This window comes from Centrocercus urophasianus, unplaced genomic scaffold, assembly GCF_019232065.1.
Source record: "Centrocercus urophasianus isolate 14NV4802_14NV808 unplaced genomic scaffold, USGS_Curo_1.0 seq_18, whole genome shotgun sequence".
NCBI lineage: Eukaryota > Metazoa > Chordata > Aves > Galliformes > Phasianidae > Centrocercus > Centrocercus urophasianus.
Window position 1 is genome coordinate 3,562,498 of NW_024884733.1, and position 131,694 is coordinate 3,694,191.

The 131,694-nt window shown below is 50.3% G+C and overlaps 2 protein-coding genes across 2 annotated transcripts in view; one reads left to right on the plus strand and one right to left on the minus strand.

Moving 5' to 3' along the window:
• Positions 1 to 19,590: 19,590 nt before the first annotated feature.
• PAPPA2 (pappalysin 2) lies at positions 19,591 to 91,361 on the plus strand. Its single transcript, XM_042819834.1, has 22 exons — positions 19,591 to 20,056; positions 23,445 to 24,501; positions 39,329 to 39,474; positions 45,515 to 45,808; positions 46,301 to 46,493; positions 48,057 to 48,178; positions 49,149 to 49,641; positions 50,079 to 50,207; positions 50,599 to 50,690; positions 50,941 to 51,134; positions 52,346 to 52,480; positions 54,866 to 55,001; positions 55,228 to 55,447; positions 64,308 to 64,479; positions 66,431 to 66,608; positions 68,425 to 68,638; positions 73,845 to 74,013; positions 74,223 to 74,355; positions 75,371 to 75,480; positions 78,670 to 78,741; positions 89,372 to 89,470; positions 91,287 to 91,361. Exons 1-22 carry the CDS (start codon positions 19,591 to 19,593, stop codon positions 91,359 to 91,361), a joined length of 4,899 nt encoding a protein of 1,632 aa, XP_042675768.1.
• Positions 91,362 to 103,824: 12,463 nt separating this feature from the next.
• The window catches only part of ASTN1 (astrotactin 1), a 34,033-nt gene continuing 6,163 nt past the window's right edge, over positions 103,825 to 131,694 (minus strand). Inside the window, exons 2-22 of the mRNA XM_042819667.1 lie at positions 122,614 to 122,801; positions 120,046 to 120,439; positions 119,369 to 119,515; positions 119,120 to 119,227; positions 118,860 to 119,009; positions 118,002 to 118,169; positions 117,852 to 117,936; positions 112,189 to 112,263; positions 111,505 to 111,642; positions 111,184 to 111,334; positions 110,865 to 111,031; positions 110,578 to 110,772; positions 110,173 to 110,300; positions 108,444 to 108,548; positions 108,090 to 108,278; positions 106,091 to 106,359; positions 105,674 to 105,807; positions 105,359 to 105,510; positions 104,927 to 105,062; positions 104,743 to 104,843; positions 103,825 to 104,012 (exon numbers count right to left, since the gene is read on the minus strand). Of these exons, the coding sequence (XP_042675601.1) occupies positions 103,825 to 104,012; positions 104,743 to 104,843; positions 104,927 to 105,062; positions 105,359 to 105,510; positions 105,674 to 105,807; positions 106,091 to 106,359; positions 108,090 to 108,278; positions 108,444 to 108,548; positions 110,173 to 110,300; positions 110,578 to 110,772; positions 110,865 to 111,031; positions 111,184 to 111,334; positions 111,505 to 111,642; positions 112,189 to 112,263; positions 117,852 to 117,936; positions 118,002 to 118,169; positions 118,860 to 119,009; positions 119,120 to 119,227; positions 119,369 to 119,515; positions 120,046 to 120,439; positions 122,614 to 122,801 (3,368 nt within the window). The remainder of the gene's footprint in view (positions 104,013 to 104,742; positions 104,844 to 104,926; positions 105,063 to 105,358; positions 105,511 to 105,673; positions 105,808 to 106,090; positions 106,360 to 108,089; positions 108,279 to 108,443; positions 108,549 to 110,172; positions 110,301 to 110,577; positions 110,773 to 110,864; positions 111,032 to 111,183; positions 111,335 to 111,504; positions 111,643 to 112,188; positions 112,264 to 117,851; positions 117,937 to 118,001; positions 118,170 to 118,859; positions 119,010 to 119,119; positions 119,228 to 119,368; positions 119,516 to 120,045; positions 120,440 to 122,613; positions 122,802 to 131,694) is intronic.

Genomic DNA, 131,694 nt, shown 5'->3' on the forward strand with positions numbered 1-131,694 from the left:
GGAGGCCGGGGCGGCGGGCGGCGCGGCGGGGTGCGGCGGCGGGCGGCTGCCCGACATGCCGAGGCCGGGCGGAGCGGGGGCCGTGCGCGGCGGCCTCAGCGCATCGCGTGCGCGCGGCGCCGCCAGAACAATAAAGTTTGTTCGAAGAGGAAGAAGAAAAAAAAAAAAAAAAAAAAAAAAAACCAACAAAACGCGCCCGCCCGCGCACCCCCGGCCCGGCGCTTGTTCAATCTTTATTGACAGGCGGACACCGCCGCCGCGCATGCGCAGCCCGCGGCGGGGCTCCTCCTCTCAGGGCGGGGCGGCGGAGCGAGGCCCGTGGCGGCTGCTGTGCGGCTGGTGTGCGCGGGGGTGTTTTTGTGAGGGTCCTCGGGGCGCTGAGAGGCTCCCGAACGGGCCGGGATTTCGAGCAGAGTCTCAGGAATCCCTCTGTAAGCACGCCTAGGAAGCGCAGCCTCAGTCTGATAGGGGTCTCTTGGCTTCTCCTTCTGCCATTCCCTTCGGTCCTTAGCGATGGCAGCCCCGGAGCTCTGCGTTCTGGCCATCGGTACACACGGCAGCCCCCAGGGATGTGCTGGTTGCCCTGCGAGGAGCCCCTGCCCCCAAAGGCGGTTCCTCCCTAGACTTAGACTTAGGGTGTTGTGAACCATGCTGAGGGCAGAGGCTTCATCAAACAGCAACTGTCTGTTCCTGAGTGTAGGATCATAGAACAGTCTGACTTGGACCTTAAATGCCATCTGGTCCCACTGAGCAGGGACACCCACAGCTCCGTCAGTGCTCACAGCCCATCCAGCCTGACCTCTGTGTCTGCAGGGAACCACCAGCTCTTTGGACAGCCTATGCCGCTGCCTCACTACTTGTATTGTTAAAAAAAAAACAGTTACTTCTATTCAAACAGCCTACAGAATCACATAGCCTGCTTTGCATTGACTAACTGTATTGCCTGCCATCAGTTCTCTATGGTAAAAGAGATTTTGAAGCACCTGGTGAAACTCTAGGGCATTCCCCAAGGTTGGTAATCCCATAACCAGGTATGGGGAAATGCCCATAGAGCTGAGTTCTGCAGCACTCCTCCCAGCACAGGCAGCAAAGTGTGCCTTCCAAACCAGTATGATAGCTGGTAAAACTGGTCTGGGAGAAAATGGTAGCTGCAGGTAGGCAGTGTTGGTCAGCTATCTGGTGTGTGCCATGGATGGCCAGATCCTGTGTCTCCCAAAAGGAGTGCAACACAGCTGTGATTATGCTCCACGGATCCTGATGTGCAAGGACAGCTGTGGAGCACTGTTGCTGACCTCTAGAATACAGTCAGGCATTTGCCTTTGTATTTACTGCTAATGTTGATTAAACAAAACAAAACAAAACAAAAAAACACCAACAATAATCAAAACTGATTTCAGTCAGTCAACTGACTGACAATCCTGAGCCAGAGAAGTCAAAGCTGCTTCTCTTTGCAATCTGGGTCAGCAGTCTCACCTTTACAAGCTGACGTCTGCCATTACAGTCACTCCCATGAGTTAACTCTGTGTTGCTGCCACTGAAGTCTCCTTTCTTGGGAATTTTGAGGGGTCTTGTTTTGTTTTGAGCCAAAAATTCTGCACCCTACTAGTATAAGTAGCCTTCTGGCTGGCAAGTGGCAGGACTAACTCCACAAAGACACTGAGACACACAAATCCCCATGAATTTCAGTGGAAGCCAAAGAGGAGCGCTAAAATGTCTTTCTTTGAGCCTGGCCGTTGTTGTTTGTGTGCATTGTGTTTCCTCTTACTAAAAGAAAGGAAAGCAACACTTCCTTGTTTCTCAGAGCAATCAGAAGCTACAGGGATGAGTGTCTGCAGTGGACTGTTATGTTATCCAGGGAAAAAACAAAGTCGTAGCAAGCAATAATAAAGGCAATAGTATGTCTGCATGCTTCATGCATTCCAAAATACTGCCTGGTCTTTGGAAAGCCACGCAGTTCTTGATACTGTTGGTGGCTGTGCCCCAGGGAGGAAAACATGGCACAGGTGAAAGCTGTTGGAGGTGAGCTGTTTTCCCTTGGTGTAACTGTCTTTCACAACACTGCCTATGTCCGCAGGCTGGAGCTGAGCACCAGCAGCTGCAGTGCCTGAAGGCCAACTCTACGATACTGAGCTTCAGGAAATCATTATGAGTTCCTGGAGGCTCTGGCAGCAGACATTCTCTGTGCTTCCCTGATGAACACTGAGCAGCCTATGGCATCTGCTAACCACCAGAGACCTTTCTTTCCCCTTTCCTGGGTTACCTTGCATTACCAGTTCCAGAATCAATGCATGCAGCCTAGGGGAAGATTAGATGCTACTACTTAGAGATACCTGTGCATTGTACCAGGATAAAGAACATGGTTTTGAAGCTCATCACAGAATCATAGAATGGCTTGAATTGGAAGGGGCCTCAAAGATAATCTAATACCAACTCCCTGGTTACCAACCACTAAGTCAGTCACTAGAACAGGTTGCCCAGGGCTCCATCAACTTGGCTTTGAATACCTCCAGGGATGAGGCACCCACAGCTCCGGGCAGCCTCTCAGTGAAAGATTTCCCCCTGGCATCTAATCAAAATCTCCCCTCTTTTAGTTTAAAACTGTTCTCCCTTGTCCTATCACATAAATTTTGTAAAACTGTAGGAAACTGCTCTCCTTTTCAGTATTCTCTACCCTCTGAAGGTGATCATTGGCCATGTCCTGCACAGCCATGTGTTGGATGAGGCAGGAACCTGACACTAAAGGAAGGAGCAGACAAGTAGTGTCTATAGATGAGTGAGCCTTAATAGCGGCATAGGTTCTGCTCTTCTGGATACATAAATCCTGCTTATTATAAGTTTGTGCCTTTTATGCCTGCAGCTCCATTTACCTGTGCAACTGGAAGCTGTGATACCTGCTGTCAGCACGGCTGCAGAACCCCAGGGAGACCTCATCTCCTTCCGTGCAGAGCGACATGGGCCAGGTGTATGAGGAAGCCACAGTCCTGTCCTGGGCTCCACTGCTGATTGCCAGTGACCCATTAGGAAAATCACTTCTGCTTCCTTTGCCTGTTGGTCTGCTCAGCAGCGCTGCAGCCCCTGCTAGGAGCTGCCCCTAGGCTGGGGAATTGCTGCTCCAGAGGTCATTATAGAGTCTTATTAATAATCATTGCATTAACCTCCCAGCTAGCCAGTGACAGAAATGCCATTTCTTCTCATTTTCTAGCTGAGAAAAATGAAGCACAGACAGATTCATCACCTGGTTACGGAGTCAATGGGAACTTTAATGCTCCATAAATCTGAAAATTAGGCTGTCAGCAACTTCTCCTAAAGCAAACCTGCAGCACAGCTATCTGGGAGACCCCGTTCCTACCCATTAGACACGCTTGTTCCTCTGCTTAAAGGGAAGACATACATCTCCAAACTTTAATTCCTGAAATCAGATGCAGAGATGTGGGGATCTGCAGGGCATGGTGGATGGACAGCACTGTTAGTTTTTTGGTTTTTTTTTTTCCTTTTTAATTTATTTTTCTAGTTTAACAGTGCAATATCAAGTATTGCTGGGAGAGAGGATGCTCACTGACCTCTGGTATAGTTAGCATTATATGGTGTTATTAAAAAAAAAAAAGGAATTTTAGTGCTTAATAGCAATATCTTTGCCTCTCCCAGAGGAAATTTTGTGCATTAGCTAAAACATAACTCCAAGCTAGTGTAGAGATTTTGAGCAAAAGTTGTTCAAGCATTTTCATTTTCAGAGATGAAGAATCAGCAAAATAAAATATTGACATTTACTGCTGTGTTTAAACATCTCTTATACCTTAAAGTGAAAAAAAAACAAAAAAACAACCAACAAAGTTATCTGGGGTTGTGTGATCTCTGTGCTGCTAAGTGCATCATTTGGGTCTTCTGAAACAGCATTTGGTTTGATTGAACTCACATGAGGTTGAAAGGAGGGTCTCACTTCATTCTGACCTACCCAAGCAGAAGAACCTACTTTGCTGCTTGGAATAATGAAACCTCCTCTACAAGGGGAAACAAACAGGTGAAAAACATATCTTACTGCTGAACACCACATTGAATGCACTAACCCGGGGCTAGAGGAAAGGTTACCTTATGGCTCAAACCTTTGCTGAGAGTCTTTGTCTTCCTATTCAAAGAGTGGGCTGTGTAAGCAATAGGTGAAACCCTCTGCCCACTGCCTGTCATCAGCAGGAGGAGTGCAGGTTTCTCTCTCGCATAGGTTTGACCTTAGCCTGGATTTATGCAACCCTGGATCTGTCCCAGGATGCTGCAGGTCCTTGCATGACACAGGGCTTCCTTATCCATCACATTTACTCTCAGCCATGAACTCCAAATCCGGCCCAATTCAGCCCCTGCTTTCGCTCTGACTCTCTGTTAAAACACCATGCCTAAGTACACTTTGACCACATTCATTGCTTGTGCAACTGTACTAATCATTTTGATAAATGCTTGGCGTTTCTGTTCAGTTTGATTTCTTTACCATGAAACAGAATTGACACTGGTGTAGTTTGTAAGCTTAATCCAACCCAAACCAAGCCTGTGCAAGGCAGTGCCTGCTGCATCTCCTCCTCAAAGCCAGAAACAAAATGATGTTTCTGCTCATTAGCTGGGGAGAAGTCTTCTGAGGGCTCTGGAGCTGGCAAAGAAAAGTTGTCCTATCTTCAGTTCCCTTTCACTGTCTGAAGATCCACGTACACGTTTCCCTGATGGCTGAGCACCTCTCTTGCCTTCTGCCCATTGCTTTGCCACGATCTGCATCAGCTCACCAGGATGGATCACTGTGATGCTGCCTTGTGGCTCACAGGCGAGGTACAATGTGGATTTTTCATGATTAAAACAGACACCACAGTGTCACTGCTCTCATCCCTCCTTGCATGTGTGGCCAGAGAAATACGATGTGATACTGGCACAGGCTGCCCAGAGAAGCTGTGGGTGCTCCACCCCTGGAGGCTCTCAAGGCCAGGTGGGATGGGGCCCTGGGCAGCCTGTGCTGGTGGGGGGCAGCCCTGCCCATGGCTGGGGTTGGAATTTGATGGCCCTTAAGGTCTTTTCCAACCCAAGCCATTTTTTGATTCTGTGATACTTAGACTGGAAGTTAGGACTATGCACAGAATCCAGCACCTAGCAGTCCTCGCTGCCTTTGGACCTCAGCCATGCATCCTCTGGGAGAGGTATTTAATCTCAGTTCTAAGCTTCTCCTCCTAATTTAGGCTTTTTCCATCCCTAGGTCGTTCTTCTCCGGACATGCTTCAGCCCAGGAGCTGAGGGTGCCTGCATGGCAGCAGTGCCCTGAAATGTTTCAGCAGCATCGGAGCTGGGCAGAGAATGGGCTTTGCAGAGCAGTCTTGTTCTCACTACCGGGGTTTGCCATCAGAGGGCAAGCTCAGCCCAAGCGAGAGCCGGTACTGCCTGCTGCCAGGCTCCTGCTGCTGGGTAGTGGCAAAGGCAAGCAGGACCGATCCTTGCCTGTCCCGCAGGAGGCTGGGAAGACGAGCCCATCCCTGCAAAGATTTCCTTCCCTGTACCCCGGAGAGCGAATCCTGCTCTGCAAGATTACCAGCAGCAAACGGCGAGGAGATGCTGCAAGGCTTCTGCAGCTCCAAATTTAATACAAGAGTGGTTCCCAGGAACCTTCACCAGCCCTGGTAGAAATCCAATTGACACCTGATGATAGGCTTTGAGATGGAAAAAGTCAGTGCTGAGAGGGGCTGCTCCCCTGAACTGTCAGTGTAGCTACACAGCCCTGGCAAAACCTGCTTTGGGGATGTGCAGTGACTTTGGGTGACTGGGAGCAGTCCCGAAATACCAAGCAAGTTTGGGGCAATATTCTCTGTTCCCTGTGTTTGATCAGCTCACGTTAAGGCATCCTCCATGAGGGCAGTGCTCCTGAGCCCTTCAGCTGTGGCACAAGAAGAAAGGCTTTGAGCTACAGTGACGTGGTCTCTCTGCCAGCCCCATCTGAGACCCTCCAGGGGCATTTGGCGAGGGCTTGCATCTTGCCAGCCCCACCGCTGCGTTCCCCCTCCTTGCCTCTGCCAATACATCTCGGCCTTAATCCACACCCCCTCCTTGCCCCGGCTCTTCCTTCAAAAAGCCTGTCACTGGAGAGCTTTTCAGAGGGCAATAATGAACCAGACGCTTTCCTGGTGTTTTTCTTTGTTGTTTTCCAGCCGTGGGTCTCCCCTGAGGACAGAAGGCCCTTTGTGCTCTGTGGGGTCCCCTTACAAAAAGAGGCTTGTGTATAGAGCATCCTCCTGTTGCGTACCACATCATTCTGAGCTTTTTCCACCTCTGAGCCAATAGCTCAAACCTTGGCGGTGCGTGTCGTGTGTCTGTAGGACAGCTTGGTGCTACCCTGCCTTCCAGCTGGACAGTGAGCAAAGGGTTAACCTGGCTGTCATCATCTCCCCTGCCCATTTGGTATTTGGATTGGAGCCACATTTTGTTCTCTAGATGGCCAATAATTGAATAAACTCTGCATCTCGGGTGAATTCAAAACCAGGGAATGAGCACTCCCCATCAGAAGTTGATGCGATTTCACTCACAGGGGTTTTTGTTGGGAGCCAGAGCACCAGGGTCTCTTTTGGTGAATGTCCCAGTGGCTTTAAACTTGAGTCTGTATATGCGTAAGGGAGATCCCTGTTTGCTCCCTGCTAGGTGTGAAATGTAAGTCTGCAGCCTCACGAGTGGACTCAAAGCTGTTTAGCCATAAGGAATGTGCTGGTGGCTTGGTGATGTCCTTGCCCAAATTGTTCCATGATCCTGTGATCCTAGAAGCACTGGGAAAGAAAGGCAGAAGCTTCATGTGCTGTTAAAGGGGATCTTGGTGTGGCTGAAAGAACAGAATACAGTGTAGCTGATTAACATCACGCTAATTAAATATCGGGCACTTCTCATGTGCCCCTGCCATAAGTCACTCTTAGCTTCAGGTGGCAAATTCCCACTGTAACTTTGCATGTGGGCATGTGGTGAGCCCAAAGAAAGCTGCCTCCTGAAAGCTCAAGGCTGATGATTTATTGAGCTATTTAAAATATATCTGCTTCGGTCCTTCTTTGTATTCCCTTTTCACAGATATTCACACAAATGCCTTTGAGTCTGGGAACCAGCAGCTTTTTGGCACGCGTTCATTTTGCGAACAGGGGCATTCACACCAGAAATGCAGTTCTAGGCTTTCAGATCCACGCGGTCGGCAGGCGGAGATGCATCATGCAATCTGCCCTAGCTGAAATACCTGGCACGGCTTGCGATTCCAACTTCGCCCAGCAAAATAATTGCACAGAGCTGTTTACTGTCAATCTGCTGACTGCGTGTTATTAATAGGAGAGATGGATCGAATAATTAGGACTAATGATTAAATTAGAGAAAGTTGTCATCTATTTGAGAGCTGTTCGGGGAGAGAGGCAGCGTTTGACGATTAAACCCATAGGCAAAAATGATTCACTCCGCTTTGCAAACATACTCTGCATTATGGCAATACACAGCCACCCACTCCAAGCTCAGCCCTCAGAACAGAGAACGTGGAGAGGAAAGAACAGAGATAGGCTCCAGATGCACCCAAAACCACCAGACAAGGATGAAACCATCCTTTGAGGAAAAGGCAAAGAGGGACTGTTTTCAACTACAGCAAAAGTTGGGTCCTGCTGTTGTGGCAGTCCCTATTACTGGTGAAAGCAAGAGGACCCGACCTCTTGGAGATGGCATGGGAAGTGCCATATGAAGCAGGGAAGCAGGTCACTGTGCTGAGTCCTCTTCCTCCAGGGCTTTTGTCTTGCCTTGGGAGTGACCATGGAGGACAACACAGGGACGTGTGCCTGCAAACTGGGATGTGCAGACAGTGGGGAGCTTTGTGAAACTGAGAACGGGCACCTAAGAGCAGAATTCACTTTAGCCATGTCAGCCATCCAAAAGATGGCAGCAGCAGCAAAAGCTGCTGTCTGGATTCCCTCAATGGCCAAAGAATGGAACGAGTAGCTGTTAGAGAGTGATGTCATCCAAACCAGTTGCTTCAGATACCTAGGGTAAAGCAGCCCCTGAGCTCCTGCTCAGCTCTTCAGTGACCAGAGAGAGGTCCTGAATGACTCAGTTCGTTCATACAACTAGCTTTCCTCACACTGAATGTGAGGTGAGAGGAAGTCATCCCAAGCGTTGAAGGGATTTTCCGAAGTTAGTTATCCAAAGAAGGTGAGACACCCAACAGTCTGTTAAATGGATGAAAGCCTTTCCTAGACCACCCTGGGCTGAGCAGTGTCCATATGCCAGCCCTGGCGCACACCTTTCAGCCACCCTCTGCCTACAGACCCAGTTCTGTTGACAGTGGGGCTCACCAAAGCTGGGAAAGTGCTGAAAAATGTCATCCCACAAAAGTTCAAGTGTTGAAATTCATTTGTTTCCAGGCGGGAGCTGTGCTTGGGGTGGTTGCTATCCCAAGAGCTGTCGAGCCAACTCATTTTCTGGTAGGAAAGGTGCCAGCACGTTGAAGGCTGAGGGAATTTTGTGGAACACGTTCAGAAAGCAAATGATTGATTCACAATCATCTGTGGTGGAAAGCTGATTCCAGGAATTATGTGCATGCCAAGCTGAAGCCCGTCAAAGCCAGAGAAAAGGCATCTTTGAATTCAGGTCATCAGTCAGCAGTGGGAAATGTCCCGAGGCCCCGACGCAGGAAAGCATCGCTTCCAGCGTGTGCTTAAGTTTAACTAACCTCCGCTAACGTCAACGGTGATAAAATTAAACATGAGGTCAAGATTTTGGATAAGAGTGCTTTATGGCCTGGAGGCTTACGTGGCTGGGGAGGTCGGGCCAAAGAGCGGGCCGTTCGATATTGAGGAATCTAATCAAGGAGCTCCTGCGTAAGCTGCCGTGTGAATCAGTGAATAATTCAGAATAACAGACACATCTGAGTAATCCTTGACCTACTGGCAGACAATTCACGCAATGCCCATTAGTGATGTTATTCCTTGCAGAGGGCTTCTTTGGAGGGTCATGGGCCTGCAGCCAGCTCCACCAGGTGTTCCATGAAAGGAGGAGCTGGGGGACATGGAGCTGGTCCTTCACCCACCGTTGGCCCCTTGGGACAACAGGACTTTGGGCAAAGAGAGACATTCTGGTGTTTCGAGATGCCTTTGGAAAGAATGGGCTCAAGGCAAGGTTTGCGTGGAATGGTGAGATCACCACAAGTGCAGAAAAAGCCTTGCTTTGAGCTAAAGCAAGGAGTCGAGGACTAAAAAAGCTGGAGAAAACTAAACTTCATTGATTCTGTGCATCCAATAGATAATTACCCGCCTCTAGTGAGACGTTACATCAGGATAAAATACTTGCTGAATTATGAAGTATGAAATAGCCTTGGATAGCCCAACACATGTAGGTGCTGTGGCAGAGTAGCTGTATTTATGGCAGGGTAGTGGTTGGCCATGCTGTGGGGTTTACCACGTTGTGTCAAAGAAATCAGGCTTTCCATTAGGATGCTGCTGTAGAGAGCAAATCGTGTTTAGGGGGATTTGTAGATTGTCAATAGCAGTAGCTAAACAGAGATGCTTGGCAGAGAACAAGAGCACTGGAAAAGCAGAGCAAAGGAAGCAGTGACCACCAAAAATTCCTTGGGCTTCCTTAGGGTGCCGCATGCCCCCACTTGTCTCCATGGACCTGGGGACTCCAGGGTGCACCAGGCACCTCCATGTCATGGAGACATGGCTATTGCCCTGGAGCAAGTCCATCCAAACTGCACTGAGTCCCTTATTCCCCTGTTTCCCCCCGAGTTTTTGCACATCCTTTGTATGGGTGTTGCTGTGCTGGAGTCTCCCTGTGCTGCCCCTGCCAGCTGGCACCTGCATTCATGGCAGACAGCCACTGAGACATGCCACTTAGCTCTGCAAGCGGCTGTAGAGAGAGTCTGACAAGATCAAATGCTAATAGAGAGGTTTTCTGAAGGTCGAAACTGATCTTCTCGAGGGCATTCGTGGCAGGGAGATGCCAGAAGAAACCAAAGAACCAGTGCATTGTGGAGTAAATCATTTAATTTTAAATGTTCTCTGGGCAGGATTTTATAAAGAAAGAAAAACCCATTAAGTGCTTGGAAAGCTGTGCTGTCTTAAATCTCCCCTTTGCTGCAACTCTCATGGAACATCGCAGCCCAGAGCTTCAGGTGACAGCTGTGTCACTGCCCTGCACAGCCCTGACAGCAGTCAGTCTTGGCTCATCCCCCTGTTTAGTCCCACAGATCTGCCTCTCACCATGGTGGGCAGCCAGACAGGCGCAGCATCCCCTTTCCTACCGAGGGGATTCTCCCAGCCTCCAACAGCACATGGCTCAGGACTCTCCAGGCACTCCACCTGTGTGTTGATAGCCCCCAGAGGACTTCCCTACCTGAGCCTTCCCGAAACAGGTTGGGTCCAGATATTTTGGGAAGGGCTGGTTCAGACCATCCACCAAGCACCACTTGGTGACCCAGCGCCCTGCGTGTGCTCCCATCCTCACACTTCCACTCCCTCTCCCCCCGTTTCTCCTCCCCGCTGTTCTCTGCTAATGGATCCGGTGCATAAAAGTGAGGTTTCGGAAAAGATCTCCGAACCCAAAGAGACAGTCGGGAGGTGGAGAGAGGGGGGAAAGAGAAAGAGGCTTTTTGAATATTGAATTAAGACTGTCTCCAGTATTATTGAATTCCCATAAGAAGGCAGCCAGTGAGCCCACTGCTTTAGTGTCCTATGAATATTTCATTGCTTGACTTCAGCTCTGCGAAAACAGTTTCATGGCACAAAAGCATCTTTTTGGCTGGAGGGCTCCTCTCTGAGCTCGCGGTGAGTGCCCCATGCTCGCACCGGCTGTGAAGTCACTGCGGCTTGTGGACAGAGACATCTCACTCTAAATAAAGCTGAATTTATCAAACCCGGATGGTCTTTTTTGCAAGACCCAGACAGGAACTTCCAGAAGACAACAGATCAGGGCTCAGAATGAGTCAAGAAGGGGAAATAAAAGGGGATCGGGAGTGATAGAGAATGGGGTTTGAACTGGAATGCAGCGACGGCTGTGTTTCCTGCCCCATTCCTGGTGGTGATGGAGACCATTCTCCATCCATCAGGAAGATGATGGTGCCCATTCTCCATCCATCAGGGAGATAGTACCCATGTCCCTATCCTCAGGGAGATGGTACCTATGTTTCCATCCATCAACAAGATGATGGTACTCGTGTCTCCATCCATCAGGCAGCAGAGCTGGGGATGCGTCCTGCTACGTGATGGAGGCACCAGTCTTGAAGCCCTGGTTCTGTGGGATTCCTCAAAATTTAGTCACCTCCATGGAACTACTCTGGATTATCCAAACCTTATGAGTTTCTCACCCTGGATTCTTTCAAAAGTAAGCTTCTGCACAAGATGTTGACCACTCCTGCTTTCAGACAGGGAGTAAACCCCATTTGCCAGTGCTAAAGAAAATGCCAATGCAAGACCATTGCTTGCCCATGTTGCATGGGTTAAAGTGGTGCTGCAGGTGCTGCAAGCATTTAACACATCTGCAGATGCATCTGGAGTGATTTGAGTTCAGAGGGGGCTGGCTAATTCCATTGCTTCCTTCTCATCTTTTTTTCTTTCAGGCTGGAAATGATCTTCAAAGACAGAGAGGGCAATTTAATGAGAGTTAATTATTTTATTGTAGGCAGGGGAGATAATGCTGCTGAGGTTACCCAATACTTCCAATTATAAGGCTGTTTCCCATTTCTTAGAACAGTACCCAAACTGTGACCATTTAGGCAGAAGTCATCTGCCTAAGGTTTACCTCAGCTTGGATTATGGATAATTTCAGCCAGACTGGGTCAGCTCTTTCTAGGAAAAAGGGTGGGGGAATGACATTTGGTTTATTTGTGCCCAAGCATCCTTCCCAAACCTCTTAGAACTGCCATAACATCTTGTGCTTCATCAGGAAATGGGGAATTTTGGTGAGAGAGCATCCTTAATGCTACCCAGAGCAGAAAACCTATGGATAAGCTCTTAAGGGGTCCATGCTTGTGCTCTCTTCCAGCTGCAAATCACTGCCAGGTTACTAAAAGGAGCACAATGCCCTTCAGTAGCTGATTTGAGCTGGCAGATTGGTTCTTAGCTGGACTTGCCAACCATGGGGCAGTAAGCGTGCCTGCCCAGCCTGAGCTGTTCTGTGGACTGGAGAACTCCATGCAACCACGCGACTGTATCAACGCAGAGTATCAACGCTGCCTCATCCATGGCCACATTCCTCACGTGTTCCATAGAGCTCAGGATGGGACCAGGGCATAGGGACCCCATTTCTCCCACTGGGTGCCCATGTGCTGCAAGCAAAGGGCTGGCAGGCATTCCTCAGCCTGTCTCAGCCACTCGTCCCCAGTGAAAGAGCAGAGAGGTGACAAGGTGTTTCCTGGACACCTCCCCTTCCTCTTGTTGGGGGTGAGCAGGAGTGAGGAGCTGCCTCTCCTGGATGCTTTGCAACACCGGAGCGGCACATTCTTTCAATAACGGATGAGAACACCGCGCTGCTTTTGCAATTCACTTAGGAGAAACACGAAGCCCAGGCTTGTGGACCAGCACAGTTTCCCTGCACACGTGTGCTCCTCAAGCACGTGTAGGGTCAGCGTGGGAGGGCTTCTCCCAAGCGCCCATTGCGTGGCATCACCAGGCCCTGGCCAAAGCTGGTCCCAATTATGGCTGCAGATGGCTTCAAGCCCCATCATCCTAATTGTCCAGGAGGGTGCTGGTGGTCAGCTCTGGCTGACGTCAGTGCTGCACAAAGCCAGGCCAGCGCCGCCTGCCCCGCGCATTGCATGGCGTGTTGTAGAGTGGCTGGGCATGCATTAGGGTGGGTGAGATGGATTGCTAGGCTGGTAACTAGGACAGAGAGATAAGCATAATGGATGGACGGTCAGAGAGCAAGCATGCTTCAGACGGGTGAATAAATCACTTTGATTGCTCCTACGTAAACAGGAGATGCCTGCGGGACTCAGCTCTCCAACTGGGGTGCATCAAGATGAAGCCCTTCAATGGATTTTGAGGATTTTGAAATGCTCTTCATTAATTGAGGAACCCCCTGGCCCTGCACCTGCTGCACAACTGGGGTCACCTGCACCTGGCCCAGAGCCTGCATCCCTCTGGTCCCCTGTGAACTGTGCCACCCACCGTGCCCCCGGCCCAGAGCATGTGGATGTATCTCTCATGCACAGAGCTGGATGGTGTGTAACCGGCTTCAGACAAAATGGTTTTGGAGCAGGACAGACGTCTGTCCCAGTGGGTGTGTGGCCGTGGTGAGCTTCCAGACTGCAAGGGCACATGCACAGCATCCCAGTGAGCTCCATGTTTCGCACCCCATGATGAACACACAAGAGTTGGCAGTTAGGCTCCATCTCAATTAGGCTCCATCTCAATTAGCCTTTATCTCAATTAGACTCTATCTTGATTAGGCTCTATCTCAATTAGGCTTTCATTCACACCACAGCTGCTGGTTTGTCCTCTGTAGCCCGACTCTGGAGATGCTTCTTGCCCTCGTCCTCGGCCAGGCAAACCCTGCAGGACTCCAGGAGCAGACCGACAGGGTTGTTTCCCCATCATCCCCTTAACTTGTCCCCGCTTCAGCCTCTTGCAGCTGAGCCAGGGTCTGGGATGCAGTCCATCTCCCCTTCCATCCATCCCACCAGCCTCCCCCTCCTTCTGTCTGCTCGTTGCCTTAATCACCCTCTGATCAATCTCAGGAGGAACCAGCAACGCGGGAATGGCAGATGGGGAACAGAGCATGAATATTAATTAGCACCGAATTCCAAACAGAGGACTTTAATTACATTAAAAGCGCAGGCTCAGAGGCAGTGACTTACTTCCTGCTGTAAATCTGTTGGCAGGTCATTTGCCTCCACGGTGTCAGTGCTCCTTAATGAATGAATATATACATTTGGAGTGCTCATGCATGTGGGGAAATAGGTTCTTGTTTCCAAATATGCAAAAGTGAGCTGGTGCATCATCTAGAGGGTTTCACTAACTGGGAGGATTCGGAGAAATAATTATTAGTATAATTACTTGGTAACAACATGCCTGTTCTGGGAGCTCTGCTTGATGGGCTGGAAACCCCTGGCGCCTGGGTACAGCATGCTGCTTTGTTATTTGTGGTCTGGTCACTGGGGGGAGACCAAGAACCACGGTGTTTTCATGGGGTTCAGGCGTGTGGTCACTGTCAAACAGTGATGATGCACTTGGGAACATCAGCATTTTCCGTCATGATGAGTTAGGAACATCATCATACTCTTTGATCATCATCCTCCATTGTAATATGCTTGCAAACATCATCATCCTCCATCATTATGTGCTTGGGAATATCATCCTCCACTGTAATGCACTTGGGAGCATCAACTTCCATCATGACATATTTGGGACTGTCCTCCTCCATTCTCTGCCATCCATGGGAGACTCATCTGGGAAGACCTGTCCAAAGCTTAGGGTGGGCAAACGAAGAACCTGAAGACAACAGGGCCACATCTGAGCCTGGAGAACAGGAGTGGATGTGGGCACATGGTCAAGTGGCAACCGATGATCTCCTTGCCCTGCAGCTACTCCTGCAGGGGATGATGCCTCTTGGTATGTCCCCAGAACAGTCTCCCACCAAGCCATGCAAGGGCCTCTTGGTATGTCCCCAGAACAGTCTCCCACCAAGCCATGCAAGGGCCATCCTATCAAGTACAAAAAGCAAACCCTGCAAGCACGTTGCCCACATTCACCCTTTTTCTTCATTGGTTTGAAGCTGGAGACAGCATTACCTATGGCTGTTGCATGTGCACAGCAAGCTCACCCTCGCTCTGTCCAAGGGGCTTGTAGGAATACCTCCTCCTGCTGCCCTCTGGTGAAGATCCACACTCAAAGGTGATGATGTCAAGATGCGAGCTCAAGGGGATACAAGAGGGTCTACAGGGGTCTGGGAGGCCCTGTTGTGCTCTAGCGGTGGTGCAATGGGTTTTTTGGGGAGGACTGGCAGCCTAGCAGGAGCACCCAATGCTTCAAACATGCAGTGGGATATAGCACCCAGGAAGGCACTTGTTTGGAAAGGATGGTCCTTGTCAGCAAGATCTTTGTGGAGAAAACCCCGATCCCTGGCTGCAGAGGCTGGGGACCAATGGTGCACTTGGATTTGTGATGAACTTGGACGAAAGGATACAGAACAATGTTGTGTTTTGGAGCAGCAATCAGGACGAACCTCTAATTCCTAGCACCAATGAGTGGAAAATACAAACACATACCCAACTACAGAAGGCAGAGCAAAAGCTGTCTGGAGGTGGCAGGTTTGTGCAAGTGATTACACTGACACTCAGGCAAGGAAAGTCATGCTAACTTGGAGAAGAGATGCTACCGTGCAAGCCACACGTCCAGGGGGAACCAGCAAGCAGATGTCAGTCTTGGCAGAGGGACACTGGAAATGCGACAAGGATGTGTCATTATTCCACCTGGACTTACCTGCTGTGAGCGTGGTGCTCTCCTGGAGCTCCTGCCAGAGCTCAGGGTTCTGTGGATGCAAGTTCCAGCCCATACTGTGTTTGTACTAAGATGATCCTCGTGCAGGTGGCTGAGCTGATGTCATTGGGACTGTGCTTCTGCCGTTGGCACGTGGGCCACATAGCATCCTCCCTCTCCCATTTTTCACCTTCAGCAGACACTTCCCACCTTGCTGGGACACAGAAATACATTTGAAAACCTGGACTTAATGGGGCTGAAACTCCTGACCAACAACAGCAGGAAACAAGTGAGCAGAGCAGCAGGGCAGTCCCAGCATTTCTCCTCACTTTTCCATACACCCTCCTCCATGGCTGCTGGAGGAGCAGTGTTACATAAAGGCAGCCAGGTCTCTGCCCTTTGTGAGCTGTCAGAATCACTTTCAATATCTGAGACACCCCATCTGGCAAAGGTCGTGCTCTGTTCTCTCGATGGTCTTAATTTAGAGCCTGTGAGTTCTCGGCAATGTGCAAAGAGCTGGGGTGTGGGCAGCTCCTCTGCATCAAGGTGTGAGCGTCTGCAGCATCCTCACCTCCTGCCTGAGAGCCATTGATGTGTACTGGGGGCTGACTGAGGCACTGGTGAATGCTCAGCTCATGAGCTTCCCCCCAGCATTGACACATGGAAGGTGCAGGGTGATGGAGATGCATCCTGCCGGCTTGCTCCTCATTATTTAAAGCTCAGTCTTTGGCTCTGTGCTCGGAGGAGCTGGGGTCACGTACATCACTTTTCAAACAAGGCACACAGCAGAAGGGGACCTGGAAGTTTGATGCCAGAATTTTAGCCGGGTTGCTCACCAGTGCTGATCTGCAGAGCAGCCGGAGGCAGGAAACCCACCGCGTTCCCAAGCCAACCTTCAGCATGTGGGGCCGGGGTCTCTGACCTCGGGGATCCCAGCTGTCTGAACACACTCCTAATCTTCTTGGGAAAAGATGCCACAGCTGGGATGGAGGGAGGGGGGAACCAGGCTGTGCCCTGAGCTGCTTTGATTGATCAGGTTTGCTCCTGCAAGCCCATGGATTTGGCTGCCCGGCCGTGAACAAAAAGCTGCCTTCTCCCCGTGCCTTTATTCCCATGTCGGGCTCTCCAATGGTTGCCTATGGAGCAGCAAAGGGTGAGGAAGGCTTTTGCTGATGGCTCTTGACAGGCGTGGGGAGAGGCACAGCTTGGCCTCAACTCCAGCAGGAATGCTGCTTCTCACTTCCCATGGAGCAGGCTGCAGCCTTGTCTCTGCCCCAGAATCATCACCTTGGCGAGCACATGGGCCTTAGAGGGACCAAGGGGTGCACAGCAGGGACCTGCAGACAGTTGCCCTCCTGCACTGGGCTCTGTGGGGTGAGGATCTCCATCCAGGCACCATGTGCTGGAGTGCCAATGGGGTGCTGGGATGCCCACACGATGCAAGAAAGCCCATGTGATGCTGAGATGCCTGTGGGATGCAGGGATGTTCATGGGATGCCTACAGAATGCATGGCTGTTCACAGGATGCAGCAATGAACACAAGATGTCGAAATGCCCCTGGGATGCAGGGATGCCAAAGGAAGCAGGGCTGCCAACGGGATGCAGGGATGCCCACAGGATGCAGGACTGCTGCATTCCCAGCCAAAGCATCCTGGCTCCAAGGTGGGACACATCCACTCCTTGGACACTTTGGAGGGAGGCTGCAGAGTTGCATTGTCTTATGGCACTGCAGAGCAGGGACAGCTGGAGGAGGGGCTGGAGCACCTGCTCCCATCTGTGAGCACCAGTAGGAAAGAACCTGGTGACATTTTCTGATGGCAAAGAGCAGTGGGGATGGCTCTTCCAGGCTGCACATGGACGTGGTGCGGTCACCGTCCTTGGAGGTGTCCAAGAGCTGTGGAGGTGTGGCACTGAGGGATATGGTCAGTGAGCATGGTGGGGATGCATTGTGGGTGGGCTTGGTGATCCTACCGGTCTTTTCCAACTGTAATGATTCCATGATTCCCCATATTTCCTGCCATGTGGGGTTTTGCCTGGAAAGCCTCTGTGTGCCAGCATTCATGGTGGCTGGCAGGCAGGCAAAGCACTTGCTGTCCCTATTCCCTTAACTTATCCCTAGGTCCTGCCATTTTCTTACACCAGTGAAACCATCATGCAGGAGCACTGATGAGGCAAGATTATTTTTTATTGTGTGTGTGTAGAAGGAAATGTGCCTTTTTGGAGGGTTTTGTTGCTTCAGAGCCAGCTCCAGCCCAGAGGATCCATCCTCATGGGACTGGCACACGTGTTTTGGGGCTGCTGGGGTGCGGGCTCCTGGTGTGACGGCTGGCTGGCACAGCAGGGCGCGTGGCAAGATGATGAATAACTGCTTAAAATAAAGTCGCCACCCCTGAAAATAAGCCATCCCATGGGACCCACTGATATCAGCCCCTGGTAGACAGGGCTATCAGAAGCTCGGCTCATTCCTAAACTCACACGCACTGTGAGCAGGGACCGCTGGCATTTGCCCTAGCACAACACTGTGGTGGGGCCAAGCGCTGGGTAGCGGTGCCTCCGACCCATGCCAGCAGCGGGTGGGACCCCTGTACTGGAAGGGGGCTGAGGTCCATCCCACATCCCTGGGCAGTATCTCCATCCTCAGGAACTATGGAGCTCCCCCTCTACAAGCTCTCCTTGTCCTCATGCACCCCTCACACATCCTCTCCTCCTCTCTTTGCATCCCTGTGTCCTGGTGATGCTCTGTGCCACCCCTCCAGCGTCCCCAGTGCTATTTTTAATGCCTAAAGCATCAACCCCCCCCAACCTCCATGGGAAGCAAACAAGCCCCGTGCGTGCAGCTCCCGCTGCTCATGCTTCAATCCCTTCCCTCCTGCCTGGCTGCTCTGCAAGCCGGTACCCTGGAAGGGGCCTCCCAGCTCTTGCTGGCAGCCCTGCTTCAGACTGACCGCCACAGATAGTGCTTCGAAGTGAAAAATATATATATATAATAATAATAAAAGGGAAAAAAAAAGAAAGTCATCTTCTCACTGAGGTTTTCAGATGTACTCGACCATCCCAAGGTTTCTCAGGGGAGATTTGGCAGCATGATATTCGGGGGGGGTGAGGATGTGCCAGAGTGGGTCCTGGGGAGCTGTGTTTTTCCCCAGCCTGGGCAGCGTGCCTCCAGCCCACCTTTCTGCATGTGTCAAGCAGATGGGACCGTTGCTCAGGGTGGGGAAAAAAAGGGAAGAATAGGGAAACATAGATCGCTGGTGGAGGGGCACTCCGGGGCTCTCCGCTGCATGGATTGCGTGCGCTGAGCTCTGGGTGGGGAGGGCCGGGGATGGCCCCCTCCTGTCAGGTGAGGGATGGGATAGAGACAGTGCCACGACTGGAGCGAAGTGTGGGCACAGCTCGTCTTAGGGAGAATAAAATAAAGAAGTGGGGGAGGATGGGGGGTGGGGGGGGAGGACAAAAAAAAAAAAAAGAAAGAAAGAAAAGAAAAGAGAAAAACACGCCTGGCTGCTCGGCGATGCGCGGAGAGCAGCGAACGGGGCAGGCAGCAGGGCAGCCCGCGCTGTGTCCGCAGGTGCGGCCGCGGCACCGCTGCCATCCCCTGATCCGCTCCCAGCCCGGGGCCGAGCCACGCCGAACCGAGCCGGGGAGCGGGTCCCGGCGGGGTGCTGCGCCCTGGGCAGCGCCCGGGAAGGCGGAGGGAGGGAGGGGAGGGCGATGCTCCGCTCGGGGTTTATTAGATTGGATATAATCATCTTTAAATAAGGCAGCCCCCCCCACCCCCCCCAACCCCTCCCCGGCGGGGGGAGCCGAGCGCCTCGGGGCTTTCTAGATAAGGGCGCATCTCCCGCTCCCGCAGGCAGCGCTCGGCTCCCTCCTTCCCGGTGTCGGCGGGCAGCGAGCTCCGGCCCCGCCGCAGGCAGAGGGGTCTCCGCGGCCGTGCCCTCTTCCTCCCCCTCCTCCTCCTCCTTCTCTCCCTCCTCCTCCTCCTCCTCCCGGGCCCGCAGAGGGGAGGAGAGCGGCGCCGGGGAAAAAGTTGGGGGCAGCGGCACCGGGGGAGGATGCCCTGGCGCTACCCCGACTGCCGCCCGCCGCCCCCCTGAGCCTCCCGCAGTCCAGGGGCCGCCGCCCCCCGATCCCTCGTCCCCCCGGGGCCATGCAGAGCTGCGGGGCTCCCTTGGTCGCGCTGCTGCTGACGGCGCTCAGCCTGACCCGCGGGGACCCCCCGCCCCCCGACCCCCCTCAGCCGTGCGGGCTGGAGGCTCCGAGCCGCCGGGCGGCCCCCCCGCACCATCCTTACGGGCTGTACCCTGGCCGAGCGGCTCAGGGGGGGCTCGGAGCCGCAGCCCCGGACTCCGGGAGGCAGCGGGGTCGGAGGCCGAGGGCAGCCGGGGGAGGCGGCGAGGAGCCGCGGGGCGAGGCGGAAGGCAGGCTGCGGGGCCGGGCGGCGCGGGTGCCGAGCCCCCCCCGGGGCCGGCCGCTCCCCGCCCTGTACTTCGCCGGCGGCCGGGAGACGCTGGCGGCGCGGCCGGAGGCGCTGTCTCACATCCCACGGGAGCGTTTCACCCTGGAGCTGTGGGTGAAGGCGGAGGGCGGACAGAGCAACCCAGCCGTCATCGCAGGTAAAGCTCGACGGGATGCGGCGGAAGGGATGCGATGCGAGGCCGGGAGGAGCGGGGGGGACGCGGGGACAGAGCCGAGATCCGGAGCTGCTCACCTGCGACAGGTGACAGCACCCGTACCGTCCCACCGACACCCCAAATCCCGCTCTACCCGCGTCCCGGGCACTCACCGGGAGAAGGGCTGTATTTCCCGGCCCCTCGCCTCCTCAGGGTTTGGGGCACGGAGCTCCCGGCGGATCGCCCCCGGCCCACGGAGTCCCGGGAGCGGTGGCCGCACGGTGGCAGCCGCACCTCGCGCACCGCCCCGGCCCGGGCTACGCGGTGCCCCCGGGCTCTGCATCCCCCCAGGCTCCCTTCTTTGCGTGGTTGCCGAGGGGGGCTTCTCTCCCTCGTGCGGAGAGACATGGCACGTGGGGTTAACTCACTGCGACCCAGGAGCCAGGGGCTGGTGATGGAGAGCTACAATAAGAATCTGAGAATAGTTCGAGTTGGAAGGGACCTTTAAAAACCATCTGGCCCCACTCCGTGTGCTGAACAGGGACACTCACAGCTCCATCAGGTGCTCAGAGCCCCGTCCAGCCTGTCTGCAAGGATAGGGCACCCACACATCTCTGGGCAGCCTGTGCTTCTCCACTCTCCATCCCTCCACTGAACCCCTTTGCTTTGCTTACCACTGGGCTCCACACTTAGACTTTTCTCTGTGGGATGCAGAAGAGGAGAGCGGATGGGTGGCAGATAGGGAAGCTGAGCCAGTGTCTCCCACCCACCCTTTTCAGAGCTGTCTGCACCTGGAGCTCAGCCCTGCAGGTGCTTTGCATTACTTTCCCCTGCTAGTTTTCTCTCTTTTGTTGTCGTTTAATTTTCCCTTAGCGGAGGGTGGGCCCATCATTACACAGCGACCACTGGCACTGGCACGATCCCCCGCTCCAGGCTTTGAGTCAGCCCCACGCACCTCCGGCTGGCTGAGTCACCCGCAGCTTCCCACCCGCGCCCTGCAGCTGGCAATGCGGGGCCATGGTAATGGGGACAGGGATGGAGCACTTCCTGCTGTGTTCTGTATGTGCAGGTGGCACCAGGACCTCCAGCCCTTCTGCCCTGCTGGGATGGGATCGTGCACTGGCTGCTTGGTGCTCAGGGAGGAGCCCCAGGGGAAAGGATGCTCTGCGTGGTCCTTATAAAGCTGTGCACTTCTTCACCACTCTCCTGGCAGTCAAATTAAAAGGGTTATTTATTCCTTCTCTGTCTCCGTTGCCTGAACTTTACACCCCAGGGCAGTTTTGTGGCCAGCTTTTTGCATATTGGTGCTGAAGCACGGCTGCTTCCTTTCGTGTTTTTGTGGTGTTGCCAACAACGCGTGTTTTAAATCCAGCATTATCACTGTAATCCTGGGCACAAGTCACAAGCCAGGTTATGTTTCCCCTTTCCCATCCTATAGACTAGATGCCAAATTAGACTTGTGAATGCCAAGATTTGCATCTCCTCTGCAATGGCTCTTTCCATTTTGGTGGGCCACTTGTAAATTTATGGGGCGCACCCAGACTGTGTTTGCAAGGATGCTGGGTCCCATTCTCCCCATAAAGCTGCTCCACCTCAATGCTGTTTTTGCTCTCCTCTTGCATTTAACCAAATTTGGGGCACCCTAGATTGTCGCAGAGTGAACTGCAGGAGGAGATCCCAAGCCCTGTTTCCTCTGTCCCAGTGATGAGCAAATCCTAGAGGATGGCTTTTGAGTGTGCAGTCCCAGCACTTCCACCCAGCACTCTGGTTTCATACACAAAAACGAGCCAAACCTCATCTGTCCATGTAGACTTTGTGTTTGGCTGTTTTTTTTGCTAGCATCTTGGCTGGAGTGGTTCTGACCACTTGGCTGCAGCTTGTCCTCCTTGGAGGAGACAAGGACAAAGAACACTTGGGGTCCAGCAGTGTTTGAAGTGACCTTTGTAAAGCTTGCTGCTGGGTTATGAGGGCTGGAAAGGATATGTGGGGCCGTGGTGACCTGGTTCCCTTGGATGTGATCCCTCCATCCATGTGACACTACATCCTTATCTCTAAATTGGAGAGAGATGTATTTGAAGGGTGGGCTATTTGGTTGGCAAAGAATTGGTTGGGAGGTCACAGACAGAGGGTTGTGGCCATGTCTCTACATCCAAGTGTAGGTCAATGAGGAGTGGTGTCCCTCTGGGGCTCATCTTGGGACTGGTGCTCTTTAACATAATCAGTGATACAGATGATAGGATTGAGAGAACCCTCAGCAAGTTTGTGGATGACACCAAACTGAGTGGTGCAGTTGCTACAATAGAAGGAAGGAATGCTATCCAAAGGGACTCTGATAAACTGGAGAGGTGGGCCCTTGTGAACCTAGTGAGATTCAACAAGGCCAAGTGCAAGGTGATGCGTTTGGGTCAAGCAAATCCCAGAAATATGCACAGACTGCAATAAAAAGTCTCTGAGAGCAGCCCTGTGGAGAAGTACTTGGAGGTCCTAGTAGATGTCGGGGGAAATTTTTCACCAAGAGGGTGGTGAGGGTCTGTCACAGGCTGCCCAGAGCTGTGGGTGCCCCATACATAGGTGTTCCCAAAGCCATGGATGGGGCCCTGGGCTGCCTGATCTGGAGGGGGGCAACCAGCCCATAACAGGGGTTGGAATTGGGTGATCCCTTTAAGGTCCCTTCCAATCCCAGCCATACTGTGGTTCTATGACACAAGCCTGAAGGTCGTACTGAGAGCATTTATTATGTCCTCATGTTCGTTTGTAATGTTTGGTGCATCCAGCCACCTGTGGCCATTAACTGCAGGGTGAGGGAAATCTGCGAGATGGAAGATTGAGATATCTGGGAGATTTAGGAACGCAGGATGTTTTGCTTTGGATTGACTTATTCTAATCCTTGAAAGCACAGTGTCTCACCCCAGCCTGCAGTCATGCTCCTATGGGAATGTCTTTCTCTTTGGCCTCTCTTCTCCAACTGGCTGAGCTCTTCATGCCCTTTCCACTCAGCTTCCATAGCTCTGACTCTTGGCTCCTCCGTCTGCTCACCCAAATAATGAGCAGTGCCCACTGTCTGGACCCTGCCCTACTTTATTTGCCTGTGTCTCATTCAATGTGACCACATGGGCTAGTGGGGAAATATTGGTGGTAGATGGATGGTTGGACTGGATGATCTTGGAGATCTTTTCCAAGCTTGCTGATTCTATGACTCTGAAAACCTCCCCTGCTCCTTCACCCCAGAACATAGAAACATGATGATGTGCTTTGCTCTTTTGTGCTCTATATCCCTAAGAGTCATCTCAGTGCAGGAGGCAGAAGCATGCCACAAGGATGCTCACAGAGCAGCGATGCTCTCCACTTCTCACCACCTCCCTCTTTTCTCTCCAACCCATCCCCTCTGCAGGAGTCTTCGACAACTGCTCACACACGGCCAGCAATAAGGGCTGGGCTTTGGGCATCCGTGCCCTGCGCCTGGCTGGCAAGCAGGACGCCCGCTTCTTCTTCTCCCTGCGCACAGACCGAGCGGCCGCCGCCACCGAGGTGACAGGGTCCCACCGCTACCAACCGGACACTTGGACCCACCTGACCGCCAGCTATGATGGGCACTGGATGGCCCTCTATGTGGATGGGGTGCGGGTGGGCCGCACTGATGGGCAGGGAGGGCCCCTGCACAGCGCCTTCATGGCCTCCTGCCGCACCCTGCTGCTGGGAGGGGACGCCTGGGGGGACGCTCATGCTTTTCGGGGACACGTGGCCGGGCTGGCCTTGTGGCAGGATGCGCTGCCCCAAGCGCAGCTCCAGCGAGCTTTCCTTGAAGATGTGCCCAGCGGCTCTCCAGTGCTGGCCGCCGGCTTGGACACTTTGGAGCAACAGTGGGTGCCGTTCCGTGAAGCCTCGCTCCCCCGGCGCCGGGTCCTGCCCCCCGCCGTACCCCCCATCCTCCATCCGTTCGGTCCTCCAGCCTGCGGGCAGACGGCGTGCGACAACGTGGAGCTGGTCTCCCACTACAACCAGCATTGGCCGCTGCGCGGTGCCAAGGTGGTGCGGTACCGCGTGGTCAGCCTGGCCGAGGACAGCGGCGGGCGGCCGACGGTGAGCCGTGAGCAGGTGTGGCGGCAGCATCGGGCGCTGAGCGAGGCCTTCCGCCCCTACAACATCTCGTGGCAGCTCAGCCTGCTGGAGGTGCGCAACTCGTCCTTGCGCCGCCGTGCCGTTCTGCTGGGCTGTGAGCCCAGTAAGGTGGGCAACGAGCGCTGCGACCCCGAGTGTGAGCACCCACTGACCGGCTATGATGGCGGGGACTGCCGCCGACCCGGGCGCTGCTTCTCCTGGAAGCGCCGCGACGGTGTTTGCCACATGGAGTGCAACAACATGTTGGATGACTTTGATGATGGTGACTGCTGTGACCCACGGGCTACCGATGTCACCAGGACCTGCTTTGACCCTGACTCGCCATACAGGTAGGTAGGGAACCAGCCTGTGAACTGTGAGGGTTGTCTGGGGGACGTTGCAGGTACCATGGGTGCAAAATGCCTTAATGGAGCTTCTGTGCACGGTGCTAGGGCATGGGGGCACCTGCTGCCATGGGGGCTCTGCACGCATCTCTCTTCTCCCTAAGGGAGAGCAACATTCAGGGGAGGGGTTAGAGATATGCAGTTCCTCTGGATTTTCTCCTTCCCTTCTATTCTCCATGCTGTGGGAGCAGCTGGGCTGTTGCTACAAACACATCTTCATTCCCAAGCCAGCTCCTGATCCCCCAGTGGGAATGTAGGAAGCAGGTGCCCATAACCAGGACAGTGGCAGTGGGTGTCTTCATCCATTCCTGAGCTTTTCTCACCATCTGAGGAAGCACAGGGGGAGGACGAGGAGCCCTTCTCTCGGTGTTTCCCCCTCAGCCATGGCACCAGCCGTGACCCCTAGATGTTTTCCCACCCTGGGATGAAATCTGATGGCCTGTGCCCATCAGATTCATCATAATGTTAATAATGATCAGAACATCATGATGTTCTTCATTATTGGTGTGGTGAGCGGTTCTGCTGCCTGCCACATGGCTGCTCAGGATGGCCGCCCACTGCCACTTGGCCACCAGAAGAGGCTTTGCTACTTAGTGGAGACATGGCCAAGGCTCTGTCCTCACCCTCTGTGTGCAGCTAGAGGAATGTTTTCATCCTCAGACAAGAAGGGCTCCACCTAAATTTAAAAAGGCTGAATTTTTGCTGGTATGAATCAGGGCTTCCATTTGTCAGGATTTTCCCCTGAAAGTTGGGAAAGAAAAAAACTAAACCAAACAAAGCAAAAAACCAACATACAAAACAAAACAAAACAAAACAAAAACCTTGCTTCTGTGGGAAAATGGGAACACTACGGAAATAACAAAACTTCTGCAATTTTTCTTTCTGCAGCCCTCATTGGTCTGCAGACAAGACGGGACTGTAGGCAAATCTCTGAAGGGGAAATCCCTCTTGCATGGTGGTTGGGAAATCTGGGGGCATGGATTGTATGGGGCCCTGGGCAATGTGATCTAGTACATGATCTAGCAGCTAGCAACCCTGTCTGCAGCAGAGGGGTTGGAATTTGATGATCCCTGAGGTCCCTTCCAACCCAAGCCATCCTAAGATTCTATGACTCTACGATCCTGGTGCTGCTGAGCTCCTAAGCTCTTTTTCCCCTGCCTGCATGGGTACCATGGTGTTTGGGGTAGGTACAACCTGAATTTGTACCCCGCTGTTTCATGGGAGGTTACCAGTATGAGTCTGGGAAGCGGCGAGGTGAGGTGAGCTGGTTGGGTTGGTGCCCTTCCTACGGGTCAGGGGATTCATCCCAAAATACACAAGCAGGCATTTGGCCATAAAGCATTATGCTTAAATGAGTGTTTATGAGGAGCGGGGCAGCTGGGAAACTTGCAGGAGGATTTTTAGGGTGGAAGCCAAAACGGGAGGAATAACAGAAAATAAAACTTAACAAACTGAGGAAAGGCAGCACGACAGGAGCCAGGTGCCTGGAGGTAAGAGCTGTGGCTGGGGACAGCGTGGTGTTGTCTTTGATGGAGATGGGCAGGGGGAAACATGTTGTTGGACGACTCCTTTCGGGTCAAGGTGGCACAACGGAGCTTTGGGCTTCTGCACGGTGAATCAGCTCTGCCATATTTTATTTCAAGGCTCTCTAAAGCAGTGGTTTGGATGCGAATGCTTCTCAGCACTGCCAAAAATAATCCAAAGGAGAAAGTCAGCACGAGACACTGGACAATTTCTTACTTAGTGCTGTCGACAGATGCTATTGTTTTGGTGAAGGGCCCCAATACCTTGGCTTGCATGACCTTATGCACGTGTAAAAGCTTTTGCCATTTTAGAATAGCCCTCACCTCTCTATGTCTGCATCTTTGAGAGAGGCTGATCTGATTGTTGGAGAGAGCAGAGGGAGCTCTAGTGCTTCTCAGCTGGTGAAAGCCTCTGTACACTTCTAGAGCTATGTTTGGTTCCAGCATATTGGCCATGCGTAGTGTCGTCCAATATCAATAGCACAGCAGGCAGATGAGGCTTGGAAGGAAGAGTGGCAAGGCTGTGGGGCAGGGAGCTGTGCTGAGCCCATGGCAGTGTTGGTGTGCACACAGCCAGACCGTGGTACTGAGCCTTTCTCATGACCATGGCAGGAGATGTGGACGGCAAGTCAAGGACACGACTGACCATACAAAGAACAAAGGGACAGATATAGCAGGAGAACTGCCAGCTGTCATCCTGCACCCAGCTCCTCCTGCTTTTCCAGGAGCTGCTGGCAGTGTAATGCCAGGGTCCCGGAGTAAGTTTGTGTTCATTTGCTGCAGACATCCTCTTCTTACAAAGCTCGAGTGTTGTTGTAATTGGCGCTCTAGGAAGGCAAGCAGCAACAGCTCATTAACAGCAATTAACACTCAGTATGGGCCCCCCTTGGGCAGTTACACTGTGAGCCTGGTGTGTGACACAGTGTGTGTGAAAAGAGCAACTGGAGGGCAGCCTGGGTACCAGCAGAAGGAACAGAAATAACACAGTAAGCAGAAGCATTGGTAGTGGAGGTACTGCCGTTCGGGACAGCCACAGGCACAAAGAGCCTCCTCTGGTATGGCCCTGAAAACCACAGGGCAGGAAGCTGAGGAGCAGAGCTTGATGGGGCTCTCTAGCATACTCCCTGCCCCACATTTTCCCTTCCCTTTTGCCAACCCCTTGTTTCAAGAGTAGCAAATTCAGTTTTGCCTCCTCTGGGATGGCCACAGCTGTGATGTTAGGATCTATCTCATCAACAGGACGCTTGATGGGCCTTAATGTGGGCTTAGCCAGGCTGCCTTCCTCAGGGAGAGATGCTTAATTGGGTTAGGGCTGTTGGGGAGCCTCCTGCTGTTTAAGCGGTTTCTTCAAGCACTAATCCAGATTAACCTCACCGAGTGTCTCTTGTGGACAGGCCCCAAGAATGAACTATCACTAAGCAATTCTCCTTTCCTGGCTACAGGAAACCTGAGCCAGAATAGCGAGCAGTCCACAAGTGCTGGGCTCAGGTCTGGGGGCTGTAAGCAAGGTGGTAAAGAGATGGGCATCTTGGGAACCCCAGAGGGAACCCCAAAGGTAGCAGTACTGGTCTTGGTGGCCACTTCCCCAGGCTGGTAGGCCCACTGGGGCTGGGCAGGTGCAGTAATTAACAGGGCTTTTTGCAGGAGCCTGATGGATTCCTTGGTAGGTTCTTTAAAGTTTCATGAGAGAGGTCAGACTGAGCTCATAAAAAAGCTGAGCGGGAAAGAGAGCCCACTCTCTCTGGGCTCTTCTTATTGATTACTAATTTCAAAACTTGGCAAAGATGGATGGGATTGTCCTTGGTTGTTGCATCCTGAGGACAGGATGTCCACTGAGGTGCTTGTTCATAAAGTGGCAAATAGCCAGGGCTGAGTTCACCCAGAGTCCTGGTTTTGGTCAAAAAACCCCTAATTTGCTTTTGATCCTCTCAGCCCAAATACATCAGAAAGCACTTAACACATCCTTTGCATCTGTTATGTTGTGCCAAAGATGAACCCAACAGTAGAGTTGTGTTTTGAGGAGCAATGAAGTCTGAGAGGGAGTGGTAAGAAAATGGGCTCTGCTCTTGGTCAGTGTGAAATCCTGAGCCCTGCGGTGTGTCTGCACTCATGTCATCCACAGATACTGCTGGGGGGCTGCTCACCTCAGCCTCCAACTGCTGCTTTCACCTTCCTTGTGGGATGTGTTCATTTGCTTAGATGTCCTATTTCTTCCATCCGATCTCCTGTCTGCTGTGAGAGCTGTTCCTTCCCTGCTGTGGGCTGCAGTTGTCTGTCCTTGTCTCTTACAGGAGTTGGATGTGCTTGTCTCTCTGTTTTGGCCTCTCTTCCAGGCTCTTGGAGGAGGGAGGTCTCCCAAACTTCATCATACATCAGGGTATGAGTTGAGCATCCCAAAGGGCTTTCAGGGCATCTGTTCTCCTGAAGCTGTGAGAAAGAGGATGTAACACCTCCAGTTCGGGCTAGCAAAGGGAAGGGTAGCACAAACTCCCAGAGACCTGCCCGGTGCCCCAGGGTGGCTGGAGCTGTGCAGGAGGACAACCCAATCCGCGTGTGAGCGGGAGCAGCAATCCCTGCCCAGCAGCTGTAGGAGCCCAGACTCTTTCAGGGAAAACAACCCATCCAGATGTGAGCTATTGTTCTAGCAATACCACCATCCTGGGGGCTGATCGAATCCAGACAACAATTGTGAAGGAACAGCATGTGTCCAAGGGCTGGGCTGGGGAAGGGGGGAGTCACTCTGTTTCCAGCTTTTCAGCACTCCCTGGGGTTCCTACTCATCCGTCCGTGTGCAGCTGAGATCCCAGGAAATGACCCAGCAGGGTGCTTGGCAGCATGCTGGTGGGACTCCATCAACCCCACGCTGATGGGCTCTTGTGGATGATTGATGCACGTTTGGGTTGGCAGGCTGCGCCGCAGACACTGGAGCTGTTGAGCGAGCATACCATTTTTAGTTTGCCTTGGCTCTGCTGACATCGTTATATAGGAAATCAAATTGTCCCTTTGCAGAGGGTGATGTGGGGAGAAGGATGGATCCGACGCAGCCCAAGCCCACCAGAACTGAGCAAGGCAGAGGGCTCTGGGAAAGGGAGCAGTGGTAGCCTTGGTGTTTCTCTTGTTTGTGGTTAAAGTAGGGCTGTTACGTTACAAAACTTCCCCCAAATAATTATCTCGCATCCTTTTTACATTCGCGAGAAAGGCATTTTTAGAATGCTGGCTTGTACGCACTCCGGCTGGGATACCCGATTGCCTGGGCCTAAAAATAAGTTGGGGGCTGGGGACTTGATTTTTCCCCTCCTTGTTTACTTATTTAAGAAGAGGTGGGGATGTTTGGACTGAATATATTTATTTTCCTCTCTTTCTCCGTATTGATCTCCTTCTGGACTAACACCAAGAGTATTTGCCCTTCAATGAGCAAATTCATCCTTGCTCAGCAAATTCACCCACTGCTGCCAACCCTGGGAAAGGTCCTTCACCCACACAGCAAATGTTGTCTTTCTGAGGTGCCCACCTGCCTGTGCTGTGGGGAGGGGTAATTCCAGCTCTTCAGATGGGAAAACGAAAATCCTGGCCATCTTTCGCAGCAATGCAGTGTTAGGGCTCTGCTCTGCTGCCTCCTAGACCCTGGGTGGTTAAAAGAGGCATTTAATGAAAGGAAATGAAGCTGTTCAGGCCTGACTAAATGCACGGCACGAGCTGGCACTGCTATCTGCACAATTTGCCCCAGCCCTTAGCTGGCTCCCCATGCACCAGCAGCAGCAGCAGCAGGAGCCTTGCACCCACTAGTGTTATCCTGCTTCAGGCTCCTGGGGCCACCTCCCTGCACCTGGACTGCTACTTCGTTCATTGGCAGAAAGGAAGAGAGAGCTGATTTACAACAGATCACCTGCGGTTTAGATGGGGACCAAGCTTATCTGTACTGTCTGAGACAGGGAAAGAGCACTGCAAGTCTCAGCCCTGGCCCTGGAAGTTTTCTGTTTTTCTTTGAAACAAACAACCCAGGCAGAAACTGAACCATACCTGGCTTTGTTTAGCTTGGAGCCTGCTCTACAATAACTTGCCACTGTTGAATTCTGCCTCGCAAAACCGCAAGGGGCTGCAAACATGTTCCTTCACACATGTTCTGTGTAACGCGGGTGGCTCAGCAGCCAGCATCAACACTGGGAAAAGGCAGCGGGTGCTCAGCCAGGCGGGGGACAGCTTTCCGAGGCGTGCTGGCATGTGCTGGAGCCACGCTGCTGCCTGTGCTGGGATTTGGAGCAGAACCACGTGCAAAGATGCTGGGCTCCTGGCCTCGCTGAGCTGCTGCTGTGTTGTCTGCAAGGCTCTTGCCTCCCCACCTATTCCTGATCCAGGTCTCCTGCTCTGCTTCTCTCACATTCTTCCCATTAACTCCCCTCACGCACCCAGCTCTCTGTCCCTGGCTTTGGAGGTGGTGACATCCCCTGATGCCAGCTCCACTCTTCTTCCCTGGGACCAGTCCCCGTGCAGCCCTGGTAGGTCTGTGGGGGCTTTTTCACTTTTGCAGATGGCCTTAAGCATAAACCTTGGGTGAAAGAGGGTGGTTCTCTACAAGCCAACGCAACTGACTGAGCATCCTTAGTGTCTGCTACAAGTGAGGGGTCAGCACAGGACACAGGTGGAAAGCCCAGCCCATCAGGGTTCTAATAGTCATGCACTCAGACAGAGCTACACTTGGCCATGGGCATTGTTCCTTCCTTGCATGCTCTCAGAGTATGGATACTTTCAGGGGTAGGATGCATTATGGACTGCCTCAGGGATGACACAGGGAACCGCCTTACAGGGCTGGAAGACTAGCAGTGAACGACAATATTGGTCTCCTTTCCAATGACTTGCTGTTCAGAACTTTCTTTGTTGGGTTTGTGAAAGAGAAGGTAAGAGGGAATGGGAGGGACACCATCCCTTTTGCAGGCTTGCTTACTCATGATGTTGTTGCTGGATATTTGGCTTGGACTCTCCTGGGTTTGGCAGTGATGATACCTCAGAATCACAGAATTATAGGTGTTTGAAAGGGCCCCTAGAGATCATCAAGACCAACCCCTCTGCTAAAGCAGATTCCCTACGGGAGATTACACAGGTTCAGGAGGGTTCTGCATCCTTCCAGAGAAGGAGACCTCACAGCCTCTCTGGGCAGCCTGTTCCAATTCACGACACTCTTTGCAAAGCCTGAACCCACAGGCTGGTTTCAGACAAATAAAAAATTCGGTATCTACGTTCCTGCAGTCAGGAGATGAGTACAAAGCGGGGAGTGATTGAAGCCTTTGCTGAGGCTTTGAAGATATTGGAGAGCTGCGGGGCTGGAAAAACTTTAAATCCACGTTTCACCTTGTGGGTTTGGAGTTCCTTTAGAGTTCACTCCTATTTAAATTTTTGGGACATGCTAACCTCCAAATGAACCAAGTTTTCTACATGGAACTTTGAGCGCCTGATCCTCAAGTGAGAACCTGTAGGTTCAGCTGAATCCCAGGGGTCCTTTGACTTCTATTGCTTGCAGGAAGCAAGGGACAGTGTGTGTGGCCAGGGAGGATGAGATGCTCCATGTGTCCTCTGCTCCCACCACAAGAGGCCAGCCATTCTGAAAGCCTGGTTCTCCCCTAATGAAAGATGTCCTCCTACTTCAATGGGGCTCAGATGTGTCGCATGTTTTAAGATGATCTCACTTGTGAGGAAATTGGAAGTCTCTTTGAGGAAGAGATGGCCGTGATTCATGCTGATAGAAATAGAAAGGCCAAACAAGCAAATGGAAACTCCCTATTGACCACGTCCCTGCAATTTAAAAGGGTTTTTACTACCTATTCCAGTATTAATTTGAAAATCATATGCATTTACTCTTACATACTACAATCAGATGGGTTTTAAGCCATTAAGGCCCATTGGGTCAATAACTACCATCTTCAAAAATCTATTAAATACCCATTTCCGTGGAAATAGAGCTCCTACAATTGATCACAGCTACCAACTCCCATTAAAATAAATCCCAAACGCTATCAACTCCCTCAAGATGTAGAGCACTAAAACACAGATTGCTGGGACAAATTTATCCCAGGGGAAAGTTGATGGTCCATTATACTTAAGCAACACAAGAATTGTCACATAAGCCAGGAAGTTTATGGGAGTTGCATGTGTTAGTCTTCCCTGAGGGGGTACGGAGGAAGGTTCATGGGGTGAATCGGTAGCTCTAGCACAAACTCAAAGCCAGGCACCCACGGGACCTTGGGAAACATTCGGCTTATTTTATATGAACTTTCAAGTGTATGTAGACCTTGGTTGTTTGGCAGAAGCAAACGATGCTTTAGGGCTGAAATGCTGGAAGAAGTTATGAATTTGTGGCTCTGTTCTTGGTGAAACAGGATTTCAAATACAGACTCTCAGCTCCATCCAACCATCAATTTCCATTATTTTTTGGAACGGGGTGGGAGGGTGGAAGTAATGACTTGGAGACCTTGAAAGCTGGAAGTCTATTGAGATTTGCAGGTGGATTTAAGGTCTGTCAGCATGAGGACAAGTGGATCAGCCTATCTTGTTGTGATCTTTGTTCAACTTCGCAGACACCAATGATGTATCGCAATGGCTGTTCTCCAGTCACATGCCCCGTGTCAGTCCTTCTGGATTCAGGGTGGCACTTCCTCAGCCTCCCTCTGCAAATATCCACTGAGTTTTATCTGTGAACGCCTTGATTTCTGCAGTTTAATCTCAGTTAAACTGATCTTCAGCCCCACTTTCCCTGCTGAGCAGACCTCCTTGTTTCTTCTGTTGCTTTTCTTATTTCTGAAAGGGTCTTTTGCTCTTTGTTTTCACTGGAGTCAGCCTGACTTCAGGGAATTCCCATTCCACCCTGCTCTCCCAGCCTCTCCAATGCAGAAATGCCCGTTGCTCGGTCCTGTTTTTCCATTCTTAGTTCAAGGACTGTCTTTATTCCTCCGTCTAAATTAATCTCAATCAAGCCATAATTAGTTCAGGACAAGTTTTCTTTCTTTCATCAGCTCTTTCATAATTCTTACACTGCTTACCAAAACCCTGTCTAAAATAGTATTGGCTTCTGCTGGTGCAGTGATGATTTACTGAAGAATTTTGTTAGTGAGCACTTCCAGGAATAACTGGATCGTGCTGTTGTGAGCAGCATTTATTCTTCAGCCTATCTCAGGGCAAAGCGCCCTGCAGGGCTTTCTAGTCTGACACTGATGGTATTGTTCTTTTTTACCCAAATTTGACCTCAGGAAGTTACATGCTCCCATCTGATGTAGCTGGCAGTGGATCTGTTGTGTGCTATGGTCCTCAGCCTTCTGCTCTCTGTGCCCAGTACATCTGCACGGAAGGGGCACAGTCTCGAACCACAACCCTCGTTATGATCTTGTCTGCAGCTGTGCCAGTACAGCTCTGCCCCTGCAGCATCTGCTGCTGCTTCTTCAGTCCCAAAGCCAAATCCACATCCCACACAGAGACTGAGGTTTTCCTCGGTCTGACTGCAACAGGAATTACTCTTGGGGAAGGAAACCCTGAAGCCCACGGTCCTCATATAGGAGCATTTTGGCCTGCCATCCTTGCTGACATTTGGATACTCAAAACTTTGTGAGAAGTTTGAACCGTCTCTCATACAATGCTGCTAGTGATGGCTGCTCCCTGCTGCTCTTTGACCAATGCTACCAGTGCCTCAGGGCTGGTCTTCCCAGGCAAACCCAAGACGTAATGAGATGCTCTCATCCACTGCACACCGCAAATGGTTTTGGATTCTTGTGCTGGAGTCCAACGCACAATGAAGCTGATGAGGGACTCCCAAGGATTACAGAGGGTATCCTGCTAGTGGTGCTGTGCCTCCTGTCAGCCCAGGGAGTGGTCTGTCTTCTCCTCCAGCTTTCCTTCGCCCCTCAGACAAGACATGTCTGCCTGTGCTGCTAGATGCTCAGATGACTGAGCTGCCTTCTTAAGCTGCATGATGCCAGCAGTGATGCTTGTGGCATGGCAGCATAGTGCTGGGCTGGAGTCAGAGCTCAAAGCTTTGTGGTCTGGTGGAGTTGAAGAGCCTTAACAGGAAGACTTCTGGTTACACATCACCTGAGATTTCCTGTGCTGGGAATAGGAATGAGGATTCCCAAATCCAAGGAAGATTTGTGTATGCAAGCCTGAATTTGGCAGAGTACCTCTTTAGATTCCTTATGGAGTCGCCAGGGGGGAGAGGCATGGCAGGGATGAACAGAAGATCTTTGCTTCGGCTCACCATATGGAGGAGCATCTCTTCACTAATGAGATGGAGAATGCAGAGTCTGCCCCCGATTACATTCATGCCACTTGGCTCAACACCTGCCTTCACCGGCTGAGTCACGGCTCTTTGTCTTTAACACCTTGTGTTAACCCTTTGCTGCCCTGGGGGAGTATGCTGTCAGCACAAGTTACCGGCAGGCTGGTTCATGTTCCTGGGAAGTCTGAGGGATTCCTCATTTGTCAAGAAGAGGTTTGGGGAAAGAAAGGATCCTCCCTGCTTGGCAGGAGTAGGAATTTCGGTGCGGTGGATGAGAGACATGAAAGCAGAATCCCCTGTGACTTCATTAGGCTGGATGGTTAGCCTGGAGCTGGCTGTGTCTCAAGTATTTTCCAGCTGTCCATGGAGGGCACTTGGACAATTTCCATTCAACCCCACTCCCACATCCCTTCTGAAAAGCCTACAGGGAAAAGACTTCTATTTTTGCATTGCAGTTTAATTCCTGTGGCATTACACACTGTATCCTCTTCAATACCCAGAGAATTCAGTTTGATTTATGGTGCTGCATGGTACATGTTGGTCTTGCTTTTCATTCAGAAGTGCCATTTTCTGCCTTTCCTTGGTCATTCCAATGGCCATTTTTATGGCACCAAGACTTTTTGCTGCTCTTGCTTCTCTTCTCTCAACTTAAACAAAATCAGATTGAGTTAAGAGTTTGGTTGCCCATTCTACCAACCAGTAGATTAGCAAATCCTTTTGCTCTTTCCCACCTCTGCACCAGCAGCATTCCTGTTATTTTTGCCAGAAATTGCTGCTTGCTGAAGAACACCAAGTCTTCTCTATTGGCTAAGTCAACACAGACCTCGACTTATAACCATGAGTAGAAAGATTTTGCCTCCCTCATGGATTAAGAAAAAATGGTGCAAGTAAGCACACAAGAAAGAACGTGAAGGCTTTCCTTGGAGGCTTGGAACAAAGTATGATTTTTTCAGCTGCTTAGAATGGAATCTTTGGGTCTTCAAACCTTCATTAGAGCATCAGGAATTTAGATTAGGTGTTAGGATTTTTTTTTCCATGAAAGCAACTAAATAGTGGAGTAGATTTCCAAGAGAGGTAATGAAATCTCTGTCCTTTGAGCTGTTCAGCTTTCAGCTGGGCATAGCCCTGAGCAACTTCATGTAATTAGACATGTTTTGTACCTTAAGAGGTCAGACTACGTGACCTGTGGAAGCCCCTTCCAGCTGCACTTACGGGTCTCTGAATCCACAACTCTTTGGAGACAGTCATGGAAGCTGCTGGGCTTCCTGTTTTCATCTCCTTCACTGATTGTATGAAACTTCACACAGTGACAGTACATCCTGTCCTATACACAGTCCTGTGCTCGTGACCAATTACAAAGACCACAGAAGCATCAGTGCTGCTCCACTGTACTGCTGTAGAACAGTGCAAGATCTAGGCTTCCCCATCCTGCTTCTCCAGCAGCCTTGAGTTCTACAAGTGTTCACACAGTACCTAAGCCTTCCTTGCAGTCAGATTACACTAGCATCATTCGGTTAGCAATGCCATAAGTGAGTGCTGCTGAGCACTGGCATGATGGAAGCCCTCATATCTGGACTTAGTCCTTCAGACATCACCATTCCAAATGATGTTCACGTCCATGCTGGCAATGGCAGGTTATGATCTTTCCTACCTTACTCTCCATCCACTGTTGCATATACTCTTCTTGAGAGCTGCACTCTCCCAGGGGTGCACATACTCCCCAGGCCCAAGTGGCTCTAGCTGCTCACCGAGTTTATTTATGCTCCTGGAGAAATGTCTGCAAAACTGAAGACATTTTATGCCTCTCTTCTGTCTTCTCCTTTATTCTCTGTGCAAAGAGGGTGTTATTTCTTGGGTGATTTTTTTTTCCTCATTATTTTTTTCCCCCCCACATATCCTTCTAGCTTTCCCTGTGCTTGTGTGTCAGTTTGCAGCACCCACGGCACGTAAATATCATCTAGTTCAGAATTCTCCAATCTTGAAGGAGCTGGGAAGCTATTCGGGGAGCAGAGGAGAAGTCTGTCATTTGGTTCTTTCATGGAGACCAAAAGCTTCTCTGCCATCCCCAGGGAAAATCACAGAAGCGCTGAAAAGGAGGGAGAGCATGACCTTGGCAGTAAGTGACAGGCAAAGACGCCAGTTGCATGCTCCTTGTCTCAGCTAGGAATGCCAATGGAAAAGAGGGTTTGAGGGGAATCAGAGTTGCCCATTCTAGGGTCGTTTTGGTCTTGCTCATGTTGTTGGGGATGCCACAGAATGCGATGCTTTCTTTGCCATGGTGGGCGGAGTCCCTTCCTCTCCTCTTCCATCCAATCCATCTGAGCATCTCCATGCTGGGACTGCTCCCCCTACCCTTAACACAACTCTGAACCATCCAAATCTTTCAATGGAGGAAATTAGTTATTTATAATTAAGGGTTGACCAAAAAATGTTGTTAGTGTCAAGGGAACGGCAGGCGACAGCCAGAAAAACACGATGTCTCCAGAAGAGAGGCAGCAGGAATATCCCTCTGAACAGGGCTGACGTTAGCTCTCGGAATTTGGACAGCCTGGAAGGGTTTGGGGCTATTTTTCCAAGATATCATAGGTCAGGAATCAACATTATTTTTAATTCTGTGTCCCCCGAGCAGCTCTGGTGCATAAGGGAGGCTTTTTCTCCCCTCCTTGTACTCTATTTCTATGAAATTTTTGCTTTTCTTCCTTCCGAGTCATGCCACAAATATGTCCTTCAGGTTTATTTATTCTTCTCTCTATCTATTCCTCCCAGCCTGCTCCCATCTTGGTTGGGTTGCAGAGATGGCGTCAGCGTGGCGCGTGTCTGGGATGCTCAGGCGAGACATCACAAATAAGAGATCATGTTATCCTAATTTGCTGTTTCCGGTTGGGAGAGTTTTTCTTTCCACAAGCTTATGTGCCTGGGGAAAACATGCTGGGAATGCTGCTTTGTGGTGGGAGATCTCAGGGCCTGGTGAAGAAGAGATGGTCATCTCATCCCACCATTAAGTGCTGCCTTATGCTTCAGCCAAGATTTTTCTGCAGTGGCTGATGTTTTGGAACTGCTTTGTCATAGAGAAGGTGGCTGAGACATCCAGGACAGGATGGCCTATCAGAATGGAATTATGGGGAACGTAGTCAGCAGACTCGAATTATTTGATATTCGCAAAGTTAGTAATGACTTCTGAAAACCTATGCTATTTCAGATTCAGCAAGATGGTCACACTTGATTCGATGTGCTACTTCCCACATGCCATCCTGCTCTGGTGTGCTTTTGAAGCCTTGTTCCTTTAAATTTTTGATTCACTTTCTCCTCCTTTTCTTCCATTTGCTGTAGCAACCTCTCTCTTTCTAAACAAGTCTGTTGGTATAATAACTTCGCTAGGGATCTTGCCATTTCAAACAGTGTATTTGCACATTTCTCACTAGCTTCCCTTCTCATTTCACATCTTGGACAATAACATGCTTTTTTCCTCTTAGCCCACATTTAACTTTTAGTTCTCTCTTCCACAATTCAGCGTGGTGAGGAATGCTCTAATGGATACCACTTTTACAGAAGCTGCTAGTTCAAACACAGCCGGTGAGCCTTCATGGCTGGTCCAGTGTAAAGAAATGGTTGTATTCCCTTTGTGATCCCTCTGCAGGGCTCGAGGATGCCAATTGCTCCTGGAAGCATGGGAATAAGTGAAATGCTTTTCACCACCTTAATGTTGCTGTTGGCCTTATGCTGGGGATTTAGTCATTCTTATGACATATTTCCACAATGGTGCGTTTCCATCATCATTCCACAGTGATGTATTTGAAGCCTTTCCATGTGTTTTCTTTCCCCTTAGGATCTCTTAAGTTAACGCAGCCTTCCCCTTGGCTTCATGAACTGTGGGGTCAGGCTCCTCAGATTTTGAAGACTCAGAGACAGTCTAGGGCTACCTGTCCCAGTGCTGCCTCAGCTCATGAGGTTCATGGCACCAATAGTGGAAACACTAGTAGTTAATTTAAAAGAGCACCTGGCACTTGCAGCAGAGCCCAAGGCCCTACAACCCACTACTATTTTTATTGGAATTGTTGTTATTGAGTTAAATCCTGATCCTTTTACAAAGCTGAGGACATGAACTCTGTAAAGATCAACACTGCTGGTATACCAGTGAATGCAGAATAGATCTGACCTATGCAAAAAACACCCCATAGATGGGAGAGCAAAACCTAAACTTCCTGACTACCATTCTTTTTCCAAGCACTAAGACATGCCAGCCCCATGGATGCAGTAAGGATCATTTCAGAGATGACCCAGCACCCATGAGTGCTGCTGCTCTGCTGTTCACTGTAGGACGAGTGCAATGTTTCTCACCTCTCCCAGTTCATCACCTTCTTGTGCCCTTCAGAAATGGATATCTTGGATATCCCCATTCCAGGTATTTCTTTTTTTATTCCAGTAACTGTTTAGTCACAGTTTGGAGACTGGAGGAGAGACAGGCAGCAGTGTGACCATGAGGTTTCCCCACTAAACATGCCCTTTGGTGGAGCAGTTTCCAAACTTGCTTCTCTCTCCCTTATTTCAGAGCTCCAGAACTTCTTCTGCAGCCATCCCAGCCCAACCTACTCAGAGATAATTTCTCCAAGGCCAGGCCACACTCCATTTTGAGCAGAGCTGGAAGAAAGATGTCTTGGAGCAAAATGTTGTTCATACTCTGCTTCCTTGTGCAACATGCAGGCATGGGGGTGAGGCTGCACACCCTCTGATACACTACATACCTGCGTTCTGCAGGGATTCCCCATTCTTCACCACCCACCATACTTGTTGCCTGGAGGAAATGGGTAGAACCGTGGTTGTGAAATCCTACAAACAGATTAAAAACGTTGGCAACAATTCTTTGGATTTGCATGACTGCATCCCACCCAACCTCAACACTAACCCCTTCCAGCTCAACCGTGGGCTGCTCTCACTTGTCCTCTTTGCTGCATTGATGTGTTTGCTGACTGTCTGCTCTCCCTTGTCCTTGCAGGGCATACATTAGTGTGAAGGAGCTGAAGGAGGCACTGCAGCTGAACAGCACCCACTTCCTCAACGTTTATTTTGCCAGCTCTGTGAGGGAAGAGCTGGCTGGCGCTGCCACTTGGCCATGGGATAAAGAGGCCCTAAGTCACTTGGGTAAGCAAGCTGCCTGACTAATGGGATCTCAGGGTTTTTCCACTTCTGTCTCAGTTGGCTGTTTGAAAAGATGCACTAGAATTTGTTCTCAGGTAGAGCTGGGAGAAAAAACAAGCTTGTATTTTGAGACAAAGACTTTTGTCTTCACTTACAGTACGCTTAAGGAAATTCCAGGGTTGATCCTCCAGCTTAGCCATTCTTTGGCATGGGTTGGCATTTCAGCACTGAGCAATTCTGTTCAGGTAGCCTGTGACGTACTGGTGAAGAGATGGTGGGTAGAGCTGCAGGCTCTGGAGAGGGGGCAAGAGTCACCTCAGTCCTGTTGGTTTAGGAAAGGCTGATCCTACAATGGCGTGGGGTGGATTCTCTCGGACCATCCAGACCCCATCCACCAGGATGCTAGGAATGGTCAGCTTCACCAATGAGAAACATAAACAAGGGGTCTCAGCTACTTTAGAGCCAAGATTTCAGATATGAGCTACTCCAGAGCAGAGCACCAAGCACCATCCACTTCCACATCCAGCTGCAAATGTGAGGATAACTATCAAATTTAAGCCATGTTTTTATAACTTGGCTTGCTACTTGCTGAAGGCATGGTACTCTTTGGCTTCAGTGAATTCAAGGCAGCCCATAAAGGTCATCAGTCCTGGCAAGCTCCAAAATTGTTAAAACTGCAACGCTTCACTAGAATGTAAATGCACTGTGTGTTTTCTCCTATTTCTACTGTCTCTCTTTTTTCCTGCCTCTCCCTCCTCCTCTTCAATGCTGGAGTTTTTTTGGCAGAGCTCTTTACACTTTGTAGTCAAAACATCTAAAGTGTTTCTCAATAAGTTACTGGAAATAATTACTAGTGACACCTGCACAGCAGACCTAGACCTTCTGCTTTTACCAGCGTATGATGTGCGACTCTTCAGTTTTACACTACTCTTAAAGACCTGTTTTAAATCTCTTCTTTGCCAACTTCCCTCCCTCAATGGTTTTTCAATGGCATAGTGCTACAGTCACTAGTTGAGGAAGGCAAATCTCCATGAAATTTATTCCCTCAGCTTCCAGAAATCGTTTCCAAGGTTCGGCTTGACAATCATCTTCCTACAGCAAGTGCTTCAGCCACACATGTTCTCGTCAGACCCCACCCAATGGCTTGCAAACGGTTGCACAGAAGGGAAGTCAGGGTAACCACTTTAATCAAAAGCTTGCATTTAACTCTGCTCTTGGAGCCCATGTCCAGCCAGAGCCCTGAGGCAGAATGGCACCATCTGGAAATGTTGGATCAGGGTTTTACTGCAGAGGTTCAGGGGAAGAGGGGTGTTGGCCTGGCTCTGGTGCCAGAGCTGTGAAGTGTGAAGCTGGATCTGAACTTCTCTGAGGCTCTAGCACAGACCAAAGACTTCGGTTAGAGACTGTCCTTAGGTTTAGGTTTAACGAGCTGGGAAGGGAGGGTGACTGACTGTTCTCTGTAAACAGTAGGCTCATCAAGTGCTTCGTACCACACACAATGTATATTATTGTCAGCACAGAAGAAATTTAGGACTGAGTAGGAGGTAACTGGAGAATCTGAGTAAATGTGAAGGTACAGCAAGGAGGAAAGAGCAAGGAAATCTTGGGAGGAGTGAATAGTAACTTGAGAAAGTTCTCTGAGCTTTAAGGAACTAGCAGTAGCAAGGGGTGGTGACAGGTCCTCACAGAACAGAGGAGCCAGTCTCCAACAAGACACACTCCCTCCCTCCAGCTGATTTCTGCTAGGCTCCTGTCCCTCCTGATGGTCACATTTTAAGGCCAGCCTGTGTTCTTTCTCATCAGAGATGCCACACTCTTTGTTCCTTACAGACATAACCCTCCACCAAAACTGTTCTCCTCTACTTCGATTCTCCTACTGAATCAGATTGGTCTTGGAGTTCTACTTGACTTCTAGAAGCTAACCTACCTTCTGGTCACACTCTGCTCTCTACTTGTTTACATATCTCTACAGAACTGGATGTCCATGGATGAATTCAAGAGAAGTACCACAATACTTCTTTCTCTAACTCTTTTCTTCAGTTTCAACCCTTTCTCTCATCCCAACACCCACAGAATGACTGTTCTCAAGTTACTGTTCTTCACTCCGCCAGTAGTTTTTCAGTCTGGGCTTTGAACTCTGTAGAAACTCTTTCATAACACCTGAGCATATCCACTGAGCAGGCCCTCTCCACATTCCTACAAGCATTTCCACTTTCCACAATTCCTCAGCCAACTGGTAACATGATGGAAAGCACAGCAATAACAGCAAAGCAGCAAGGTCCTTTGTTGTAGTGAGGGTTTACACAAACACAACAACTACAAGCATAGAAAGAAATAAAAAACTTCTTACCTTCAAAAGACCTCAGGTGTGGCAAAAATCTCCAGCAAGATACCCTTGCCCCCATCCCCCCCCCGCCATCCCTTAAATGAGGTCAGGGAAGGGGTGGGTCCTGGCTCCATCCCTTCTGGTCAGTCAGCTTCATTGCATACACCTGAGCTCTCCTGGGTTGGCCCTGCCTTCCCACCAGGTGCTCCATCACTGCTTCAAACTGTGACTTAGCATTTCTTCTACAAAATACCGGCAAGCAGCAACTGTGCTTACTGAAGTGCAAAAGACAATGACTGACTTGGAGAACATGACCCAGTCTGTGGTGTTTCTGTAGGCCATGTTTCAGCTGCTGTATAGCTACAAGACAGAGATAACTTGCAGCCAGCCAGCAGCAGAGGCAAAATCTGAAGTCTGCTTGCACTTCTCCATGTAGCCATAATTACTACCTTGATGTTTCCACTATACTCACAGTGAGTTCTTCTCAAATTCAGCGTGCTCTTGCTTGGAATCCAGAGTTCGTATTCTGAGAACTTTCTTGTGCATCTCTTTAACTACAAAGGCAGGGATGAAGAATTCCCATCCTATATAAAATTCATCCCTCCGCAACAAAAAGCCTTATCTCAGAATCCCAGCAACGCAATAATATAAACACTTTAAATTTTGTGTATCTGCAGGAGAACTGTATTTGCACAAACACGGTAGGAAGGTAACAGAATCATGAATATTTGAAGTTATAAATGTTTTCGGTGGTTATATAAGCTGAGGCCATCTTCTGTAGTTATATAAGCAGAGGCCAGCTCATATATCTGGCTGAGGTCACTGGATCCTGAAGGAGGGCCAGTCGTTCCATCAAAGGTACCTTAGGCAATGGCCATCTTCCTGTCTGACTAACGGTCATGGGTTTGTTCCATTAATTGCTGTGACTCAGTGCTTGGGGAAGGCTGGCCTGCGAGACAGGTTTAGCTTTGCAGTTTGCTGTTCCTGAGCGTGTGTTCTCTGAAACAGCCCTGAACCAAGAACAGTTTGGCTTCTTTGGGGTCAACGTGAAGCAGAACCCATCTGCATTTGCTCGGTCATTACAGCCAGAAGAGCAAGGTCCTGGGACTGGGAGCTCCTGGTTGTGTAAACGGTAATCCTGGGGGTCAGGCATGAGAAGGAGGGCTCAGTTCAGTCCATCTCCCAGAGGAGAGACAGAGATGAGGGGAAGGTCTGATGTGCAGAGTGCCAGAGAGGAGACTGGTTTTGGTGCAGTGGGATGATGCAAACACTTCCATAGCTTCACAGCTAGGACCCTCCAAGAGGGCAAACAAAGCATCCGGGTCTGAAGCAGGGGCTCTCTGCAGCTCTTTGCTCACCAGGAAGCTGGGGGAGAATGGAGGTTCTGGAAATCAGGCACAGTTCTCATGCTGTTTTTAATCCTGCCATCTAATTAGCCACACAAAGTACTAAAAATACAAATGTCCTCATGGAGTGTGGGGGAGGAATGGGCTAGGGGAAGCCAGCAGCAAAGAGGGAGCAATAGGGTATCCCAGCCTTGGCATCTCTCCCTCCCCTGCAACAGCTCTCTCCCTCCTTGTATTGGAATCCCATTTTTTTTCCCCCTGTTTGGGAAGAATATCGGGTTTCTGCTGGAAGGAGGACAGTTTGGTTGCAGAGCTTCTGGTGCCCCTCTGACCGTCTCTGTGGTTAGTGCTGCAGGATGCATGCAGGGCTTTCACATTTCACTTCTTTTATTTATGAACGTTATTTTCTTTCTGCATGCACATTCCTCCTTCCAGACCTTTGGGCAGGCAGCTCCCCGCCTTGTTCAGGCTTGGGTTTGGCTGCAGAGATGTCTTTTCTTTCTGTTTTGTTTTGACTAAAGTGAAAAGTAGCTTTCTCTCTCCCCACTGGGCTCTCCACCTATGGGGTGCCCTCTGTGTTACTTATCAGCCTAATAAATGGGAGAGGGTCAGCGTACAGAACCCTTCTGAATGAGAGGACACAACTGAACGTGGAGGTGCTGAAAGGATTTTCAACCCCTCAACTCCTTATGGATCGAAACCAGTCATAAACCAGTAGGAACAGGAGCTTATGCAGTGCAAACTCCTTTGCTCTGGTGTTCTACAACTGGGGTGAAAGAGAACATAGCAGTGTTGTAACCATCCTTTGCTCTGGGCCGACAAACTGCCCTCCATGCAGGAGAAAGAACAACCAGCATGAGTTTTCAGCTAGGATATGGTGCCACATCACAGCTTGTTGTTGTCTCCCACCTTTCCACGCACCACACAACACAGGACACTCCATAGAAGATGCCACCCCTATTTCTTCACCCCCCCCTTCAACCTGTTGGGTTTGTAAGCATTGCTCAGGGCACCTCTAAGGGCTCCTTTCCAGCCCAACCCAGTGTTTGTCCAGCAAGGCTCCACAAGAGGAGTCACAGTTCTGCTGATCCCCTGCCAGGGACACTGTGATCTGGAGGCAGCCCTCTCTTGGAAGGAATGCCCTGTACTCGAGGACATGAGGGAGTCTGGTAGTGCACGGAGCTGATTCAGGAGCAGAATTCAAGCTGTCCATGCTGTGGCTGGAGATGGGATCACACCGTGGCCCTCTGCCAGTTTTAACTTTGTTGGCAGGGGCAGCAATCAGAAGCAAAGATGCAGTAGCCGAAACTTTGCTGCGAGGTAGCTGGCACAGAAAATCCTCCAGGGTCTTGCAAAGGAGGGAGCAAGCTGTGTCAGAGCCAACTATACACTGCACTGCCATTCAGGAAAGCTAGGTTAACAGCAGTGGGATAAAACCAGCTTGCCATGCCATTCTGCTTTTGCTCCTGCACCATAGGCAGCGTGGAGGAGATAGGGGAGCAAGGAAGGGGGAGGAGATGGCTACAGGAAAGCAAGAGAACAGGGAGAAAGGAAGAAGAGTTTCCACTGAGGTCTCCATTTGGGCAGAATAAAGAAAAGGAAGGAAGAGAGGAGAAGAGGGAGAAGTTTTGTTCTGGAGCACCCAGCATGGGCAGTTTCCCAGCAGGTGTGGCATACAGCCATTACAGAACTTGCACCCTGGAGCAGAAGTCAGAGATGTTGGCATTGAGCAAAGGCTCTGCTCCTTTTAGCTTTCCTCAGCATCACTGCTCCTTGCTTTTCTCACTGCAGGCAGGTGGGCAGGAAGGAGAAACGCTGTGTCCTGCAGGGTGTTTGGGACAAGGTCAGCATGGACCTGCCCCTGCTTTTCAGTCTTCTTTTGGGCTCATGCTGAATGTTGCTTCCAGCTGGCAAAGCCAAGTGTGTCAGGACTTTGCTAAGCACTTGTTCTCCTCTTCTGCCTTAGGAGCAGACATGCTTTAGCCACCTGAGCCTGTAGGCAAGCTGTCTAACCCAGGGGGAGATCTTTTGTCCTCTGGTTCAAAAGACAATCACTGCAAACTCATTACATTTGCTCTGGCTCCAGACTTTGCTTGGAGTTGTGTGCACCAAAGCAGATGCTGACTTATGGGAAAAGACACAGAGGGAAATGCTAGCTGAAATTATTGAAAGCTTTGAGGGCATCAGTGTGGAAAAAGAGGAGAAACCACTCGATCTTTTCCTGCGGGAACGGTGGATATGTCCACCTTCAGGTCTGAATCTGGCATCTCAGCTGTGACCTGAGCAGCACAGAGTTTCAGTCAGCACAGGTGAATCACTGCAGCCTGCTGTCACTTTATCCTCATGATGTTCTCCGTGCTTGCAATTTCAGGTGGCGTTGTCCTCAACCCTGCGTATTACGGTGTGCCTGGCCACACGAACACCATGATCCACGAGGTGGGGCACGTCCTGGGGCTGTACCACGTCTTCAAGGGAGTGAGCGAGCGGGAATCTTGTGATGATCCCTGCAGGGAGACAACTCCATCTATGGAGACAGGAGACCTCTGTGCTGACACCGCCCCGACCCCAAAGAGCAAGCTCTGCCGGGACCCAGACCCTACCAACGACACCTGTGGCCAGATGTATTTCACGGGAACACCCTTCAACAACTACATGAGTTACACTGGTGAGCTGCTAGAAATTGGAAGGGGTGAGCGTTGCTAGTAAGCCGGGTTTCTCTTCCTTACACCTTCACACACAGCCCCCCTTTTTGTGTGCTCCTCTCTGGTGGGCAGGGATGCGACAGGCTGAGGTCAACACGTAAGAATGTAAAGTCGGACCTTCGCGTTCAGCCCTTTGGGTTCTATTTCTAAGGGCGTGCTGAGATGGGACGGTGTTCCTCCTATCAGCGTAGGAGCACCGAAGCCCGCAGAGCAATTCTGCTGTATGGCAGGGTGATGGGCCTCGCAGATCGGAGCCGCCGTGCAGCTGCTGAGGCAGCGCCATCTTGTGGCATTGGGGACACACGACACCAGCGAAGCCTGGCCGGGGAGCCGCAGGCGTCTCGCACTCATCCCCCAAAAGAGCGTTTGGGGATAGAGGAAGGTGCACGCTGCCGTGCCCCCCATCCAGTCCTTGCCATCCCCAGCCCGACCTATATGTTTCCCTTCGTTCCCAGACGATGACTGCACCAACACCTTCACCCCCAACCAAGTGGCCCGGATGCATTGCTACCTTGACCTGGTGTACCAGCGCTGGAGCCAGGGCAAGAAGCCCACGCCCATCCCCATCCCACCCATGGTCACGGGGCAGACGCAGGATTCCCTCAGCATCTACTGGCTGCCCCCCATCAGTGGTGTGATCAACGAGAGGTGAGAACTGCTGCTGTCATGGTTGCTGCAATGGTCTGGGGCTTGCACAAGAGCCTGATGAAGGGTCCAAGAAGCCCCCTGAGGTCCAGACTCAATCTTAAAGCTCTCTGCCCATATGCTGCAGCTGAAGCCTCATGAGCGATGTTCTCCTTGCATTGGCTTGTATGAGTGGGGATCTGCTGGCAAAGCTGCTCAGCACAGTGCTGGGAGGTGGACAGGAGCCTTTCTGGAGTCGGTGAAGGCTTTGAGGGGGCTGGCATGCCTTTCACACCCCCCGCCAGCTGGCAAGCCTCAGCCCATCCGTACAGGCAGCCATCCCTGCAGCTGCCTGGTGATGAGGGGAGATACACAGCCCTCAACCTTTCCCTGCCCCTGGGCAGCTCCAGCAGAGCCCCCTGCTATGAGAGCAGGCTGCTGCACCAGGCTTTGCCACCAGCCTTCTGCTGTCGGGGTGCTGGGAGGGGAAGCCAAGGAGCGATGGGAGGCGATGCCAATTCTTAAACCCAAGAGTGCAATCACGGAATGAAAAATGAGCTTCATTTAGCACTTATTGTATAAAATAGCCATTTACTAGGAGGAAATGCAGCCTTGTGGTTAAGGCAGGGAGCTGGAACCGCAAAAGCTGGGTTTCGTTCCCAGTGCTGTCACAGGCTCCCGGTGTAAGTAACTGGGGGTAAGTCAGGAAACGTTTCAAGCAGGAGAAACAATGCTGAGGAATCAGAGTCATTGAGCTAGCGAGCTGTGCACAGCCTCAGTGTCTTCTCTTCCTCCTGATAGTGCTGGGAGGTCAATGGAGATCTGGACAAGCCTCCAGCACTTCTGCTAAGCAGCCCCTCTTACTAAAACTGTCCAGTTTCCACCAGGTTTCAGGTCTGTGCTTTTATTACTGGACAAGAGGAGACTTTGAAGTTGTTTTAAAGATTTTTTGCAGAGCTGTCCTTTGCAGTTCAAACAAAAAACATTGTTTAAGGGCAGCTGGGACAAGCAGAGGGTCTGTGCTCTCTGCCTTCTCAAATAAATGGTGATGGGCAAGAGCCTGACCCCTGCCCAGACATGAGAGCCTCACAGTGCTCAGGACGTTGAGTCAACCCAACAAATCACTTTGGTGGGACTGGAGCAGTTTGTGAGCAGACTCTTCCAGGACTCTCTGGGACTACCCAGAGGGAATTGTAGAATCATGACATTTGAAAAAAGACCTCGAAGGACATCTAGTCCAACTATCAACCCACTCCACCATGCCCACCAAACCACGTCACTCAGTGCCACGTCTCCACAGTTCTTGAACACCTCCAGAGACAGTGACCCCACCACCTTCCTGGCAGCTTGTTTGAATGCCTTGCCACTCTTTCCGAGAATATATATGTTTTTTTCTAATACCCAATCTGAACCTCCCCTGGCACAACTTGAGGCCATCCCCTTTTGTCCTATTGCTGTTACCTGGGAGAAGAGGCTAGACCCCTAGAATGAAATCTAGGTAGACTACGATCCTGCCTGGGTAAACTTGGATGGTAAATGAACTGGTCACAATTACACATGTTGTTCCTCTGCATCTCTGGTCTGCAGGGAACTGGACCCGCTCTGCGATGACTGTGCTGAGGACGGCACTTTTCGGCAATATGTGCACGAGGCCTCATCCCCTCGGGTCTGTGATTCCTCTGGCTACTGGACCCCAGAAGAAGCAGAAGGTGAACTCTTCTCTTTCCTTGGCTGTGAATCCCCCGAGCAGAGATGAGGTTGGAAAAAGAAAATGGAGCCTTTCTCTGAGAGAGCTAATTGTCTGCTTGTCAGGGAGGCTCACTAATGCAGGAGAACAAATGAAGCGATCTCACAGGCTGTCTGTAGTGTCCATGCTGTTGTTGGAATGTGTGGATCCAGAGGACCTGCTGGTTCTGTGCATTTGCATGTGCATCAGCCACCAAGGCTGACAGAAAATGAGTGAGGGCTGAGAAAGTACAGCTTGGACTTCATTGTCCCCATGGATTGAAGCCCATGCACTGAGAACACGAGTGTCAGGATGTAGCTGATGCTCAGCATCTGAAAACTCATCTCTAGATTTTGCATTTCATGGGATTATCGCTTGCCAGCAGTACAAATCACACACACATGCACAAAGGCAAGTTGAAGAAATACACAAATTTGTGCTTATTCAGTGATACCAAACAAATGAAAGCTTGGCTCATTTATCTTCAGTGGTTCCTGTTTCCCCCGCCTGTCTGATTCACTGGCAAATTAAAACTACAGCTGGAAGTATTAGATGTTATTTTCTCCTTTGCATCAGCCTGTAATTACCACAAGCGCATGTTGGCTCTGTTGAAAAAGAGACAGGTTTGGGATTTTTTAGAAGACTGATGCAGGCTTTAAACAGATGCAGGCTTTGAACTACTGGGCCCCAGGGGATGCTTGCAGTTTTTGGTGAAGATGAGAGTATTTCACTACACAAGAAATCTGGTGATGCTTGGTGGGACTGAAAGCCCAGAGCTACCTTTCTCCTGCTGAGTACAATAGAATTTTGCACTAGGTCTGCACCTGATGCAGCATGCATCTCCTCATCTCCATTGGTTGAATGGCAGTAAGACAAGACTATGCAGATCTGATGCTTGTGTGTGTAACCAGGAGGTGGGTCCTCACCTTTTGCTCTTCACTCCTCCTGCCCAGGCCCCCCAGATGTGGACCAGCCCTGTGAGCCCAGCCTGCAGGCCTGGAGCCCGGAACTCCACCTCTACCACATGAACATGACAGTGCCCTGTCCCCAGCCAGATGGCTGCATCCTGGAGCTACGCTTCCTGCACCCTGTCTACCCCGACTCCCTCACTCTCTGGACCACATACCTCTCCACAGATGCTCCCAAGGCACTGGCTGACATTGAAATCCTGATGGAGCAGGGGGAGTCCATCCATTTAGGCCCGCTGGACACTTACTGTGACGTTCCCTTTACCGTAAAGCTCAACATCCACAAAAAGGTGTCCGGGGTCAAAATCTACACCTTTGACGAGAGGATGGAGATAGACACGGCCCTGCTGACCTCCCTCCCTCACAGTTCCCTCTGCTCCTCCTGTAAGCTCATCCAGTACCGTGTCCTCCGGGATCCCCCTTTTGCCAATGGTTCCCCTGCCACCTCTGTGCAGGTGCACCGTGAGTTTGTCGACACGTGAGTGCTGCCTTTTGGTGCCAGTGTGAGTTCTTATTGTGAGAACTGCCGCGCTCAATGCTGTGAGCAGATTCCTTGTTCAGAGTTCAGGAAGCCTGCTGCAGCCCCGTTGTGCTAGCACAGCCCTTGCTAACGAGAAGCAGCTCGTTAAACCCAGAAACATAACCAGTAAAATGATTGTTAGAGTTAATGCAACTTCTCCCCAGCTCAGACCCTAGGGGAAAAAAAGAAAAAAAAGGCAGGCCCCTCTGCATGACATAGCAGCAACCCTCTTCCCACAGCCCCTGCCTCTGGCATTTTAATGTACGAAGACATATATCAAACCATGATGCTGCCTGGGTACAGACATATGATTTTTATAGCCTGGGTGAGCAAATTTGTTGCAGATGAATGGATTCTTCTCTCCTGCTCTTTGTTCATGCTTTCTGTTCCTGCAGGGAAGTCACCCCTGGGCAAGTGTACCGCTATCAGGTGCAGGCAGTATCTGGAACAACCTTGGGAGAAGCATCCCCACCACTCGTACATGTCCATGGAGCACCCTACTGTGGGGATGGAAAGGTGACTGTGTAAGTCAAGAAACCCCTTCCTCTCAGTGGAGGGTCTTGAAGCTGTCGGGTCACCCTGCTCCAAAGAGAATCATGGGGTTGGTCCTCCAGTGGGGGGTATATGACTGTTGAGTCCTCCCATCAGAATGGGCTATAGAGCTTATGTTTGTGAAACATCACATGTAAAGGAGATGGAGGCACTCTGTGTGAGGGGCAGGGTCTGGATGAGCAATCCAACCTGAACACTCTCCCTTTTTTAATCTCCTGGAAAGATGTGTCTCCTTCCTTACTTTATTTCACATGTTGTCCTTCTTTGGAAATGGACCCAAGATATGGAGCCCTCACTTGTCATTAGGAAGAAGCACCTAGGAAATGTGAGTCAAAGGTGTGAAAAAATCTGTGGTCCTTATAGGAGCCTGGAAGAAGAATGCGATGATGGGGATTTGCTGGATGGAGATGGCTGTTCCAGGAAATGTAAAAAGGAAAAAGGCTTCAACTGTGTGGGTGAGTCCAAACGGATTTAGGCAACCTTACTCAGCAGGAGTCAAGCAGTGAACTACTCACACCTCCCTCATTGCAGTCCATAGCACCACATCACAATAAAATGTCAGTCTGCAGCTGGGGTCATCTCCAAGGCATGCCAGGTCCTTGAGATGGGAAATCCCAAGGCCAAGTGGCCAGCATGCCTCCTAGGACAGGAAATACGTGTGGCTGGATCTCAGTTTGTAAGCAGGGCATTATCCATCTCCTCTAGGGGAGCCAAGCCTGTGCTATGTGCATGATGGAGACGGTGTGTGTGAGCCCTTCGAGAAAACCACCAGTGTCGTGGATTGTGGTCCCTACACACCAGATGGATTCATGGACCTGTGGGCAGCAAAAGCTTTTGCCTCTCATCAGGATGAGAAGTCCTGCCCTGTTTCCTTGGTCACCGGAGAGCCCATTGCAAAGGTGAGATTAGGCATGATAAAAATTAAAAAAATTAAAAATAAAAAAGTCTTCAGGTCTTTTCTAGCAATGTCCATGTAGTAAAGCTGGGGAATTCACTGCCTGTGCAGGAGTGTACTAAAGAAGAAATAAAAAAAAAAAAAAAAATATCAGTGCAACTCTGGACTACTGTGTTCCCATGCAGAGAGCCAGCAGATGACTGGGACATTTCTTACATCCCTCTTTCAGCAGTTCCTAGGGCCAAGAACTGCAGTGCATGGAGGTCTCATCCAAACAAGGAGCATCTCCTCTGCACCATACAGTTTGACAAATAGTGACCACCCCATCCCATCAGCTTGATGTGCAACTTGGAGCGTATGAGCAATGCTATAAAGTCAAATAAATAAATAAATAGAATACCCTATAAGGTGAGGGCCTGAAAGGATAAAAATCACACATGCATCAACATCTGCGTTGCTCTCAAGCTCTCTGTTCTGGAGCCAAAGCAAAAATCAATGGGAGAATTCCCATCTTTCATATAGGTTTTGGAGCAGGGCCCTGGAGGTCTAGAACGGGATTTCACATGATCAGTTTTAACATAATGTGTGTGTATTCTTTGCTAACAAACTGAAGAAGGGGAAGAAGCGTGAAGAGGGCACATATTTAGCTATCTGCACGTGCACTTCAGTTGACCTAATGTAAGGCACATCCTTCACAAGATCCAAATCATCATTAAATTGTTAGTTCACATGTGTTTAGTGAGCAGCCTTGGCCTCAGGTGCCTGCTGCTCTAGGAGGACACATGTACTTATCTCCTAGGCTTTGTCCTGCAGGCCTATGGAGATGGCTGAGGTTACTGATGTGGCTGAAATCTGGCATTCAGGCAAACAGTTTGCATCTTCAGATCTTGTTGACTCAGTCACAGAGACTGTGGTCCTCCTACCATCCTAGAGCCTGGTCATTACTGCCGGTCATTAGCCCCACAGGTGCTACCTCAAGATCTTATTTACAGCATCCTAAAAGGACAAAAGTCTAATGTGCATGTGGTGGATGTTTAGCTGTCAGTCCCACAAACTAACTACCTTCATGCTAGGAAATACCATATCTCTGCTTCACATTGCATTGTGCCTTACTTTAGAGAATAAGAGAACTTGCAAAACCTTTCTCCCACTTTCTTCTCTTCTTTCTGTATTAAAAAAAAAAAAGAAAGCAAACCAGAAATGCTCTCCTTTCAGGCATGTAAATCCTACCTTCACGCTGTGCCAAAGGACCTTTCCCAGGCTGCTTGGTTCCCATGCGCTCCCAGCCAAGAGAATGCTCAGGATCCAGATGAGAAGATGCCCTTGAGTGGAGAGAGAGTTTGGCTGAAGGTAAGCAAGGTGTGCAGTCAGGGATGAGAGGATTTGCTTGCCTTTGCCCCAGCACTTTGGTGACCAGAGCCACTTCTTTGCTTTTCTGTTCTTCTGTAGGAGCTATAGGAGTCTTAACTGCTGCTCAGATAGGGCTGTGTACCTCACTGAACTCTTTGTAAAGCCCACAGCAGCCAGCCACGGTATGCAGGTGCTGCCCCTGCTGACCCCGTACCAGTCCAGGGGGCTTTGGGGCTTTCAGGAGAGAGCCTGGAGCATCAGACCTCTTCATCCCAGCAGGCAGAGGAGCAGGGAGTGGAAGAGCCAAGGGTTAGACCTAAGTGATTTTTACAGCACTGATTTTCTGGCTGCAGCCGTGGTGCAGAGGTTTCATGGCTCCTGTCTGGTGTTGCTGGAAAGCTGGGCTTGCTGCCTCCTTGCAGCCTGAGGAACACCTGGCCTGCATTGCTGGAGGCCTTTTACACAGCACATCAGCCTGGGGCTCTCAGAATCACACGGCAGAACCATAGAACAGCTTCAGCTGGAAAGGGCCTTAAAAATCATCTAATTCCAACCCCCTGCTGTGTGCAGGGCTGCCACCCACTCAAACCAGAGTCAAACTTTGCTGCTGCCTCTCTGCCCTCTGAGCTCCTCTGTTTCTCCAAAGAGATTCCTTAAACTGTTGTGTTTTTTTTTTTTCCTTCCTTCTGTCTGTGCTCACAACCTACTTTCCAGCTTCAGTCTTTAGTGCCAGCCATGACAAATGAACCTACTTTCTTCTTTTGCTAAGCACGAAGGCAGAAATCTCCCTCTGCCTTACCTAGATGAAAGCTTGCTCTCCACCTCTCACCAGGGGTTAAAGCATGTTCCAGTTTTATTGGAGCTTGTGGTCAGTTCTCTTCCTCTATGGATGTTTATATTAAAGACTTTCATTACTGGTTCTCCATGCTTTCTTTAAGAGTGCTATTATTTTCCATCCATAAAATTATTTATGGACTAGTAATAAATATGCCTCTTTTTTTCTCCTTTTTTTTTTTTTTTTTTTTTTTTCCTTAATAGTTTGCCTGATTGGTAACATATTGGGTTGGGAAAGATGGATTCTTGTTGACAATTTACTTAGCACACCCGCCTGCATGGCCAGGAACTGTTCACACATGCATGTGCACAGTTTCATGGCTACCAATCCCCATGGCCATTTTAGAGCTGCACCTGTGTCACGAAGGCTAAAAACATGCCACAAGGCTTGTCATAGGGTAGGAATTTCTTCCCACTGTCTTGCTGAAGAGGTGGCACCAATGAGCAAGGGAAACTTTGGGTCAGGCTGTAGGCAGGCTGAGGGCAAGAGGTGCACATGGCTGTGCCACCTAATGAGGCATCTACTGTGCAGATGGGAATAATTACCATTTGCAGATCTGTGGCCATGCTTTGTTCTCTGTTTCCAACACATCTGAGGAAGAGAGGAATCAAAATCACTTGGAGGCAAGTCAGGATGCGTAACACACAGGAAATTAAACGGGAAGGGGGAGAGAGAGGGAGAAGAGAAATTAAGATAGCTTGCTGTGGTCAAGCATGAAATATGTAAAAACAAATTAAAAATATGAAAAAAAAAAAAAAAAAAAAAAAAAAGGAAAGAACTGGGATGTTAAATGAGTCAGCTGCTGTGGCTTTAACTTGGGGCCACTCTGCAGGCTGGCAGATCTGAGCTGATGCAGAAGGATTTCTCCTGCTCCAGTCTATGCCAATGTCTCTTCCACCCTTTGTATGCTGAGTGAGGATGGGGAACAGTGGGAATAACACCTTCCTCAGCCCCATACCAGCACTGGGGTAGAGCCGAATCCCACAATACCTATAAGCAGTGCCTGATGTGATCACCTGGGACTTCTCCCAAACACAGCTTTGCTTTGAATTCCTGGGATCCAAGTATACCTACGTTCAACAGAAACACTCTGTAGAGTGGAACTGAATCAAAACACATCTTGGTGCCAGGGTAGGGGAGAAAAACATTGCTACCCTCTTACTTCCAAGGAACATCTGCCCCACCATACTCGATGGCATGCATTTCCTGGTTGTCTCCTGTAGCTTTCATGGCTGCAGACAAGCAGGAAGCTGTTGGCTCCTTGAGCAGGCAGGACATTCTGCCACAAATCTTTCCCCATGCTGACTGACAGACAGCCCACAGTCACTCCAAGTGCTGGGGCCAGTTCTCATCCTCAACAGAAATACTGCAGTGGTGCTATTCGTGGCTGTGCTTTCTAGATGCACCACTTGTGGTGTGCATGGAAGGTGAGAGAGGGGGCTGTCTGGGTTTTGGTTAAGAGCTACCCTAGTCCACCTCTCTCCCTCAGGATCACAAAGGTTACACTAGGTGTCCTCGCTCTCAGGGTCTCCTTTGCTCTCCTTGCCCAGGTGTGCTTTGAGAGACCCGTGGTGCCAACCGCTGTCCTACTCTTCCTGGCCTCTGATGGCACCATCTCAAGCAACCAGCACAAACCTCGGGTGACCGTCCAGCTGGGTGATGTGGATGGGCTGAACCACTCTTTGGGTGAGCATCCTGTGTGCTGTGACACCTGTCCATAGTGTCTTGGTAGGGACACTGGCAGCCATCTGTCACTGATTTGGGAGCTGGTATCCCTCTTTCACCTTGCAACACTTTCTGCTTCCCAAACATTGTTCCAAGCTGATCCATTGGAATGTATGGGCAAGCAGGAGAAGAAAACCAAAATGAGAGAAAGAGCTCCCAGCTAGCAACTTCTTTCTACTTCTTGCAGGGACACATGAGCTGTCATGCCAGCAAAACCCACTCATCATTAGCGTGACCCACGGGCAGGAGCCACCATCCCTCTGGGCTGGATCAATGCTGCTTAACTTCTCCTCACCACTTGTGGGCATTGCAGCTGTGGCCCTACGGACACTGGCTGTGCCCAGCCCCTCCGAGCCCCCCATCTGCCTGCTGCAGCACAAGGAAGGACATGGCCAGCAACACTACAGGTATTGCCTCCCCAGGTTCTTCTCCAGGGGCTCTGGGCTTCAATTATAATGTTTTTACATCTATATGCTTGCAAGCATGAACTTGAGTGGTGGGATTGGATCTGATGGCTTTCAGAGCTCCCTTCCAACCCCAACAATTGTGATTCACTCTTTGAGTTTTTTCACGGCTATTCTCTGGTGGGTTTGGAGCTGTCACTGGAAAGTCCAGTGTCAGTAGACTCGATTTGTTTATATTGCTGTGGAGGAAATAGGGCCGGGGGAAAAAAAAAATGGCATATGGCCTGTGCATCTGTATAGAGCTACACTAAAGGGCTATTTCCTAATGGCAAAACAAAGTTGTCCCTTCTAAGAAGTTGTTAGTGAAGGGTACTGAAGCTGAAACGTGGGTTTCTTCTATATACACATTACCAACATCAAGATCATCAAATCCAACTGTTGACCAGTCATCATCATGTGCAATACAACATCATCTTATCTCACCCCATTCTTCCACACGCCACTGGGCACATTGGTCCCCACTGCAGCTGGCACCCTCCCTGTGCTGACTTGTGCTGCCTCACTACAATTTGCTGGTATGACAGTAGCAGCCACACACTAATTAATTGATGTCAGGCACTCAACGGTGCCCACCTGTCTTTGTAAAGCTGTGAATGAGAGGCAGTGTTTACAGAATGGGGAGCTCTTTCCAAGCAAGGAAAGTGAGGAAAAACACAAGGAAGGACCAATATCCAACGTAGACTAAGCCAAGAGCATGCCAGAAATGCAGATGCAAGGAGGATGAGGAGATTGTGCTCAGGTTCATCCAGGAGGGGCAGTGGGGCTGGCAGCCCCTGGTTATTAAATCCCTGAACTGGGAGTGCTGTGTTTGAGCCCGAGATTTTGTGGAAGCACTGAGAACAAAGGGCTCTGGCTGGGGTCATCATATCACTGCTGCCATCCTTACTTTTCTTCTGTTGATGACCCTGGATGGACAAACATCCCTGATAATGACTGAGTGTGTGTGCGCCTGTCTAAAAGCTTGTGTGATCATGGTACGATTGATTTATGTTGAGCCCTGGAAGCTGTGAATATCCTGCAGTTGCTTTTGACTTTTTTTTTTTTAAAGTGCATGTGTGATTTATACAGAAACATAAATCAAGGTGAGTCAGCATATAAATATTATTCTCAGCCTTACATTAAAGGATCAGCGTCCACCTGAAATGCAGACTGTTTCCTCCTGGTAGCTGTTAGAGCTATGTACACACATGCTTCCAAGCCCCCAGCCAACTGATGTGGTTTTTCAATTACGTTTTCTCATCTTTTGAAATAATTTTTATTCACTCATTGCTTGGGAGCTTCCCATCCCCCCTTAGAAGTGACTGAAAGGAGGAGCAGACTAACCAGACATAGCTGAGCATTGCTGGTGTATGGGCAGATGTAAAAGGACAAATAGCGGAAAGTGAATGTTATTCTCTTGAAAGCTCCATAGAAACACATAGCTGGTGAAAGAGGAGGAAGTCCAAGGCCCTGTCAACTTATTTCTGTTAGACATCAGCAGCTCCACAGCAGGGAGGATTCCTAGGCACATCCCACCTGTGGGAAAAGCATTCTGAGTCTCCCACAGCCAACAGGCTCAAGTGATGAAGTGCAAGCCTGCTTCCCTAGCACCAAAGCACACAGTGCCTGCTGTCCCCTGCAAATGACCATGGAAGGACCCAATGGGACCCTTGAGCCTCCCCTCTCCTTTCTCTTGCCTGCAGCACTGAGATCTGAAGATGTAGTGCCACAGCTGGGCGAGAGGAAGGCAGCCAAGGAGCTGGTCTTTGGAGAAGACATATTCTAGAGTGGCTTCTCCTGGCCAGAGATTCCAGCCATTAGCAGAGGTTGGGCTGAAATAATCCAAATTACACTGTCTGAAGATGTTTCTGCTCATCAGCCAGGCTGCAAGAACACCCAAGTGGTTGTCTTCAGCTCTCTGTTGCCATGAGGCAGCTTCAAGCACCCCAAACATGGGCTGTTCGCCTCTTTGCATGGCTTTTCCTGACCAGCTGTGAGGCGATAGCATGTCAAGTTACAGCTTATGCTTGTGCCCTTAGCAAACACACTGAGCAAATCAGATCCACAGAGTCTTAGGAGTAGGAAGTGTTATTTATAGTATTACTCTCTTGGATAAGAGGCTTGAATATTTAAAGGAGGGTTAAGCTCTAACCTCCAGTACCTACCTACCTCTAGTGGTCTCACTAATAATAAAGGATCTGCCTCTGCTAAGGCAGGAAATATCCAAGTGGTGTTTTTTTTTTTTTTTTCCCCCTCTCATTGTATTCTTTAAAATCTATTTCATCTCCAAAACAAATGTACAGCGGTATTTCTGTTTTTCAGGAGTAATAATTGGTTTCCCATAAAGACAGGTGGAGTCTGGGGAAAAAAAAAAAAATCCCCTATAAAAAGAAAAACAACAGGATTATAAATTCTTAAGAGGTTTAGAGATATTTGACTGTAAAAGATCACAGAAGATCTGTATTATTCCAGTAAAGAGCTGAATGGACCATTCACACGCACCTAGCTTCACATACACAGTATGTGCGTGTAAGTGCTTTCCTAAAATAACCCAAGAGAGGGACAGTAGCAAAAGCAAGAAAGAAATGAGGTTTGCTGACTTTGGTCTAGAAATGCTCATTGCCAAAATAATAAATATGGTGGCTTGGTACTTCTGTAACGTTTTTCATCTTGAAGGATCTCAAAGTGCTTTGCAGGCTTAGGAAAACAAAGGGGTTGCATTTTTGCTGGTGAAATGCAGCAGGCATCAGACACTAGGAAAGCACATCTGTGTTTGGAGGAAAGAGCTGCCTTCTCTTTTCAGAGCTGCTTTGTCCATTACAGGTGGAAGAGCAAGACCACAGCAGTTGTCCCTCCTCACACATAGCTTCCAGCACCACAAATCCCCTCTCCACTGTCTCTGCAAGCAGCCAGGGCACATTTTTGCCTTCTGAACACAATTAAAATAGGGCAAGGTCAAGCAGAAATCAGGCTTTTAATGAGTGTCCTGAGAATTCCCATCTGCAGATACGGGCGTGCCCAATGTGAAGCCTGACCCAGGGATTCTCCTTTGGGATTGTTCCTTCCCAACCTTAGCAACCCCAAGCTGCACCCAGCTCGAGGAATGCTGCTCCCATCAGGATGCCATCCCACCAAACTCCAGCTCTCAAACTTTAATGCTTTTATTTACATTTTAAGAACTGAGCCGCAATCCTCCTGTTTTCCTTGGTACGGGCCATAGATCGAACCAAGGGAAAGTTGTTCATTTCCTCTGTTATTTTTATTTCTAGCTCAGCTTTGTTTTTAGAGTGCTTTATTTTATGTTAGCATATGCTGGGAAGTGACTTGGCAAGTTAACAGGAGAGGTGATGCAAAATGCAGTCTGCATTGTGTTTGTGTTTCCTGCATGACACCCTCAAAATGCTCAATTAACTCAAGAGCTGGCTTTGGCTTTTTTCTATACGGAAAGGGTGTCAGGGAGAGAAAAATCAGATAGAGAAGGAGCATTTTTAACGCATTTCTAAGAGGTAACTGCTCATCAGAGCAGGTTGCCTTCACAGCACTGTGCACATCTTCTACAGGAGAAAACCTCTCAAGAACCAGAGCCATAATCCTGACCACCATCTTCCCCACAGCATGGGCTTGCCTTTGCCTTGCTCTCTGCAATCGCACTTACGAAGTGGATGAATGAACATCCTAATGGGAGTGAACTTCCCTGAGAATGAGCCCAAGCAGCACATCAGTATCTCTGCACAGCCCAGCCATCACAGGAGTACCATAGAGGGGATAACAGCTCCTGTGCAGGGACTGAGAGCCACCTAAGTGTAACACTATAATGGTACAAAAAGTACAGCAATAGTAGCAAACTCTTTTGCTGCTGCGAATGAGAACAAGGACAAATGAAGCAACAACAGACATGGAGAGAGAGGAAAAAAAACAAAAAAACAAACAAACAAACAAACAAAAAAAACTGTTTTTTCTTGAAGGCCTAAGGTAGGCAGTGATCTCCAGCAAGATACTCTCACCTCCACTGCCAGCCCTTAAATGAGGTCAGGGAAGGGGTGGATCCTGGCTCCATACCTTTCATCACTCAGGTTCATTGCATACACCTGAGCTCCCCTGGGTTGGCCCTGCCCTCCCACCAGGTGCTCCATCACTGCTTCAAGCTGTGACTTAGCATTGAATGAGGAACTATATGACATGAATGAATAATCAAATCAATCTATAGAATCACAAAGGTTGGAAAAGATCTCTAAGGTCATCTGGTGAGACCATCAACCCATCACCACCATGCCCACTAATCACGTATATTTTGGTGCAGTAAACTACAGGAGCTCTCTGGAAATATATTAAGACTGAGCTCCTCTTGTTTCTTTTTCTGCTTTTGCCTCCTATGGCTACAGGAAGGCCAAAAGATCATTTGACATCTTAGCAGTCAGTGCCTTCTCTCTATCTGTGAGGTGGATGACAGCGGATGACTCACAGGGATGTTATTGTTTTGGCAAGTTTCTTTGGGAGTCACGTAGAGAAGCAAACACCTTCTCTTGAGGTGGCAACCTCAGTGAAGATCTTAATCAAGAAGCATCACCACCGTTGGGTCTGTACATGCAGCCTGCTCCCACAAGGATGGTTGCCATCAGATTTACCGTAATGCTGTGAGACCTTTCCTCTTCATGAGAAACATGCCCGAAGGGAGAAGAAATTCCCAAGTATTTCCAAAACACCTTTCCTCATTTCCTAGCTATCCTTTTTTTTCAGCATTGGAGTAAACACCTTTTATCTCTCTGATGTTCTGTGCTACAATCTGGACTCCACCAGCACACATGCAGTGACTACTTTTAACTTCAGGAGGTTTGGCTGAAGGCTTTACCTTTCCATCAGCACCTTCCATAGCCCCCCAGATTTGCACTATCAGATGAACTTCATATAATAATAATTTTCCCCTGTTAAAGTTGGATCTCGAGCTGTTTTAGCAGCAATGTTTGGGTTGAAAGCTTAGGTAGATACTACAGCAATTTATGGATGATTTATTATACTTTAGACAGCTGCACTGTATTTGACTTGGCTTAGTTTGACTTGGGTAAATCCTTCAGTATCCTCTGAGTCCTCTGAAATAATGACTGTAAAATGCAAACCTTTGTCTATTTCAGAATTTGGGATTCGTTACAACAAAATTAGCTGTTCTTACTGACACACTCACCTCTGGTTCAATGTGTTCCCTTGGAGGTGGTTGCCTCTAGTATTATATTAAAGAAGGATCCTGAAGGAAAAGCTCTACTCTAACTTTGTAGAACTGTTCCACTTTCAAAACAAAGCTCTTATCATTCCAGAGCAATCAGGTCCATTGCTTGGCAGAATTTCTCAAATTTCCAGATCTGAAATTTTCTTTGATGTGTGAGTTATGGAACTTGATGAGCCCAGAAATCATGCAGGCTGGTGCTGATGTGGAGTGAGTTAGGAGAAAAAGCTTGCTATTTTGTAAAAATGTTGTTGACAAATCATTAGTCTGAGCTTCAAAAGATGCTGAGATAAAAATGGAAAATGGAAAAAAGAGAGCCAAAACACTGGCTTGCCATACATTTTGTATGGCCTGAATCAGAAATGGCGAAGTGTCAGGAGTTTGCAGCTGTGATACAGGAATTTCATTTATCATCAAAAGGAGAAAGATCTCCTTCATGCTGAGATCAGAACTGGGCTAACTGCACCGTTTCCTTGTCCAGCCTTCTCTGGGGTGTTCCAGCAGCTGGGAGCAATGATTTATGCCATTGTGCTACCTGAGTAAGCAAGGCATGTGGGTTGCAGTGCGGATCTTCTTGTCCTGCATTTGTATGTCAACAGGCTCAAAGGATCCTGTCCCAGAGTATTACAACAGTATTGGTAACCATAAAAGAAACAATTGAAGCAAGGGGATAGGTAGAATGATGTGTTTTTTTAACTGAGTTTACTGGTGTATTTGGGAAGAGCAGTTTTCAGAGACGTGAGCCCCTCGTTGGCTCTGGAATAACAACATCAGCCTGAGAACTCAGCACCACTCAGAGCTTGGGTACATGCCTCAGATCATGTCCCAGCTGAGGCGTGGTGGGTTTTTGTTAGTCACACAGAGAGTGGTGATAGGTTAATTATCTTCTGGGGCAAGGAGAGAAAGCTAATTATTTCTGAAAGATAGCTATATACACATACAGACAGTGTGCATGAGTGTACATGTGTAGTGCATATAGAAATTAATGTTTCAGTCTCACATTTTGATCCAGAATTATAAATCTCTTACTACCTCTATATAACATTGTCCATATATAACGAGGAAAGAAACTTGCTTGTCTCCTGATCTGCTTTCTACCAGCACCATCAGCTGTTTCCTAACGAGTTGAAAACAAAGCTGTGCCTGGCAGTGCTGAAAGCAATCTGTGCTCTGCCATTTGTTGTTCAGTGATGGCATCATCCCAGCTGCATGGTTGTCCCAGACAATGCATCTGTCACCACTCGGCCAGCACCCTCAGAGTGGCCCCATCCCAGCTCTGTCCTGGCTGGATGTGCCCGTAGGGTGCCACCACCATACAGCCCGGGGTGGGCATGCCCTCTGAAACTCATCATGGCTTCATGGGAACGTTTCATAGAGTCACAGAATCTTTAGAGTTGGAAAGGACCTTTAAAGGTCATCTGGTCCAATTCCCCTGCAATGTATGGGGACATTTACTAATCCATCAGGTTGCCCAGTGCCTGGGCCAGCCTGGCCTTGAAAGTCTCCAGGAACGGGGCATCCACCCCATTCAACTAGGTAACCTGTGCCAGTGCCTCACTACCCTCAGTGTAAAGGACATTTTCCTTATATCCAATCTAAATCTACCCTCTTGAAGTGTTATGTTGCTTTGGCTCACAGAATCTGTGCAGAACCCAATGGGGCAACCCAACCTACAGATGTCTGGCCATCTGGCTGCTCAACCCCCAGCATTTCCTCAGTGGGAGGGCTGTGACTTGGTGACATAATCCCCCTGTGCCCAGAGGTTATAGGGGTGAGGAGTTCCTTGCTGTGGTGTGTTGTGATGGTCCATCCTATCAGGGCAGGAGGAGTGCTGCTCTTTGCTTGTGGTTTCATAGAATCATAGAATCACCAGGGAAGGAAAAGTCATCTGAGGTCATCCAGTCCAACCATCCACCTATCATTAATATTTCCCACTAAACCACGTCCCTCAGTACAACACGTAAACGTTTCTTGAACACCTCCAGGGACAATGACTCTACCACATCCCTGGGCAGCTTGTTCCAGTGCTTCTTGTGGTCTCCAGCACGCTTCCATGCACTGATTTCTTATATGATAAAGGAAGGGTAGAAGAGGGCAGTTTGGTCCCATTCCCCTTGCACACAGGGCTAGGGCAGAGGCTTTGTCACGGGAAGAGGGCACTGGTGGGGAGCAGAGCAGACCGGGGAAGGTGGCTGCAGGAGGGAGGGGAGAGGGCTGCAATTGGTACCAGATGCCCTCAGAAGCTAATGACCTGACAAACGCTGCGCTCGTAAAACAAATTCTTTAAAAAGGAAGCAAATGGAAATATAAGCTAGTGAAAGAATTTGCAGCAGTTGCCCTGAAACCATTTCTCACTTCATAAACAGGTCTGCATTGAAAAAACAGCCCCTTTTTTCTTGTTCTCCTTTGTGGTCCCCTCCCGTGCCATTCCTCCTCTCTGTCTGTGCCCACCAGCTCTTTGGAGGCTGTGGCCCACAGGTTTCCACTGTGCCTTTGTCCAGATCTGACAGCACATTGCGTTCCCTTTGCATCCCCGCTGGCAGCAATTTCTGTGCATTTGTGGAATTCCTGGCCGTGCGTCCTCGGCTGGTGGGGTCGGGCAATGCAAGAGGCAAAAGCAGCACAGTGTTTGCTTTTTGTGTGCCAAACAGTGCACAAAGCTGTGGGCAGTCCCACGCAAAGCGAGGCTTGGCCAGGGAGCAGGGGGAGTGCTAGGGGCTGCTGGCATTTTGGCACTGATACTGCTTGCAGATGGTTAAAAAAGCAAATGAAACAAAACAGTCCTGACTACCAAATGTCCTGGGCATTAGCTTATGGGAGCAGTTTTGTTGATCCCATGTTGTGCCCTAATTCCATCCCAGTTAATTCATCCATTGGTGCATTTCACTGATGGAGAACTTGGTCTCCTGGCTTATGTTGCTCTCTGCTCTGGGATATTTTGTGATGATCAATCAATGGACAGCAGGTTTTTGGCAGGGAGCTGCTGTAGTAAGGAAAGGGTTGCTTGTTTCCTGGGAACAGGTGACACCTTGCAGATCTCCTCAGCCCTCTCACAACCTGAGATGGTTCAGAGAGGAGGGTTGTTCTTCCCTTATCCACGTCTCCATGTCTCACCTTGGTGGCCACAGACGAACTTTAGAGCTGGGGAGATGCGTGTTCAGGTAGTCTTGTCTGTGTGTTGAGGCCAAAGAGCCTGGCAGATAGTTGGAGGGACATCTCTTGGTTGGCTCTCCAGTATCTGCAGAGGTTCCTTCTCCAGCTAAATCCTCTCCTGCAGTTGGACATCTGCTGAGTTGGACATCTCTGATGTCTTGTGTAGAGTTTGACATACCTGTTGCCCTTCTAATGGGTAGAGGATTTATCATAGAGTCATAGAAAAGCCTAGGTGGGAAGTGACCTTAAAGATCATCAAATTCCAACTGTTGCCATGAATAGGGTTGCTAACCACCAGACTAGCCTGCCCTTTGCCCCATCCAGAGCTCCCTTCATCTTTCCTTACACATGCATCCAAGACCTGCCAAGCATCCCATGCAGGTGCCAGCTGGCCAGTCCCTTGCTGCAGAATGCTGGGAACCTGGGGCTGATCCTTCCTCTTCTCCTCCACAGCTGTGCGCATGGTGCTTGCACAGGGCTGGGAAGCTGCACGCAGCCACTTCTCGCTCACGTCGCCAGCCTGAACTGCTCCTCGGATGGCCCGAGGCACATGGAGTGCTCCGTCACCTGTGAGCAGGGCTTCGTGCCACGCTCTGGCAGCGGGAAGATCTTGGGCTATGCACAGGTGAGTACCACTGGGATGGCAGTGACTCTTTAACTGAGTGCTGATTTCCAAAGGTTTCCAACCCCAGGCTCCTTGCAGCTTTTCCAGCGCATGGCAGTCTAACAGCAGCTCTGATGCTGGACTGCAGTGCTGGTTGTCCTGCTTTGCTGCCATCCTCCTGTGTCCCCAAGCTGTCCTCAGCTGTTCCAGGCTAAGTGCCACAGCAGGGGACATCTCAGGCTAAGGCAACACACTCCTGCAGAGGGAGAGGCAGCCATTTCTCTTCTCTGGAAGGGAGGGTTAAACATCCCACAGACATTTTCTCTTTTAAAGTTGAAGTTAGTGGCTTGGGGAAAAAATGAAGTCATTGCGAAGTGACTATATTTAGACGGCTACAGAGAACAGCCTCTGGGAGCTTTTCTTCCTTTGTGCTTTCTTGCCTGAGCCTGTGAGGCAGGGCAGAGGTCAGCATGAAAGGGCTCATCCTGCTTTCCAGAAGGCCAGGATCTGCCTTGTAAATCTCTGAGCCAGCTCCACTCTCAGCCAGTGATGTGGAGACCTGGGATTGGCGGTCCTCAGAGCAGAGCAGCTTGGATGTGGGCAGTCACCTTGGCAGGGCCTTGGGCACAGTGTGTCCTATCCTTAGCTTATTCCTGGAGAGGGGACCGAAGTCTCCAGGACTGAGCTGGCTACCCCGCAAGCCCTAGGCATAGTGTGAACTCACCCAAATGGAGACAGGCAGAGGTGAGTCAGGCCACGGGCACAGGGTGGGTCCTGTTTCCTTCAGGGATCCCCAAGTGCTTACCCTGTTAGGCACTGGGAAGTGCAGTGAGGCAGGAGGGATGCACCCCTCAGCCCTTAGTCACTGGTGAGGTTATTAATTACATGGCACCACAGCTCTGTGAGCCAAGGCAGGCCCTTATCACAGAAGAAAAACAAAATAGACGTGAAGCCATATGAAATAATTCTGCCTTGGGTGACAGTTTTCCTTCGTTGGGCAGCAAGATGGGAAACTTCTGGACAGAGCTTTGGCGTGTGGCTGTCATAACTGGTAGCAGCTTACAGGTGTCCTGCCCTGAGCCCAAAGTGATCTTCTATGTTGGGTGTGGGAGAGGGCACCCTGGGGTATCTGATATGGAGCAGTCCTTTGGTGGAAGGGGGAAGACCAAGCAAAGAGGTGCCACACAGTCCTGTCCTAGCCTGCAGATGAGAGGGAGGAGAGCATGGCACAGCCAGCAGGTTGGTTTCCATGCCCACAGCTCCACATTTCCCCAGCTCTGCAACAATTTGGCTATATGACCCTACATGCTAGTATACATCTCCAGGCATTTTTAGGAAAACTGGATGCCCTCTGCACCATGACCTTGCCGTGCACCAAGGAGCACCCACAGCTTTCAGGTTCCAGCAAAACGCATTGCCTGGGAGCATACAGGTCTGAGTGCACAAGAAGCATGATGTTGCTCAGATGAGGAAGAGGCAGTGAAAAGAGTTGAAAGAAATCTTTCTTTTCTGCACATCCTCTTTGGGTTAGGAGTCTGGGGGTGGAAATCATAGCACACCATCATGTACTGCTCTGTTTTGGCAAGGTCAGTACCCTGTATTAATCATACGTAGGGCTGGAATCCCTACAGCTGGGACTCAGGTTCTTATGCAGGCCCCCAGCTGTGTAAGAGGGGCTATGTAATGACAACCTGAAAATGAGATTTTACAAATCTCTGATTTCAGTGAAGTCTGTGGGCATGACAGGATCAGGACATTTGGAAGACCAATCAACAGGAGAAGTGCCCATCAACACCTGAGTTAAGACTTGATCTTATGGGGAAAAAAAATGGTAGTATGCAGAGCTGGGAATAACTTCTTGCTTAGGAAACTGTTGTGTATTTTCAAGTGCTTATGTTTTCCTTTAAAGTTAGTAAAACACTGCATTAGAGCACTCTTGCTGGGGTCTGATGGAGACTTGCTTTCTCTGTAGCAGGAGGTGGTGCTGACATGCAGTTCGGGGCGGTGGGACCGATCTGTGACTTGTGATCCTGTTGACTGTGGTGTCCCTGACCAGTCGCACGTCTACTATGCGGAGTTCTCCTGCCCCAAGGGGACCACCTACCTGAAGAGATGCTCCTTCTCCTGCATCCACCCCGCCAAACTTCGAGGTACAGTCTGGCATGCTGAGGGATTTAAGACTCCCTTTCTGGTGCCTGTCCAAGGTTGTTCAAGACTGAGCAGTGATATTTTGAATTTCCCAGTTTGCTTCTGCCAACCAGGTGGGCCTTTGAGACTCCTCCTCAAATGGTGGGCACACATCCCTTTTGAGCAGGGGCACCATGGCATGGGGATACTCTCTGTGATCCCCATTCCTGGTTTGCAGCCCACATCCTCAGGGATGTCTTCTGCTAACTGGTGAAGTCTGGTTGGCTGTGGCATTGCACAGATGAGTGAAGCAAGAGTGCAGACAAACAGAGAGGATTTCAGAGAACCGCAGATGGCCTGGTGCCTGGCGGCTGTGGGAAATCATGTGGTTCAACAGGCCTAGGGCCTTATAACGCCATAGAGACTGATGCCCACAGCTGCAGAGCAGTCTCAAGATGTGCACCACCCAGACACACAGCAGTCCTCCAGACACACCACGGCCTGGCTTTCATTCTGCCGACTCCATCAATACCCGCAGGAATGTTTTTAAGCCAAGTCGGAGAAAGAGAGCTACTGTTCCTGTCTATGCAAGGCTGAGCTGGATGGGATTTCGAGGGTAATTGCCTTGACAGCTTCAAGCATTGGGACTTTATGTGAGTTTCCACCAGTGCCTTCGCTCTGAACAATCGCATACAACAAATCATTTTAATGGGTGCCCTATTTTACGGCGACATTTATAGCCGAAAAGCATGAAAATCATTTACTGTTTTTTTAGTTAAACCTAAGGAGCAAAACCGGTAGAGAATTAAGGTCTCATTTCATGACAGGAGGGAGCGCTGCAGATCCCAGTGTGAGCTGATCAAAGGGCAGCGCCCGAGCGACAGCTCGACGGGCCAAGCTCCACACAGAGCCATGCCGTTGCCTTCAGTGGGTCAACTGAGGGCAAGCATGAAGCTGATATTTCCCTGACAGCCTCCTCTTGTTCCCGCTGAAGTCAACGGGAGGTTTGCCACGGGCTCCCTTGGCGACCCATCCACGGGTGGCTTCCAGCAGCTGACAGCGGTCCCGGTGGGGCTCCGCCAAGGCCGACAAGGCGAGGGGGGCTGCCGAGTCGTCAAGGCAGGAACGTGTCTGCTGCTCGTTCTCCCCAAAGGCTCTCAATGCTCATAAATACTAAGAATAGGCAAGGAAAGGATTACATGGCTCCTGTCACGGCACTCAGAGGTGGGGACAGCCCATGCACCACAGCCGTCAGGAATGCTGGCGCTGAGCAGGAGCACAGCCTTGCTCTTGTCTATGAGCTGTTGTAGGCAGAGAGGTGAGCCTATAAAAAGAAAATGATGCTTGGAGGAGCTGCCTGGCTGTACAGTGAACCTGCTGAAGGCCCAATACAAAGCTCCCAAGAGAAAGCCTCAGTTCTTCAGTTCTACTTTTCTTCTTGCTCAGCAGGAAGCTGCATCCATAGCGCGTGGTGGATGCAGGCATGGGCTCCTCTGGCAGGTCATATGGGGTGAATGGAGTTGAGCTGAACTAAACATGAGGAAGGGCCCATGTTTGCGTTTTTGTCATGCACGAAAGCCCTCAGCCCACCAAAGGCTCTCCTCAGGTATCACCAGAGAGAGGGCTTTTAAGGGGGAGCTTGGGGGAAATACGCATTTCTACAAACCAAACATTTCTCCATCCCTTTGAAGCTGTCCAACTGCACATGTATTCTTTGTATGTATTGCCTCCCATGGTGTCACTACCACTCTAACAAGAGGATGTGTGCTGGTGGCTCAGATCTTCCCTCAGAGGTTCTCCAACTGTGACCCAAACTTTCTACTTCTCTCCTGGGCTCAGGGATGAACCAATGGCTGACGTGCCTGGAGGATGGGCTCTGGTCGCTCCCCGAGGCCTATTGCAAGCTGGAGTGTGATGCTCCACCTGCCGTGCCCAACGCCAGGCTCCTGGTCCCACGCTGCATGCAGGGCAACCACGACGTGGGCTCCGTCTGCCGCTACAAGTGCAAGCCTGGGTACCACGTGGCGGAGAACACAGTGGGCAAACCTAAGAAGTAAGTCTGGGATGGGCCTGCTGTCACTTCTTCCTTCTCGTGAACAAAGAGGACAGGTCGTGGTACTCTTCTCCATCAAAGCACTGCTTCGGCTGCTGGAAGAGATATGAGGCAGAGCAGCTTGCTCTCATTCTTAGTTCTTCAAATAAGAGAGGCGTTCCCCCACTTTAGAATAAAGCAGATGGGAACTCCATATAAGCTGCTGTGTATATTAAGCGCCTTAACCTGAAGCATGTGAGTTGTCCAGTGCAGCTCAATGCACTTGCCTCTTGCTGAAAAGTAAGCATGTGCAGAAGTGTTTGCAGGCTCTTGGGTAATTCAGTAGGGATGTGATAAGGTGACAAGTGATCAAAACAGGTCACAGCACTAGGATTGTAAGAACAAATGACAGCCCTCTGTTGGGGTTAAAGTTTTATCCCTTGCACGTCTTGGCTAAATTTGATCTCGAGCGTTTGTATTTCAATTGGAGAAGATTTTCTGAGTGCTTTGGGGAAAAATCCTGGAGATTCACAACCAACACTGTGATGCTGGAGGGCTGAGCAATGTTTTGTCTGTGACACCTCCAGCTAAAGTCCCCTTGGGTATGGTCGCAAAAGATTCCCTGGCACCATCAGGGTCCTCCCCAGAATCCCAATGCTAGCCCCAATCTGATAATTATGTGCTAATTGTTTAATGCCCTCTTCCAGTTTAAATTGGATGCAGACTTCAGCTCTACTTTGCTCTGGGGTAGGGTTGTTGTGCACTGGGAAGCAGCTGCCAAATTTCTTGCCTGGTAATGAAGGAAGTGGTTTCTGTAAACAGTTTTTCACAGTGTTAGGAGGATCTCTTGGGCCAAGAGGAGCAGAGCAAATTACGACCATGGCTACAGTCACATGGGCTGCTTTGCAAACTGGAGCAGCTTGGATGCCTGTGGCATTCAGGCGCTGGATGTGCAGTTAGATCAACAAAGTCCCAGCCCTGCTGCCACCACTGCTGTGGCAAAGGGAGACATCATGCGTCCCCTGGGAGACCTTGTGCTCTTCTGGTGTGTGTGTGGCATCTGTGTAGGTCAGAATATCCTGTAAAGCAAGTACCGACCTTGTAAAGAACTGAGTGCTGCACTGATGGGAACAAGAAAGCAAGACTGCTGCTTTTTTTATCAGCCTCCTGCAGTGCCTTTCTCCCAAATGTTGTGTAGAACATCACAGCTACTACGTCTGTATTTGCAGTCCAAGCCCTGGAACTTTGCCCCTAAGACCACCACCCTCTGGCCTGAGCCCTGGCTGGAATCTGGCTGTCTCTACCCAAGCCCAAATGCTCTTGGATGCAGATGCTCATGTGATTCCCTCAGCTCTGTTCTTTTAGGTGAACATTATTGCAGGGGCAGGCACTCATTCAAGAATGCTCAGAAGTCTCCTGAAAGCTCAGTTGAAGTTCATATCCAATAGCATCAGTGGAAGAGAAGGAGGATGACAAATTTTTTTTTCAGAGAAGATGCTCTTTCTGTTAACTTGGGTGAGGAAAAGCCCCTCACAGATCAGTGCTCAGTCAACAAGAGATCCCCAAGGGAATGCTGATTGTGTAATTAAAATCCTGCCAGAGATGTGCTGCCTTTCTGCTGTCAGGATCTCTTGGCTGACATGAAGAGCTGAAGCTCACAGAAAAATGTAGTGGCTTGGGTTGCAAGGGACCTCAATGATCATCAGGTTCCAACCCCTCTGTCACAGGGGCCAAGCCCCCTGCCCATACCCTTTTGGAGGGGTACTGTGTTGCAGGGGTAATACAATGAGCTGGGAACTGGAAAACCTGAACCCTGGAAAGATGTCTTCAGCTCCTTATTTTCTTTCCCCAGTATGGGATGATTCTTGGAAAGGTCTCGGAGATACCTTGAAGGAATTAAGCAAAAAAGAAACTAGGTCTTTTTGTCTACTATTCCTGCTTGCTCCCTTCCTCCCCATGACCAATTCCTGGGATGAGCCCTGAGAAGCTGGCAGGAGATGCACTGGTGACACTGAGGAATAAATGGCCCTTCACCAAGATCAAGGAATCCACGAGACAGCCCAGCCCCTTGGAGACGTCAGCCCCTCTTCAAAGACAGCAGCAGGCTGGTGGAGACCATGAGGCAGAAAGAGGAGGTGGGGAACATGGATGGGAAGGTGGCCTGGAAGGAATTAGCTGGCTGAGGGCTGGAATGGCATCAGAAGGACGGCAGCGTGCAAAGCAGCACAGTCCATCCCAGGGATATCACAGCCTAGCAGGGCACTGGGCCATGCACATTTGTGGTGGGTACAAAGGTGCAGGACTCTCGCTTCTCCTGCCCACATCTGGCCCCTTCCAGATAAAAGACAAACACACAGGCAGCCGGGAGAGCCAAAAGCCAGGTAAAGAAAACAGGCTGTCAGCAGGGCTCCGTGTCATTTCCACTTCTAAGACTTCTGATAGAGATTTACTGCCAAGGTTGCCCAGGCTGTAGAATCATTACAAGCTAGCCTTGCTTTCTTTTAACTTCTCATCAAATATCCCTCCTTCCTCCTCCTCTTTTCTGAAGCCATCAGACTCCTGCCATTGGAGATGAGGTGGCTTTGGGCTCATTCATCACTTCTCCTGTGTGGTGGACCCCAGCCTGGGGCTGGAACCCAGCCATGCTCCTGCTCCAACAGCCCTGGGGCTGGATGGAGCTCGTGCCTTCACATTGGGTGCAGCCCCAGGCGTCTCCTGGTCTCCTCTCCCCATCAGACAACACGCTGCCCAGCTGGAGGGGGAAGTGTTGACTCTGATTTTCCTGGCTTCCTCATTAATCCTTGCAAAATGCCTCTAAGCCAGATCAGAAGGAATCAGGGGCCTGGAAACTTCAAGCTGCTTCAAGGTATTTCTTATTTTATTTATTTATTTTTTTAAAGCCTCTCCCTTCCCTTCTACATGCCTGATGTGCAGCGGTGGTCCACGTGCCCTGGGGTTTAAAGGCACAGAGGCAGTGGGATAAGCCTCCAGTGAGGAGGGATTCCAGTCCAGGTCTGGATGGGCTGTGGAGGGGCAGAGAGAGATCATGCATGAGGTTACCCTGGACCTCAACAGGGAACCCCAGTGAGGGCAATGGGGCTGCACTGTATGACATGCATCTTTGCAAAGACCATGAGGTGCCTTTCCCCAGCCATCCCCAGCTCCATGCCAAAGGGCCTCTGCTGGAGGTCGGAGGAGCAACAGTGGCATGCAGTGGCTGCATCAGTTATACCCAGGTGTCCAGGTGTGCTGATGCTTTGAGAAAGGGCTTGATTGGTGCTGGATGCTTTGTACCACTGCTTTGCTCCTATTCCCTTAAAGCCATCATCTTAACCTCCGGTTAATGCAGCAGTGCAAGGAAATCCCTTTTCTGCTCTGATTTACTCCATGTGCCAGGCAATGACAGAAGGGGAAACTGCTGCTTGAGGTGTTGGACAGAGCAAAGTGTTCAAAGCAGCGAGATCTGATGGGGATGTCTTTGAAAGGCAGTGAGCATCATCCTGGTGGAAGGGGCAACAGGCATGAACAAGAAACCAGCAGTGCGCTGAAGCTGCAGATGTCCACTGTGAGATCTAGAGATGTTTCTCCCCTCCATCCTTCCAAGATTGGATGTAGTTTCAAGTTCTCTTTGGTCAATTCAACGCTCCCGCTTGAACTGGGTGTCCTGCCATATCCCATTCCTTCCTGGAAGCAGGAAACATCTGCCACTTTTATAAAGTCTGTAGAAAAAATCAGGTCTCTGACTTCTGAAAGCAGAAGGGGATTCTCAAGGAGCTTCAGATATTTAAAAACACAGCAATGTTTTGAAAAGGCTCCCAAATGCCCTGTCCAGCAGCACCTAGCAGAAACATACATGCCTGCCTTGGGGTCAGGCAGACACTTGTCCACAGCATGGTGCTGCCTAGGATCATGGGTCACTTCTCCCCATATGCACATGGTCCTTCAGCCTTCTGGGTTGGCTGAGTGTCCGGGCAAGCAGAGCAGGTGAATGCATGGACATGAGAAGCGGGGATTGACCTGATAGAGACATCACCAAGGCCACTGCATTGCGCTCTGACAGCAAGGTATGGCCACGGTCCCAACTGCTGTGGTGCATGGTGGGGGCGCAGTTGGCCCCAGGCAGCAGCTCAGAACAAGGGCAATGTAGTGCCACCCTGAGGGGTTTCTGCAACTCAGCACTGGATGTTAGATTCCCTCTGCTGGGTTCCTGGAGCCCTACTTGCTGGCTTCAGCAGCTGGAGTGAGCAGAGGTAAGCAGCAGATACATGGGTGTCTGGTGGGGAGTGATGCTACAGAAAGGAAAAAGATGAAACAAGAACCAAGAAATCAGCACAGGTAAAACTCATCAGCATTGTAAAAAGCCGTGTGTCAGTAACTGGGTCAAAGGAGTTGGACTCGATGATCCTTACAGTCCCTCCTGACTCAGGATGCCCTGTGATTCTATGATGTGTCCCCAGCTTGTCCAAAGCCCCAGGGTTTTCATGCTTCTCTGCAGAAGATGTGAAGTCTGTCTCGCTGCCAAGGCGAAGAGACAGAGAAGCGGGTGGGCTCTGCTCCTGGCCTTTTTCTCCCCTTCTTTTTCATCCTCTTTTTGGCAAGCAGTTCATGCTGGGGCCGTTTCAGCAGTGCAAGCTGGTGTTGGTCTGCTCCGGTGCAGCAGCTCCTCGACGAGAGTGGGATTGACAGCTCTGGCCGGCGTACAAAGAGGAGCCTCAGCAGGGCTGGGCATGGGCCAGCAGGATTTACAGGGGAGGCTCGCTCCTCCAGCAAAGTATGCAGCTACTGGCGGCTGGACAAGGCAGCCGTGCACGTACCCGCGGGGGCTGCGGGCAGGGAGAGATCATCCGGAGGTGCTACAATGGATGGAGAGTGATGGGGAGCACAGGAAAAAGTGTCTGGGGCTCCAATACCAGTGCTGTGGGAAGCACGAGAAAAAGTGCCCATGACTCCCAAATCGTAGAATCATTAAGGCTGAAAAAGATCACTAAGATCATCTAGTCCAACTGCCAACCCACTGCCATCATGCCCACTAAATCGGTGTGACGGGGTGGTGGGCAGCGAGAGAAGCGTCCAGGATTCCTAAATCAGCACAAGCAGAAGGAAAGGTCCTGGTTGAACATAGGTTATCCTAGAGATGCATGGAAAGCCCCATGCATGGGGGTTTCAGAACCAAGAAGGATGCTTTCTGGAGTCTGCAGCCCAGCTTTCTTTCCACCTCTTTCCCCAGGAAGTTCCTGAAGGTGCAGTGCCTGGAGAGTGGGCAGTGGGAGGAGGGACGCTGCATCCCTGTGGTGTGCGAGCCACCCCCGCCAGTGTTTGAGGGCATGTACAACTGCACCCAGGGCTTTGAGCTTGACAGCCAGTGTGTCCTGAGCTGTGAGCCGCCAGGATCACAGGTGAGTGATGGGACAGATGGGGGTCAGCCACACGTTGGACTTCAGAAAATACCAGGGCTCGGCATGTTGGGCATTTGGGTACCCATAAAAGCAAAACCAGAGCTCTTCTCACTTCTGGAGATGACTGTGGTGGTGTGGGCACCATTCACAGCACGGCACACACCCCGGCTTAGATTGTCTCCAGACCCTGGTCTCTCTCTGCTCTCCAGGTCCCTATTGTCTGCACCAAGGAGGGCACGTGGACAGAGGAGTTCAAGCTGTGCAAGAGCCTGCAGGGCACCTGCCCACCGCCCCCAGAGCTCAACCTCGTGGAGTACAAGTGTGAACAGGGGCACGGCATAGGTGAGGACAGAACACTCTGCAGAAACCCAGACTCTGTGTTGAGTCAGCCGTCCTGAAGAGCCAGCTGGAAGGTCACGGTGACTCTTCTACTTGGGCCAATTCCCATTAAATTTATGAAAAATTTGTTTTTTCTTCAATTTCCTCTTGAACACAGAGCACTAGGGTGGCTTTTGCCCTGTGCATCTCCTGGTAAGTTAGAATTGGCATTGGCTTAAGCACTTATTCAGAAGCAAGGACTGACTCATCTGTAGGGCAAGCCCAGCCCTCTGCAGTGCTTTATCTCACCCTCCAACTCTCAGCCTCACCACTGCCTCTGCACTTAATGTGACTGCTGACATCTGCAGGGTTAATGGGGCAGGTCCGAGATAAGAGCTGGAGTGACAACTGTGTAACAGGGCGCTTTCACCAGACGAGGGACCACATCATCCATTTCTTTCTAAAAGAGTTGGTTGTTTTTCAGCTGCAATGCTGTCACAGTCATTACATCCCACCTGGCATCACACTGGATGGGACATTAGTTTAAAACCCAAAACTGGCTGAGCCAAGGGTAAACTTGGGAAAGACCTGATGTGAAGCTGGGACTGAGGTTGGGACCCACCTGCTTTGCCAAGTGGGAGTTTTACAGCTTTTTTTCATCTCAGGTCATAGGAAGTCATGGTAGAAGAATTGTTAGAAGTACTTTCTGACACATCAACAAGCAGCCATAATATCTAGGCCAGACACGTTTTCATGTTGGGTCCTACATCTTGCCATCACGGCTTGGGTTCACCTCTTCAGACATGTTTACTTGTTACCTCATTCAGGAGAAAGGTATCAGCTGCAAAAAGCTTCTGTAAACTCTCGCATAAGTCAGGGCTGGGGGAAGAAATTTTCAGCTGTTGGTAGGCAAGGGATCTCCTTCACATGCATCTCTGCCCTCAGTGAGGAGCAGGCACATTGGCATCCGACACTGTTCCACAGCAGCCAGTTGCCTGGTTCCTGCTGCAATCCCTCAAGGCTCTCTCTCCTTCCTCAGGTGCTGTGTGTGTGCCTTCCTGCATTATCCCTCCCAGCGATCCAGTCATACTGCCTGAAAACGTTACTGCTGAGACTATGGATCACCGCCTGCAACCCACTAGAGTCCAGGTATGCGAGGAGGGAGCATTGCTCCAACAGAGCATTCACCATCCATACATGTGGGGACCCTCAAAATATTTACAGTGTGGCCAAATCAGTCTTCCCTCCTCTCTATCCAGTGTTTTTTAATACAAATCTCTTTGCTTTCGGTAGAAAGAGGGGCAGTAATTTGGATGAAGAGCTCAGAGATGGCTGGTTTTCTCCTTGAGTGCATGCTCAGGAGATGCCTGCTGGTTGCTCATCCTGGCCACCTATGCCCTGATGTCCACCTGAAGCCTGGGATGAGCTCCAGCAGGATGCATGCTGTTGCATATGCAGGTGTAAGGCATTGAAACGGGCTGCCCAGGGAGGTGGTGGAGTCACCATCTCTGGAGGCATTCAAGAAAGATGGAGATGTAGCACCAAGGGACGTGGTCAGTGGGCATGGTGGGTTGAGTTGGGCTTGGGCGTGGTGATCTTAGAGGACTTTTCCAACCTTAATGATTCTAGATGTGCAGTTGCTGGGTTTAGACATAGTGGCAAGTCCTTCATCAGTGACCTTTGATCCTTGTGAATGTTACCCACAGCATAGAGATCTCTTCCGTAACACTGCTCTTTGTCCATCTGGACCCTTTCTGGATATATCTCTGTGGTGCTGGTGTAGCAGGGGGTGATGGATGCATGTAGATATTCAAGTTCCCCTTTTCCTAGGCTTTGGTTAGCCCTGGTGGAGGTCTCTGTAGTGACCACATTCATCTTCCCAGATACATCTTGAACCTGCTTCACCCAGGCTAGCAGAGGCCATGCCCGGTCTCTCTGCACCTTGCCTGCTTCATCTGATGCCATGAGGCTTCAGGCTGATTCTTCTGGTTCACAACCAGTGCCCAGGTCCTCAGTATTTTTTCCTCCTCTTCCACACACTGAGGATGCGACTGCACAGCCTCCTGCCCTCTGAGACCAAAGCTCGGTGTAAGCTACTGGCTGTAATGTGAGCTTTCCAGGACTTGCAGGATACCTCTGTGAATGAAGCTAAACACAGGAATCCTCCTGACTTTTGGGGTGTGCCACACGCGATTGGCAGCCAAGGTATTGGGATGACAGAGCACAGATCAGAATTCATTCCTGGCAGAGGGCAAAGCAGAAGCCCTGGTCCCTGAACACCTGGCAGCTGCAGTACAGCCCTGGGCAGCGTGTCCCTGCCAGGGAGGAGGCATAGCCATCAGCTGGGAGCTGGCTCTGCTGCCAGGACCGCTGGCCACCCCCTCGCCTCTCCCTCCCCATCCCTTACTCATTCTTTAGGCAAAACAGCTCAAATAGCTCACATAGTTTGGATCTCCGTGGCACCACTTTCCCAAAATGCAGCTCCAACGGGGTAATATTTCTTAAAATAAAACCGAGATGCAGAAGGAAGGAGGTGGAAGAAAGGAAAACAAACAGCCCTTCTGGGAGCTGGCACCCCTATCCAGGCCTTCCCCTCCCCCTAGGAAGCCGCAGGAGGCCCAGCAGCATCCCCACTCCATGTCTCCATGCTTTTGCAGCAGCAGGATGCCCGTGGCGTGTGGGATTGTGGAGCTTGAGTCTTGGACAGATCACCGGGTGACTTGGCCACAGGTTCTCATGCAAGGGAAACGTTTCGGAGAAGTGAAGAGTTGTGTTATTTAAACATTGGCACTACCCTTAGCAGCATCTCTGTGCATGGTCTGCCTTGCTTTCTTCTCTGCCTCCTGCTGTGCTTGTGTTCCCAGGAGCTGCCACACTCCCAAGGTGATGGGGAGGATGCGACAAAGCACACTGGGGCTGCAGAGGCTGCCTGAGGAGGGCACTGGTTTTTTTTATGCTCTCATTCATCACATCCCACAGCCAAGAAGATCTGGGAACTCATTCAAGTTGTACAGCAACCGCATACAACACATCCAATGGGGTTGGGATCCAAGCATCCTCTGGGGTGAGCAGGAATTGCTCTCTCCACTCTCTCTGTCCCATCCCATCACAGCTGCCTTCCCTACTCTGGCTGAGGACATTACCTCTGGAGCTTGCTCTTGGCAACCTGTTGGTTTGGTCTGAAGACTTGGAGCAAGAAGAAGCTGAAAAATACAGTAGAAAGACAGGGATTTGTCTGCTGCCACTTGCAAGGGTGCTACTACCACCCTGCTCTCTGGCCACCAGTCACTACCCTGGAGTACATGGGAAGCGGATAGAGATGTCACCAGCCAGCCTGCAGCTCCCTCATCCCTCCCATCACGTACAAACCCAGGAGTAAAGCACCCCATGAAAGCAGATTGAGGCAGAGCTGCCTCATCCCATGCTGAGAGGCCTGAAGCCACGTTGGTGGAAGAAAGACATGTCCATCCATGTAACAGCCATGCTGTGCAGGGCATCCTAGGACACTTTCATAGGCCAGCCGTCGTTTTATGGGGCCTCAGATTTCAAAGCCTGCTTGAGCTTTACAAGGAGGAAATTGCCTGTGTGGTGGGGCTTTTTTTCCCCCATATAATCATGCGTGCTCCCAACAGCCCCCTTCTGAATTATGGGGACGATGTGTTCCAGTTAGATGAAACTCAGTCCTCTGCATTCAGTTCTCATGTCCAGTTGGCTGCAGCTGCTGACTTAAAACCTCATAAATACCTCTGCGGCATGGGTGAGCGTGAAGCTGGTGTATCCAGACCAGCCAAGTCCAGGGAGTTGAGTTTCCAGGTGTCTCCCTTGTGGACACAGCTCTTGGAGCTGTACAGGGTGCATTGATGCTGGTGTCCAGGGACAGCTGGCTGGGACATGAGGCTGGTGCAAGTGGGAAGCTGCTAAACGCAGCACAGTGTGTTGAGATGAATGGAGGACCCCATCTGTGGTGGTCCTGGATGGCTACTTCCCAGCTTGGCTGCTGCCTACCATGTGTAGTGCTGCCAGCCAAATCCAGATCCTGGTGATACTTGCCTTGGTGATATCTCTCCTTTTCCTCTTCTGGGAGTTCATATGTATACATAACACATGCATCTATCTCTTATCCAGGCTCTGCTTTGAGCAGTGTTGTCTAGTTTGTGGGCGAAGCTTGGGCTCAGTAAATTCCAAAAGGTTTCCTCTGGGCAGAGATGCAGGAAGGTCCTAGGACTGATTGCATTGCTCTGCCTTGTGGAGTTCCACAAGAGACCCTACACCTCAGGGAGCGTGCTTGTGTCCTCCCTCCACCATCTCCCTAACGACTCTTTTCTCACTCCTCCGCAGCACATCGTATGCACGGGCAGGCTGCAATGGTACCCAGACCCCTCTGCCATCCACTGCATCCAGTCGTGTGAGGTAAGCTCCCTTTCCCAGCACATGGGACAGCTCCAGCCCTGCGGTAGTGCGGACGTGGGGTCTTTATGACCACATGAGGTCTGTGATGGGTTGGCATGGAAAAGGTCTGCTGGTGTTTCAGTGTTTTGGCATTCATTCGGAGCGTGTGGCTGGGGCAATGCTGGGGGTGAGCTGCAACGCGCTGCGTGGCCACAGAATGGGTCCAGGGCTTCGAGCCGCGTTTCCTTCCTTGCACTCCTCTCGGCCAACCCGGGAAGAAAATTCTAGCAAAAGGATTTCACTGGCAAGGGGTATCCCCAAAAAGCGCGTGCTGACTCCAAGCCTGAATATTTCCTTAACCAGAACTGCAGTTCTAGAGTAATACTGGTCCAGAAAAGCCCTGTGTGACTCACGCGTCCAACCAAAACAAGGAGGATTTCCAGCGTCGTGTGTGCAAAACAAACCGCTCCCCAAGAATCTGCAGACAAAGAATTCCTTGCAGAAATTGGTTAGCCACTCATTTGGTTTTGAATAATTACCCGGCAAGAGAAAATCATAGGCAGCCTGGAGTCGGTTCACAGAGGAAATGAAAAATAGGCAGTCTTTGTCGAGCACGATTTGTTATTATGATTGAGGGTAAAAAAAAATAAAAGGGGGAGGGCGGAGGGTGAAGAGGGAATTTTGGAATGTTGTCTGCTGAAAATTTGGGATTTCTACCAAAAAGGAAAATGTAAATGAAGTCTACACACCAAAAATAGCTTTGGGTTTTGCTGATTTTTTTTTTTAATGAACTCATTTCAATGCAAATGATCGGGTTTTGCTCACTAGTTCTGCCTAGCTCAGCTCTTTGTCAGCTGAAGCGTGGAATAAAGGGCAGTACGTGTGACCGTGTGTGACCGTGTGGCCTCGATGCTGCGGTGGACATGTCCCCAGGGAGGAAATGTGCTTGGCAGGATGTGCAGCAGTTATCTACCAAACCTGGTGGCTTGCGTCTCACTCCTATAATCTGTATGGTAATAGGTTGCTGTGTGTTAGAAAGGAGTTGGATGGTTGAGTACCAGAGCTCAATGGTGGATCCAGTGCCTTGGGAGCTCCATGCCTCCTAAAGCTCAGCTCCAGGGCAGTATATTTGAAGCAGGAAGGTTTTGTGGCTCACCTTGGGTCTGCATCTTGAGTGTGAGATCCCATAAGGGATGATGGAAAAATGCTGGCTTGTTTGTGTGTGAGAGAGAGAGGCACTGACTCTAAAATCCCAGTGTCTCATAGCAGTGCTCTCTGTCTTCTCATTAGCCACCTAAGCATGCTCATGGTCAACACCAACTCTTTCTGCTCCTGGATGCAGTGCCCTAAAAGCAGGTAGTCTACTCTTGTCATTACTATCATATCCTTTTCTACACCTTTTCTGCTTTCAATTTCCTGTAGAAATGACCGAGCAGTACACGCTCTCCCAGATGCAGTCTCACCAAATCCCTGCACAAAGCCTATGTGTAAATCTCTTTTGATAAGACCCAGGAACATATCTGTCATTTCTGCAGTTGCATCAGTCTGGCAGCTCAGAGAGACCTGAGGTCAGCAAGTACACCCAGATCTTTCTCTGCATCCTTTGTTTCCAACTGATGAGCTCCAAGCTAACAGCAGATGTTTTACTATCAGCACAAGAGCTTGCCCTTCAATTTTACACAAGTGAATGTCATCCTGTTTCTTTCCCTAGTCCTGAGGTCATCTCTTTGTCAGATATCCTGATCCTGCTCTGTGGAACAATGCCTTCCTCTTTGTTAGCAATTTCATCAGCCAGGCCTGTTTTTAAGGTCACAGTCACTCACTGCAATACTAATGAAGATTCATCCTTCGGGCTGTTTTCTTTGCCCTGATGCTTTCCTTTCAGAAACAGCTCACAGCCACCTCCTCCCTGCTCTCCTCCTCTTTTCTCATGTCTTTGATTACTCTTTTTGTTGGACTGATTAGCCAATCTTCTAATACATGCTTTATAGTAGACATTATATTGCCACAACTCTTCCCTGAAGGTATTGCTCAGAGGGCTGCTAGGCACTGGGAAGATGAGAAGTGTTACCAGTCCACTTCTCTGACCAAAGGAAGTGCCCCAAACTTGATTGCCATCACATCTGTGCTCTCTTGCACTCTCACTCCCTACTCCCCTTCCTCTCCTGCCTGCATCTCCCTGGGTGATCTTGCAGGCCATTTCACTTGGGGGCCGATCTCTTGTGGGCTGTGGAGATGCCAAGCAGTGAGAGTAGGGTATGGATGGAATACAACCCATAACCTGGCCTTGCTGCATGACATCCCCTGCTCATTCCCTTATCTTCTTCATCTGCCTGCTCAAGGAATCTTCTGCTTTTGGAGCTCCTCCTGGGTTTGGTGTGTTTCAGCTCGACTTGCTAGCTGTGTGGGATGTCTTAGGCCCAGATTCCTCCCTATCTAACAGTAATCCCTCACTGGAGGCATCTCTTTTGGAGCCCAGCCTCTGCTCTCCACGCCATTCCAGTGGCCTCTCCAGGTCCCCTCTGAGTCACCCTTTGGAGATGCTGTTGTCTCTTACTGAGTGCACTGGATGAGGAATTGCTTTCATCTGGCCGCCTCATACAGGGTACAGCCCTATTCAGGAGAAGTGCAGCGCTCCTGGCTGCTGGCACGGTCCCTCCCCACAGGGTCCTCTTCAGGCTAAGGCACAGTAAGCAGCAGCCAAGCCCAGCTTTGACCAACCCAGCCCCACCTCGCCAACCTCTTGCTGGAAATTTCAAGTCACCGAGTAATGGCATCAGTGAGATTCTCGCTCATCTCTCTCCTCTGCTGGCAGCAGACCAGCCTGCCTGCTCATCCCTCTCACTCCTCTCCCCACCTCCCTTCCCTTTCCATTAATCTGGCCATCCATCTGCCTCCTGTCTCTCGCTGCTCTGTGCCAAGTTCCCCATCCCCTCCGTGTGGAGGCACGTAGTTCAAGGAAAGAGGGAGTGATGTGAACCCTTCCAAAAGCCCATCAGGAATACAAGTTAGCACCGAGACAGTTTGCCTCTCAAGGGCCAGCGGAACATCTCATCCCCTTCCATCCGTAGGAAAACAGATGGCAGCACTGGACGGAGAGGGGAGGGGGCTTGGGGCTGGGAGGAGGAGGAGGGAAACCACTTGTCCTCATTGCTGACCTGGTACTGTGTGAGTCCATGCATGAGGGTAGCTAGTGCTTGTCACACCTGGGAAAGCAAAGCAGTCTTCAGTCCGCCAGCTCTGCACTCTCCTTACCCTCACTGCAGGAGAAGAACACGGTGGTTCAGGTGGAAAAGCCCACCTCTTTTATCACCGTCATATTCACAGGATGGAGTAAGACCACCATCCTGAAGAAAAATGCAGGCTGCTCTTATAGTGATCAAGCAGACATGGGCAGCCAAGCCCTTCTGCACCATTTCCACTTGCACAGATAGCGAAGGGTTAACAGTAGCAGGTGTAGGCACCCTTTTTGCCTTCTCAGTGGGGAACACCTGGGGTTTTGGAGCTGGCCTGAGCTCCCAGGCTCTGCCTGCCCTGCCTAAGGCCTCCTGGCTGGGCTCTGAGCAATCCTGCTGGGGCACAGCCAGGAACATCGGCACGAGGCCACCATGGGTGATAGCAGCCCATGGCAGGAGGCTGTGGCTGGCGCGAGCTGTCAGGGATTTTGCAGGTCTTTTCTCCATGAGGACAAGGTCTTGCTGCCCTTGCGTGCGCTGCCGATCATGTTATCACGATCGTAAAATGCTAAGCTGTTTTCTCTTTTGTGGTTTTCCTGAGTAATTGCAGTGGAAATTATGAGTTAGGGATGGAGGCGTGTTTGTGGCTGCAGTCTGTTCTCGCCTCTCGTGACTCAACAGGTAGCTGGGACCCAATGGGTCTGTTGCCTGCAACATGGGTCCTCTGCTCTTCTCAGTGCTGTGCGCAAAACCCTCCCTTGGCACCTCCATGGCTTGTGTCCAGCATTTGGCAGCCACAGTTAACCCCTCTGACAGCATGTACAATAAAGATGGGGAAGTCTCACCTAAAATCAGGGTCCCACTGTAACTTGATGCAATGGGGGATAGGATGGGACCCTGAGCAAAATGGGGCCACTCAGCAGGTGGCTGCCTCTTCCCCACATCCATGAGACATTTTGCTGCCACACCACAGGGGCTCTTGTGTTACACTGTGCTCAGCACAGGGAACCAGGCAGAAGTATAATGCTGGAAGAGGCCTCTTCTGTGCTCCTGGCCCATAGGGCAGTGGGGTGCCCCAGCTGCTCTGAAAAGCAGCCAGGTATCTCAACACGGCCATTTAAATTCACTCTCACAGGCAGCCCAGGGAGGTGTTGGAATCACCATCCCTAGAGGTGTTCAAGAGCCGTGGAGATGTGGCACTGAGGGACGTGGTCAGTGGGCATGGTGGGGGTGGGTTGACCATCAGACCATGATGACCGTGGCAATCGTAGAAATCTACTCCAACCTTAATGCTCCCTCCATGAGAGCATTTTGTGACTCCTTTATCCAGTCTGCCTTCTTCCTCTGTCTGCCACCTGGCTTTGAAAGTGTGGAGAAGATCCTTTTGCAAGAAGCAGGGTGACTACTGTTCCTTCAGGTGTTCCACCAGAGCTCACAGGGCCATGTTCTCCAGGTGAGCACACACCTAACGAGTTGCCCAAGACTCTGGCACATTCCCATGTAGGACGGTGTGTGCCGTGTCTCAAGAGAATGTAGTGAAGCAATCCTTGTGACTAAACTGAAGTTTGTGGTCATTGTGGGCTTAGACGCCGCCCCTGGCCTGAAAGGGGAAAGCCCTGGGTGGCAGGCAGCCCTCTAGAGATGGAGCTGTCTATAGATACCTGCTGGGCACATTTCCATGATGCTTACCTCTGGCTGTGGGCTGACCTAGCACAGATTGCTTCTCCTACAGCATTCCCCTGAGGTGTGCTTTTCCTGCCCTGCATACAGGTGGAGTTTGTTTTCTTAAGAGGCAAAGCAAATGGAAGGGCACCCAGAGACCACACAGCAACACCATGCCAGGGACAGGCTGCAGAGCCCCAAGTGCTGCCTCCTTCTCTCAGACATTGCCATCACGCAGCTGGGGACGCAGACAGGAGTGGGAAACCACTGGAGGCACCCGCTGAAATCAAAATCACTGAGTCGCATTTGACAATAAACAAACATCCCTGAGCGCAGCCTGGCCAACTGCTCTTCCAACACGAATATTCCCCTTCAGCTCCTTCATCCCTTGTACATTGTTTTTCTTTCTGTTTAAGATCTGTAACAAGAACTTGGCAGAAACCAGATACAAGTGGGTCAGGAGGCCCTTGTGGTTTTCAGGGCTTGTTTTCCATAACCCGTCCTATCCTGCAACATACTTTGCACGAAGGGCTTGGCAGGCGATGGCTCTGCCAGCAGTGGGCATGGTGCTGGGGGCAGGGTGGCAGGCTTATGGGATGGGGAGCCCTGAGGACACCCCTCGAAGACCCTCGGACTTGCCAGGAGTGCTGTCTGCATGTGGCATTTCCCTGCACTGCCCCTTGCTTGTTCTTTCCTGCCTTTGGGTTATTCCTCCTTCTGTGACCTCTGAGCAGTGAGATCAGGATGTACAAGGGACAAGGCTAAGGGGACACCTGGAGAACCTGAGAAGATGTGATTGATAATGAGTGGCTTGGGAAGACCAGCAAGCTCGGAAACAACTGACGCTTCTTCATTTCACTTCCAAGCCATCCTTGGGGCATGTGGTTCCTAGGGCAACAATTAGCAAAAATTTCTTCTCAGAAGGAGTGGTGATGCAGTGAAATAGGCTGCTCAGGGAGGTGGTGGAGTCACCATCCCTGCAGGTACTTAAGAACCATGAAGATGTGGCATTGAGGGATGTGGGCAGTGGGCATGGTGGGATGGACTGGGGTTCACTTGGGGATTTAGAAGTCTTCTCCAACCTTAATGATTCTGTGATTCTAAAAGGTGCACAAAAATGGCTTGGAAGACAGAAACCAGGTGACACAGAAATAGTGGACAAAACACTAGGGCTGCAGGAATTTATTCCTCTTTCGTCTTCTCCCAGACACTTGGTCTCAGGTGCTTCCGGCCAAATTTCTTTAGCTCTTTTCCCTCAAAGTCTCTTCTCCTGGGCACAGCAGCTGGGCAGCACTCACTTGCTGTTCAGAGTGGTTCAGGGCAGCGAGGCATCCCAAAAATCTTCTTGACCAGATGCCAGCCCTGTTCCCTCTCTGTCCCTCTCTGTGTTTTTCAGACCTGATTTCCTCCTTGCATGCCAGAGAGCCTCAGGAAGGAGAGAGGGAGAGTCAGCATGCTCGGGGTGTCGGGGAGGGGGGAGAAAAAATAATGAAATAAAAGGCACGCTGCAATAGAGAGAGGGCCAAGAAAAATATTCAATCCAAACAATGAACATTGTCATTTCCTCCCACAGTCTGCATTCCCCGTCAACTTCCCTGGGCAAGCTGGAGAGCCAAGAATTGCCGGGCTCCTTGCCCCACCAGCAGCAGCAAGGAAGGGGATGCATCCTGGGGACAGTGTGCTGTAGCATCCCTCTAACAGTGGCTGTGGCTGGAGAGATGGAGAGCAGCCTGCTGTCTCTATAGCGAAACAGTGCTTTGGACTGGTGCTGAAGGGATGGGACAAGAACTTTTGCATGAGGGGTTTTCCAGGGACACAAGTGAAGACCATGGGGTGGTGGATGCGTGGAGGGTTGAGTAAACCTGGCTTTTAACAGGGCTTTGGGCACTCTTTGTGTCCTCCTTGAGACTTCCTGGAATAGCAGAGCTTTCCTGGGGCTGCAATGGGGCAGCAAAGAAGGAAAGGCATGGAGGTGACCCCTGCCTCCAACTCCAGAACAGCTCAATGTCCTGTGGCCATCAGCCTGGCTTTGGGCTGACACTCATCAACCACCAACTGGTTTTCACCTGTGCGAGGTGAGAGTCACTGCTTTCTTGTGTCTGGTGCTGAGCACATGTTGATGCTCCTGGAAAACCAAGTGCACAGCAAGTAGAGGCATGTCCCTGCAGAGGTTATCACCCAGCCATGACCCTGCTTCCTTTACTGCACCATCTCCCTTTGATCTCCAGTCTCCCCATGGAGTTTGGCAATGACATCTCCAGGGCTGGTCTCTGCCTGTTGCCCATGCCAGAATGCTGCTTCCCTGCTCTTCTGGGGCTGCTGTGAGAGCTACAGCTGAGAAGAACAAAGGCACCTGCAGGGTAAAACATGGCCATCCCAGAATGCAGAGGGCCTGAAGTCCATCAAAATACTGTTTCCCAAAGGAAAGGATACAAAGACAGCAAGAGGTCTGATGGCTTGGTAAAAGCACAAGAGCAGTCTTCATGCCCTCCTTACATGGAATCAGTGTGGCTGCAAAGCACAGAACCTGCACAGCATCCTAGAGGCTGGGAGGAAATATTTTGCTTACGGAGGCTGAATTCTGAAACTAGGATCTGGGCTTTCTCTAGCTGTAGGCAGATGGAAATCGCAAGCATTTTCCACAGCAGCACAGAAGAGCTGTTCAGTACGTAATTGGCCAGGTGCACATTGCATTTTTTTTCTTTTTTCCACCTTTCTCTGAAGCATCTGGAATGGGTCATTGCCAGTAGATAGGTACTGGGCCTTCAGGTCTGCTCAACCAGAGCAAGGCCTGCATTTCTGAGAAATGCTGTTCACCAAGTGCCCATGACGCAGCACCAAAATATGTGCAATACTGATGGCATCTGTGGTTTATCCGTTCTGCTTTGCTGCCTTCCCCAAACCCAGCCTCTCTGGCTGCCTTGCTCACCGCTGTTCCTGTCACACCCTTCCAAGCTCTTTCACAGTGAATCAACCTACATATAAGATTGAAGAAAAGCATCTGGACCCCATCCACCTAGCTGATGACTTTGGGACAAGAACAAAGGAGGTGGCCCCATGCTCCCATATTGTCTGGTCTGGTTCATCTGCAGGGACAGAGCCAGCAGCCTCAGCTCCTACTCTGAGGACACTACAAGGGTGAAAGAAAATGCTGTGAGCAAAATACTTGGTGCACAGTTACTATTTTTATTAGGGCAGCGCATTGCCTGGCTCTGTGGTGCCAGGTGCCATTCTCCACGTGCTAACACATGCCCTGGCGATGTTTCTGCCAAGTCTCAAGATGGATGACAAAGCCCAGCTCTTGGTGGCATGCAGCCTGGCCCTACAGCTCCCCATCATGTTCTAACACACTTCCAAGTCTTTCTGGAGACCATGGCACAGTCCAGCCTCTCTTTGCCCCATGCTGGTGTATTTTTCTGCAGAGCCACACAGCATAAATGTGGGCTGGTACCATCCATAGGTGGCTTTCTCTCTCAAATCACCTGCTCATACTTGGTTGCACTGTCTGTGTCCTTCTCTAGACTCTTGCAAGACCGTGATGAGACTAACGCGAGCATGGACCAAGGGAAGCCAAGGGGAGCACTACAGTTCGCTCTCTTTGCTTGTAAAAATGAGAGCTATCTGGAGGCTCTTTGGCAAAGCAGCAGGATTCATGGCATTTCCATCGGAGATCCAATGAGAGCTGCAGCAGCTCCTCATCAGACCAACTCTGGTTGCTCTCCTTGATCTGCCACTGTCCTGTAAGCAGTGAGGCTGAACCTGTTCTGGTGCTGCGAGGAATGGGGCCAGTGTCCCCAACCCATACTCCTGGCTCTCAGGAGTCTCCAGTCCAATTAGTCATTTCTTATTTTCCCCTCATATGTTTTTCCAATGTAATTTGGAGCATGAGCTGTTAAGTTTCCCCAACATGTGTTGCCATAGGAGCCTATATTTGTTTGGGGTGGGGTATGCACTCTGGAGGATAGAGGAAAGGGGGCAATTAGCCCTAATAGTTATAGAGAGAAAGTGAGAGCGTCTCCTTGTCCATCCTGTCCCTGCCTTTGTCCTCCCCCACCTTGCACACAAAGCATGATCTGGAAATCGTTTCAGACCTGTGCAGCTGGGACCAGCAATCCTCTGCGGTAATTAGATGGAAACTACAGAAGCAGCGGGTGTTGTTTTGCCAGTGAGTCATGAAACATGGAGTGAAGCTCAAGGAAAAACTCCACCATGAAAGAAAATCATGCCAAGAGCGTGTCCCCACCAGCGGCCAGTCCCCTGCCTGCATCCTGCACCTGCCAGCCCCAGCTCACCAGAGACTTCTACTCGCCATTCTTTAAGAGCTATTGGGGATCTTTGTTGGAAGTGTTTACCCTTTTGTATTCGTGAAACTGTACCCTGAAGTCCTCTGATTTATCATTTGGGACCACTAGACCCACTGAAATGGGTCTGGCTGCTTTCCTGAGCAAAGAGATGGCCAGGTTTCTACCAGGAGCCTCTTCTGATGGCAGCAGGAGGATGGCCACAGTTGTTCAGCCAGTAGCTGCCAGTGCAGAGCAGGAGAAATATTTCATTGCTAATCACCCAGATAATGAATGGCCTCTCCATTCTGTTAGCACATCCCATTGTTGCTTGGCGGTGCTGATGTGGATCTGTGCTAAATAAACTTCGGCTATGGCTTCTGACAGCTCTTTGCAAGCACTCCCCATGCACGCTGCTGGGTTGCACCAGTTGTGCGGCGTTGTTTCTCAGGCCCAGCTGGCTGCTGCTCAGCCCCAGTTACTTGTTTCTCTTCTCTAATCAGATGACTCATGTAGCCAGACAAAAAAAAATTAAGTGGATTTCTGAATGGCTGTTCGTGCCGTTTTATGTTTCTGGTCAGAAAGCTATTTTGCTGGAATAGCTTTCTGCTTCCACAGTACAGATGAAAGTATGGAAGGCTTGTTAATGTTGGGGCACTAGTTTGAGCTGCACAAAGACAGGCCCTGCACATCTCCTGCAGACCAGGGAGACCCCATGGTGACTCACAGCAGGGCAGCAAAGGGCACTGGGCTGTGCCACTCAGTGAAAGTCCCCCACTACTCAACCATATGGAGCCATGAAGCAGAGAGATGAAAATGAAGATGGCCAAGTCTGAAGCTAGAAGGTGGCCACGTTGCCAATATTTCTCATTATCAGTAGGGTTAATGCCTTCTCTACTCAAGCCAGAGTTCGATTTTGACCACAGGGAGTAAGTGCTTCGAGATCTCTTTTTCCCATCTGACCACTGGATAAATAGGCTTGTAGTACAGCCTGGCAAAGTTTGGTGGAGCTGTGTGCTGTAGAGAGGGCTAGAGCTGCCTCTAGAGTACTGTAGGGACATGTCCTCTGATGTCAGAGTTAGACTAAGAGCCTTCTGGTAAAGGCTTAGTCCTTGCCACCATTGCTTGTCGATTCTTGGCTTGGGCACAGGAACTTTTGGGGCACTCCTGACCTTGGACTCCCTAGTCCAAGGGAAATAAAGTGTCTGTTTTCCTAAAATTGATCCTCTTGCAGGATGCTCTATTGATCTTAACTGCCTCTCTGCTCTTAGCTGCCCAAGTCAAGTCATCAAGCTCAACTTCAGAGCCAAGCCCATTAGAAGAAGGGTTTCTGGTGGGAAGAGTGGCAATGGAGAGAAGAGCTGGGTCAGCCTCTTACAGAGCCCTTCTCAGGCTGTGAACATGCACAGCTGCATTGCAGTGCCATTGCATGAGAGCAGTGTACAGAGGGCTTGCTGAGGACATGGGATTTCTGCTCCTGGGGGGAACTTTGCTCCTTTGAATAACCCTTTCAGCAACAACTTGTTTCTCTAGCCCTTCCTAGCAGATGGCTGGTGTGACACCATCAACAACCGGGCATACTGCCAGTATGATGGGGGTGACTGCTGCTCCTCCACGCTGTCCTCCAGGAAGGTAAGTCAGCATTCTCCACAGTATGGGCATTTGGGATTAAGTGGTCACCATCAGCCGTGCTTTGCTGGCTGTGGAACCAGGCCTGCAACAGAATTCTCCCATCAACAAACCCATGATTTTAAACCAAAACCAGCTGAAGCTGATAGACATCATTCCACTGATTGCAGTGAGGTTTGGACCCATGCCAGAGGGACAGAGAGCTCAACCCAGCTCCTGCTGAGGCTCACAGGATTCCCTCTCAATTTGGGAAATAAGTCCCAAATACATGCCTTCCATAGGATGTAGCACTAGTCATGGTGAGTCAGAAGTCACCTTGTTGTAAAATTGAGTGATCTCAAGGGAATTTGGCATTTTGGCATGGTCCATTGGCATCTGCTATGAGTTGCCTTTCCCAGTTCTCCTTGGGAGGGGAAAAAAAAAAAAAGAGAGATAGCATATAGGGAGAAACTTGGCATTAGAGTTGTGCAGACCCTCTTCTGTGTCCCACAAACACCCCTCCCACCTAACCTGCTACCCAGCACTCACAGCCCATCCTTCCTAAACATATCCAGCAGCAAAACAAACCATAGGGCACGAGAGAATTTCTCAGTGCAAAAATATGTGAATTTGGATCTTCTCATCTATGTTGTGGAGCTTGAATCATTTTTCCTTTCATCACACGCACACACAGAGTAAGGTAAAAATGAAATCCTGGGAAGATCCAGTTGAGATAGGAGAGAAGAGGCTTTACAGCCAGGTGATGAGTGAAACCTCCACACTGATAGCACATCTCAGAGCAGGGCATGGCTCTTGGAGTTGAGGCATCTGGATCTCTGGCCAAAATAAAGGGCAGGCAGTCCCAAGGAGACACAGCCCAGTTTGTGTGCCCCACAGGCAGCTCTCCAGCAGCACGAGCCTCTTGTGTTTCTCTGTTAAGGATGGAACACACCAAATTCTCCAGCCTCTCACTGGCTGCCAAAAATCAGATATGCTCCCACAGTTAGAAAAACTCCAGGCTCTGAGCCTGGTTTGCATAAAGTCTCCATAGGAACTGGTTACCTTAACTCCCATGGCCCACTGCTGGGCATCTGTTGACCAGGAGCCAGATATTCTGCTGGTGCCCTTCCACCCTGCTCTGCTGTCATTGGCTGAGGTGACATAAGCTTGCTTGGCTGGATACAGTTGATGTAGTCAACCTTCTCTCATGCATGTGGATGACCATAGATGGACCCACTGCCTCTCCTGCCGAAGACCATTCCTGACCACGCTGCATCCAGCCTGCCTGAGTTTTCTTTATCTGTTGCATACAAGAACTGTAAGCATATAACTTGGTTCCTACACCAGGCAATATGGAGGTTGCTGTGGGTAGGAGGTGCTGAGTTCCTCCAAGAGGTGGAAAGGACAAGGCCATACTATGGCTGAGCCTGGAGAACCAGGAACAGCTGGAAGGACAGGACCATGGGCTCAGACATAGACAACGTGGGTCAAAGTAAAACTGAAATCTAGACATGTCTCCCCTAGTCCAAATGGCTAATGCCCATCAGGCATTTCCCCCTAATATTTGGGGCACAAGACCAAAGCTCACCTGTGATGGCAAAATTTGAAATGCAAATTGCTGAAGAGGAAGACACTAAGAACAAAGCCCAGCCATGGGGCACAGCTTGGGACACCCCACAGCGGAGCTGTTTCTCAGTGATGGTGAAGCCTGGTGGTCTCCTCTACACCACCTTCAGCCCAAAGCCTGCCCATAGCAAGATGGAGAAATACTATGTAGGTGGGCAAGGGATCTCAGAGTGGAGGCTCGATCTGGGCTAACATCTCCTTTGCCTCATTGCAGGTGATCCCATTCGCTGCTGACTGTGACCAGGACGAGTGTACTTGCCGCGACCCGGCGGCTGAGGAGAACCAGTAGAGGGGGCATGGAGGGCCTCTATCAGTCAGGCGAGTGCCGGAGGAGTGAAGGGACACCAAAGGAGGCAGCAGGGTGCCGGGGCAGGAGGCACAAGGATGAGCCAGACAGGAGGATGGCAGTGGAGGCCGCCGAGTAGCTGGTGGCTGTGGAAAAGGAGGCCAGGTGGTCCCATCCCCATCCCCATAGGCTCCTGCCGGGGACTTCGGGTCCAGCCCAAGGGGCTCCACGCGGGGTCCGGCACCAGGAGCCTGGATGCGGCTGCAGACATGTGTCCTGGTGCAGCGTTTTTGCTCTGGATTTTGTCACTATTCACTCCCCTCCCTCTGCTGTACAGGCTTCTTTTAGCAAGGTCGAGGTAGTTGTGATCTCTGCAAATATTTAAACTTAATTATATATATATATACATATATATATATATAATATATATAAAGTATTATATATTATATTTTCTTTGCTCTTGATGAAGCTGAGAAAGGATACCCTTTGTCACACACCCACGCTGCTGTGAAGTACAAACCATTGGGAAAAGTGCAGGTCAGGGCAGGAAGAGCAGGGAATTTCCCCTCGTTTGCGGAGCAAGAGCTGGAAGGACGGCAGAGAGAGAAGCCAAACATCCCAGCCAACTAGGAGGGAGTTCCTGGTGGATGGCGTGGAGGCCAGGACCTCCAGGTACTCTCAGTATCTGCTGATGGCAGGTGTTGCCCTTGGGATTCACTGGAGCTTTGCTTTGCTCTGGTCCTGGAGTAGGATTTTGAGGTTGAAAAGGGATGTTGTGCCCTAGACTTGCCTTGGCTGTTGAGACCCAGATAGACGAAGGATGTGATGGGCAAGCCAGAATAACTGTGATGCTCTGCAATGAAGGAGGCTGAAGGGGTCCTCCTTTTCTTTCCCCTATCTCCAAACACGAGCTTCAACAGTGCAGTCAGCAGATCTTGGAGGAGAACAGGCCCTGTAGCAAAGGGAGGGGAGAACCCCAGTGACTCATCAGGATTCTTTGAGTACCATCTCCCACTGAGCTTTTGCTTACTGCCATCTCTGTGGCCCTTTGCACTGCATGCCCAGTACAGCCTTTCTTGGGTCATTTCCTTCTGTAGAGACCAAGTGAAATTTGCTCCTAGCCTCGAAAGAGCCCAGCAAAAAACTTTGGCTCCCAGGGCTGATTCCACAGGCTTGGAGTCTGGACACAGCCCCATAGATACAGAGGGTAGGGAAGGTACTGGCTCAGCTGGAACTGTCACTGCTGGTTTTATGCTACAAAGACAAAAGTGTTGGAAAGAGCAGAGAATGGACCATGGAGCAAGAGCATAGAAACCCATCTGTGTCCAGGAGCTCTGCAACCCCATTCTGTGGCTGGGAGCCCCACATCTGCTCCACTACATCCCCAGAGCACAAGCTGAGCCAGTGGAGCCAGGCTCCGAACCAGGGTTTGTCTGGCACCAAGCGATGGAGAGAGGGTGACACGGTGTGGAGAGACTGGGGATTGTCAAGGCATCCTTTGGCTTTTTGCTAGCATCCTTCCTGCAGCCTACGTTGTCAGGAATTACATTTGGCTGAAGGAAAGGAGCAGGGGGCAGAGGCACATGGATATCCCAGCAGTCCCAGGCAGGAGATGCTGTGACCTCCTCTGAGCCTTTTCCTTATCTTTCACCCCACAGCCAGCCTTCTCCTGCCTTGGTGTCCCAGCCTACCCATCACAGCCATAGCAGGGCTGAGGGACACCTTGGGGAACTGCTGGCCATGGGACCATGGAATCCACACATACATGGAGTGCAGGTGACCCACGGAGATAGATAGGAGAATTTCATGCCCTGGTATCTTGCCCCCTGCTCAATATCAGCTCTACTTGGGCACCTATGTGTTTAGATGCCAACATTTGACTTTTTTTTTTTTTTTTTTTTTTTTTTAATTAAAATTGTTGTCTTGGGCATGACCCATCCCTGATCACCATGGGCATAAAGACTGGTGGGCAAGGTGCTGGCTTGGCTGGGGGAGATTTGTGCTTCTCATGAATGGATAGCTTCTACGTACCAAAATATTGTTCTTCTATAGCAACACTGAGTGGTTTGTGTCCCCTTTAGGGTTTTATTCACAATGGAGGCTGCTGCTATTTTTATTTTTTTGTATTTGATAATTATTTTTTATAAAAATCTATGAAAAATAAATAATCTTCTCATCCTTCACCTCTCCTGCTTCCTTGCTTCAACTGAAGTTGGGCTGGGCTGGGAGGGGAAGACAGTTGGGCATGTAAACATTTGGGGAAGCACTCTAATTACCTCTTCTGCTTCTCTTCTCTTGTTCTTCCCTTCCCTTCCTTTCTTTCATCCTTCCCTTTCTTCCTCCCTTCCTTCCTTCCTCCCTCCCTTCCCTTCCGTTCCCTCCTCCCTCCCCCCATTCCCCTTTCTCTTCCTTCCCTCCCTCCGTCCCCTCCCTCCCTCCCTCCCTCTCTCCCTCCCTCCCTCCCTCTCTCCCTCCCTCCCTCCCTCTCATTCTTTCCTTTCTACCAGCTGGTCCTTGTGTATGTGCACAAAAAAGCCCTGCATTAAGTGGGCAACCTCACTGTGGCACCCAGGTATAAGGACACAGGGACCAAAATGAACTGATGCCACAGTACCAGATGATCCCTGTCCCATGGAAGACTCCAAAGCCCACGAACACCCCATGTCCCCAAGGCAGAGGACACCAGTTGGTGGCCAGTGTCCCCCTCTCTGCATCCTGGCTCCTTCACTCACCTGCCCTAAGAACCCCAACTTCACGTGGCAGGATTTGATCAGCCTAAATCTGTGCTGGGAGCTGTTTGTCTTTCCTCTGCCATGTCTGCCTTGCAGACGGTGGAGAAGGTGAGTCATGGCTGAGTGAGTGGAAAGATCAGGAAGGACTGGAACTCCTACAGAGAACAGGGCATTACAAGGCTCTGCAGCCTCCAGCGTGGAGGTAGCAACCAATCAACCAGGATTCCAGGTATAGGTTTTGCACTCAGAATAATATCCAGGACAGTAGCCAAGTGAAGAGCTGGTTTCTCATCTCATCCCCTCATCACCAAGTACCAAACTTCAGAGCAAGAGGCCTCTGCATTCCCAAGACAAAGGTTACACAGTTCAATAAGGATAGTGGTGCTTCCAACTGTGCAGACTGGATTTGGGAAAGCTTTGACAGCAAGTGCACTGTTCAAGAAGTCCGCACGGCATTAAGAAGTGAAACAGATCCTGGGAGCATGGGGACGTGATACCCCGTATGAGGGCTCCTGTGCTGCAATGTCATTCATGCCCACTCTCTAATTAAGAAACCCCTTCTAGCAACTCCTTTTCCAGGATGGCCAACAGCAACCCTCATAACACATCTGTTTGCTGCTCGGGATCTGGGGAACGCTATCAGGAGCAAGGTTGGGCTCTGCCTACCCCTTCTCCAGGGCCTAAAGCCGCTGTTTAGCTTCAGCTGGTGGTGCATCCCTTCCAGTTCACTTTGCCATTTTTGGAGTGAATTTAGCCCCTTGGTTTCAAACCCTTGAGGAGACAGCATTTCCAAACCAAGCCATTTCATGATTCTATGGTTGAATAGTTTGTAGAACTGTAGAATGGCTGAGGTTGGAGGGGATATTAAAGATCACCTAGTTCCAACCCCCCTGCCATGGACAATGATCCCCCTTGCCAATTGCTAGATGGGATGGTTCTTTGAAGGTGTGATGACACGGGCACATTGGACTGCTCACACTTGCAACCATACACCCTGGAAACACGTGGCCCCTCTGCTCTTCCTCCACCTCATCACCAACCTCCTTCTCCTCCTCTTCCACAAGTTATAGTGCAGTGGCTGCCACAGCACTTAGCTGTGTGGAAAATAGCAGGAGGAAAGCATTGGGTGTATTTTTAACATATTTTCCTGAAATTTAGCAGTGGGAAGAGAGAAAAAAATTAAGTTGTTCCATGATACTTATAACAGAGCTGGTGGGAAAATACTCTAATCTTGGTGAAGGGGCCAACTACGGGCATGCTGTATGGTCATGAGCAGTGAGAACAAAAATCACACTACACAAGACTACCAAGGCATCCTTATTACCTGCTGTATCTGCTCAGGCACTGATTTTCAAATCACTTGTAGGCAGTCGGTGTTCTTTACACTGCTGGACCTCTGTCAAAAGTCTGCCAAATGGAGCCCAAAGTTCCCAGGGGTGGTTGGCCGCCAGATAGTGCCATCAATTCACATTATAGCTGAATAAAAACAGGTTAATTTGAGACTCTGCTCCCAAATTCCCAGCATTCATGGAGGTTTCCAAAACAAGGACTGAGAGCCCCGAGCTGAAGGCATGCCATCCTTCCCAAAACCCAAATGCCCGCAGGCATCTGTGCCATCCCATGGCCATGGAGCAGGTAGCAGGTGTGGGATGTCGTTCCAGCTGTGTTTTGGTACTTGGCTACCCAGAGCAGACAGCTAAACTTGTGGGAAGAGGCACCAAGTTCAAAGGCTGTGAGTTTCCATCCACCACCAACAGATTGCATCAACAGGACTACAGCTATAAACAAGCACCCCCATTTGCCAGAGCCACGGATTACTAACAGCTCCGTTTAATAGTCAGTTGAATTATCATTTGGAGTTTTACATAGTGCTACAGTGATTTTTGTAGTTGTTTTCATTTAAAACCTTTTTAAAGTAACCCGTAAGGGTCTTGCATTTCTTGCCCCGTGGCTATCCCACCCTAAAGCACCCTACTTTCAATCTACAGTAGTAAAACGTCACATTAGAGTTTTAATATAACATCAAGGAACATGAATCGTAGCCATCTTCTGAAATAAAAGGACCAAACCATCTTCATATGTTAAATAACGGCACGACAAGTAAAAGGTAGTAAGGCTAGTATGGGGGAAGGGGCATAGCAGAGAAAAGAAAATGGCCCAGAGGTTCTTCCCAGGTGAATGATCACTCGTTAACTCAGAAATAAATCAAGGAGAGAGCAGAGGAGTGAGGGAGAATAGGAAAGGGACAAAAACCATCCTCTTCAGCAGCACAGAAAGAGGCAGAGGTCCAGCAGAGGAAATACTGCACAGAGCCATGGGCAGGACCTTCTGGCAGATGGGGAAGGACATCAGCTCTGCAGGTATGGCACACCGGGGGCTGTCCCCACACATCTCCCCAAGGAATGGTCTGCGGCTATGGGGTGAACGCACCCCTCTTGGTCTGAGACATGGTGGCACGTAGCTGGTGTTTGAGTTGAGCTCTTGAGTCAACTCAGGGATTTGGACAAGAGAATGCAAATTCAGACAAATCTCTAAGTTGCTGAGACAGGGTGAGAAACTGAGAAGAAAGCCTCCTGAAAGCCAGGATTATCACAGAAAGGGGCAACACAGATGGGCAGCAACACTGAGACAGTCAGGCCCATGGAGCAAAACCCACCTTGGCATGGGTCAGTGGCCAGACCAGGGTCAACCTGGGAAGAGCCCAACCCAGAGGGATGATGGTTCTGCAGAGCTTTTAGTGACCACACAAGGGCTTTGAAGTAGGGGAATAGGAACACAGTGGAAACAGCCATGGTGCGCCATCATCAATTTTGGGTGAAGAAGCCCACAGGAAAGGTGCAAGTACTCAGGGTCTTCCTGGCAGCATTCCTGTGCTGTTCTCATCTCAACTGCTGAATTTCATCAGCAGTGAAAGACAGGACACTGCTACCAAGAGAAAACCCTTCTGTGTTCCATATAAAAGCTATGTAAGCAGTCTAACTTGGCCAGCCACCAAGTTGTGTATGGGCCAGAGCAGCCCTGGCCCAAGCTTTGCTCCGAAGTGCTGGATGTTGTGCCCTGTGCCCATCCCTGGTCAGCTGTCTGGCTGAAGTTAAAGGATGACTTGGTGTCGGCTGGAAGAAGCAAAAAGACCAACCCAAAGCATCCTAGTCAGGATTCCCAGTGGCTGGAAGGAAACGGGACGCCTGCCCAAGTACATGTAGAGACAGTCTTGTTTTGAGAACCAAGCTTTTGGCATCATCTGGCACATCCAAATATAAGGAGACGTGGGAGAAGAGGTCCAAAGGTCCTGGTTGACTTTCTCCTTGCAAAAAGCAGGTGTTGGCCCACCTAGCCCTGCTAGATGAATTCATCACAGGTTTCACACAGGTGCCCAGGTAATACTGACTGCTGCTGGCTGCTCACAGCAACTCCCAGGTGCTGCCCTGAATGAGAGGCCTGTAAGTGGGAAGGGAGGGATGGAGCAGGGTGGTCCTGCAGGAGGATGCTCCTGTGCTGTCTGGCTGGCTGCAGTGCAAGCACCAGAAGGCAGCGCTGGTGGCTCCCATCCAACACCACACAAATACTCCAGCCGCCTCCTGGGCAGGTAGCAGTAGGAACGAGGTGGGAAATGGAAAGAGACAGACTAAAAATTGCTCCTGCCAAGACTGAAAAATGGAAAGGAAATCTCGCTCTGAAGAGGCATCATAAGAAAAAAAGAAAAAAGAAAAAATACAGCAGGGTTCCTGTCTCGTCCACATCAAAGATGCACAGCCGACAAATCCAGGGGTGCCTCCTCTGCAAAGCAGGCTGGGAGCTGAAGCTAAAATGAAGCCTTGTGCCGCATCCAACAGCAGCAGTGGTAGAAGGGTTCTGGAGAACAGTTTGCTCTAAGCACAGCCCAGTGTCCCAGAACAACCCCAGTTCTCTGATTTTCTTTTTTTTCCTTTTTTTCTTTTTTCTTTTTTTTTTGTTAGGAAAAAAAAAGAAGTCGCTAGTGAGAGATGCAGATGTGAGCCTAAATATGGAAAGCAACATCCCCTGAAGACAGAACACAAAGGACAGGCAGCCCTGTAGGACAGGTATGCTATGTCCTACTCCTTTCACTATGCCCACCTTGGGCTGCTCCATGGCTCGAGAGCAGCAAATAGCAGAAAACAGCCTTGTTCATGCCAACTGGATGCTGCTGTCTTGGCTGGGGTTCTCCTAAACACTACTTCATCATTGCTTTTAAGTCTTTACTATGGTGGATTTGAAAAATAATGAAATGGAAGGGGTTTTTAAATTGATTTCCTAAGAGTTCAATCCCACAAAAAAAATAAAATAAAATAAAATAAAATCATTATGTCCACATAGCTGCTGGCACCGAGGCCAATTTGCCTTTGCCCTTGAGGACTCGCATCTTTGAGCAGATGTGGGCTTTGACCATGACAGAAGAACCCTGAGGAGCTGGGTTCCCTATCACCACCTTCTTTCCTCTCCCCTGGGCTGGTGACACCAGGGCCAGCCCTGCCCTGCAGTGGCACCAGAACTGAGTCAGGTCCCACCTCATGCCTTACAATTAGAAAAATAACCACAAAACCTCTAGGATGCCCAGTGACTGTTTTGCTCCATGATGAGCATTAGCATCTCAACCTGACTTGCATCACCATGCTTCTCCTATGACTGGGCAGGGACATAACATGGTGCAGAGGGCTGCGTCCTCCAGCCTGCCCTCCCTGTGCCATGCACCCACACCCACCAGCTAAGGAACCTCTTGGCAAAACAAAGAAAAAGAACCAAGAAAACTGGGTCCCACAAGACTCCTACCTAGAAAGACTGTTGGCCAAGTTGAAGAAGAAACTAATACTGAGCCAGTCCTGCACAGAGCAGCCATTTCATTCCCCAGACCCAATTTTTACCTCCAGAGATGCCCTCCCCCCCTCCCACTCCATATATAAAACCCCCACAGCCACCCCGGGAGGGCCAGCGTGCGGCCCTCAGTAGTCCTTGTCCCCATAGTCATTGTAGAGGACGCTCAGAGTCTGCTCCTCACACGTCTTCTTGAGGTCACGGCTGAGCTCTGACCAGTTGAGCCCGTAGGGCTTGATCTCGCTGTAACGGCAGGCCAGGTACTTGAGGGACGAGCGCTGCAGGCTGATCTTGGGCTCCCGCAGGAGCCCATTGCACCAGCTGCTCAGGTCCCCCAGCTGCGAGAGAATGAGGCCGGCTTTCCTGCAGAGAGGCAACGGGGTGGTGGGAAGGGGATGAGAAGAGCGGGAACAGAGAAAAGTAAAGTGGTTAGGGATGCCCGTGACTTTGTCCACATCCTGTTCTTCTTCTACTCTGCATCATACCCATGCAAGTTCAGCTTTGGTGAGGGTTTAATGCCCCTTGGGAAATGGAGCATAGAGGATGTCAGCGATTAAGCAAGCAGCATCACCTCCATTGCTGCAATGGAGAAGAGCAGCTGAGTTCTGAAAGATCTAGAGCACAAGTCTGATGAGGAACAGCAGAGGGAATGGGATGGGTCAGTGTGGAGAAGAGGAGCTCAGGGGGGACCTCATCACTTTCTCCAACTGCCTGAAAGGAGGCTGGGGTGAGGTGGGGTTTGGCCTCTGCTCCTGGGTAACAATGATAGAGTAAGAGGTGAGGGCCTTAACTTGCCACAGGGGAGGTAAAAAAAGCTTCTCATAAAAAGTGGTGAGGCACTGGAATTGGCAGCCAGGGAGGAGGTGGGGTCACCATCTATGGGGGGGTTCAAGAAATACATAGAAATGACACTAAGGGACATGGGTTAGGACCTTAACAAGCATGAGCTGATGGTTGGATTAGATGATCTTATTGGTCTTCCGAGTCCTTACTGATTCTGTGATATTGGACCCCAAATCACAGGGCAGGAAAGTGGGAGCAAACAGGCAGTGGGGAGAAATGCCATAAGTCACAAAGCATGACATGCCTGGACACCACACATACCCTTCCCCTGCACTGCACCTGGGAGCTGTGCTGCTCACTTGTGGCTCAGTGCAGGGCATCTCTAAGGAGATCTAGGAATTAGATGATCTTTGATCCCTTCCAATCCAAGCCATTCTATAACGGCTATATAGAATTCTATACCCATTCTATATATTCTATGCCATCCATGGGCATGGCATAGGCAATGTGCTGGGATTATCACTTCCCCCCCTGTCAAGTGCCTAAGAGGGATGAGATGGAGAAGAAATGCACAGTAGTAGGAACCAGCAGGCTGAGTGTGGAGAGTTAGGGGAAGAAAAGCATTCACAATTTCATGCTTGTTATCTGTATTAGTTTGGCTTGTGGGGGTCTGTTATGAGCCCCACAAGATGCAGTATCATAAAACGTAAGTACAATCAATGACATTCCTGATACATGACTTACAACGTTCATAATAATGGTTTAGGAAATGTGTCTCACAGGACAGCATGCTAGCTAGGACTATAGGACTATATTGAGGACTATATTGAGGCATACAACGTAAGTTCAATTCCAAAAAGCTCTGAAAGAAAATGGGATGTGGTGGCACCTCCCTCCCCCTCCACTTTTTTGGAATGCACATTTTGCATCTGCCAGTTGCAGAGAGCAAAATAAGCAGTAGCATTTGGTAAAGAGCCATCAGGCAACCCACGCTGTCTGTGCAGCCCAGCTAAAAAGCCAGGAGACAAGGTCAGGTGGTGGAAAGAGAGGGGAGGAATCCATGTGCAACAGAAGAGAGACATGCAGCACCCTTAGGGCAACACAGCTTTGGGGTGGGATTATCCTGGTAATGGGAAGTGCTGAATGTCCAACCTCTTGTGTTGGAAGAAGCAGTGGAGGAAGCCAAATACGAGCTAAACTATTTTCTCTTCTTTTCATGGTTTTCTTCTAGAAACTGCACTTCTAACACTCTTATCAAGAACAACATTTTGTCCAGATAAAAAACATTATGTTCATCTTAAACTTGTCTAGCACTTCCAGCAATCTCCAGGGAATCTGGCAAATGTGTAGGTAATGGATCTAAATAAAGTGTCTTGCAAGCCAGTATTACATGTGCCTGGAAACCCAGACGAAAATGGAAGCGATCCAAGGGCTGGAAGGAGTTTTCCAGCCAGCCTTAAGGTCAGTTGATGGGGTCAGGATAGAAGACATTCCATCGGTAGCTGTAACAGCATCCACACAGCATGGGGCAGGTCGCAGACACACAAATCATGATAGCAGGGTGAAAATAACCCTCTGTCACATTTTTGCTTGGATAAGCAAGAGTTGCTTGTAGAGCATACAGCTGTGTTGGTGCTGGCTTGACAGCTCAAGGGTACATGCAGGGAACATAGAAATACCCACAGCCACACCATACTTCCAGCCAGGGCAGAGCCACTTGGAAGAAGATGATGACCCTCGAGGCTGGGCTGGAGGGCAGCCTGAACTGGTGGAGGGCAACCAGCCCACGGCAGGGGTTGGAGCTCCATGATCCTTAAGGTCTCTTCCAACCTAAGCCAGTCTATGATTGATTCTATGAGCCCAGGCCCAGCCAAAGCTAACACTGGCTTTCCTGTAGCTGAAACCCTCCAGAGGTCCAGCCTGAAGAAGGGGTATGAGCGTTCCCCAAGCAGGCAGAGCCAGAAGACGGCACGACAGCATGGAGGTGGAAGAACATTGCAGAGCCAATCTCATGGGTTCAGATCCATGGCTTCAAAGGAGCATCGGCAGCATTCAAACAAACACTCTCTGCTGGCTAAATAACATCATCTGCAAGTGATTTGTCCTGTCACCACCAATCTGGCTGCTTTGCCCTTGCAGACAATCAAACAGGAGGCCTGCTTTCCAAGATTTGTCATCACCAGATCTGACTGCAGCTGCCTAAACGTCTTTCCAAGCAGGGCGAACTGCAAACAATTCATCAGCAGCTCATGTCATCCCATCCTGAGCATTTCCAGAGGGTGGAATTCACCCTTTGACATATAGATTCATGCAGCAAATGATAATGCTCGGATAATCCAGTGGCATTTCTTGTCATCCCATGCCAACCTCACTGCCACATGGGGCTGGAAGATGCAGCTTCCACCCCGTGCTGGGGTTCATTCGTTTCCTCACTGATGGCAATACTTGTGGCTACGTGACAAATCCAGATTCCCAAACTAAGGAATTTGATGCACTCATCACAAAAAAACCCACCACAACAGATGTCATGGTGCATGCAAACTGGGGATAGATTTTACACATGGCAGTGAGGACAGAGTTGCACCACCACAGCTGGGCTCAAAACAAAGGTGAGACATGAATCCAAGCCTGGTGGTCTCACAGTGCTGTGGGAATGAGGTGCTGGTGGAAACCTTAGCAAAGCTGAACTAGGAGAGGTGCCTAAGAGACCTTGCATGCAAGAGAACAATCAGATATTTGTTGAATTTTTTGACTCCCCTTAGGGAGAAATTATGAACCTTGATTTTATGAGGTTCAACAAACACAAGTGCAAGGTCTTGCACTGAGTCATGGCAACCCCCAAAACCAAGCTGGGGGATTTAAGGATGGAGCACAGCTGTGCTGAAAAGAACATGGGGGTACTGGTGAATGGCAGCTGTACATGAGCCAGCAATGCGTCCACAAAGCTCAGAAAGCCACCCAGATCCTGGGCTGCACCAAAAGCAGCGTGGCAAGCAGGGTGAAGGAAGTGATCCTGCCCATCTGCTCTGTGCTGGTGAGGCCTCACCTGGAGTGCTGCGTGCATATGTGAAGCCCTCAGTACAGAAATGATGTGGACCTATTGGAGCTCGTTCAGAAGAGGGCCACAAAAATGACCCAACGGATGGAACACCTCCCCTTTGAGGACAGGCTGAGAGCTAAGGCTGTGCAGTATGGGGAGGAGAAAGCTTCAGGGAGACCTGAGAGCAGCTTGTCAGTATCTAAAGGAGGGCTGTAAGAAAGGATGAGACAGATTCTTTAGCAGAGTCTGTAGTGACAGGACAAGGGAAGTGGTTTCAAACTGAAAGAGGGATGATTTAGGCTATAAGGAAGAATTATTTTTATAGTAAGAGCAGTGAGGCAGTGGCACAGGCTGCCCAGAAAGGTGGTGGTGCCCCATCCCTGCAGACAGCCAAGGTCAGGCTGGGTGGACTCTGAGCACTGAAGGAGCTGTGGGTGTCCCTGCTCAGTGCGGAGACTGGGACCAGATGGCCTTTTAGAGTCCCTTCCAACTCAAAAGATTCTGTGATTCTATGTGGAGGAAAGGGGATCTCTGTTCCTCTGCTAGAAATCTATAAGCGGTGATCTGGAGAAGCAGGGCTGGAAAACAGCAATACAGCAGAAAGAAGAGCTGTCCAGAGGAGGGCACTCAGAGGACTGTGCATTTTGTAGATAGGAACTGTTGCTGATGTACATTTGAAGTAATCCTGACTACTAGCCAGACTCAAGAGTCAGTTCTTTGGAGGCCAGATGCTACCAAACATCACTGCATCCCACATAACTTCACAGCCCAACTTGCTAAGCTTTCTGGAAAAACCCATATTACTAGGAAATTGCTCAAAGACAAGATGCTGGAGGAGACGGGAACATTTGTTTGACTCCACAGGCAGGGAGTGGGAGGGCATCTCTACACCCTGGAGCTGGATGGGCCAGAGCCACCTGAAGCAGCGCTGGTGGAGCTTAGCATGAAGGGACTAGGCTACCTGGTAGGGTGGCAGAGTATGATGGGCTGAGTGATTTTCCACCACCTAGTCCTACTACACTTATGACCTTCAAGGGAGATGGCCAAATCCTAAACCTACACACAGGACTGCTTTCTGAGCCTACCTGGGTCCCAGCTCGTCCTCACAGCGCCAGGTGAACTCCCCAAAGCTCTCGTAGTGCTGGTTGTAGTGGTAAAGAACACGGTGCAGGCTGGGGGAGCCAAGGTCCAGCAGGGTGTTGTAGGCTGTTTGCTGCTCCTTGCCACTGGTATAGCCATTGAAGAGGTTGTAGATCTTGTCTGCAATTTCTGGGCAGAAGAACAAGGGGTATTCAGTGGGGTGCAAAGAACAAAGTCCACCAGGATAATGCTCAGCTCTAGCGAAGCCAAGAGACAAATCCTCTGTGGCATTTACTGGAGCCAAGATTTGTCCCCTGGGGTATGATTAATGTCATATCAAGGCAGTGGAGGAACAACAGAGTAGATGTCATTCCCCAGGCTCAGCTGGACTAATCAATCCAGTTTAGGTTCTCATAGTTTGACCCAATTAGAAAGAGAAATGGTTGGTGACATCAGGTACTGTTAGTAAAATGCCATTTATCTAGAAGAAAGAACACAACTGGGATTTCTTCAGACACCACTTATGCTATCAGCTCCTTTCTGAGCAGGTCAAGCAAGATTTTCCTCAGCTATTTCTCCACCCATTCTCAACATGTCTTGAGTTCCTTCCCCTTCATCCATCTTCTCAGCAGCACAGAGTGCATCTGTGTTTGTCTGGGGTGAAGGAGGCATCGCAGCCAGGACAGGAGATACGTGCACAGACATAACAGTCAGGAGAGCTCCCTGTCACTGGTCCCAAGCATCACCCTGTGGACGCTCAATCCTATGCCCAGGCACAGGATACATATGTACCCTATGCATAGCTTTTCCAACCCACATCCAAATCCCCACCAAGCCTCCATGCCCATGAACAATGAGGCTGCTTTCCAATTGTGTAGGCACACATGAAGCCTCGGGTCAGCACAGGTCAGTGGCTCACCTTGAGCTTTGACATCATCCACCACAGGGCAGGGCGTCTTGACCGTCACATCACTGGACCTGGAGCGTCTCCCCGTGTTATCGACTCCCCAGAGGGTGAACCTGGCCAGAAGGACAGCAGTGAAGCTGCAGGTCCTGGGCCCTCACATGAAGTGAGGGAGGCTCACATGGAGGAGGTGACTCACATGTAGATGGTGTCGGGCTCCAGGCAGCGGATGATGAGGGAGATGGTGGAGGAGAGCCTGTCAGGCACCTGGGCTGGCATGGCACAGGGGGACTTGGCACCAGAGATGATGTCATCCACAAAGCTCAGCACCGTCTCTAGGGAGAGCAAAGAGGACATGCCACAGATGATGACACTGATGTCCCCAGGGCTATGCCCACCACCAAGCTGCAAAGGCAGAGCAAAGCTCACACATGAGTTTGGTGTGGAGACAAACCCACTGCTTTTCCCTGCCATCTGTGGGCCCCCTGCAAGGCTCACTGTCATGGCAAGGAGGGAGGGGCTACTTTCCTATGGGATAAGGAATAATTTGCAGCACTCCCTTGCAAACAGGGAGCTAGAGATTGTCCTCCAACATCTCCATCCCACCCTCCCTGCAGTGAGACCCACTCACCAGTCTCCACCTTGGAGTGGTCCATCCTGTCGGTCACTTTCTCCTGGCGGAGGAGGTAGTCGACGATCTGCACCCCGATGGGGGGCTCCGAGTGCCCCCACTCCAGCACTACCAGCGTGCTGCTGGGTTCATGCACAGTGGAGAGCCGCAGGCTGGAGAGCAATGCTTGCTGGTGAGCACCTTGAGAGGGCAAGGCCCACTGCCCCACAAACCTGCCCCACAAAGCCACCCTAGCCCCACCGCCCCCTATCACCACCCCATTGGCCATCGCCACCTCCTAGACCAACCATACTACGAGGCCAGACAGAGACCTACATGGGGTGTGGGAGAGGTGCACAAGTGGGCAGTCCATCAGCCCCAAAGGCACTTGAGTCGCAGCGACACCAGTCCTCGATGACATCCCCGCTGCCTGAGCACCACAGTGAGCTCATGGTGGCTTCCTGCAAGAGCTGGGAGTGAGGAGAAGCGGATAAGTTCAGTCTGGCATCCCACCATCAGAGCACGCACTTACGGTGGCGATAGGCTGATGGTTGGACTGGATGATCTCAGAATCACTAAGATTGGAAGAGATCACTATGATTCACCTGTTCCCTGCTGGGTGACACTGAAATGGTTCAGCATGGTCCATCCACCCTGGGGATGGGGTCAGCAAGAGCTGCCAAAACTTGATGTGATGCAAGCTGCCTACAAAGAGCTTTGTAATGCCATCCCACCACTCCCCAAGCTTCTCACCCGCTGCGTCTGGTTGTTGGTGACCAGCTCGTAGATGGGGGCTGCTTTGGTGACCTCAAGCAGAATGGGCTCTGCTGGTGCATCAGGGCTGGAGGTGACGTGGCAGAGGGGACAGGATGAGGGGCAGCGCCCGCGGCTCTGGCACTCCATTCGCACGCCTGCTGCCATGCGCTTGGTGCCTGACTCAGAGAGGCTGGCAATGTACTCGGGAAAGGTGAGCACTTTGGGGTCCCGCTCACGCTCCTCTGACTCATCTGATGGAGAATTGCCTGGGGGAGGGGAGAAAAGAGAATTGCCATGAAGAGGGAGGCAGGGATGGTCTCCATACCATTGCCAAGGGGATGCTCCTAGGAGAGAGAGTGTCCAGACCCACCCCTCCCCCCTGTAGGGATGAAATGCCCTCTGGTTTTGAGAGCAGAAATCAAGACTGGAAAGTGCACCCTGGCATCATCTGTGCCTTAGTTTCCCCAGCCCTTTGCCTGGCTGGTGATGGACCAATCCTTGCACTGGGTCCCCACGAGAGGGAGCCTCGTTCTTGCAGCTGGAGGCTCACGAAGGACCCATTTAGTCCCTCCCTCTAAATCAGCTTCATTTCTGATTTCTTTTCTCTGCTCCCTTGGTTCCCAAAAAGCCTCCGTCAAGGCCAGCAGCCCCCACTCACAGAGGCACAGGGAGCACATCCCTTTTAGCAGTTGCTTCATGCCTGCCTCCTTGCATTTGTCCCCAAGAATTAGGTGATTCTTAAGAGGATAGCAACGATGAGGACAAGGCAATAGGGTGGGAAGAACAAAAGGAGGCCGAGGGCATTGCCTGCTGCGGCTGTGGGACACTGCTGGCAGCACATCCACAGCTCTGTGGGAAGAACTTCCTATGGAAGGGTCTGCCAAGCCAATCTCTGAGACCCCTGCGAGGAAAACAGGGCTGTTAAACAAAGCCCTGGATGCAGGAGCACTGCTCAGCCACCCCAGCGAGTTGGAATTGGATCACTTTGGGCTGGCTGTGAATTGCAGCTTCACAGGCACAGAGGGAAAGCAGAGGAGCCAGAGAATGAGATGTCTCTTGCAATTTCTCAGTCGATATCCAGCTCCTGACGTTTGCAAACAAAAAGCAAAGGAGGGAAAGTGGCAGGTGCCAGAGCAAAACCAAAATGTGATGTTGTGGGTGGAAAGAGACTGCCAGACCTGAAAAGCTTCCAAGCAGGAAAATCAAAGAGGAGGAAATTGCAGGAGGGGAAAAAAAAAATAAAAATACCCCAAACAACAAGTACTCGCAATCAAAAGATGCTACATCTGGATCCAGCCCTCAGCAAAGCAGCAGTGGGGCTGGACACAGGTAGGCTTGGGAAGAAGCCCAGGCTCCAGGAGCCTGTAGCATCCATTCTCAGAAATGAGTGTTTTACACCCAACTGGTCCCCAGTGCCCCAGATTTCCAGTTCTCTCCTTGCCTGTGCTGGTTCTAAAGCAGGCTGCAGATGCTTGCTCCTCTATAGCAAAAGCAGAGCTGTGTTGGCATCCCCCAGCCCCCCACCCAGTTTTCCAGAACCTGGTGACCAGTACAGCACTGGTGTGCAGACAAAAAAAGTGAAAGTAAAGTGCTGACAACCCAAGAGAGGAGCACACATCAGCAGGAGGAAAGTCTGGCCCCGGGATGCGAGTGGAAAAGAGCAGATACGGAGGAGACAAAGGAAAGGAAAGAACAGGATTAAAGGCAAATAGCAGCTAAGTCCAGAATCAGACAGGACAGCTTGGTGGGATTAGCGCCTTCGTCTTTCATCTCCCCAGGGATGTGGGTATTTATTTTCCTTGCTGGCCGGGGCTGATGCTGGCTGCAGTCCATGAAGTCCTTGGACCAGCTTCAGTGAGTGGGAGCCGGGTGGAAATAGGAAAATGAGGTGGGACGCAGCTTTTGCAAAGACTGGGCACTGTGCCTGCTGTGCCAATGGCAAACCCAGCTCCTGCTCAGCCAGGGGTGGCTACGGGAATAGTCCTGGAGCTCCTACCTTTACTGATGTCCTCATACTCCAACCAGAGCTGCCGCTGGACCTGCCTGTTGGGGTACCAGATGGAGCAAGACTCCTCAAAGCCATACACGGCCTCTTGGATGTAGTGGTTGCCAAACTGGTCCAGCAGTGCCACAAAGTCCCTGCGAGAGGTGGCCCCATCCAGAGAGTGCAGTGCATTGCTGAAGGCTGGGGAGAAAACATGAGGGGATGCTCAAACCTCTGCAGATGCTCAAATCCCTGGGGATGCTCAGCCCTTGGATCCTCTACACATGCGATGTGCACCCAGCACCCCAGCAGCCACCACCCTGCATGTGGTGCATCCATTACTGCCTCTTCTTCCCACATGCTTACACTGGGAGATGGTCAGCTGGTTGAGCCGGACGTGGTACATCACAGACTGCACCTTCCAGTGCTGTAGCAGAGGGTATCCTGACACCTCACTGAAGTTCACCATCCCTGCCAAGAGAGAACATGACGCTCGGACATGGGGTAACCACAGCAGCCACAACACCTTGCACCATGACCAGGGTGAGACGATAAAAGGGGAAGGGCCAGCACAAATCATATCTCCACCATCAGCTGTTCCACATGCATTAACACTGCAACATAGAAGGAAAACCCATGGGCTCACTTCATCCTGCTGGCCAGAAAATACAGCAGAAGATAATGAGCCTCCTCCCACATCCCTCCTGCCTCCCCAGACATGCCCAGGTGTGCTAATTGCTTTGTTAATGAGAGCTGCACTTTTGAAATGAGCTGTTAGCAGGCCTAGTCACTATCACACCATGGTTGTGGCCAGCCCAGAGGCTCTGGGGACTGAGCTGGACACGTGTGCACAGGGAAACCACCTTCCTATGTCCTTTGGGGCATCATGGCAACGCTGGGGTTAGGCAAGACCTGAAACCTTTTGGAAATGGCCAGGATGAGAGTTGGGGTGGTCAACCCAGAGACAGACCCCACTCCTGAGAGCAGAGTGACTAAGAAGCCACCACGCCTGCAACAACGCCCCAGAAAACAAACTGAGGGTTTTGGTGGCCTTTATTTTGGTGGCCAGAGCATCCCGCAGTGTGCTGCAGAAGGATGCTGGGACTCAGCCATCTCCTCCCCAGCAGTGCCACAGCCACACATCCCACGTAGCAAACCTCTGCTCAGCAGGGAAGCAGTGAGTCCTGCTGCTAAACAGCCCCACAGCAGGAGTTCAGGAGGAAAACAATGTGCATTCACCCTCCTCAGCAAGAAAGGGAGGCAGAGGATAAGGAGGATGAGGTCCTCTGCCTTGCAGTGCTTCTTCCTTCAGTGCTGGCTGCTACAAACAGCTTCAAAGCATTGCTCTTCCCTGCAAAAGTGTTTATGCAAAAACAGCCCTTCCTTACTCAGCAGCTCTGCCTCTTGTGTATTCACAGCGATGCCCAGATCTGCCTACTGACAGCAGAGATTTCACTTCTTTTCCATTTTTTTTTCCCCACCTTCTTAATCAGCCACAAAGAGCCAGCAGAGCAGTGGGAAATGAATAGGATAATTTGCTGGCTTCTGCCTCTTTGGAATTATTGCCACTGAATTCCCCGGTCCCTTCACGATGCTGCGGCCGTGTTGGCATCACCTTAAGTCACATCTGTGATATCCTATGGGCATTGCCAAACAGAGCTAGGACCCCACCTCAGTCCTCATGGCCATAACACACTGACAGGACAAACCAAAACGTATTTGTGGTTTTGAATACCTCTTGACACCAGTGACTCTGATTTGGAAGCCTATCAAACTGTCAAAACTATTTGGAAAACATTTCTGCTTGGAATAAAAAAAAAGCCTTTTCGCAAATTCCCCAACTATCCGATGGACAATTGAGCTTTTACACCACACAATTAATTTGCAGCCTCTCCCTTGCAAATGGACAAGCTGGCAGAAGGCAGTGATGTTATAGGTTCCCCTTATTTGCTGTTGGCTGAAAGAGATATGGGAAATGCATCGCCTTCCCTTACAGCTGCTGATGCAGGTGGGCACTGGGTGCTGAAGCCAGGCTAAATGCATCTCATCTTTCAGCATCCCCCAAGAGGATGAGGGTATGGTTGAGCTCACTCACCAGTGAGGAATTCGGGGTCAGGTGTGGGGTCTGAGAGCTCCTCTTGGCACTGGTTTTCCAGGGGCACGGTGGCCACCACCAGTCCATCTGGCAACTGCTGCTCCAGGCCCCTGGCAAAGTTGTTCTGTCTGGAAGTACAGTGGGGAGAGAACAGGGCAGGGAACAAGGGCCAGTGATCCATCCCTAAAACTCTACCAAGCACCGTTCTCTTCCTCTGGTCATGACTTATGAAGGCCATTGTGGCTCTTGGTGGCCATCTTCAGATGAGCCCTTACCTGCAACCCATCCACCTCCTGCAAAGCTTGGCTAAATGTGGTTGGATCAAGGTCTTGGAGACCCAAGGGCTGCAGAGAGGATGGGAAAGGCTGACCCTACTGATGGTCATCCCTCCACATCTCCACTCACCTAAATGTCCCTTTGAGCACCTGCCCTGGGGCCACCTCCTTGGAGTGGTTGTTGTAGCCATAGAAGACCTCCCCAAAGAGCGTCTGGTTCATGGGCAGCTCACGGGGCTCACCACAGTCCACACCATCGGGGCACGACTCTGAGATGAGCTGGCATGATCGCCCATCTGTACCCAGCTTGTAGTCCTCAATGCACCTGAGAAGCCAGCAGCAGGGCGCACCATCAGCTGCAGCCCCTCCAGTGGGGATCAAGGCCACCCCAGCATGGAATGATGATGGGGTACTCACCCACAGAACATGAGGATGTTGTAGAGCAGAGGGTCGTCGGGCAGAGGCACCATCTGCTGCAGGCACAGCTGCTCACAGCCCCCATTGAAGCCATCAGAGCAATCAACACCAACATGGCGGTCATAGCAACCCGTGCCATCCTTCATTGGGCTCAGGCCCGTCGGGCACTGGCGAAGGGAAAAGAGAGAGGTGAGATGAGGGTGATGCTCTCAGAGGCCCCTTCATCAGAAAATAACGTTAGAGAAATATGAAAAGGTCACAACTTGCACCAAAACCAGCTCATACTGCAACAAATATTCATCCCAAGCTGGCCACGCACCACGCAGCCCGTTGAGTCCAACTTGCGATCTGCAATGCAGCGGAAGTTCTTGCTGCAGCCCCCATTGTCCCTGGAGCAGTCACGGACAGGGCCAAAGGAGTCAAGAAGAACCTCCAGGCTGTCGAAGGAGGAGGAGGTCATCAGCTCTTCCCTGTAGGGAGTAGGAGGTGTTTCACCACTCTGTTTGGTGCCAACAAGGTGTACCCAGCTCTCACCAGCCCCTATGTCCTTTGGGGTGCCCCTTTGCTCCATGGGCACACCACCAGAATATTTGCTAGTGAAACTATTCAACGGCCTTGCCTTCACCTTGCTCACACCTACCTGACCTCCACGGCGTCCTCCATCACTGTCATGTCGGTCTTGCACTTAGCTGAGGGGTTGATGGCCAACTCAGCCGGAGGAATGACAAAGCTCTTGCTCAGTGGCAGCCACATGCCTTCCCCCAGTGTGTAGGTGAACCTGTCAAGAGAGTGAGCACGTGGGGGAAACTCCAAACCCCATCAATGCAGGGATATCATGCCAGGGCTGAGCAGGGAGTGCTGTTGCTGAAACACAGCCCTCAAACCTCTCCCCTCCCTACAAAAGGAGCTAGGTTGGTCCCAAATCTATCCCCAGCTGGATACAGGCTTCTCGAGCACCTATCTGCCAGGAGCATGCTGCTGGGGAGCGTAGGGAGCAGGAAGGATAACAAGAGATTATTCATGTATTTATTCCTCCTCTCCAAGGTGTCCATGGCTGCTGCAGCTCCAGGGCTAGCAGGGGGAGGCAGCAGAGGCAGGTGCTCTGTGAGATGCATCAAGAAGGGACAAGTCTTCCAAATGCACCCAAAATGACCCCAAAAAGCAGCAGTAGGATCTTTCCAGCTCATATGCCCCCTAGGTGGTGGCACAGGGCACTAAGGTCAGCCAAGACACGGGGGACCACGTGCTGCACCTTCCCCAGAACTAGCACCAGTAACTGAAAGGGAGACCCAAGGATTGGTGGTGAAGCTGAAGGCAGACTTACCGAAAAATCTTATCTGATGGCTGCTCACCCAGCACCAAGTCGAAGCCGCGCTGAAATATGGTGTACGGCCAGGGCCTGGAAGAGAAACACAGGAGCATCATGCCAGCATCCCAAAATGCCTCCCCAGATTTGCACTGCAGCAAGTACCTGTGATGCACACACAAGGTGGTAAAATAGTTCCACGATTGTGGGAGAGCGGGGGATCTTTAGAATTTGGGTGTTCCTACACAGCTGGTGCATCCAGTGAACAGCATATCTCATCCTTTACTTTGAGGTACTGTAGACTCCAGTCCCCCCCTTTCCCACTGCTGCAGCATCCCTGAGCCTCACAGCCCTGCACCCTCAGGCACCACCCACCTATTCCCATCATGGGAATGTTAGCACATGTCTAGGGACAGCTGCACCCATGGCCAGGATGCTTTGGGATGTGCAGCCCACACAGCATGGCCCCATTTGAAGTGTATCCTTTGCAGAGCGTCTTCTATAGAGCATTCTTCGCAGAGCATTTCTTGCACAGGGTCATTTGCAGAGAGAATAGCAAATTGAAGACCAGCAATAAAATAAAAAGGAGTCCAGAGGAGTAACAGCCAGATCCAACCGAATCTTATTTGTAGAATGAGCTCAGAACTGGAGATTTTTCCATCCTGTCACCTTTAAAACATCCGCTGAGGGCACACATCCGCACGAGCAGCATGGCAAACACCTGGTGAGCCTGGGGATTTTCTCTGAAGGCAATTACAGCTCTCCTGCACAAGCACTTCAATTCCTAATCTGAAGTTATTTCAGCAAGGACACAAAAAAATCCTGATTGCGGGATTAGAGCACTGCTCATTTCCTGCCTGGGACACAATGGCACTTCTGTGACCAGGCACAGGATTACATCCAGCAGCAGAGCTCAGTGCCCTGGATAAGGTCTGTGTGGATGGGAAGCAGTGCTCTCTTTGCACCTTGCCAGATCCTTGAATGCTGCCCACAGCAGCATCCCACACTGCCACAGATGGGCTTTATTCTCTCTTCCCCACAGTGCACTGGGCTGGGAACAAAAGCAGAGGCAAGGTATTGTTCCTCATCAGCTTGGCTAGACAAATGGTCGTGAAGAGCCGTGCTGCACTTCCAGTGGTTCTCAGCCCACAGTAGTGATGCAGAGGCAGGGTGGCCAGCCCACGGATGCAAGAGCACAGTGCCATGTAGGTTAGGTACAGGGAAATCAGCACAAGGCCATTCAATAGCCCCTCAAGGGCACAATTTCCAACGATGCCTAAAAGTCAGGCAGTGATGGCTTTAAGCCAGAGCACTCCACCCAATGCATCTCTCCAGGAGCTCCATGTTGATTCTTCATCTCATGAAGCTGAAAGTTCCCTCCTTGCTGCCTTGTTACTCCTGCTGCTAAAGATGAGGACACATCCTTCCCATCACTGCCTCTTCCTCTGCGTGGTTTTGCTACTGTTTCATTCCATCTTCCTTCTCCTATGCATCACTGGCAGGCTCCTTGCTGCTCTGCTTGCAGGTGCTTGCGTTGCACAGTCTTCAGAGCTCACAAAGTGAACAGAGATAGATTAGAAGCAGTACTGTGTCTGATCAGACTGGGTTAAACAGGCCAGAAAGGACAGCTCTTGGCTCCTTTGGCAAGCCTTGGCAAGCAGGTAGGCATCTGAATCAACAAAATGGGGTTCGCTGGGCACAAGACCCAGCAAGCTCATCCAACAGCATCAGTAAGTTCCTGTAGACAAGCTCTACAATGGATCCCCAGCATGGGCATCTTTGCAAGATACATGGTGCTGAGCTGGTAGAAGGGAGAAAGGGGCTGAGCAGAAGATGTTGAAAAGTCACTGCACATGAGCATGGCTGCAATGCCACCAATTGGTGGTTAAGCACCGAAAATAGGCAACTTGACATCTGGTCCCTGAGCTGCTGGTGCTTTTAGTGACTCCCACCCAGACAGTGGCATGAGATTGCTGTGCTGAACCCCTGCAGCCAAGCACCAGCCACCGTGGCCACCACAGCCCTTCCCTGGTGGCTTCAAGCCCAGAGAAAACCAGGAACATACCTGCAGCACCTGCACCCCACACAGACCCAAGGGACACAGTCCAGATGTGGGCACAGTTGTGCAGGGCAGGAGGCAGGTGTCAGAGAATCATTAAGGTTGGAAAGACCAGTAAATCATCCAGTCCAACCACCAGTCCACACCTATGTCTGCTCTAGACCACATCCCTCAGTATGACTTCCATTGAACACCTCCAAGGATGGTGACTCCATTACATCCCTGTGCAGACTGCTCCCATACCTCACTGCTCTTTCTGAGAAGAATTTTTCCCTAATATCCAACCTGAAATGTGATCCAAGAGATTATCTCCCATCAGCAATGCCCATCCCAGTGCTACCACCAGCCCTGTTTCAGCTCTGCCTTGCAAGGGTTTCCCCCAGGCTTCAGCTTCCCACCTCCCTGCCTGCTGCCATCCCTTCCAAGCAGCTCTTTATTAAAAATGCTAATGCTGGCACTTTCTCTCCGGGCTGCTCATAAATCTGCAAGGAGAATGGGGCGGGGAGGAGGAGGCGGAGGGCTGGTTTGGTGAAAGGATCTGAAAGAAAGAGGAGCTTTTTATCTGGCCATCCTTCAGGCTCGCAGAGCTGAGGCACACAGCAGGGGATGGAAAAAGACAGAGGAGAAAAAAAGATAGGCAGAAAAAGTGGGGAAAAAAAAAAAAAAAAAAAGATGATGAAAAAAAGAGCAAAAAGAGTTTAAGCAGAAAAAGTGCTGTCCTTGTCACTTCCCTGTGTCCCCAGCTGCTCCACTGGATATGTGGGGATGGACGTGACTGGGTGCACAGCTCACAGGGGGAGAGATATCCCCCAAAAAATGGCACTACCTCAGAGGGTCTCAAGCCCTAGCAGAAAGGTGGGAAAGGGATGTATCCGCCCTCACGTAGTTGTCTGAGCCCACCTTGATGCAGTACCTACCAGGCTGACAGGTCTCAGTAATGAAACTCACAGAGTCATAGAGCCATCAAATCATTAAGATGGCAAAGACCACTAAGATCATCTAGTCCCACCATCAGCCCATGCCTGTGACCACTCAGACCATGTCACTCAGTGCCACAATTATCCTCTTCTGAAAAACCTCCAGGAATGGTGACTCCAACCCCCCCATGCCCCAGATTTCCCTATGCAATAGTGAAGAGCAACAATAGCAGAAAATGGAAAAGCACGTTGACCCCCTTAAATGCAGAGGATCTAAGATCTCATTGTGCTGCCTTGGGTAAGATGAACACATGGTGATGGGACAGCCATGGGACATCACATAATGAATCCACAGGCTCAAGAAGTATGAATGTGGGCAGGAAACAGCTTGCTAGCTGAAGGCACAATTAGCAATCTGATTTTGGGTAGTCATACCATGCCACAGCCACGGGAATTTGGTTCAAACAAAGTTGGCCGGATTGCTGGAAACCACTTCTCCTACCTGAGAAACGTTAGAGGAAAAGCCAAAAAAGCAGCTAATTAAAAATGTATAGCAGAGCAGAAAAGCAGACTGCTATCAAACAAACAGTGCAAAGCAGATTTGTTTAAAACAGCTGAAGAGCAGCACACAATGCAGGCGATCAAATTTATCTGCTGCACATGATCAAAAAGATCTCATTTTTGAAAAACTAGTGCTGACTTAGGGACCAGATGCGTTCGGTAAGAGATGCACTGGGAAGGTGGGGATCTCAGCATGGTATCCAAAATACATGCAGCACACAAAGCCTCACTGCTGTCACCAAAAAACTTCCAAAGCTCCCTGCTTTTCTGGTCATCCCATTCAGAAGCAATGGGATCCTAAGGGGCCAGACTCAGTGCCTGGATTGGGTCACAATATTGGAGGGGTTAGGAATGTATTAAACAAACACCTGCCAGAAGTGACTCAGATGCCATTGGTCCCCTTGGGATGCAGGATGGAGTAGCTGATTTCCAGCATCTCCAGAAAGATACTCGTTACACACCCAGCTTAAACCAAAATGCTTCACATGGCCACACTTTCCAGAAATCCTATCAACAGTGAAAGCTGCAGGCAGGGATGATGGAGTTACTGTTGGTTTCTGCTGCTACTGTTTTCCAAAACTAAAATCTGATGGGCACAAGGCAGAGGCACAAAATGATCCCTGTTTCACATGGCTTGAGAGAGAAGCTCTTGAAGGACAGTGAGGGAAACCCACAGCACTGAAGCCCTCTGGGAAGCACAGGGAGGAGCAGGAGAACCATGGATATCTCCAGTACGGTCTAGGGCTGAGGAAGAAAGACAAAGATCTGCTTGTTTTCCATGCCCCAGAGAGAAAAGAAGGTGTGAGATGCTGTGTATGATTTGTCACAGTATAACTTTGGTATCTCAGAAGAACCACAGAATGGCTGAGGTGGGAAGGGATCTCCAGAGGCTACCTGAGATGGTGCTAAAGACCCCTTTGAATTAAGCAGAGCAAACAACTTCTTAAAGGGCAGGAATGCATTTGTCTTCCCTGTCCTTGGCTTCTCTCCTGCTTGCTACCATCTGCACTTTTTTTTCCCCCAAAACTCAGCCTTTTCTCCCCTCTCCCTTTAGATGGAGCAGTTCATCCAGGAAGAAGCTAGAGAAGAGTAAGGTGCATGGAAGCAGTGAGGCTGCAGTCCCACACCCAGCAGCAACAAAAAGCAGAGCAGAAGGAAGCAAACACACCTACATATGTAATTACATGCGTTTACAAACATCTTTGATGGACAAAGTCACTTGCCCCTTCACTCTGTGAGCAAGGTATGGGTCTGGCACGCTGTGAGTGGCTGTTGGCTCCTTCCAACCCACCCTGAGACACCCAACATGGACAACCAACCTCCTCCCTATATGCCCCTGTCCTCATCACTCAGTGCTGCTCATGGGAAGAAGCAGGGGAAGACATGGGTAGCTTCAGACATCACCACAGGACACTTGTTCTCTGGGGATGAGACTGGGGACCCAACCATGCTGCTCCACATCCCCCATCTATGCATCCCATGAGGATCAAGCTGTCCCCAGCCCGGCTCTGCTCACACAGAAGGACAGCCACCTCATCTCCATGGCCAGTACAGGGATTAATTGCTAAATGGCTTTAAAATGAAAGAAGGGGAGAGGGGCTGGGGCTGAGCAGCAGGGCCCTGCTCAGAGGGAGGCAGAAGCACAGCAGGAATTCTGAGGCCAGCCTTTGATGGCTTTCTCTTCCTAATGCACTAATGACTTCAGAGAGGGTGTTGGGCACTGTGAGTGAAGGGGAAGAGGAAGAGGCTGGAGGTGCTGGTGCATGCACGTATGCAGATTTTTGATGTCTAGGGTGGATCAGAAGTTTTTCCTTTCATGCTTTCAGGAGCATAAAAATATTGAACAGGCATCTCCTGGTGCAGGATGCAGAAGGAGTACCCAGAAAGGGAAGAGGACCAGCTTCAATGCTCTCTGGGGGGTTGTTTACTCTGAAACCTAATGACTTCATCAACACCATTGTACCTCAGCTCTCCTTATTCTGAACAGCACAACCCTCCTCTCCTGCGGGGTGGCTGAAGAGCCCACACCCCTCTGACCTCAGGGCTCACTGAGCTGCTTTTAACTCTTTCACCAAAGGGGATTTCCCACAGCCCTGCCTTGCTGCTGCAGCCCAAACTGGGTGCAGCGCTGTGGGCACACTCACCCCTGGTTGGTCCCCCACTCATTCCGGATGCAGAGATGCTTATGGACAGGGTCTTTCATGTAGCCCTCATAGCAGAGACACTCACCTACAGAAAGAGGGTGCACATCAGGGACAGGGGGCCCTGCAGGACCCCCACCATCCCCCGCTTACCAGTCTCAGGGTCACACTGATGCTCGCAGGGGTCAAGGAGGCGGCGGGCACAGAGGTCCAGGGCCCAGGGGCCACTGGAGTTTTGCTGGGAGAAGAGGACGACCTGCGCCGGGTTCAGCCAGTCGCTGGCGTCCAGCTGGCTGCCCTCCAGCAAGATAAAGCGGCTCCCTGCCGCCCGGGGGGCAATCAGCAGCTGTCCCCTCCATCTCACAACAGCGCTCTCCATCCCATCACAGCACCCTCCATCCTGTGAGAGTTCCCTCCATCCCATGATAGTCACCTCCACACCATCATGGTGTCCCTTCATCCTATGATGGTTCCCTCTGCCCTGTGATTGTTCCCTCCATCCCACAACAGTGTCCTGTTAATCCACAATAGTCTCCTCCATTCCAGTACAGTGCCCTCCATCCTGCAATGGCCCCCTCCATTCCAAGAATCCCAGGCCCCCTCTGCCCCACAATGAACCCCTCTGTCCTACAAACCCACGTCCACCCCAGCCTGTATTCTCTAAACCATGTCAGCCCCCTCCACCCAGTGTCCAAGCCAGCCAAACCCACAATGGCCACTACTCATTCTTTTGTTGTGCTGGTGCCATCCATCTCACCCATCCCACATCCACCTCCTGCATCCCACGTCCATCTCCTCTATCCTATGACACCCAACTCCATCCTGTGCTTGTACCACCATGCCATGCCCATTCCCACCAAACCTTGCCCACACTCGTATCCTTCATCCCAGTTTTCCCCTCAATCTTGTACCCACTCCAGACCTGTTCCCTCCATCAACTCCCCTCTCCTCCATCACAGCTCCCACCCATGGCTGACATAGGTTGGCAACTGTAGGACTGTGGTCACTCACCATCAGCAATGAGGTGCTCAGGGACATGGAGGGTGATCTTGACAACAAGGGGGCAGCTCATATGGGAGGAACACACCAGGCTGATGATACAGCTTGTCACACTGATGAGGGTTAGAGTGGTCTTGTTCACGGGGCTGCGGGGGGACCCCACTGCAAAACACAAAAAGTGCATTCCAACCCCAAACCCAACATAAGAGACAAAGACAGTAGAAAACAGGGCAGAGGTGGGGGAAGCTCACTGCCCAACCTCCTGCATTCACCTCGGCTGCGCCTCCGGCTCCGAGAGGGGTCTGTGTAGAAGGTCAGCTGGGGATCAGTGTCTGCCTCTGTCCCCGAGTCCCCTTCGGGGTTCAGAAAGGCTGAGCCAGCTGTGGGTGACACCAAGCATGGTCACAGCCGTGGCAGCACCCAAACACATCCCATCCCATCCCCACACTGCCACAAAGGGCTGCCGGGTGGGTAGGCACAGAGCAGCACATCCTGTCCCATCCCATCCCATCATTGGTCACCTCGCGCCTTGTTGTTGATGCGCTTGCGTTGGCTGCTAGAGGTGTGGGACAGCAGGGTGGCCTGCTGGTGGTTGGAGTCCACAGGGCTGGTGGCGATGATGTTGTCCTTGTATTTGTTCATCAGGGACAGCTTTGCATTATCACTCCCTGGGCGGGAAGAATTGAAGGCAACATCTTTCAGGGAGAAAGACCAAAAGAAAAGAAAAACAACAGGGAGGTGAGAAAAAGATTTCCTTGGATCGATCCCCAGCATCCATACAAGGTGGCTGGGGCTGATGGACCAGTCTACTCCCAGTGCAGCTCCTCAAAGCCCTAAGAGGACCAGCACATCCACCAAGCCTGGTTAAATGTGGAGATTTAACATTCAAGGCACTCCTGCATAGCCAGGTCTGCAAAGAAGGCCCCAGAGAGTTTTAGGAAGCACACTGCACTGTCAACAGATGGGCTTCTGGAGAGCCACTAACATCTCACGTGTTCAGAAAAACGTGACAAAATACTCAAGGCAAAATATATATATATATATGCAGTGATGGGGAGAAGAGAAGATGGACATGGTTTGAGGGACAAGGATTCTTGGGCATGGTGGTGATGGGTTGATGGTTGGACTAGAGGACCTTAAGGTTGGATGAGATTACTAATGATTCTATGGACCTAGCTCAGCCCCATTGCTGCCCGACCTGGAGTGAGGTCCATGCTTGACTTCTCATTGCAGCCCTGCAGCGAGTCGAGGGTGCGGGTGACCTGGCTGGCAAAGTCCTCACCGCCATTCATACATTCCCGCTGGAGGTGGTGCCGCAAGTCGGTGATGTCGTACTCGTAGCCATCCAGGATCGGGGTCTCGCGGATGCTGAGGGTGCCGCTGGAGTTGTGGCCCTGCACACGGGCATTGCGCAGGCTCTCCCGCCCGTGCCCCCCAATCAGCACCGAGGGGATGTAGTGGATCTCATTGGCAGCTTCAGCACTGGCACTTTTCTGAGGTTGTGGCACACGGCGCCGCTTGCACCACCGCCGCCGGGTGTAGAGGATCATCACCAAGCAGAGGATGGAGAGCAGCAGCGCGATCATCCCTCCCTGTGGGCACAAAGCAGCAGGGCTCAGCAGGGACAGCAGAACAGCCCCGGGAAGCGGGCTGGGAGCAGCCTGACCACACCGACAAGAGCTCCTGGCACTGCAGGGTGAAGCCCGCCTCGAGCAGGGCTGGCTTTGAAGTCGCCACTGAGCCATAAAAAAGCAGCATTTAAAGCAGAGCGTGGCTTGTTTGTGCTCTCCTGCAACGTCTTTGAAAGCAGCAAGCGGGTTTATTATAGGCAAACACTCCTGCAGGCAACTTTTTCTGACCCATTTCCAGCCACTTTCAATGCTGTCACTCTCAATCTCGGTAGATTTTCTCAGGGCATCCTGTGGAAATTTCAGTGCAAATTAAGTGAGATGAAGGCTTGGGACAGCAACTGAAGCAAGGTTTGGGGGACGCAGAATGGAAGAACTCCCCGGAGCAGCCCTGAGTACACCCAGCCCCACCACCTCCCATCATACCCAAGGTCACCCAAGATGTCACCTCCGCAGCACGGATGGAGGCGGTGAGATGAAAGCTCCAGCTGGCTCCTTGGTCTGGTCTGCCAGGAATAATAACAACAACAACAATAATAGTGAAAAAAAGAGCACATGGAGCCAGCTGACAGCTGCCTGTCCGGCCGTGCCTCCGGTCCCCCTCTTCCTTTTCATGAAATAGGTGTTCTTGATAAAATAAAATAGTAGTCATAATCTGCTCCATTAGGACCAAACATTAAGGAAATTATTGAACGAGGAGCGGGAGATGGAGCTGGGAAAGGAGCCCTAATGGCCATTATGGCTTCGCCCTCTTCCATTCCCAGGATAATGGAGCTGCAGTGTATCCTCACTGCCCACCTCCCAAAATTTCTTTAAAAGCAAAAAGAGAAAGACAAAGGAGGAGACGCCAGCAGTGGAGGAGACCAGCAGCCTTGCAGACACATCTCTCCAGGCAGGAACCAAGACGATAAGTCTGTCACTGTGGATGAACAGTAGTATTGGATTCTCACCTGGGTGTGCTCTCCTGTCTCCTCTCCACGGGAGCACGGAAAACCTTCATCCTTCCCACTGGGACTTGGGCAAAGGACACATGGGGACCCAGAGCTAGGAGGGTTTCTCGCACGTTCCCCATGCAGAGCATTGTCATGATGGATAAAGCCCCTTGCTTACACTACACTCACCAACCAAATGGAATGACAGAAAATGAGCCTTGAAAACTACATGTGACTTTGACCCCAGGCACAAAAGCCAACCTCTGTTTGTCAAGACAAAGGATGCTGCTGGAGCTGAGTGATGGAAAAGCAAGGGAAAGGGAGGATGCAATCTGTACTTATACATTTTGGTGCAAGAATCGCAGGCATCCTTTTACCACTTCAATAATAAGACTCATTTCATATGCTCCTGCCTGGATCTGGGTATTCAGCAGTCATCAAAAAACCAGTCCACAGCAGCAGAGTGGACTGAGTGTGGGGCCAGCATCTCCCCAAGGCAATGCTCTCTCTTGGGGAAGGAACCAAAATGAGGAAACAGACCAAAAGTGGTTTGGGGTTGGCTTTGCTAGCGATTTTTTTTTTTTTCCTCAAGACTAATCAAGTGCAAATGATGGAGTAGAAGCCTGGCCTCCGGCATCAATCTGGAAGAGCTACGGCCTTCTCATTAGGGTAGGCACCATTAAACAGCCTGTTTGCAGCTGGCAACACATTGTCTCTGGCTAATTATCTCCCAATGGCTCAAAAATGGTCAGTCCTTCAGACTTTTCCAAGATTAGGAAAAATAAAAACACAGCCCCCACCACCACCTCTTCCCCCCCCAGCCCAGATCTCTGCTCTGCCCTCCTTTCTCTGCCATTAAATCTTCTCCCTGCGGTTCTGCACGGGGGACTCCCGCATGGAGCTGCACTGAGCAAAGCAGTGGTGACAGTGCCTGGTGGCACTGTGACACCACTGATGCAGGCACCCGAGCAAAGGGCTGCCAAGGGAGTCACCGTGAATTAACCCCGTATTAAGCTGGATGCAGCCTTCAAAGCCCAGGGTGAAGGATTCCTGCAGAAGCACTGGGGTACATTTAGGTGGTGGAGAGCATGAGTCATTTGGAGATGTGAGTTCTGGGACAAGTGTAATGCAGCCCAGTGCTCAAGCATCCTGTATAGCATCCTATCCGCCTCCGTCCCAAAGCAGGAGGAGAAGGGATGCACGTACCATGACGGAGATGTGCAGGATCCTCAGCTCCTCCTCGGCTGACTCGGTCTGGGGTTCCTCAGTGGGCTCGAAACCAGGCAGGTTGGGAGCCCCATCCTGGTGGTGGATGTGGAAGAGCAGAGTGCCATTCTCCAGCCACTGCTGCCGCCAGCGCACCAATGGGATGTCATCTGTGTTGCCTGAAATCTCTGTGAAAGCAAATGGGGTCATAAGAGGGCTACCAGGGGAGTATCCACCTCATCCAAAAAGTGGATGTAGGGTGCAGCCAGGGGGTGGTGTATCACCACGGATGGCCACCAGCATCCCTGAGGCTCTAATTCAGCCAGTTTTTGCCCATGTGCTTCACATTGCATGCAGTCCCAGCCGCAGGGAGCAGAGAATACGGAACAACTTCTCAGGAGCGCTAATGGGATCACTGGGGCTGTGCAGCTAATTACTGTAAACGGAAAATATAATGGCTGGAGAGATGCGCACGTGGCTGCAATCACACCTGCAGTGCTGGCTCCCACTGACGTACGCTCAGAGCTTTCATGTTTTTGCCCACACATTGCAGCTCCCCACACAGGACACAGCCCCAGTACCTGCACAGATACCTCTTTGTTTTGCCCAAGGACCCTGACTTTTCTAAGTGCCTTCAGCTAGAGGATCTTTGGCACTAGGGCAGATGGGCAGAGCTGAGCTGGGTAGCGATGGCATTGGATGAAACCCAAGCAAAGCAGCAGAGGCTGCATGCCTAACCAAGCCACATGTGCTCAACTGGTCCAAAACTGCATAGACATAAAATCATTAAGGATGGAAAAGACCACTAAGATCATTGGTTCCAACCCCAAGCCACCCCCACTGCCCACTATCCATGTCCCTCAGTGCCACATCTACAAGATTCTTTAGAACCATTTCAGAGATGAGGCTTAGCACAGTTGGGTGAGCACACAACCAGCACATCACCATGGCAGAGTTGGGCACCGCTTTAACCGCCTGCACACAGGAAGCCCTGATCTTGCAGCTCCAGTGTGCTATTTCTACTTCAGCTATTCACTTTTTTTCCTCTGAAAACGCAAACATTATTTACGTTTGCTGTCACGACTGTGAAAAGCACGAAGAGTTTCTCCCTTTCCATACGGGTCAGTCCGGTGTGGTCTCATTTATACTGTGTGTTTCGGTGGTGTTGGGAACCAGCCTGAGCTCACTTAGCAAATTGTCATCCTCATTTTGTTCGTCTCAAACCACCTTCAAATGAAAACTGGAATTCAATTATCGCGTCGAAAAACAACATTTTAAATTTACTGTTAATTAATTTCATTAGGCTGCCTTAAGTGAGCTAGCTACCAGACGGGGGGGGAAAATGCATCAAAAACCAAGTCCAGCCCTTCCAAAGTGATTTGATTAATCAAAAGAAACATTAACAAGTGAATTGGCAGGCGGTTTCTGCTCAGCACGGGCTGCATTTCTGATGGCAATCAGCGTGCTCTCACTGTCCCAAGCAGAGAGATGCTGAGCTCTCCTTGGGCTACTGAGAAGCAGAGCTAGGAGGAGTGCACACATCCCTGCAGCCAGAAGCACTTTTGAAATTCCCTCTAACCACTGAGCTGCATGTTTCAGCACAGGATCCCCTTTGAAAATCTGGTCCCAGGAGCTTGAAAGAGCTGATCTCCTCCTCTCCCACCTGGTCTTTATTCATGGGCTGAAAGGGGAAAACAAGCTTTCCAGCTTTCTCAACTCCCTGCGGCTTCCCAACTTCAAATGAACTAGCTCAAATTGAAGAAAATATTCTCCCCACACCTGCTTGCTAATGTGAAATTAAGAGTAATTAAGGCAAGAGCTTTTACGCACAACAGGAACTCAACGTCCTGACATTTTGAAAAATGTAAATACCAGCATTTCCCCCATTGTGAAGACTGGAAATAATAGATACTAAGTATACGACATTGTGACATTTAGAAAGCCGGAGTAAAAGATGTTTTCCCCTGATCTGACATATCATTGAAAAATCAGCACCCTTCAGCTCATTAATATTTCAGGAGGACTCCTTGATGGAAGTTATTTAAATGATTAATAGATTATAGTAAATTTAGGCCTTAAAATAGGTTGTCATAATTTCAAATTTATTTAAACAGGCTTCTTTCTAAAAAGAATAATGTATTTCAATGAAAAAGGGATTCTTTTTTTAAAAAGAGCACAACACGTGAGCTTCAGGGCTGACACGTGCGATCCTTCTCCCACCCACCACCCTCCCTCCCGCAGCTGCATCACATACAGGCCAGAGGTGCTAGAAACAGAGAAAACACCCCAGGAATCAGCCCCCATCACTCCAAACAAGTAGACCGCGATCTCTACATCACCACGAGAGGCAATGCTCCTCCACAACCTGGGTAGCAGAACTTCGTCCTTGGATTCCCTCCTCTTCTCCCTGATGGGTTTAGCAGCACTGCACCTGCCCCACCCCATTCCATTTCTACTTTAAAAACAGATCTACAAATATTTTCCTGTCCTGATGATGTTTCCCTGGAGCTTGGCTCAAGCATGGCCACGCTTCCTTGTCTCTTTCTCTCGCATCCCCCAGTCCAGTACTTCTCACTTTTACTTTTTTCCTACTCCTGAAGCAGACATCTCATTGCCTGATAGGACACACTGCTGTGACCTATGGGGATCGCTGCAACCATTTATTGGGGTGCTGATGGAGATCAAGTTCTACATTAGGACTGGTGGGTGTCAATCTCGTTGACCAGCCCAAAAACATGGTTCAGGAAACTCTGGAGGAGGTGGGGAAGGCAGAGAGAAAGCCAAAAAATGGCAGCAGGGAGAGGATAATTTCAAGTTCAAAGTTTGAAAGATATTGATGATAGGCCTTGTCCCTGCATGGCTTTCATTAAGGCCTGGATGTGAAGCCATTAGCACTAGTATTAACTTCTTGCACCTCTGTTAAAAAATAGCCTGCCTGGGTCAGGGGTTAATAACTGTAGGACACCACTAATTATGCTGCGCCATGTTTGCCTGGTATCAAGAGTGGTCCAGGTCTTTCCCATCCACGGGAGCAGCAGCCCCAAAGACCCCAGCAGATGTGTTCAATGTAGCCACTGTGGTGCTCCCCTCTCAGAGCATCTGTAAGCAAAAAGAGCAAGCCAAGGAGAGGAGAGCAGGAAAGTCTGGATGGTGTTGCTGGAGTGCTGGAGGCAGTGGAGTTATATCCACTGCATTATAGATCACCTGAACAACTTAATTTCTTGGGACAGCCACCCAGCCTGGAGCAAACCCTGCCTTTGGGCTGTGAGCACTGCTTTGCAGCAGGCCAGTACTGCGTGTGCACACAGAACCAATGCTCTCAAGCCCCTGCAAGTGTTGCCCCAACACTGACACACAGGCATCACCAAGACCCTGACATGTGCAGGGAGAGGAAAACGCACAAAAAGAAGAGCGCTCCCTAAAAACAAATGCAATCTTTTGAGCGGGGGAAGAAAAAAGGTAAAACATTTTTTGTTTCCATTTGGAAGCATTTTGTGCTAATAAATGCCTCTGATTAGGCAAATGAACTCTGCCATAATGCCAGTCTCTGCAGAATGCAGCTTTTGACTTGGACTTATACTTCCTCATTAACATTTAAACCTGGCTTATTTTCCATCGGAACCCAACTGTGTTTTTATTTAAGTTCCCCATTAGCTTGTGCATTTACTCTGTGCCTGAACCTTGCACGTCCTTTAAACAGCTCTACCCTAGCTGAAACAAGCCCTGGTCCAAAGGCCTCTAAAGCACTCAGTAACTCGGGAGCCCATCCCACAATGAGCAGTTGTGCTGGAACCTCAGGATGTGATTCATTGCAATTCAGATGTCAAAATGCATATCTTGATATTTAAGCAGTTTTTTACCTGAGATTTTACTGACACATCTTTCATGGGATAATACTCTCATTTTTTATTGGCCTGCTTAAACAAAAATCACATTCACCGCTGACTATTCATATTTTATTTGCAATTTTTTCCCCCTCTCCAGGCTCAGGCAGGGACGCTAGCTTGCTCTGTAGGTCACCCTGCCTTTCTAAGACAACCCAGATTTTCCATAGCAGCAAACAAGTCTCACCCTATCTGTTAGGTACCTGCGTCACAGGAGATGGCACTTGGTGCAAGATTACAAACAGATCCATAGAGCCAGGACAATCTGGAAGCTCAAGGAGGCAGCATCCAGCTATATCTGGAGGTGTTCCCCAGATGGGTCCAATGTCACCCCACCATTTTGCTTAACCTGGGGACAGTACACATGAAGCCATAAGCTACTGTAGCAAGGCTGACAGCTAACCAGGTTTCTCTTTGAAATGCTGGGTGCCTTTGCTTTTGGGAAGGTCATCAAGAACCTTTTCAAAGCTGTGCCCATGTTTTACCATGAAATAGGATTTTTATCCCAAATATGCTACAGCCCTAATTTGTCCCTTTCTTTAACAGCAAAGCCCTCCATCACTCCTGGAGTGACACTGTGTCACACCACTGTTTCCAGAGCAAAGGACACAGATTAATCATTAAAAAAAAAAAAACAAACAACAATTCACCTGGGTTTGCTCCACAGCTGTTGACCCTACAACATCACACATCTCATTTCTCTGCTCTTCTCTGCAGACACAAGGACATGCTCAACCACAACTGTGGAACATCCACTCCAAGGTTATTTACCACCATATCCATCAATTTTGACTGAAAGCTGCAATAAGCAAGTTGGGATACTTGTTGGTGTTTGGTTTTCACTTCTGTTTTATTAATAAGGTCCCATTGACCATAACTATGAGGTAGGAGATGCACGATGAGAACAAACCCATGTCTTGAACTAACACTCAGGAAAGCACCTCTGCTCTATGATCATGAGGAGAAAAAAAGAAGAAAAAAACAAACACAAAATTCCACACCCTGCACCATAACAGGAAAATACTTTCCAGCAATTTAAGAAATGCAACATTGATATTTATGCCCTGGAAAGGACCACATTTGTAGTAGGTATCCCATCCCAACACCCTGCAATGCCATCACGTCATCCCCTCCAGAGGGAAGCCCAGGTCTCCACAGAAAGAACCCAAATGATGGAGAAGCTCTCAGTTAGCCAAGAAAAACTACTGCTCTGGCTACACTGCTTCCCAGCAAAACCCAGTGCTATTTAATGTTTAACTGGAGTCACCATCCACCAGCTCCTCCTCTGCTTGTGTCTACAGGCCTTTAGGGCCCCATAGCTCTCCAGTCCTCTCTGCTGGGCTCCTTACATCTTGGTAATGAGATTAGAAAGAATCATGGTCAAAGGGCAAAGTGTTCTTGAAGGAGATTTAACAACAGATGTGTGACATGTAGGGCATGAACCCATCATTCCATTAAGTGCTCAACTACAAGAGAAGGAGGACAGCTGTTGAACTCTGGCACAACTGTACTGCTCAGAAATGGCAAACAACTGGTGGAACAAACCTCGATGGAAAAGACCCCAAACTCCTAAGAAAATGGAAATTAAAGACCAGTAAATTCTACTTCTGCCCTGGTCAATTTATTAAAAGAACCAGTTGGTAGCACAGATATATGTGGGTCGTGCAACTCTGCACACCAGTAGATAAGGGTGATCCAGTTTGACGGACTCCTTTCAAAGATGCCTTGTCAAGAAAGTTTCCAAGAGAATCTAAGTAGGGGTGTCACCAGAGGGAATGTCCTCTGGACGCCCACCACGCAAGGAGGAATAAGGTTGCATTTCATAAGGAAAGGAGGTTACCAAGGAACTCCGCAGAGATCTTTGTCAGGATCTCAGCTGTTCTGAAGCACTCTGGAAGAGGAAGCGAGTGACAAAGCTGGTCACCAATGCTAAAATTAGGTACCTCAGATCTAAAACTGTGAAGTGCTAGAGAAAAGTGGGCAAGAAAGTGGGCAGGTGAAATCCAATGTTGGTGACAGCACGCTGATCTCAAGAACTGCCAGCAGTATTCAGGTCAGCCATCTCGTGATGGAAGCAGGAAAGGAGGCTCCAAAGAGGCACACAAAGAAGACAAGAGGTCTGAAATGTTTCCGTGGAGAGGAGAAACCAACTGTGTTAGTACTCAGCAAAGAAAACAAACAGCTGAGCAGGGAAAGGATAAAAGCCCATAAAATCATGAAGCCAGTGGAGCAGTGGAAATGGCAATGATTATTCACTATTTCTCACTTTGCGAGAATTAGGAATGTAAAAACTAACAAAAGGCTCTGTTTCATCCACCATGAAGCATGAAAGCCCGGAGAAAGGAACTAATTTCAAGGCAGACAGACCCACCAGCAGCGACCAAGCCAGACAGCCCACAGACAAATCGTAGCTTTAGGAACCCCTGCAGCACAAACCTTGGCAGTATGGGGGTGGAAGAAAAAAAAAAAAATCACACAATATATGCTTTTCCACATTTTTCCCCAATTATCAGCCACTTCCTGCTGTTGGAGATGAGCTCCAACCTGCTCTCCACATACCTCCCAGTGCCTTGGGGTTGGACGGCAGCTGCAGGTCCAGTCAGGTGCCACCAAGGCCACACTTACATGTCTCTTTATGCGTGCCCGAGGCCTCCTGTTCCTTTGATGAGGAAAGAAGAACTCACAGCCTAACTCAGGACAACCCATACCCAAATCATAGAACCATGAAGGTTGGAAAATACTTCTAAGATCATCCAGTCCAACCATCAGTCCATCCCCTCCATGCCCACTGACCACATCCCTTAGCGCCACATCCCCACAGTTCCTGAACATCTCTAGGAGAGGTGACTCCACCACCTCCTCAGGCATCCTGTGCCAACGCATCACCATTCTGTCTGAGAAAAGATTTCTTTCCTCATTTTTTCTATTTTTTCCTAATACTCCAAACCCTCCACACCATCAAACCCTACAAGCCCAAGATACCTACCAAGACTACCTTCAGCTTCCCAAATCAGTTTCCACGGGGAGGAGAGCACTGTTTATATCCATCATGGGCTGGCAGGAATGGTAATGACCAGCCACTGCAGCCCATCTGGCAGGCATTAGTGGGACATCAGAGCATATCGTACAGGCGAGGTCAGCAGCTCTGGTGGGACAGGCAGGGGGAGGGGGATGCATTACAGCAGTGACACAGACTTCAAGGGTAAACTCCAGCCTGCTTCTGCAAGCTAATTTGTTTAAGTGCTCATTATGCCAAGGCCAAGAGGTTGGGTGAATTAGACATTATTTTGATAGGACCCAAGTAACCCTGCCAGGAGGTCCTCCAAGAGGTCGACCAACTCCTCCCAACTCCTCAGCATGGACTGGCACTCAACTTGGGGCAGGATAGAGGTAGAGCTGACTGCAGCATGCTGCCATAAACCCCTTAGTGCTTAGAAGCACCTACCCAATTTTAAGCTCTGCTTTCAAGATCGTGGAGATGCTTGGAGATAACAGGGAGAAGGAAACGGGAAAGAAAAAAAAATAGGGAAGAAAGACATAGAAGGGGAAAAGTTGACTGTGCATCTTGAATTTATCACTCTTGAGAGAAGTGCTTGTCAAGAGGGCCAGAGACCAGACAGTGCACGGTGATCAATGGGAGGGCTTTTGGGTCTAGTCAGGCTTGTTTCAGATTTACAGGAACTGAATAGAGGCATAAATCTGTCTCTGCCTGACGAAAATGGAGGTAATTAAATCTGCAGGTGTATATAATTGTCATACTGATGATCTATATAAATCAGCAGAGGCACTGAGCACTGAGTTGAGCGTGGAGTCTCTCCACAAGGAGTTTCCTGCCCACCTGCAGCACATGGGAAGACAGCAGGTGAGCACAGGGGTCCCACATCACCCACAGGAATGTGCACCATCACAGAAATTCCCTATGACTCCAAAAGGATGAGGAGCCCAAGAAGATGATGATGCTGTGAGCCCTGAGCTTTGACATGCCTAACAGCTGCTCACAGGAGGTGGATGCTACTTTGAAGCTCTGAGCCAGGGTGCAAATGGGGCACTGACTTGATCTTGTAGCTTTTTTTTTTTCCTCCACTCTCTGCTTAATTTATTTTAACCTCTGTTATTTTGGGAACTTTGAAGCCTAAGCTGCTTGGAGCCAGCTGCCTTTGTTGGAAGGACAGAAAGTGCAAAGCGGGGATCTGAAAGCAGTGGGATAAAAGGCCAGCATCCACAGCCAACCTCTGTGGAAGCTCCTGCCTTTCTCCCCCTACATCCTAAGGAAGCCACCCTGTGAGCTACTCACTGCTCTTTTCCCAACTGCTGGAGATCTAGGTGTGAGCCAAACCTTGGAGCACACATAAATGGATTTGCTACCAAGAGGAGCCTAAAAGACCTCTGAAGACCATCCACGTGGCCAATGCTGTTCACACCCAGTCCAATTTTTTTAGCATCCTAAGCTGGCCAAAAGCAGGAGCATTGTGATGCCCAAGTAAGAGAGATGGAGAAAGGAAGGAAAGGCTTTCGTGCATGGTTCTCCCCAGCAAGGACCCCACACCTGCATGCTTGCCCCACTGCCACAGAGAGTCTGAAATGGGATAATTAATTATACATCGAAACAAGCACTTCTGCATTGCAGTCCAAATTATATAACAAGTTCCTCATCCCCAGCATGGCTCAGCTGTAATGTGACTGCATGGCATGGGCCTGTGCTCACCTTACTGGCTCTTCAGGCAGGGACTGCAACCATGGGGATAAACTAGAGGACAAAAATAAAGAGCTGTAGCCAACTACAGATACCTGCACCCACAGAAACAGCTCTACTTTGTCCCCAGGGCTTCCTTCTCCCTGACAGCTATGGGTGCAGGGGCGTGGGAGGGATGCCCAGGATAGATTTACCCTCACACACCACTGCTTCTGACCCAAAGGATGCTCCTTGTTCGTGAAATCAACTTCAAAAATATTTTTATGATTATTTTTTTTTTCTTTTGCAGAGGCTGAGTCCTCTGGCTGACATGTATCCTTATACCCTACTCTGGGACCAAGGAAGGGAAAAACATGGTGCAATACTGCAATGTGATGGAATGTACAGAGATAATGGCAGAGTAGCAAAGCCCTATGCTGCAATAAGTGAGGATGAGTCCAAATACCTCAGCTGTAGGCACAGAAACGGGAGGGAGGGAGGGAGGGAGGGAGGGAGGGAGGGAGG

Excerpts from the sequence above, each read along its gene's own strand:
- PAPPA2 (XM_042819834.1), top strand. The coding sequence starts at position 19,591 with ATGCAGAGCTGCGGGGCTCCCTTGGTCGCGCTGCTGCTGACGGCGCTC. Across the intron at positions 55,002-55,227 it reads TGGGCTGAACCACTCTTTGG|GGACACATGAGCTGTCATGC; the intron begins GTGAGCATCCTG and ends TACTTCTTGCAG. Across the intron at positions 75,481-78,669 it reads TGCAACCCACTAGAGTCCAG|CACATCGTATGCACGGGCAG; the intron begins GTATGCGAGGAG and ends ACTCCTCCGCAG.